The sequence below is a fragment of the Cervus canadensis genome, chromosome 30, assembly GCF_019320065.1.
Source record: "Cervus canadensis isolate Bull #8, Minnesota chromosome 30, ASM1932006v1, whole genome shotgun sequence".
Taxonomy (NCBI): Eukaryota; Metazoa; Chordata; class Mammalia; order Artiodactyla; family Cervidae; genus Cervus; species Cervus canadensis.
The window spans coordinates 10,659,683-10,780,869 of record NC_057415.1 but is presented as its reverse complement, the minus strand read 5'-3'; the positions used below and the strand labels follow the sequence as shown (position 1 = coordinate 10,780,869).

General features: G+C 37.6%; 2 protein-coding genes, 1 long non-coding RNA gene and 1 other non-coding gene across 13 annotated transcripts; 2 read left to right on the top strand and 2 right to left on the bottom strand.

Annotated features, from left to right (window-relative positions):
* The first annotated feature begins 1,528 nt into the window (after nucleotides 1-1,528).
* Nucleotides 1,529-13,667, top strand: C30H9orf64 (chromosome 30 C9orf64 homolog). The gene is made up of 4 exons (XM_043453738.1): nucleotides 1,529-2,121; nucleotides 2,641-2,900; nucleotides 10,454-10,649; nucleotides 12,869-13,667. Exons 1-4 carry the CDS (start codon nucleotides 1,785-1,787, stop codon nucleotides 13,099-13,101), a joined length of 1,026 nt encoding a protein of 341 aa, XP_043309673.1. The 5' UTR covers nucleotides 1,529-1,784; the 3' UTR covers nucleotides 13,102-13,667.
* An 11,780-nt stretch (nucleotides 13,668-25,447) lies between these two features.
* On the top strand, nucleotides 25,448-107,428 carry KIF27 (kinesin family member 27). 10 transcript variants are annotated; one of them, XM_043452927.1, is made up of 19 exons: nucleotides 25,448-25,614; nucleotides 26,027-26,124; nucleotides 39,475-39,556; nucleotides 39,973-40,173; nucleotides 43,544-44,487; nucleotides 47,702-47,845; nucleotides 55,157-55,363; nucleotides 62,795-62,985; nucleotides 63,464-63,567; nucleotides 64,825-64,980; nucleotides 68,036-68,241; nucleotides 72,755-72,952; nucleotides 81,900-82,010; nucleotides 84,764-84,940; nucleotides 90,774-90,989; nucleotides 93,777-93,983; nucleotides 95,438-95,636; nucleotides 98,928-99,092; nucleotides 104,813-107,428. In XM_043452927.1, exons 3-19 carry the CDS (start codon nucleotides 39,520-39,522, stop codon nucleotides 105,295-105,297), a joined length of 3,948 nt encoding a protein of 1,315 aa, XP_043308862.1. In that variant the 5' UTR covers nucleotides 25,448-25,614; nucleotides 26,027-26,124; nucleotides 39,475-39,519; the 3' UTR covers nucleotides 105,298-107,428. The 10 variants fall into 10 exon arrangements, with proteins under 10 accessions (XP_043308862.1, XP_043308853.1, XP_043308860.1 ...); XM_043452918.1 differs by lacking the exon at nucleotides 39,475-39,556 and adding an exon at nucleotides 31,208-31,592; XM_043452925.1 differs by having other exon boundaries at nucleotides 25,448-25,618.
* TRNAG-UCC lies at nucleotides 42,139-42,211 on the bottom strand. Its single transcript has one exon. It is a non-coding gene; the product is annotated as a tRNA-Gly (tRNA).
* Nucleotides 88,525-93,027, bottom strand: LOC122431661. Its single transcript, XR_006266590.1, has 3 exons — nucleotides 93,003-93,027; nucleotides 90,985-91,062; nucleotides 88,525-88,603 (listed from the first exon to the last, which is right to left on the bottom strand). It is a non-coding gene; the product is annotated as an uncharacterized LOC122431661 (long non-coding RNA).
* Nucleotides 107,429-121,187: the final 13,759 nt, after the last annotated feature.

Genomic DNA, 121,187 nt, shown 5'->3' with positions numbered 1-121,187 from the left:
TCGGGCACGACTTAGCGACTTCAGTTTCATTTTTCACTTTCATGCGTTGGAGAAGGAAATGGCAACCCACTCCAGTATTCTTGCCTGGAGAATCCCCGGGACGGAGGAGCCTAGTGGGCTGCCGTCTATGGGGTCGCACAGAGTCGGACACGACTGAGACTCAGCAGCAGCAAATTGTACTGAAGTTCTTAAAGCTCCTATTTCACATCCAAATGGAGAAACTACAGGGATGAAGATGTTCTGCTTTTCTAGGGGCACGGTTGTGACTTAAAGGTTCCAAATCCTCCCCAAATTCAGTAACTAGAGATGACTGCTGATAACTGTTTTTAATAGTTGATTTTCAAAGATGTGAACATGTAATATGACCCATGGAAATATGTCTCTAAAGGAGAAAAAAATATTTGTCTCCTTTCTAAAATTTCATCACTAGGCAAATTTGGGTCATTCTAAAATTCTTTCCTCATCCTACTAGAAAGTTTGTGTTTTGTTTTTTGTTGTTTTTAAAGTTTGGGGTTGTGAGGGGATACTTATATCTTCTAATAATGTCTCCTCAGTTGATTAGAGCCACTGACATAGTCCCTACTTGGCCAGGATAGTTGGCATTGCTAAGCTTGGTTCACAGAAAGTGCCTTTGACTGGAGCTCTCATCTCAGCCTAGACCACTGCTGTGACCAAGGACTAACCACTGAACCACTCAGTTTCTCTCGCAAAACCGGGGATTACAGTTGCTGCTTTTGACATGGCCCAAGACTAACTGGGATTCAGTATTTAAGCACAAATCCAGACACACAAGATTAATTTAACAATTTAAATAGATGTTTCCTCATCCATTTCTCCAAACATTCCAACTAGTCCTAAATCTCCCAATGGGCCAGGTGTGCTTATTTGCTCAGTCATGCCTGACTCTTTGCAACCCCATGGACTGTAGCCTGCCAGGCTCTTCTGTCCATGGGGATTCTCCATGCAAGAATACTGGAGTGGGTTGCCATTTCCTTCTCCAGGGAATCTTCTCAACCCGGGGATCGAACCCAGGTCTCCCGCATTGCAGACGGATCCTTTACCGTCTGAGCCACCAAAGGGGCCAAGAATACAGCAAAATGAAGAGGACTGTCTGGGGGATAGGGGTTGGGGGGACCGCCAACCCGTGTCGCAGTCTTGGGGTGGCTCGGTCCCCGACACGATCACCCACGGCCATAAAGTTCCTCGAGTCCCAGGAACTTGGCTGCAGCGTGTCGCCAACGGTGTCCTGCCCAGACTTCGCCCTCAGTAGACAGGAGAAACGCAGGAGCCGACTGGGAGCAACGTACTACACCGGTTGGAGTCGTTGAAACTCGGACCACAGCGGTCTGGCAGGCCCACCTGCCCGGGGGAGGGTGGGTGCACGGGCAAAACAGCTGAGCAAGCCCTCAGGTCTCAGGTTGGGCAACTCCCAGCAGGCGCGCGACCGACGCTTCGAGGCGGTTTCCGGACCTTCAGAATCGGAAGCGGGTCTCGGGCGCGTGCCCGGGCCCGAGTGGGCGGGGCCACCCTCCCGGAAGTGCCTGCAGCCTCGGGCTGGTTTTCGCTGTCCCCCAGTGGTGCGCGCGGGCCCGTAAGGGGATTGGACGCTGTCGGTTCTCTTATCCTCTCTGAGAGGACGGGAGCCTGTTAGGGCAACGATCCCGCGGTGGGAAGGGAGGGAAAGTCGTAGGGGACCCTGGCCTTTGTCCCTGCTAGAGAGGGAAGGGCGTTTGGCCAGCCCGCGGGCAAAAGTGGCTGTTCCAGTCCCACAGGAGAAGTGCGGGATGGACGGGCTTCTGACTCCTAGGGAGTCTGCAAAATTCATTGCCGAGAACAGTCGAGATGTGTTCATTGACCACGGAGGCGTGCGGAGGGTGGCCGAGCTGCTGCTGGCCAAGGCCACGGGGCCCGAGCTGCGCATTGGGGGCTGGAAGGCGATTCACGAGCTGAACCCTAGGGGCGCAGACGAGGCCGCCGTTAACTGGGTGTTCGTGATAGACACGCTCAACTTCTCTTTCTGGTCGGAGAGTGACGAGCATAAATGTCTGGTGGGGTTCGGGGGAAAGACGTACAGTGGGTACTGGTCCCTGTGCGCCGCGGTCAACAGAGCTCTGGACGAAGGTTGGTACCCCTACTCCCGGTCAGATCCAGTGGCTTTGAGATTTCATTTTACTGGGAGGGCCCCACAGAATGGGTTGGGACACGGAATAATGTATTGATAAACCGAATTTATTGCCGGTATCTCTGCTTAAAATAAAAGTACGAGAAGCTGGCATGAAATCTTTGTTCCGTGTGAAATGACTCTGATTCTTACCACTATCGCAGCTAAGACTGAAAGTCAGTTTTCTAGGGAACACCACTCTGATGACATGTGAGGAGCAAAGGGGTAAATATTATCCCACACTTTACACAGTCAAAATACATTTGATGTGATATTACAATTGTTAGAAGTGGATGAGTAAGTACAGACGAGCAAATACAGAATGAGGGATCGGTTTCTGATTTTTTAATTATTCATCTACTTTTAGTTCTTTCCTGTAATACTTAAGTGGTTTCGTTTTAATTGTATGTTGTAAAAGCAAGGGTCTAATGAATATAAAAGTATGACATTGTTCCTCTGCATGTGCTTTTCTTCCTTAGGGATCCCAATAACTAGTGCTTCCTACTATGCCACAGTGACCCTTGATGAGGTTCGACATATACTGCGGTCTGACACAGATGTCCCCATGCCTTTGATAGAAGAGAGGCATCGGATTCTCAATGAAACCGGGAAAATTCTACTTGAGAAGTTTGGAGGCTCTTTTCTTAATTGTGTCCAAAAAAGTGATAAAAGTGCTCAGAAGTTGTTGCACCTGGTGGTTGAAAACTTTCCTTCTTACAGAGATGTGACTCAGTTTGAGGTGAGTTTCTCCCCTTCTGGAGATTTTAGAGTTCTTAATTATCTTCTCATAGATAACTCTTTTACTTTCAGAACTCCTTTGGAGAATAAAAATTTAAATTCTGGAATTTTTTCCTAATGGAACCAAGGAACAGTAACAAAATTGTTAAGCAGTGTTTCAAAGACATTACTTCTCTTAATGTTTTCTAATCAGTGTATTTCCTTTATTCTTTTGTCCTTTACAATGTTTCAAACCTAAGAAAACACTAGACTTAACATGATGTCACTTAGGGATAGTGAGGTCCTTTTAGTACTTCAAAATCTTTACTTCATTGGATGAGAATCAGAATGTATACTAAATTTTCTCTTAAAAAAATTCCTTGCTGAGTTCTAATGTATTTTCTTTTTCATGCACAGAGTACTTTAACAGTATTATTTGCTCTATGGTACAAAAAAATTTAAGTAGGCATACTTTTAAAATGGTGAACATTTTGTATATTCTCCTAGTATACATCTGGATTTTGTTTTTGTATAATTCGTTTAGAATTTGTTATCACTGTGTATTTTTAACTGTTAAATAGAATTGAAAGTAACTTAAGAGGGAGCATATATATAAATCTCTTGACTAAGTAAATAAGTACTTATGTCAACTTGAAATTTTAAAGCTCCCCTTTTGTAATCACAACAACTAAAATGACTGGTAATATTGTTCAAATCCCTCTTTATGATTTACAAGGTATTTGCATGCACACACTCTCATTTGATCCACAGAACAATTCTGTAGGGCTAAGGACAAGGAGCATTGTAGTCCTGTTTGTAAACCTGGAACCAAAGTCTCAGAAATAGAAAGGTTAGCTAATGTACAATATCTTAGGTCATTTAGTCAAGAAGTAGCTAGCTTTTCAGTTCTACTGTAAAGTGAAAGATGCCTGATTATGTATGTTAGGATTCTTTTAATTGCAAGTGACAGACACAAAACAAGATTTGGAGATAAATATCCAGGATCAGAGACTCAAAGCCATCGGGATTCGGTCCTCTCTTCTTTGTTTCTGCTAACTCTGTTTTTCTCTTACCACAGACCAACTTTCTCCATGAAGTAGAAAAGTAGATAGCTGACCTACTTTATAGCACAGAAAACTCCACTCAGTACTCTGTAATAGCCTACTCTGTAACTCTACTCAATACTCTATAACGGGAAAAGGGTTTCCCATTTTATCACTTTAGCCACCAGGGAGAGAGGGAGGAACTCTCTTACTTCCAGTTCTAAAACCCCTGGACAAGGACTGATTGACCTGGCATGGATTATGACCAGTTAAGTGTGACTGTGGAGAGTAGTATGGATGGACACAGGCAGTTCCTAGGAAGCAGACCCTAAGCCACTGTTGAACTTCATTCTCTTCTCCCATCCAAGTACTAACCAGGCCCGACCCTGCTTAGCTTCCGAGATCAGAGGAGATCGGTGGCGTTCAGGGTGGTATGGCCGTAGACCATTCTCTTCTGAGGAACCATTTTATTAATGCAGAGGTTACTATGAGCTTTATCTTAGTCTTCAAAGTATGTCATTTCAACCTTGTTTCTCAAGGAAATTTGGATCATGTTCCTTATTTCATCATGCTGGCCATTTAAATATATTAAACAGTGTATAAAAGAAATCAAACTGTCACTCATGTGGCTTGAAATCTGTGTATTCCAGAATCAACATGGTTGTTGTAGAAGAAGGGCTAAAATTAAATTTAACATGACTTTAGGATGGTGGCCCAGTTGGTAAAGAATCTGCCTGCAATGAGGGAGACCTGGGTTCGATCCCTGGGTTGGGAAGATCCCCTGGAGAAGGGAAAGGCTACCCACTCCAGTATTCTGGCCTGGAGAATTCCATGGAGTGTGTACTCCATGGGGTCGCAAAGAGTCGGATACGACTGAGTGACTTTCAATTACTTACTCACTTACTAGGATGGAATGAATTCAGGACATCATCTAGTTGTTTACTTTCAAGTTGTACTGAATTTTTGTTTTTGTGAGAGAAAGGAGTGAATTTTTTTGGGTAGATAAGATTGAGTTACTAAGCGTTTGCTGAAATTCTCTTTTATTTATAGCAGAGTGCTTTCTTTTGATTTGTTATATATGCTGAGAAGTTCAATTAGAAACTGTACCAGGATATAGATTAATTTTAAGGCTGATAACACCTTGTTTTTTTTTTTCTTTTTTGGCCACACCGTGCGGCATGTTGGCTTTTAGTCCCTTACTAAGGATTGAACCTGTGCCCCCTGTATTTGAAACTCAGAGTCTTAACCACTGGACCACCAGGGAAGTCCGACACTGATACATTTTAAAATGAAAATTAGTAGCTGAGCCATTTCCCATCAGTGCTCATTTCTAAAATACATTCTTACAGAAAAATCCCCAAAATGTAACAAAAATCAAATTTAAACATTTTAGTACTTTCTTAAAGAAGTATTACATTTTTTCATTTTTCATTTATATTTTCATAAGATTATCATTATTGTTATCCCAAAGTGCTATATTTCTTGAATCCCTGTGATTCCTCACATGTCACTGAGTGTATAGTGAGGACTCACTTAATCCTTTGATTAGTTAATTTTAAGTTGCCTTTGCATATTTATTTATTTTTAAAATTTTTTATGGAGTATAGTTGATTTACAATTTTGTGTTAGTTTCCAGTGACATAAATAATTCACCAAAGTGAATCAGTTATACATATGTCTACTCTTTATTATTTATTTTTTTGTCCACTCCTTTTTAGATCCTTTTCCCATTACAGAATATTGAGTAGAGTTCTCTGTGCTACACAGTAGGCCCTATTAGTTATCTACTTTATATAGAGTAATGTGTATATGTCAATCCCAGTCTTCCAAATGATCTCCCCACCCCAACCTTCCACCCCTGGTAACCATACGTTTGTTTTCTACGCCTGTGACTCTGCATATTCATTTAAAAGATGAGCAAATAATTAAAGCACTTTGCTCAATTCCAAGTCTCAAGGAATTCTGATGAACTTTTGGTACTGCTGCTGAATTCAGAAAGTGATAAAATCAAATGTATTTTTTAAATTGTAGTTGGTTATTTATTGGCTGCACTGGGTCTTTGTTGCTGTGCTCGGGCTTTTCTCTAGTTGTGGCAGTTGGGGGCTCCTCTCTAGGTGTAGTGCAGGGCTTCTCAGTGTGGTGGGTCTCTTGTTGCAGAGCACAGGTTCTAGGTGTGTGGGCCTCAGTAGCTGCTGCGCTTTGGGCTCAGTAGTCGCGGCTCGTGGGCTGTAGAGCTCGGGCTCCATAGTTGTGGCGCTTTGCGCTCAGTTGCCCTGAGGCACGTGGAATCTTCCCAGGCCAGGGATCGAACCCATGTCCCCTGCATTGGCAGGTATATTCTTATCCACTGTACCACCAGGGAAGTCCTCAAATGTCTTTCTATCCATATTTTTAAAATTTTCTAATTGCAAAAGTAAAACTAATTATAGATTTTGGATAGTACAGAGCAGCAGTCTTTATTCTGCCAAGAGGTAACCTTTGTTCACAATTTGGTCTTTTTCTCTCTGTGTGTGACTATTATTGTGGGAAGAAATGTGCTATGTAAACTGTTTTAAAATTTAATATATTACGAGCATCTATGTCAGTAAAAATTCTTTCACAGCACAATTTTTTTCCATGCCACCCTTCTTAATGGCTTCATAGTACTCCACTGTATTGATGTACATTAGCATAATTATTTGCCCAAACTATTTTACCACAATAATTGTGATATATAGTTTTATTTTTAAATTAAATTTTATATCTTATTGTTTCCAGTTTTATGTAAAAATAAGCAATATTGCACAGCAGTTTAACACCCCTAATTATTTCCTTACAATGGATTCCCCATAATGGGATTACTGAGTTAGAGTGTGGCCAGGATTTTCAGACTTATAATACATAAAAATGGTAACTCTTCTCCAGGAAAACAATAACAAAGATGATCAGCAGTAGCATATTAGAGTGTCCTTTTCCCTACTCCTTCATAATATGGTAGTAGTATCAATTGCTATATTTTTTAATCTTCAGCAAGTTACATAAAAATAGTTACAATTGTTTTTAATGTTACACTTATTTACTGAGATTATCATTTGTTTTTAGACATTGTGAACAAGTTAATGAAGTTAGAGAATTTGTCTAAATGAGACAGATTAGATGAGTGATTTCTCAACCTGGCTGTGCCCCAGAATCAGGAGACTTCAGAATTCAGATACATTTCCAAAGCACCACCATCAAAGATTCTGATCTCTGAGTAAAAGAACTTTATTTTGAAAGCTCTTAAATTGACTCTGATTTAGAATATTCAGTAACTATTGTTTAGTTGTTAAGTCATGTCTGAGTCTTTTTCATCCCCAGTGACTGTAGCCCGCCAGGCTCCTCTGTCCATGGGATTTTCCAGGCAGGAATACTGGAGTGGGTTGCCATTTCCTTCTCCAGGGCATCTTCCAATCCATGGATTAAACCTGCATCTCCAGTGTTGGCAGGTGGATTCTTTATCACTGAGCCACCAGGGAAGCCCATTCAGTAACTATATAAAAGCCCTAATTAACAGATCAACTTCCTTTGTGCTGACATACTGATAAATATGCATGAAAAGCTTAAGCTTTTCTCCCCTGGTGGTTCAGAATCCGCCTGCAATTCGGGAAACCTGGCTTAGATCCCTGGGTTGGGAAGAACCCCTGGAGGAGGGCGTGGCAACCTGCTCCAGTATTCTTGCCTGGAGAATCCTCATGGACAGAGGAGCCTGGTGGGCAACAGTCCATGCGGTCGCAAAGAGTCAGACAGGACTGAGTGACTAAGCATAATTGATAACATGTTACGTTATTTTTAAGCATTTGTAATCCTTGACCTTTCTAGTTTGTTCCTGATAAGTTTGTTGCAGAAAATCAACTCATGGTTATAGTGTGTTACATTGATTATTACTTTATAAAGGCACTGTTTTGAGAATATTTTATTTGCAAAGCAGTATTATGGAACATGTGTGCTGTGTGCCTGGTCGCTCAGTCGTGTCTGACTCTTTGTGACCCCATGGGCTGTGGCCTACCAGGCTCCTCTGTCCATGGAAATTTTCCAGGCAAGAATACTGGAGTGGGTTGCCATGCCCTCCTCCAGGGGATCTTCCCGACCCAGGGATTGAACCCAGGTCTCCCGCCTTGCAGGAGGATTCTTTACCATCTGAGCCAACAGGGAAGCCCTATGGAACATATAGGGAATTGTTACTAGAGGATTTCCTGGTATTTTCAGTGATATCAGTTAATATTTTGGAGATGTAGATTTGGTTACTGAAATTATTTGACAACTAAAAACCATATTAGCTTGTTAAAAAATGCTTTATAGGTGATTTGGGTTTATTTTTAGACTCTTCACTTGAATTTGTTTTTGTTTTCATTTTAGGGTATTATAATCTAACCTTCATGATACGCTAGTTGGCTACCATGGAAACAGTGCTCATGATGTGACAATTTGTGTTTTGTTAGACGCTGGCACTGATTTTGTTATATGTCTGGCTTCTAGATTTTTCCTGTTTGCTCTATGCATGCATGCGTGTTAAGTTGCTTCAGTTGTGTCCAGCTCTTTGCAACCCTATAGACTGTAGCCTGCCAGACCTCTCTGTCCATGGGAATCTCCAGACATTGTGCTGTCCTCCAGGGGATCTTCCTAACCCAGGGATTGAACCCATATCTCTTATGTCTCCTGAATTGGCAGGAGGGTTCTTTACCACTAGTGCCACCTGGGAAGCCCTTGCTCTATGAATCTTGTTAAAAATAGGAGACAGTAGCTTCTATTATAATACATATTATGATTAATACTTCTTTTTGGAACAGTTTTATTTTGTGAATTAAGTTTTATGCTTGCTGTTCAATAAAGTTGACTTGAATTAGAAATCTAGTTACCATCTACAAGTCCAGCATCCATAAAGGAACACTTGCCAGGTTGTCATATTTTGATAGGTTTGGGAATATAGATTATTCCTAGGTGATATAGAAGTATTTCTTAGTGGTGATTTCTTCCCCCATCACTCAATGTAATTTACAGACTTTACACCAAAAAATGAGTGTGTGTTTGCCCTAGAAAACAAAATACTCAGTTTCTTAGTGGTGGCTTTAGAAAATTTAGTTTAAAAAAAGATGGAAAACTTAGTTTACTTAGAAAAAGTATGTCTGGATTGATTGCAGGGGATATTCTTTAAACAATATTAAGTTATTTCTCATTAGGATAGTATAGCAATATTTTTAAAATAAGTAGTTTTAATAGAGTTTTTTTTAATAAATAAAGGAATCTATATTATCATCTTAAAGAATTTTTATATGGAGTCTATCTCTTGAAGAACTTAACTTCATTTTTTATTTACTTCTTTATGTCATTTACTTATTTAAACATTCTCCAAGGTGGTCAGAATGTGTTTTGGGAGCCAGTGATACTTATTCATAGTTAGCAGACTCACAGTTACAACAGATGATTTGAGGTAATTAGCCTTGGTATTAAGACTAGATGTAGATTGTAATTATGTTTTTCCACGGTCAGTGCTAATGAGCATTTGTACTTTATAGAGAATTTTTGAGTTAAATTATGACGCATTGTCTTATAATGCTTGGTTAAATTTATTTCTGCTGTGTATAATTGGTAGCTTATTTTGTTATATGGACGTAAATATTGACTTGGACCATTTCCAAAAATGGTTGACTTGATAAATTCTAGCTGTTGATCCGGAGAAGGCAATGGCACCCCACTCCAGTACGCTTGCCTGGAAAATCCCATGGATGGAGGAGCCTGGTAGGCTGCAGTCCATGGGGTTGCTAAGAGTCAGACACAACTGAGCAACTTCACTTTTAACTTTTCACTTTCACACATTGGAGAAGGAAATGGCAACCCATTCCAGTGTTCTTGCCTGGAGAATCCCAGGGACGGGGGAGCCTGGTGGGCTGCCATCTATGGGGTCGCACAGAGTCGGACACGACTGAAGTGACTTAGCAGCAGCAGCAGCAGCTGTTGATCAGTTGTGTCTTTATCTCTAAAATACGTTAATCATTTTATCTGAAAGGAAACAGTTAAAAATGGATATTGTAATTCTTTTCAATAATTGTAATTCTTTCAAAAGTGAGTTCAGGGATGATTATTTTTTCTTCCATATGCTTCTGTATTTTATATAATTAATGTGAATTATGTTTCAGTCAGAAAAGCATATATATATTTTTTAAGAAACTTTCTAAAGAAATGCTATCCAGCCCTTAAACATGGTAAGCAGATAAATTACAGTGGCACAGAAATATGTATATGAAGTAATGTCATTGAAAAAGAACACTTAAGTAGTACCATGATGGCATGAATTGTATTTTATGTGCTTTGAAAAATAAAGGAAGTAAACCTGGAGTGATAGAGATAATTTAGCATGTATAGACTCCCTTTTTTTTCTATAAAAGGTCTATAAATTCTTACCAAAGAGTAAGATTATTTACCCTTGAAAAAATGTTTTCGATGTGTACCTTTTTTTAATAGTATACATAAAGCTTTCAGATACCCGGGTAACATTCATATTCTCTTCATTCATCAGGGGAAAAGAATTTCTTTTTACAAAAGGGCCCAAATCCTGGTGGCAGATACGTGGAGTGTATTAGAGGGGAAAGGAGATGGCTGCTTTAAGGACATCTCCAGTATCACCATGTTTGCCGACTATAGATTACCTCAGGTCCTTGTTTACCTGGGAGCCCTGAAATACTCCGATGAACTCCTGGAGAAGCTTCTCAAAGGTTTGCTAGCTTAATTAAGACATTCTTTGTTATACTGTGAATTGTTGAGTCTTTGGCATTTCTTTCACAAAAGGTCTTCCCTTAAAAAAAAACAAAACACTATTATTGTTAAAGGCACATGTAAAGAATGTAAGGGCAATTAAATTATAGAGAAAATTGTTTTTTTTTTTTACACTGTGGAATATGGTTATTGCTGGAAATCACACTATCTGGACATCATCATTTCAGAGTCTTGTATTAAAATGACACCTAAATTTATGTCACATGACATGAAGGTGTGCAACACTAAGACAGTGTTATTAATTAAGTGTTATTAATTAAGCTTAAGAGCACACTACACTGTGAAATAGAAAGTGGGCTGAGAGATAAATAATATGCACTGAATTTTGAGTGAGGAGGCTCCAAGGTCTGCCTCTGGTTTATCTTGCACAAGTCACTGACTTTTCTAGGCTTATTTATTTGCCATTACTGAGTTTGAATATTCATTCTCAAGAGTGAAAGTCTTATAATGAGTATAGATAATTGTGTTTGTATGAAAAGTAACTTTTCACTTTTTAAATATTCCTTTGCATAAGGAAAATAATTATATTGTACAATGTTCATGTTAATTTCTCTTTTAGGGGCAATATTTTCAGCTACTTTTTTCTTTATTTTTAAAAGAAGTTGTTTTTATGATTGAGTAATTTTCTCCCGTGAAATAGATTTCAATCACCCAAAATAAGAATAACACAGAATATAAAGGTACCATTATTCCTATGGTTGCTTCTACCAGATTTTGTATGCAGCCTTGGGCAATCCATTTTGCCCATTTCCTCATTTGAAAAATAGCGAGCTGTTTTATGTCATAATACTCATGTCTGGAGTCGTTAATTGTTGAATACCTTTAAAGGGACAACCTTTAGCAGTCAGGGCTTCTTCTACATACAGCCATATTCAGTTGATCTTTTTTTTTTTTTTTTTTGGGTGTATGCAATACACATTCTTATCTTTATAAACACTTTCTTGCCTGGTGTCCCCCACCCAAATTTTCTTTTATTCAATTCAAATCCTACACATCCAAAAAGGCTTAACTCAAATGCTAAGCCAGTGTCTGTTCCTCCACCTGCCCCAAGGATCGGAGATAGACATATGGAAGGGACACAAGTAACACTATTTAAGATCCCGAGTGACAGAGTGGAACCAGTGGGGCTAGGGCATGTCCCCAGGTCTCAGGGGACCACAGGGCTCCTCAGCTACTGTGAAGCTCTGTGCAAGAGTACCGATTGGTGGCCAGAGGCCAAATACAGCTTGCAGATGTGTTTTGTTCGGCTTGAACAGTGTTTTAAGCAATTTTTAATTAGTTATCAGCACTTGACAATTAGATTTCACATGAAATTCAGTTTTCTGATTTCCAAGAGAAGAAAAATGCTCAAACTTTGGGGTCTGTCTACCTTGACATGGGGCAGCACATGCTCTCTAATTGACCACATTTCGCATCCAGCTGCTGCATCCACTTACTCTGTCTGCCTCATCTTTATAGACAGTTGAGTTGCTGAGCCCAACTCTAGTCTCCCTGGCAAAGCACTGCTGGTGTCCACCTTGCAGGATCAGACACACTCTGGAGACTGCAGTTCCTGTAGGAGCTAGCGGCTCTGTCTTCAGGCAGAGCTGACAAAAGGATTCTGACTCCGAAGAACAAGCATGGTTTTCCTTGCTCAAGCTAAGAACCTTGATCTCCTAGGTTTTTCTTGATGTATCTGGAGTGTCCCGAAGACAACATTAAGTTCTCAAGGGTAAGGGAGGTGCTGTTCATTTGGCCCCATAGGAGTCCTCCAAGTTTTGTAGTAATTTTTTTTTCTTCTACATCAAACCCAAATTTTAAATCCCCTCTTTTAAATAATTTAATAATCTTGCTGTCATACTTTAAAATGTATGGTTCACCCATATTCAATTAGCAGATATTTATTGGGGAGCTAGTATATGCAAGGCGCTATGCTAGGTCTTATGAATATTGAGACAATCAAGTCAGACACGATCCCTGTCCTTGTGGAACTTAACTTGCAATTTTGAATTAATGCCAGAGTTTAGAAATGGTTTAAATTACCAAAAATAAATAAAGTCTAAGATTTACAATTTTAAAATGAATACTATTTAAATACTGCATTTTGTCCTACAGTCAAGTTTTGAATACATTTTATTTCATTGACTATTATGCTTGTTTTTCTTTTTCCTCCTTGCAGGAGAAATGCTTTTTTATGGGAATAGGCAAGAGGTGGAAATCAGAGGGTGCTCAGTTTGGTGTGTCGAGCTGATCCGGGATTGTCTTCTGGAGCTTATTGAAAAAAAGGGTGAAGAAGCTACTGGCGAGATCAATTCCATTCTCTTGGATTACTACTTATGGGACTATGCCCGTGATCACAGGGAGGATATGAAAGGAGTTCCATTTCATCGTACACGTTGCATATATTATTGACCCATAGTGTAAACTGATCCTAAGAAAATGCCTTGCATTTTTATATCATAATTATTTATACAATTCTGCTTTGATATTAAGAGAAGGTGGTAGAGGTTACAGCAATAAGCAAATGGATTAGCCAGACTCTTTTAAAATATTTTCCTGACATATCACTCTGTATTCCCAATTTTATCCTTTGTTTACTTGTTTAGTTTTGACTATATTTTCTCTTTCTGTAGATACATGAGAGAAATAATGAAGAAAATTTAATGCTTTCTTTAAATCTCAGATTTCTTAAAATTAATCATGCCTTATAATAATCTTTAGTGATAATATTTCATCCATCCAATCGGTATCTTTTTTCACAGTACAGTAATTTTCTGTGTACCATAATCATTTGATATGAGAGAGAGTAGGGTCTTTGCTGTATTGAATGCTGCCACTCTTGCAGAAATCAATCTTGACAGATATTTAAAAACTTTTTGTTGATAAACATAATGATTTTCAATTTAGGATATCTTTTTTTTCTTCAGAGTAAATACATTGGAATTTTTTGAATAAAGATTTTTTAAACATTTCTTAAATATAGAATGAATTATTTCATTAAATAGAATTTGCCACATATATTTTTTTAAAGTTTACACTACATTTGATTATCTGTGTTGTAGGACTCTCATTTCTCATCTTCACCACCACTTTCGTCTAATGTGCTTAGTCACTTGTGTCCGGTTCTTTGTGACCCCGTGGAGTATAACCCACCAGGCTCCTCTTTCCATGGGATTCTCCAGGCAAGAATACTAGAGTGGGTTGCCATGCCCTCCTCCAGGGGGCCTTCCCAACTCAGGAATCAAACCCAGGTCTCCCACACTGCAGGGGAATTCTTTACCATCTGAGGCACCAGGGAAGCCCTTCCTCTAACATAATCTCGATTTTTGTTAATTATCTACCTCGTCACCTCACTCTGTGTACATTAGGGAAAGCTGTCCTTTCTCCAAGCACTTTACTGCCATCTGCTGGAAACTTGTCAGAGTAACTTTACAAATGACAATGAGTGGGAATGTGAACAGGGCACCCTGGAGTCCTATACTGCACTTTTTTTTTTTTTAATTTTTATTGGAGTGTAGTTGCTTTACAATGCTGTGTTAGTTTCTATTGTACAGCAAAGTGAATCATCCATATGTTTACATACATCCCCTGTTTGAATTGCCTTCCCTTTTAGGTCACCACAGAGCCCTGAGTAGAGTTCCCTGGCTATAAAATAAGTCCTCATTGGTTATCTATTTTATACATAGTAGCATATACACATCAGCCCCAATCTCCCAATTTATCCCACTCCTTCCCCCCTTGGTGTCCATACATTTGTTCTTTACATCTGTGTCTCTGTTTCTGTTTTTTGATAGGCTCATCTGTACCATTTTTCTAGACTCCACATATATGTGTTAATATACAATATTTGTCACCTCTTTCTGACTCACTTCACTAACAGTCTCTAGGTCCATCCATGTCTCTGCAAATTTAAAAAGCTCGCACCCCCAGAAGTAGTGGTCCTGTATCTATCTCTCTCCTTTGTGACTAAGGGGAAAATGATCTCGTCCCTAGTTCTGGAGGTGGACCCAAGTTAATATGAATGGTTTATTATTCATGGTAATCCTGTTCTCTGTTACTGCTCTAGTAATGGATATATAATCTAGCTCTGGCTAGTACACTAAAGGGCAAGTCTGCGGGGAGGCTTATGGCAAAGGGTTTCTCCACTTTTAAGAAAGGGCCATGGAAGGAGATCCCTTTTCTTCCCCTGAGCAACGTTCTGTCTAAACGTGATCCCTGAAGCTGTAGTAACCACTGTGTGGAGCCAGAGCCCTCCTGTCCCTGCCCTGCCTCAGTCAAACTTGGCTCTGGCTTTCATCCCTGAGATGATGAACACAGCACCTCATTATTGCCATCATTTTGAATTAGTGTTCTGTAGAAAATATCATAGTTAATAATTTCCTATGTAACCCTCTCTTTTAAGGCTGTAGGAACAACAAGCAAAAGAGTTGCTTAGACCTTGGGACTAATCCAACTCCTCATCCTGTCCCTTCCGACTCCTTTCCTTCTTCTGCCCACCCTGTACCCTTTTCTTACTTTCCTATCTTTCCCCTTTTCTCCTTCCTCCCCACTCTCCTCCCCTTCTTCCTTCCTCCAGCTTCAGCCAGCTCTAGCCTTCCTGCTTTCTGCATTTACTTCATCATGTAAAAGACAGGGAAGGCAGTTCAGGACTCTATGGTGCTCTTCGATGTCCAAGACACAGCTGTCTTTTCTCTTGTGCCGCTGAGTGTAGCCTGGACTCATGATGTAAGAAGTCTGCATTCTGGGCAACAGGATTGAAGAAGATATGAAGTTGAAGCATGCAAGAGTTGACAGGAAGGTTCTAGCAGCTCTGCCTTTGGCTGTCTCAAATCTTACCTATAAGGAGGGCAGACTAGAGCAAGGAAAAGCTGGTTAAGCAGCAGCAATCACTCATTTGAACCAAGATAGCAGGTTGTTTGGTACTGTGTGTGTGGCACAGTGGCCTAGGGCAAACTAACATGTGGCCTTATTTTGGCTCACTTTAAGGTATGTACACACACATACATACAGGAGAATGCCCTGGCATAGCTGTGAATGCCAGGCCAGCTTGTGTCAGGGGCTGCTTTCGTTCCTTCCTCAACCTTTAACTTTCCCCTGATTAGCACTAAAGAAATTAATAGATTTCATTCATTTCAATCCACAAAGTAGTTAATGAACTCCTTCACTGGTCCTCTGAAGCTGAATGGGTAGTGGTTTAATAATTTGGTTGAGGAGGTACAGGTTTAATGAGCCACAGTAGGTGACCTGAGGCAACTACACCTTCCCCTTCCCTGTAACTCTATGACCCAACTGTCTCCCCATGTATCCAGACCCCTTTTTTCCTTTTTTCTTCTTATTTATTTGGTTGCCCTGGTCTCATATGGCATGTGGGATCTAGTTCCCTGACTAGGAATCAAACCTGGGTCCCCTGCATTGGGAGCACAGAGTCTTAACTGCTGGACCACCAGGGAAGTCCCTCTTCTTTTTTAAAAAAAAAAATTTTTTTTTTTAAAATTCTCAGCCCTTTGATGGATGTTATTGCCAAAGACAAAACCTGAACAAATAAGGAAATTGATCTCATCCAGTTAATTACAATATGGGGAGCACCCCAGATGCCAAGATGAGAGCTTCTTGGCAGGTGGTATCACCCTACTGTTTTATGGGGTGGAGTACACAAGTTACAAGTGAGCGATTCATAGGCGGTTGTTCTGCAGTCATGAGGCATCTCAGTAAGTTGGCTGAACAGGAAATGTTTACTTTTCTGTCTAGCTAATTTGAGGCAGACCAACAGTTCTAATCTCAGCTAATCATTCATGAGACAAGGAGAAATTGGAGAGTTTGTGTCTGGCCTTGTCAGCAGATTTAGGAGAAAGGGGAAAGATCTATATTTGGTCTTATCACAATCACAAGTCAACGAAGGAGACATGAGAAAGAGTTGTCAGTCCTATCTAAGTCACATAAAGAAGGGTTATCCTGTTGGGTATACTGTTTCCCAGAACACAAAAGGGTAGGGGGTTTCAGAAAACAAAGTTGGGGAAATTTCTTATTGTCATTATTTTTCAAAAGTACAGGGCTCAGCCAAAATTCAACATTTTCATCATCAGCCCTTTCTTGTGCTTGTACTGTGTGTTCACTGGGAACATAAAAGGCTGTCACGGTGTAGGTAATATTTTTATTTGCTCTCAAACCATGGGAGGTAATCACCCTCAAAGTAAGGAAGTCCAGAATTGTGAGTTCTCCACCCTATAGTGTTAAGATCCTAGTGTTAAGATCCAAGGGTCTAGGCTGTCCTACGGAGAATCATCATATGCTCATTGTCTTGATTCTATCATCAGCTTTTGAACAAATCAGTTAAAATCTTTATGGCTATTTAATTTACATAGGCAGAGGATAGTCTGAGTCTCTGGTTCGGTTCTAATTTTCTTTTTGTATCATTTTATAAAATATATACATGTCTCTAGTTATTTACCAGTTGTGGTAGGACAACACTATGGTGGTTAATTTTATGTCAGTTTGACTAGGCAAGGGTGCCCAGTTGTTTGGTCAAACATTAGTCTAGATGTTGCTGTGAAGATGTTTTTCAGATATGATTAATATTTATAATCAATAGATGAGTAAAGCTATTACATGCCACAATGCGGGGGCTTCAACCAATCAGTTGAAGGCCTTCAGGGCAAAGACTGAGCTTTCCAGAAGAAGGAACAACTCTGCCTCAAGACTAAAACATAGAAACCCTGTCTGAGTTTCCCACTTGGCTGCTCTGCCCTGAAGATTTTACACTCAAGACATCAACTCATCTGAAGTTCCAATTTGCTAGTCTGCCCTACGGATTTCAGACTTGATAGCCCCCACAATCACATGCTGCTGCTGTGTCACTTCAGTCGTGTCCGACTCTGTGCGACCCCATAGACAGCAGCCCACCAGGCTCCCCCGTCCCTGGGATTCTCCAGGCAAGAACACTGGAGTTGGGTTGCCATTTCCTTCTCCAACGCATGAAAGTGAAAAGTGAAAGTGAAGTCGCTCAGTCATGTCCGATTCTTCGTGACCCCATGGACTGCAGCCTACCAGGCTCCTCCGTCCATGGGATTTTCCAGGCAAGAGTACTGGAGTGGGGTGCCATTGCCTTCTCCGTCACAATCACATGAGCCTACTCCTTAAAATACACCTCTCTTTCTCTCTCTCTAGATAGATGAATGGATGGATGAATGGTTGGATGGATGGATGTACAGACAGATATAGATTATAGGTCTAAAGTTTGATCTACATCTATCTCTCTCTATATATTATATTGGCTCTGTTTCTCTGGAGGACGCTAATACAAGCATGAATAAATAATATTGCAAAGTAATTTTTGTCTAACTTAGGGATATCAAATATAAAGTAAGAAATTAATAAAATATAATGGGGCTAAGTAATTTGTATGATTCCTTTCAGGTATAAGACTCACTGACTAAAGCAACTGGAAGTTTGGAGAATTTATTATAGTGGCATTCATCTAAGTTTCTCTTTTTTCCCTTTCACTATATCCTTTCTTTTCCTTTTTATTTTCTTTTCCTTCTTTTCCTTTCTGTTTTGATTTCTCCCATTGGGTTAAGGATGTTTTAGTTTTAAGTGAAAAAAAACAGACTCAAACTAGTTTAATGAAAAAGGATACATAATGATTAAAAAAAAAAAAGATAAATTCAGGGAAAGAGCTTGTCTTAGCAATGCCCAGTTACGGTCAATGGATTAAAATGCACAAAGATTACACATTTTTGCTCTGTTGGAAGAGATGACTCTAATAGCTAGTGATTACAGGCAACAGAGTGCAAATCTTTGCCAATAGTCCATGCAAAAAAATCTGTAGCTTGGCTAATTAGCCTGGCTTGAGTCCCAGGTCCCCTGCCTGGGGCCTGGGGTAAGAGCCAGGTGATTGGCTGGCCTGGCAGGTGGATCAGGGGTACACTCAGTTCAGTTGAGTTCACTCAGTCATGTCTGACTCTTTGCAACCTCATGGACTGCAGCACACCAGGCTTCCCTGTCCATCACCAACTCCTGAAGCTTACTTAAATTCATGTCCATAGAGTCAGTGATGCCATCCAACCAACTCATCCTCTGTCGTCCCCTTCTCCTCCCACCTTCAATCTTTCCCAGCATCAGGGTCTTTCGTAATGAGTCAGTTCTTCCAATCAGGTGGCCAAAGTATTGGAGTTTCAGCTTCAGCATCAGTCCTTCCAATGAATTTTCAGGGATACATGTGTGCGTGCTATGTCGCTTCTGTCATGTCTGACTCTGTGCAACCCTCTGGACTGTAACTGCCAGGCTCCTCTATCCATGGGATTCTCCAAGCAAGAATACTGAGTGGGTTTCCATGACCTTCTCGAACCCTGGGTCTCCTGTGTTGCAGGCAGATTCTTTACCATTTGAGCCAAGGAATAGGGGTAGTTCTTGAATAAGTAGAGGAGGTCTGCTTATCGAAAGGAAAAGGGATGGTAGGCAGTCCAAACAACTTTGTCTTCTATACCTTTGTGTAATCAGAATTCTTCACCAGGTGGGGATCATTTCAATTTGGGAACCATTGAAGAGCTAGGAAACAAGTAAGTCTTATATTCTGAGTTGGTCTAAGGAAAGAACTGACTGAATTTCCTAATGAAGTTGGAAAAATCTAATAACTCTCTCCCTTCCCTTGCCATTTCTATTTCAACATTCTCAGGAAGATTGAGGGTTGGTTGGCAATATGAATTAATCAGTATTCTTTGGTTGTAGGAATGGAATTCAATGATTAAAACTTGACAACGTTCATGAAGCCTGGATTAAAATGAAAAGAAACAGTAAGTCACAGTGGTTCTTAATAAGAAGTCTAGAAATACTTTGAAGGGTGAAAATGGTATTTGGAAAGCAAATAGAAAGTATAAAATTCTATGAGTTCATAATCACTCCTACCCAATCCAAAAAAAGAAACCCTGTTGGTCAACTTTGGAGTTTGGTAGGGATCAACTCATTATTCTCAAAATTGATAAATAGAAGAGAAAAAAAATCAAGCATAGGTCCTCTACTAACTGCATTGTAGGATAATTTGATAGAAGGAAACTTCTTTATAGAACAATTCTAGCTAATAAATGCAAAAAAGAATATTAGAGTTAGAACATTAACATTTTGGAATTCCTAATGAATTCCTAATAATGGATCTGTAAAATAATCATCAATGGTTATTAAAACCATTAGGTAAAATGTTGATGGGGAAATTTTAAATGGATGGATTAGGCTGAAAGCACCTGTACTTACTAGTAATCTTAACATCACCAGAAGTGGGACACTCAGACATTATATGCTTCCTGGTGTGTTGAATAGGGAAGTACACAACCCTGTCTATGCACTATTCTTGCCAGAAAAATTGAGCCTGAATCTAATCAAGAATCTAGATCTACAGGAAATGTAGTTTTACAGAAAACGTAGGAAAGAGAGGAACCTGTTAAATGGCAACACAAAGATGCAATTGCCAAATCTAGAATGTGAGACATTCTAAAGGACAAATGGCACAGTCTCTTCAACAGATAAGTGATTTTAAAAAGTGGGGTGGCAGGGTTGGTGAGGATGTGGAGAAATTGGATCCCTTGTGCCCCTGTTGATGGGATTGTAAAATGGTAGAGTTGCTATGAAAACAATTTGGCAGTTCCTCAAAAAATTAAAGATAGGACTACCACACAATTCAGCAGTTCCATTCAGAGTATATACCCCAAAGAACTGAAAGCAGGATCTTGAAGAAATAGTTGTACATTTTTGTTCTTAGCAGCATTATTTACAATAGCCAAAAACTGGAAGCAACCTGTGTCCAACAAGAGATGAATGGATTAACAAAATATGCCACATCCATACAATGGAATATTAGCCTTAAAAAGAAAGGAAATTTTGACATATGCTACAACATGGGTAAAACTTGAGGATATGATGCTAAGTTAATAAGCCTGTCACAAAAGAACAAATACTATAAGATTCCACATATATGAAGTACCTAGGGTAGTCAAATTCATACAGACAGAAGTAGAACTGTGGTTTCCAGAGGCAAAAGGGGTGAATGGGGAATTGTTTACTGGGTATAGAGTTTCAATTTTGCAAGATAGAAAGTTCTGGAGATTGTTGAACAACAATGTGAACGGACTTAAGACTACTCAACTGCATACTTAATAATGGTCAAGATGATAAATTTTATGTTATTGTGTGAAGAAGTGAAGTTGCTCAGTCATGTGAGACTCTTTGCGATCCCATGGACTGTAGCCTACCAGGCTCCTCCATCCATGGAATTTTCCAGGCAAGAGTACTGGAGTGGGTTGCCATTTCCTTCTCCAGGGGATCTTCCCGACCCGGGGATCGGACCCAGGTCTCCTGCATTGCAGGCAGACACTACCCCCTGAGCCACCAGGGAAGCCCAATGTTATTGTGTATTTTACCATAATTTTTAAAAAGGGGGTGAATGACTTACTAAAAGAGAATTAAGGAACATGTCAACCAAATGCTACAGGTGGATCATGTTTGGATCCTGATTTGAGTAAATAAGGGGAGAGAGAAAGACACAGAGAGAGAAAGACAGAGACGTGGCGTGCATTATGTAGAAAGCTATAGCTGACCTCAGTCTCTGAGGAGGCAGTGTTGACTTTGTCAACTGACACATATAGGCTTCAATCTCCCCTCTGCCACTTACCGACCATGTAGCCTTGAGCAAATTACTTATTCTGTGGGTTTTTTTTTTAATTCCCATAAATATTTATTGCGTCTCTGTGACGAGTTTAATATTTACTGTGTATTAAATGCTGACTATGCTCAACAGTGATAAAATATAAATAAATAAATGATAAAAATAAAAAATAAGTGACATAAAAATGAATGATATATAGTCTCTGCTGATGCTGGAGAATTAAAATTTGAGGCAAGAAATAGCAGGGGGACTTCCCTGAGGATCCAGTGGTTAAGAATCTACCTTCCAATGAAAGGGATGCAGGTTTGACCCTTGGTTAGGGAACTAAGATCTCACATGCTGAGAGGGAAGTAAGTTCCTGTGCTGCAACTAGAGAAGCCTGAGTGCTGGAACAGAAGACCCGGTGCTGCCAAAATTTTAAAAATAAAAATAAATAAGTTACTATATCTTCTTAAATTTAGAAATAGCAGGGCAACTAGAAAGGTAAGAAAAAAGTAGATTATGAAAGGCCTTGTATATCATGTCAAGAAGAGTAGACTTTATCATGAGAAGCATTTTATCTTTTTCACAAAAAGCCATGAAATTTTTACATTTAAAAATTTGTCCTCTCTGTTTATAAAAGTAAAGTTATAGGTTTTTAAAATTAAATTGCAATTCCAATTAAAAAATCTCAATGGAACTTTCTTCTGGAAATTGTCAAGCTGATTCAAAAGTTCTTCTGGAGGAGAAATGCCAAGAATAGTCAAAAAATAGAATAATGAGGAATGGCTTGCCCTATCAGTAAAATATAGGGCAAAGCTATAGTAATTAAAGCAGTACGATACTGGTGCAGAAATAATAAATTAATGCCACAGAATAGAGGCCCCTTCAAATAAACTCATGAATATGTAGGAGTATGTTCTATTTTACCAATTCTAAGACTGATTTTTCATATTTCATTTCAAGTTATATGAACTGAAATATATTTTCTTAGTCAAGATGTGACTTGGCATTGCCACTACTTGTAACATAAAGCATTTTAATGATACACTTTTCAATAAAGTCTTTTTTTTTCTTAAGTATTCCAGAATTGGGTTTTGTTCATTGAATCAAGACCCTAGTTGATTAAATTATAAATGACCTTTAACTCAGTTTTAATGATGGTTGTTTTGATGAACTTTGTTGAACATTTTAACTATTTTTTTGCTTATATATATATATATATATGTATATATATATATGTGTGTGTGTGTGTGTATGTGTGTTTCTCCCCTGAACAAGTTTGAGAAAAATGCCACCATCATTCTAAGTACCTAATAATTTTCAAGTCCTTGTTTTACAATTAGTTCCACTTTTCAAATTTCACAACTCTATGAAGTAGGGATGACTTCTATTCCAATTCTTCAGATGAGAATACTAGATAGTACTTCATATGCTTAATTTGTAGGCATTTTCCTATATCAAATTCTTGTAAAATTGAATTTTGATATGTACATAATGTTCTCTTTTATAAATGTACTATTGTTAATTTAGGGATACCTTTCATTGAACATACACGTAACTTCAAAGTTTTTGCTGTTATACATAATACCATAATGAATATCCTTCTACATGATTCTTTATTTATATTTTTATTTTCTTTGGAGAGATGCCAAGAGGTGGGATTGTGTATAAAAATCGGTCTTGGGGACTTCCCTGATGGTTCAGTGGTTAAGACCGCTCGCTGCCAATGCAGGGGACATGGGTTTGACCCCTGGTGGGGGAACTAAGATCATACAAGTCAAGTGGGGCAGCCATGAGGCATAGTCAAAAGGTTTAAAAAAAAGTCTGTCTCATTGAATGCTTGCCTATTACACTATAAAAAGTTCTTACCAACTTTATAGGTAAAATGGTTTATTATTTTAATTTACATTGCCTTGGTTTATTAGTGAGGTAAAACATCATCGACATGTAAGCCAGATTTCAGCTTTCTTCTCTGCCTTCAAGGTTCACGTGGTTTTTGTCCAGCACCAGACTTGACTTAGAGGCTGGCAGATCTTCAAGTTGTTATAAACAATTTGTGTCACAAATACTTTGGTTAGTGATGTAGACTTTACTGAATATTTTGCAGGGGACAGTGTGAAAGGTTGTTGCTGAACAATAAGAGATAGAGAAAGCTTCTGACATAGGCATCAGAAGGGGGCTAAAGAGTACCCCCCTCCTAGTCCTTAGCTGTATGTTATATAGTCACTCACAGTCTGTTAATGAAAAGAAAGGAGTGTCATAAAATTTAGAATGGCACCAGATAATTCATCCCTGGCCATAAAACGATTGACTTGAATCTTGTAGAAGGGCAGAATACCAACAAATAGTTTCATTTACATAGATTAGGTAACAATATCTGAGTAAGTAAGTTAGGCCATTTGGCAGAACCAACTTGAAGACAGAGTCTGGAGTACACTAACATAGCTTAAGACAATATTTCCATAAGAAAAAGAAATGTATTGGTTAACTCAAGGTTTGAGAGTAGTTAGCTTTAGGTGAGACCAGGTGTCATGGCAACACAGCATGTTAAGAGAAACTTCCTTTTAAATTTGTATAGAGAAGGAAAAACCTATCTCTGGTTTGTTTTTTCCTGCCGCTTAAGAGAGATAAAAATGTCTGGCACTTGCAGCCTCTTTCCTCCATTTGGAGACCCCTGGCCTTCCTGCCTGTTACCCTCTCAAGCGAAGAAGGGGTTCACCTTCCTCACAGCATGCAACCTAAAGATCTCCTTTAGCTATGTCTGTTCTCCCTGGAATTCCTTTATCAGCTAGCCTTTCCTTCCTCTCTGATTCAGCCTCTCAGCCTCTTCCTAACATCTGAGGCTTCCTCCGTCTTTCTCATTCCTTCTCAAGAACAGTCAAATATTCCTCTTTAGGTTCACATGAGCATCACCATCCTCTTCTCTGAAGCCTGAATACCTACCAAGTCATTCTCAGGAGGCTTAACTCCCACCTGGGTATAGGCTAACAAAGCATCTTCTCAGCAAAATTGTGCCTCTTCATACATGGATTTCTCATTGTAGCTGCTAAGTAGTAATATTCTCCATAACATTGCAAAAACAGTATAGACAAAAGGCAGATTTGTGGTCAGGTGCAAGTGTACAGGATGGATTTGTGATGGCAAGATGGAAAACAGGAAAATCACAGGTTCTTGCCCTAACAGATGGTGGTAGTATAGGGCTCTCCCTATGCTGCCATTCAATTACTTTGCTTCAGGCTAGAGATACAGACAGCTTCCTCCCCCAGCCATGTCCGACCAGAAGGCCGCTTTCCACTGGGTGCCATTTCCCTAGACTCTCTGGGTCACTCTTACAGCTTCTTGAGAGAGAGGGTCTTCAGAGGCCTCTTAAGACCTCATCTCTTATTGTGAGGTCTAAATACCTTAAAGAACTGAAAAAAAGACATTAAACAGATACCTGTATATCATGTTCACAGCAGAATTATTTACAGTATTCCTGAAGTGGAAATAAACCATGTGTCCATTAACTGATAAATGGATACATAAAATGTAGTATGTCCTCATGATGGAATATTATTCAGCCATAAAAAGGAATTAAAGTCCTGATACTTGCTACTACAGGAGTAAACCTGGGAATTGTTTTTTAGCAAAAAAAAAAAAAAAAGCCACCACAAGGCCACAATACGTATGATTCTACGACTATGAAATGCCCAAATCAGGTGAATCTTTAGAAAGGTGATTAGTGGTCTCCAGTGGCTGGGGGAGAGAGGAATAGGAGTGTTGTTAACCAGTATTAGGTTTTCCTTTTGGAATGATGAAAATGTTTTGGAAATAGAGGTGATGGTTGCACAACACTGTGAATGTCTAAAATGCCATTGAATTGTACACCTTAAAATGGTTCCTTTTATGACCGTACCTTCAATAAAAATAAATAGAATTGGTAGCTAAAATACTGAAAGCAATGTGAATCTTTCTCATAATCACTTTACAAACTCTTGGAGGGTTACTTCTGCTGAGCACTGTGAGAGGGGTCCCTGGGTTTTAATTTGGAGGGAATCTGGGAGGCGACCGGTTCTTGGCTCCTCCCTCACGGGGCGGGTCCAGGGGCGGGGCTTGGCAGACAGGGGCGGGGCCCGGGAGCCGCCGGACGCCCTGACGGGCCGGGGCACGTCAGCACGAGCTCCGCCGGTTGCCGGGAGAACTCATAACAACAAAAGGCGCGGGCGGCGGCGGTAGCGGCGGCGCGGCGGAGCGAAGTGAAGCCGAGAAATCCTACGCTGCGCTGGCCGCCTGAGACGGGCTTTCTCGAACCGGTCTGTGAGTGGCAGGCGGTCCGGGCCGGGCGGGAGGTCCGGGTCTGGTGCGGCGACAGCGCCTCCTCTGCGCCGGCGTCCTCGGCCGGCCGTTGGGAGGAGAGGGTGCGGGCCGGGGGACTGGGACCCGTCGAGGCTTGGCTGGCGGGGTGGGCGGTTGTGGCGTCAGCAAGACGGAGGAGGGCGCCCGAGGGGGCCTGAGGTCGTTGCTGGGGTCCCCCGGCGAGTGGCCGGGGAAGTTGGACGCCCCATGAGATAGAGGGGCTTGAGGAATAGGGACGCACGGGAACCCCGGACCTAGCCGCACGAAGTCGGATCTTGTGTATTATCTTGTGTTCATACTTGAGCTGTGGGATCTGAAGAGGGACGGGAAAGGCCCACCCTCCTTGGGGCTTTCGTTTTGTCCCCACAGGCCTCCTTTTTCCATTGCGGATGTTGGAACTTTGCTGCATTCTAAGCTCTGCAGAAGTCTGAAAGCCCTCTCCCTTACAGCCGGAGATAATTGAGAGAGTAAGGGTGCCCAGATTCTTTCTTTTAAACCTTTTAAAAATAAAACCTCGCCCCCTCCCGTTTGGAAAGCTTCGTTGTTTCCCCATGTTTGCTTCCTGTCTTCTTCGTCTAGTTCTTAATGCATTTGGGGCCTTTTCTGAGATCCTTATGAGACTCACTACTCATTTGCCAGAAAGTTTCTTACGAAAATATTTATTACTTACAAACTACAATTTTTAGATAATAACTACTATTGAAAAGCCAGAGGCACAAGATGACTACGGTATTTGGAGACACCTTTCTAATCAGTAACGGCATCAATAATCAAACATTTCTCCTTCCTTTGCTCAGATTTCAAAACTCCATTGAGTGTGCGTAAATATCACCAGCCAGTCATATTTTACCTTTCTTCAGATTTATTGGTGAGATAATATATATGCTTCTGATGGCTGTATTTGATCAGTATCTAAAGAAGTATAAGTACTATGAATTTTTTAAAAAAGAAAAATAAATTCTTTTATACTGATTTTTTTTTTTTTTTGCTAGCTATATGTTTATGGGCCCTTATTGGTTTTTAGTGATTAGAGTAGGTGGATTTTTGTTGCCTTTGTATTCATATTGTTTATAGATACTCCTATTTAAAAAATCAATAAAGTGAAAACATCTCAATTATACTTGTACCTTTTTTTTTTTTTTTTTAATACTTGTACCTTTTATTAGCAATTTTACTGGAAGTAGTTAGGTTTAGCTTAACATAAGACTGTTTTGTTTTAATGTGATGGTATTAAAAAAACTAATCTGTGTGGTAAAAACTCCTAATATAGGTGTTCAGAGACATTTGGAAGAACTAAATCATACTACATCCCTGTAGTTTCTTTGGAAAAGTTTCCAATACCAAATGGTGTATAGTCCTTTATTATCCAAGAAAAGATTCCCCATATTTATGAGTATTTGTTTTTTCAGTGCTGAATTTCACTAGAATGATTAAAACTGCCAAGGTTAAGTGCATCTGTTTGGCCGTTAAAGATTGTTTGTTGACTCTGTTTTGGGATTTTACAGCCCAGGGGAGCTGATATTTTTTTAACTCTCATTGGGCTGTTAGTACCGTGATGTAAATGTTTTTTTTGTTACTGTGATCCTTTTCAGACTGTCCACTCCCCAAATTATAAATGCACAGTACTGCTGCAGAGTTCTTTTTAAAGGCTAGTGAATACTAAATATGCCTTAATTAACATTTTCACTGCATGTAGTGCTGAAAATATTATTTTAGCCCATTAGTCTGCTCGGTTACTAGAGAGCCCTTCTCCATAGGGCTCAGCCCCACCCCAAACTGATTACTTTTCATCTGCATTTAAACATAGATTACTTATTACTTCCTTTTTCTTTTAACTTTTATACTAACAAGACTGTGAACATTCATTTACAACTTTTTATGTCAACATATGTTTTTATTTCTTTGGAAAATATATTTGAGAGTAGCATTGCTGGGTAAAGTGATAACTGTGTATTTAACATTTTGAGGTACCGCCAGCCTGTTCCCACTGGAGGAGGGCATGGCAACCCACTCCAGTATTCTTGCCTGGAGAATCTCATGGACAGAGGCGCCTGTCCCTAACCCTTTTTAAAATTTTTATTGGAGTATAGTTGATTTACCATGTTATGTTAATTTCTGCTGTGTAGTAAAGTGATTCAGAGATATATATATATATATATATATACACATTCTTTTCCTTTATGATTGATTTATCACAGGATATTGAATATAGTCCCAGTGCTATACAGTAGGACCTTGTTTTTATCCGTTCTGTATATAATAGTTTGCATCTACTAACCCCCACTCTGTTCTTCCCTCTCCTCTCTCCACCTTGATTGCAGATCTGTTCTCTATGTCTATGCAGATCAATTGCAGATCTGTTCTCTATGTCTATGAGTCTTTATCTGTTTTGTAGATGAGTTAATTTGTGTCATACTTTAGATTCCACATACAAGTGATGTCATATGTACTTGTATTTTTCTAACTTCATTTTGTATGATAATCTCTAGGTCCATCTATGTTGCTACAAACAGCATTATTTTCCTTTTCTATGGCTGAGTAGTATTCCATTGTCTATACATACCATGTCTTCTTTATCCAACTGTTGATGATCATTTGGGTTGTTTCCATGTCTTGATTGTTGTGAATAGCGCTGCTATCTTTTCGTTTTCTTGGTAGTATCCTTTGGGGTACAAACTGTCAATTTGATTGAGTTCGTTTTATGTACTTTTCCTTTCACCGCTTATTGCCATTGCTTTTGCTTTTGGTGATGTAAATGAGAATCCATTGCTAAATTCGAGGTTACAAAGAGTTACCCTTGTGTTTCCTTTTAAGACTTTTGTGGTTCATACTTGCTTTGCCGTGTTGTATTAGTTTCTAAAACAGCAAAATGAATCAGCTGTTTTGTTGTTTAGTCACCAAGTTGTGTCCGGCCCTTTTGTGACCCAGTGGACTGTAGCCTGCCAGACTCCTCTGCCATGGGATTTCCTAGGTGTGAATACTGGAGTGGGTTGCCATTGCCTTCTCCAGGCGATCTTCTCAACTCAGGAATAGAACCCGCATCTCCTGCATTACAGGCAGATTTTTTACCGCTGAGCCATCAAGGAAGCCGTATATCCTGTCTTTCTCAGCTTTCCTTTCCATTTTGGTCACCACAAGTCATTGAGTAGAGTTCCTTGTGCTGTACAGCAGGGTCTCATTAATTGTCTATTTTAGACATCGTTTCATTAGTGTATATATGTGAATCACAATCTCAGTCTCCCAGTTCGTCCCATACACCCCTCTTCCCACTGGGACCTATATGTTGTTCTCTCTGTCTGTGTCTCTATTTCTGCTTTGTAAATAAGATCGTCTGTACCAATTTTTTCACATTCCACATATATGTATTAATATATGATATTTATTTTTCTGACTTGCTTCACTCTGTAGGTCTCTAGGTCTATACACGTCTATGGAAATGTCCCAATTTTGTTCCTTTTTACGTCTGGGTAATATTCCATTGTATTTTGTATGTACCATATCTTCTTCATCCATTCCTCTGTTGATGAACATTTAGATTGCTTCCATATCCTGGCTGTTGTAAATAGTGCTGCAGTGAACATTGGGGTACATACATCGTTTTGAATTATGGTTTTGTCCAAGTGTATGCCCAGGAGTGGGATTGCTGGATCATATATGGTACTTCTGTTTTTAGTTTTTTAAGAAACCTCCATACTGTTGTCTATGGTGACCATATCAATTTACATTCCCACCAGCAGTGTAAGAGCATTCTCTTTTTCTTCACACCCTCTCCAGCATTTATTGTTTGTAGATTTTTTGATGATGGTCATTCTGAATGTGTGAGGTGACACCTTGTTGTAGTTTTCATTGGATTTTCACTTCCCTAATTAGTGATGTTTAGCATCTTTTCATGTGCTTTTTAGCCATCTGTATATCTTCCTTGGAGAAATGTTTATTTAGACCTTCTGCCCATTTTTTGGTTGTGTTGTGTTTTTTTTTAATTGAGCTGAAGGAGCTGTTTGTATAGTTTTGGAGATTAATCCTTTGTCAGTTGCTTCACTTGCAAATACTTTCTCCCTTTCTGCGGGTTGTTTTTTCGTCTTGTTTATGGTTTCTTTTGCTGTGCAAAAGCTTTTAAGTTTAATTAGGTCTCACTTCTTTATTTTTGTTTTTATTTTCATTACTCTCAGAGGTGAGTCAGAAAAGATCTTACTGTGATTTATGTCATAGAGTGTTCTGCCTATGTTTTCCTCTAAGAGTTTCATTGTGTCTGACCTTACATTTAGGTCTTTAATCCATTTTGAGTTTATTTTTGTGTTTGGTGTTAGGGAGTGTTCTAATTTCATTCTTTTACATTAGATGTCCAGTCTTCCCGGCACCCCTTATTGAAGAGTCTGTCTTTCTCCATTGTATGTTTTTGCCTTCTTTGTCATAGAAAGTAGGTGACCATAGGTGGGTGAGTTTATCTCTGAGCAGTCTATCCAATTATTGTTATATATTTCTGTTTTTGTGCCTGTACCATACTGTCTTGATTACTGTTGCCTGGTTATGAAATTGGGGAAGCATATCCTCCAACTTTGTCCTTTTTCAGTACTGTATTCACTATTCTGTGTCCCTTGAATTTCCATGTGAATTTTAGAATCAGTTTTTCAATTTCTACAAAGAAGTCAGCTGGGATTTTGATAGGCGTTCTGTTTAATCTTGAGAGCAGTTTGAGGAATATTGCCATTTTAAGCTTTCCAGTCCATGAACATGAGATGTTTTTCCATTTATTTAGATCTTCTTTAGTTTCAACAATATTTTGTAGTTTTCAGAGTGTAAGTTTTACATGTCTTTTGTTAAATATATTCCTGAGCATTTGATTATTTGTTATGTTATTGTAAATGGAATTGTTTTCTTAATTTATTTTTCAGGTTGTTCATTGTAGATATAGCTACCAATTTAATTTTTAGTGTATTAATCCCACTAGAGAATTTTAGAAAAAGTACCACATAATTAATGAATGAAACAACAGTTTTTCTGTTAGTTTTGGTTATCTTTGAATAAAAAGTTTCATTTTAAATTTACATTGACTTATAGAAATCCTTTAAACTGTTTTCATGGATTAATTTCTAACATTGTGACAAAGGGGAGATGTTATTTTTCAGTACATAGCTATAAAGTCTAATATAAGGGTTTGCTTTGTACTACTTGCGTACATATGTACAATTACCAGTTATTTCCTTGCTGTATGTTTCTAACTCCCCAGTTATTCAATATTTAGGTAAATGAGCTGGAAAACATATTACCATTATAGAAAGAATGGCATGATTGAATCCCATTCACTTATCACTTTCCTTTATCATTTACTAACTCATGGCTCCCACCCCCTAAATTATTTTGCTGCAAAGCTGGACATTGTATTGTTTCATCTATGAATTATATAGGTATACTTTTTCTAGACAGATTTACTCTTTGTAGCTATCTTATATTGGAATAAAGCCTGCTCTAATTGACTTTGCTTTAGAAGATGGTTAGTTTGTTAAGAAAGAAGAGTCAATAACTAAATTTTGTTTTTATTTTGATACACAGGGGTCCAGATCTTACGTAAAATGGATGTGTCTCACACTAGATGATGGATATTAAGTAGAAAATCTATTTAGTAAAATCTAAGCTGCCATGGAAGAAATACCAGTTAAAGTTGCTATAAGAATTAGACCTCTGCTATACAAGGAAATTCTTCATAATCATCAAGCTTGTGTGAGAGTTATTCCAAACACCCAACAAATTATCATTGGGAAAGATAGAATCTTTACTTTTGATTTTGTTTTTGGCAAAAATTCCACTCAAGATGAAGTTTATAATACCTGTATAAAGCCATTAGTGTTGTCTCTCATTGAGGGCTATAATGCAACCGTTTTTGCCTATGGACAGACTGGATCTGGGAAGACATACACCATCGGAGGAGGCCATGTTGGTAAGGTTCTCTTACTCTGACTTTTATTTGAGATAGTAGAAAGAAGTTGAAATACTACAGTGCCCGACACATAGTAGGTGCTTAACATATTAATTGAATGAAATAATGAATAGGATAATTAGATGTGTTCATAAGATCATTTTTGAAAGATTTGTTTTTAAATATTGACGTTTCATTAAACAGTTTAATTTATTATTATATTTGCTTGAGAAAAGGCCTTTAAGACAATATTCAGTGTTCAGCTCTTTGTCATTTTTTCACAGTTTTGAGATACAATTTACTTGTAACACGGTGTTAGTCCAAAGTATTTAGCATACTGATTTGATATATCTATATATTGCAGAATGATACAGCTTAACATTAGTCACTCACGTAATTACATGTTTTTCTTGTGATGTGAACTTTTAAGTTCTAATGTCTTAACAGTTTTCAAATATACAATACATATTGTTACGTATAGTCACCATGCTGTACATTATATCCCCAGAACTTAATTATCTCATAGCTGAAAGTTTTTACCTTTTGAGCAACTTCACCCATTTCCCCACCTCCCAACGCTGGCCTCTGGAAACACTCTCTCATTTTGAACAGAGTTTAAAATAAGAGAGAAATGAGTTAACATGATCAGATTTTGCATCTTTTAGTATTATAAATGTTGAGAGTCCTGCAACTAAGACTTAGAGGCAGTAGAAGAAACATATTATGTAAAGTGTTTTTAAACATTTTCTAGTCAGATTTTTTAAATTTTATTTTTCTAGCTTTAATGAGGTGTAATTGACAAATACAGTTGTAAAATATTTAAAGTGTACAAGACTTAGAGGCAGTAGGAGAAATGTATTATGTAAAGTGTTTTTTAAACATTTTCTAGCCAGATTTTTATTTTTCTAGCTTTATTGAAGTATAATTGACAAATACAGTTGTAAAATATTTAAAGTGTACAGTGTTGTTATTAGATAAATGTATACATTATGAAAGGATTCCTCCCATCCAGTTAACATATCTATCACCTCATGTATAAGCAGATTTTTACTTTTATAACTGAATATTTTTGGATAGAAATTCTCATGTTTGTAATTCTAGTTGGGAAAGGTGGGATCATAGGATTTTCTTTAGAGCTGGAAAGAACCTTGAAAATAGTTTCTCTTCCTTTCTTTGGCTGCAGCCAAAGAGCAATGAAGGACTTGTTCAGTTAGGTGGCTCATGATGGAGCTGAGACTGAAAGCTAGGTTCTCTGCTGAGATCGTTTACTGTATTCATTTTTTTTTTCCTCCACTAAAAACAAACTTTGAATGTTGTGCATATGTATCATTGTCTAAAATTATTGTTAATATTCTGTTTATGTGTAATGATTCTCAGTGTGATTGCTTTGGTACTTCTCAAACACTAAATAAGTGACTTTTAAGAACATCTCTTTTTATAAGCAGGGATTGGTAGGGAGAGTTAGAGGGCAGCTGTGTTGTCCAAGGAAGCTCTCATTCCAAGATTAAATGGAAGAGTCATAAGTGCCCAGTATCTCCTACCCCTTCCCGTTTTTTAGGATCACAGTGATATACAATTAAGAGATTAAAGTTACTAGATTATTTTAGGGTCTCTTGATAAATAATTCAGTTTTTTTCTACTACAAGTTGTGGGTTTTCTTGAGGACTTAGCTTTGTTTTTTTGATTGGCAAATGTTTTATCTTCTTTAAGACTCAGTATATGCCATATACTAATAAGAGTTATAAAATTTTCACAGCTTGGTGACATATAGCTAAATTGTTTTTTAAAAGGCCATGAATCCAATTTTAATTCCTTACAGGAAAAAGTTGTTAAAGTTATCTATTGTCCTAAAACATTTTAATTGGTCTAAAATACTTCATTCCAGAAGAAATATCACCATTAGGAACAGTTTTTGATGTCCCCCCGCCCCAGTTAAAAAAATTAATGTTCATTGTAAAAAGAATTGCATATGATGCTTAAGAAATCAAAATGAACAAATGAAAGCTTCTTCATTCCTAGGAAGTAATAGTTGGCTGTGTACATTGCTGTCTAGAGTCCTCTAGACATTGTCTAGGCTTATTACAAGTATTCACACATGTAGTTTTTGTTTTTTGTTACTTGTCTATTTACTGAGGTATTTTATACCTGTAATTCTTTAACTTTCTTTTTTCATTTAACAGTATAAAATATCATTTCACTTCTTCCCATTTAGGTCATAGAATTTCACCTTTTTTTTGACTGCACATATAATATTCCATAGTTTAAATGGATCATAGTTCATCCATTCCAGCATTAAGGGACAGTATTAATGATTAGGTTTGATTTTTACTGTTATAAAAAGTTGCAAGGGGTTTCCTGGTGGTCTAGTGGTTATGATTTGGTGTTTTCACCACCATGGCCCAGGTTCAGTCCCTGGTCAGGGAACTTAGATCCCGCAAGCTTTGAGGTTCCCCCCAAAAAAGTTGCAGTGTGTATCTTGGTACATTTAACTTTGGATCCATGTGCTAGTATTTCTGTAGAATAGATTCCTAAAAGTAAATTTGTTGAGGAGTGGGAGCATGCTAAGTCGCTTCAGTCATGTCCAATTCTGTGTGACCCTATGGACTGCAGACTGCCAGGCTCCTCTGTCCATGAGATTTTCCAGGCAGGAATACTAGAGTGGGTTGCCATGCCCTCTTCCAGGGTATCTTCCCAACCCAGGGATCAAACCCACCTCTCTTACGTCTCCTACATTGGCAGGCCGGTTCTTTACACTAGTGCCACGTCTATGCACATTTAAAATGTGGATAGATAGTGAAAAATTATCCTCCAAAAAGGCTGTACCTGTGTATATACCCACTACCAATATATGAAAGCCATTTATTTGCTTTTATCCTTGCCAGTCACAGGAACTCATAAATTCAAAATATTTCTCTCACCATCTGGTAGTTGAAAAATTACACTTACGTTTGAAGTTGCATTTCTTGATGTATTTGTGAAAATAGCATTTTCAATTTCCCAGGCTACCTGTGGAACACCAATTCTAGGTCAGCCATCTACTGTTTGATTATTGACCATGCAAATAATGTTGTTTTTTTCTCCAGTAAATGATTGCATTTGCAGTGGCTAGGGCTTCCCTGGTGGCTCAGATGGTAAAGAATCCACCTGCAATGTGGGAGACCTGGATTCAATCCCTGGGTTGGGAAGATCTCCTGGAGGAGGGGATGGCAACCCACTCCAGTATTCTTGCCTGGAGATTCCCCATGGACAGAGGAGCCTGGAGGGCTATATAGTCAATGGGGTTGCAAAGAGTCAGACACGACTCAGCAACTAAGCACAGCACAGGGCACCATGTTAGGCACTGTGGCAAAATGAGAATCTGTTATTTTTCAGTGTAATACTTATTGAAAGTCACACTCATTTTCCTGCTTTTCGGAACCTTGAATTTACCAACTTTTACCAAGCATAATGTCTAAAAACTTTCATTTGCATACTCTTTAAATAGTGTATAAAAGCTAAATGATGGCTGTTGAAGTATAATAAAACTTTATAGTTTCATTCTGAAATAGTCTGTTTCAGGAGTATAAGTGTGACGTTGCACATGTGATCTTTCGGTTACCAGAGTACATTTTGAAGCTTTATTTATAAGTATTATTTGTAATTCAGCTTTTTGATACATCTTTTGAATTGCCGTGCTTTGTTATCTATTGAAATGGGAAATGAATGAGCTATTTCTGATCAGCCTCATATTTTGGCTAAGCTAGAATGCATATATAATGCTGAAGTTTATAGATAGTGCTATTGGCTAGTTCCTGGAAGCTCTCTAGAAGGAATTTTCACTTTCTTGTGCTGGAAAGACCTGCAGCTTCCTTCACTTGCCACACGATGGTGATCTTGCATCTTTTTCGGGGTTTTTTGGTGGTGCCCTGGGCAGTGAAAGCGCTGTCCTAACCACTGAACCACCAGGGAGTTCCCCTGTCTTGCATCTTGAATTAAGTGAATGACTGTCCAGGTTAATAAGGCTCAGGTTTTCAGGACGTCTGTTGCCTAAAATCTGAACATTGATAATATTCAACTTGGAAGCAAGTTGTTTTTAAGGTTCATTTGTAAGCCATTTTTTTTGTAGCTTGGAATGTACTTTCCATTAGAATGAAGGTGTTAGTTCCTCAGTCGTGTGTGACCCCATGGGCTGTAGCCCACCAGGCTTCTCTGTCCATGGAATTCTCCAGGCAAGAATACCGGAGTGGGTTGCCTGCTCCAGGGGATCTTCCCAACCCAGGGATCGAAGCCAGGTCTCCCGCATTGCAGGTGGATTCTGAACCACCAGGGGAAAAAAACTCACGCTCTTTTCAAAATGAGCTTTTTGGCTAAGTGTCAAGAAATATGACACCAATATTTTTTTAAAGGGTTCTTGCTAACATAAATGAGTTGCAGTCCATTGATTTGGAATACAGTAATAAACAGTCCACCTGCATTATAATAAAGTCTAAAGAGAGATGTTTTAGTGCACAGGGCTGTGGGATAAGCGACCTAACCTGGGTTCAGTTGCTGCTGCCTCTGTCTGTCTTGAACTTCATTGGTACCAGTTATGCCTGTTGCATTCCTGGGGCTTTCAGTGTTTCCTTATTAAGTCTTTTATTTTTGCCTTAAACTGTTACATAAGTATCATTTAGGTTTTTGTTGTTGTTGTCTTGTCATTTGACTGTAAGCATTTTTGTTTTGTGCTTTTTCCAATTCTATGGAGTGTATTTAGTTTATTTTTGTAATCTGTATTTAAAATTTTTAGACTATATATGTATTTCCGAAGGTAAAAATTCAAGTATTACAACTATGAAAGTTTTCCTCTCTTTTCTCTCCCTGTCCTAACTCCCCAGAGGTAACCATTTTTTGTGAATTTTTTCAGAAGTACCCTTCACATAGATATGTATGTATGTTTTCTTTTATCCAAGTGAAATTTGCTCTGCAGTTTCTTTTTTTACTTTATGGATCTTAGACATCTGTTTAAAAATAGATGCGTGGTATACCATTGTTAACCATTCTGCTGCTAATGAATTTGTTAGTGTTTGGAATTTTTTCTCAATTACAAGACATCTTTCAGTTCAGTTCAGTTGCTCAGTCGTGTCTGACTCTTTGTGACCCCATGAACTGCAGCACATCAGGCCTCCCTGTCCGTCACTATCTCCCGGAGTCTACCCAAACTCATGTCCATTGAGTTGGTGATGCCATCCAACCATCTCATCCTAGGTCATTCCCTTCTCCTCCTGCCCTCAATCTTTCCCAGCATCAGGGTCTTCTCAAATGAGTCAGCTCTTCGTATCAGGTGGCCAAAAAGTATTGAAGTTTCAGCTTCAACATCAGTCCTTCCAATGAACACCCAGGACTGATCTCCTTTAGGATGGGCTGGTTGGATCTCCTTGCAGTCCAAGGGACTCTCAAGAGTCTTCAATACCATAATTCAAAAGCTTCAATTCTTCAGCGTTCAGCTTTCTTTATAGTCCAACTCTCACATCCATACATGACTACTGGAAAAACCATAGCCTTGACGAGGTGGACCTTTGTTGGCAACATAATGTCTCTGCTTTTTAATATGCTATCTAGGTTGGTCATAACTTTCCCTCCAAGGAGTAAGTTAAGCGTCTTTGAATTTCATGGCTGCAATCACCATCTGCAGTGATTTTGTTGCCCAGAAAAATAAAGTCAGCCACTGTTTCCACTGTTTCCCCATCTATTTGCTGTGAAGTGATGGGACTGGATGCCATGATCTTAGTTTTCTGAATGTTGAGCTTTAAGCCAACTTTCTCACTCTCCTCTTTCACTTTTATCAAGAAGTTCTTTAGTTGTTCTTCATTTTCTGCCTTAAGGGTGGTGTCATCTGCATATCTGATGTTACTGATACTTCTCCCAGCAATCTTGATTCCAGCTTGTGCTTCATCCAGCCCAGCATTTCTCATGATGTACTCTGCATATAAGTTAAATAAGCAGGGTGACAATATACAGCCTTGACGTACTCCTTTTCCTATTTGGAACCAGTCTGTTGTTCCATGTCCAGTTCTAACTGTTGCTTCCTAACCGCATACAGCTTTCTCAAGAGGCAGTTCAGGTGGTCTGGTATTCCTATCTCATTAAGAATTTTCCACAGTTTATTGTGATCCACACATTCAAAGGCTTTGGCATAGTCAATAAAGCAGAAACAAGACATCTTTGCTGATCCTTATATAACACGTTTGATTGTATGTGCATGTATTTCTGTAGAACTATCTCTGAGTCAGAGAGTGATTATGGTTTCAACTTTTGATACTGTTGATACTAATGGTTCTCCAAAAAAGCTGTCGGAGTTTACATTCTCATTGTGTTTTAGAGGACCAATTTGCCCACCTTGAGGAAATGGGGCATAATCAATTTTGAAAATCTTTGCTCACATGGTATTTTAACAGTGAATAATCACAGTGATCAGATCATTGTGAACACAGTCTTTCATCAGTTACAACAGTGTGATTTTAATAGTATTTTAGTGTTAATAATTGAGAGAATGCTGGGTAATTCAGTCTTTACTGTATCTTAAAATAGTTAATAGCATTGCCCACCTCCCCTCTTCTCTACCCACTCCACCTGCCATCCACCATCCCACTTCTCTGCTCCTCTTTGCAGAAGAACTTTGAAAGTGTCATTCATCTGTGACTCATGGTGTCAGTTCTCTCCATCTGACACGGCAGTTGTCTAGATATCACAGATGACCTTTACTTTATTAAATTCGTTGGTCATTCCAGTCAAACTGGCCTTTCAGCAAACTTGCTACATACTCTCCACTTGGATTTCGGGTCACCACATTCATAGTTTTCCTCCTACTCTCTTGCTAGTAGTTCCTCTTAAGTGAACCCACAAATGGTTAAATGCCCAGAGCTCAGTCTTTGGTGCTCTTCTCTTCTGACTTCTCTGCTTTTCCTCTTGATCTCATCCAGCCCCATGATATTAAATACCATCTATATGTAGCTACCTGACTTCCAGTTTTTAACCTCCAGTCCAGACTACTGTCTTGAACTGTGATCTCATATATCCAACTGCACCCTTCTTAGTTGTATCCCTAATAGATATCTCACACTTAATAAATAAAAAAATGAACTTCTGCCATTTTTCCCTTAAACTAACTCAACACACACTCTTCCCCTTCTCAGTTGATGACCGCTTCACTCGCTCAAGACAAAACCTTGGAGTTGTCCTTGACTCATCACTCTCTCACAGTCTGCATCCAGTCTGTCAGGGAATCTTAACGGCTCCCCCCTCAACACCAATCTGGACTCTGGTCACCTGTCATCTTTCTCTGCTGCCAACTTTGCGTCACCATCAGGCCCTCCTCTCCCTTGAACTCTCTAGATTCCTGGGTGAGTGCACTGGTCTAAGTGGTCTCCCACTTCCACCCGTGCCCTCCTATGATCAATGTAAAACCCAGCAGATAGAGTGGTCTCTTAAATTCCAACTTACTGCTCTGCTGCAGTGACTCATCCCCCTCAGAATACGACCTAAAGTCTGTCGTGGTCCGCAGACACCTACACGCTCTGATTCCTGTCACCTCTCTGACCGCGTACCCTGCCTCTCTCCCCTTGCGCCCTCTGCTCCGGCTACACTGGCTTCCTTGTTTCTGGATCACACTGTTTTAGCACATTCACACTTGCTGTTCTGTCTGGGACACTCAGATACATACATGGCTCCTCTGCCAGCCATTCAAGTTTCTCCTCAAATGTCAGCTTTTCTGTGATGCCCACATTATGACTTTCCAGTTTAAAGTTGCAATCGCCTTCCACCCAAATACCCTTACTCTTCCAGTCCCCCTTACCTTGCCGTATTTTTTTCTCCAGGCATACCTAATGCCTTTTAATATACGATATAATTCATTTATTCTTCTTTTGCTGTTGTCTGTCTCTCCTAGTACAATTCCATAAGGGCAGGGATCTTTTCCCTGATTTGTTCACTGATGGTTCCTGGGGTCCTAGAATACTGCCTGGCACATAGTAGGTACCATATAAATATTTAATGAATGCATGATTGAAGTTTGAGTAAGTGCACGCATGTGAAAACTGTTGCTTCTGAATTTTATAGTTACGGTTTTTAAAAATTTATAATAGAAATTTGAGAAAATACATTTATTGATGGTAGTAATTTTTTTTTATTTCTAAAAATTTATTTTGAATGGGAGGATAATTGCTTTACAGTGTTGTGTTGGTTTCTGCCACAGAGCAGTGTGGATCAGCCATAAGTATTCATATGTCCCTTCCCTCTTGAATTTCCCTCCCACTCTCCCCTCCCTATTCCCACCCCTCTAGGTTGTCACAGAGCTCTAGATCGAGCTCCCTGATTGTAAATTTATTGCTTATAGCTTTTCTTATATCTTAAGTTTCAGATGGGCTTTCTTTTTCTAAATTTTCAGCTTCAGTTGTGGAGGGTCAAAAAGGTATCATTCCTCGTGCTATCCAAGAAATATTTCAAAACATCTCTGAAAAGCCTAGCATTGACTTTAATATAAAAGTGTCTTATATAGAAGTATACAAGGAAGACCTAAGAGATCTTCTAGAATTGGAGACATCAGTGAAAGATCTTCACATCCGAGAAGATGAAAAGGGAAACACAGGTGAAGTAGCCTACTTAATTAATAGCCCTCATTAACAAATGAATATGATCTAGTTCAGTTTCTGGACATTTTCCAAGGATTCTTTAAAAATAGACATTGAAACAAAATGCATTTGTTTTTACTTTTAAATGGAGTAACTTACTGATTACCAGTAGCAGCTAATTCACCTAGGTGAAAAGCAGAAGTTCAGACCACTTGGTATGATGAAGTTATAAGTTATAATTCAAAATACAGGTGACCCTTGAACAAAGTGGAGGGGGTTGGCAGTTAGGGGTGTTGACCCCCTATGCAGTCAGAAATCCAAGTATAACTTACAGTCCGCTTCTGTATCCATGGTACCGCATCAGCGGATTCAACCAACCTCAGATCCTGTAGTCCTGTAGTATGTTACTATTGAAGAAAAAGCCACTCATAAGTGGACCTGCACAGCTCAAAGCCGTGTTGCTCAAGGATCAACTGTATTTATTTCCAATAACCCGCCCCCTCCTGGTCTGACCTTAAGAAAGATTATGACATAGGCTAAATTAGTTTTGTTTTTTTTTCCCTTCTCGCAGAGTTACCCTGAGATTGGGGATGGCGTCTCCCTTTTGTGTTCATCCAAGTTGATCCAGAACTGTCCTTTCTGCCTTTCTGATTTTTGTCCCAGCACACCTATTGCTTCCTCTTTTTGAAAAAAAAATTAATTTAGAGTTTTTGTGTTTGCTTCTTCATACTGACATTTGTCTGTCCTTTGTTGTGCTTCTCAAGGTCTGACTTTCTGTGCTGTCAGCCTGTTAATATCATTAAATGTCTGTTTGTTTGGAAATAGGAGAAGGTGAGAATGGGAAGGTCGAAATACAAGTATGTTAAAGAATAACACTTTCCACTTTTTTGTTTTAAAAGGTAATATGTTCAACACAAAACATTTAGAAAGCATAGTAAAGTATAAGGAAGAAAGTTAAAGTTCAGAACTCAATTTTGGTGTGTTTTCTTCCAGATTTCTTTCTCTGATTTTAAAAAATTACACTTGCAACTACACATATCATATTATATCTTATTTTTACTAAATATTTATATTGTAAGAATTTTCATATCATTAAATATTTTTCAAATTTATGACTTTATGTGGTAATTTTATCTTCTGAATATATAATCTATTTGATTAACAGTCTGGTGTTGGACATTTAGGTTTCGGATTTTCCTGATTATTAGTAACAGTGACTGTTACTGCATGTCTTCTGCTAGAAAACACATTGAGTAGAATCTTGCTGGAGATAAAGGATCAAGCCAGAGGGATGACTGTGACTGAGGGATTTCCTAGTAGTTAGGAAAATAAGATGGTTAGCGCCTTTAGTAGCCTGCAGGGGGCAGTAAAGCTTGCCTCTTTGTAGGCCCTGTCTTTGCAGCCCTGGCATTCCTGAGTGAAGGAATTGGTTTTTGTTTTGTATTTTAGAAAGAAAACATACATGGTACTTTGTGGCCTTATTAGATAATTTCATATAGTTTATCTTTTCTGAACAAAATTCAGACTGATGTTTTGAGCTTCTGAATCTTATAAAATGTAATTATTGAATGTTTTTATCTTTTATTAAAAGTTACAATACAAAAGTACAAAAATAGTACATGTTTGTTGTAAAAGAGAGAGTACAGAAGCGTACACTGTCACTCCTGATAAGCTTAATGATCAAAATACTTCATAACTGATAGCAATCCTGTAAAAATTTTGGTAGAATGTACGTCTTAAGACAGATTGCTGCTTACCTTGTAAAATGTCCCACTCACAACCCAGATGCATTTGTTTGACATGTGTATAGAGTTCTCTTTGTCAAGTGGTAGTTGGTATCCAGCCTGGATGCTGCACAATTAGCATCACCTTGGAAGTTTTCTTTCCTTTAAAGCATTTTTATTTCTTTGGACAGTGCTGGGTCTTCGTTGCAGCGTGCAATCTTCTCTAGCCATGGTGCAAGGGTGACATGTGGGATCTAGTTCCCTGCCCAGGGATTGAACCTGGACCCCTTGCATTGGAAATGCAGAGTCTTAGCCGCTGGACCACCAGGGACATCCCACCTTGGGAGTTTTTTAAGAAATACTGATTTTTGGGCCCCACTTTTCACAAATTCTGATGAAGTAGTCTAGGATAGGGCATGGGTGTTGGACTTTTATAAAAGTCCTAGGTGATTTTCAGCTGGGTTTGAGGACCATAGTTAGTGCCAAGCTATAGCCTAACATTAAAAAACTTTTATAAAAGTCATGCTATGATTTATGTTTACATTGTCATATTTTATAATCACCATAGTTTAGCACTCCCTGTTGTAGTACAGGTACTTTAGAAATTTAAATGAACTGGGCTGTTAAGAGTCATCATGTTGAAAACAAGGCAAAAAGTTGAATATTGTTTCAAGAAAGAGTGACATGTTAGGATCTGATTAAAGAGGAAGCGTGGTGCTGTAACTTGAGCCCAGATTTATTGCTGTGATTCAAATCCCAAATCTACCTACTCCTTTTTGAAATATTTGTAAGCTTCAGTTTTTTTGGGTTCTCTTCTGCCATTGAAATAGAAGCTTTTTTGCTTTTTTTGAATTGCCTTGCACTCAGATGTTACATAGGGGAAACCTGTTTTTTAGATTGAATAACCAGCTTTATTTATACTGAAATTTTCATTTATCACTGGTTATGTTCTAAAAACCTTAAACCTTAGGATGGCTTGAATATTAAAGAAAATCAAAAGAGGCTAATTTCTTTCCATTAATTTCCTACTGATTAATTCTTTTGAGTTATAAAGATAATTAATCTATAATTTTTTAATCAGTATGTTACACTCTACAAGTCAAAATACTGGAATAAAGAATTTTTCTTTTGTTAGCCATCTTAAAGAATTGAGTGTGATTCCAAAAAAAAACCCCAAATTGTTTAAAACATACACGCATATATTACATCTTTTAGAATTTAAACATCAAAATGAATGCCATCTATTAAAATAATCCTGTTAGAAGATTATCTAAAATTATTTAATGATGTTGCTGATGTTACTTTTTTCTTTTAATGCTATTGATTTTTTTTTTACAAAAGCTTTGTATTGGAGTATAACTGATTAATAAACAATGTTGTGATAGTTTTAGGTGAACAAGGAAGGAACTCAGCCATGCATGTACATGTATCTATATTCTCCCCTGGATCCCATCCAGGCTGCCATATAAATTGATTAGAGTTCCATGTGCTATATACAGTAGGTCCTTGTTGGTTATCCATTTTAAATACAGATACTGATTTTTTTTCCTAAGGGCCTGTCTTAGCTGGGCAGCTTAGCAAATGAAAATTGTTGTGTGGTTAACTTAACTCTACTGTATTTTGATTAAAACTTGTTTTACAAACTTGCTGTTGCTATTTTAAGTGATTGTTGGGGCCAAGGAATGCCAGGTGGAGAGTGCAGATGAAGTGATGAGTCTCCTGGAGATGGGGAATGCAGCCAGGCATACGGGTACGACCCAAATGAACGAGCACTCCAGTAGATCACACGCGATTTTCACCATCAGCCTTTGTCAAGTGGACAAAAATAGAAAGGCAGCTGAAGATGGATCATGGCATTCCCACCGGCATATTGTCTCAAAGTTCCACTTTGTGGATTTGGCTGGATCAGAAAGAGTAACCAAAACGGGGAATACTGGCGAACGTTTCAAAGAATCCATTCAGATCAACAGTGGGTTGCTGGCTCTAGGAAATGTAATAAGCGCTCTTGGGGATCCACGCAAGAAGAGTTCACATATTCCATACAGGGATGCTAAAATTACCCGGCTTCTGAAAGACTCCCTGGGAGGCAGTGCCAAGACCGTCATGATCACTTGTGTCAGCCCATCGTCCTCGGATTTTGACGAGTCCTTAAATTCTCTCAAATATGCCAACAGAGCACGCAACATTAGAAACAAACCCACCTTAAACTTCAGCCCCGAGTCAGACCGTATGGATGAAATGGAATTTGAGATTAAGTTGCTTCGAGAAGCTTTGCAAAGCCAGCAGGCTAGTAGCAGCCAAACTAGCCAGATCCATCAGGAGGGGACTCCTGATAAAAATAAGATCCATTCTCTTGAGGAGCAAGTCACTCAGCTACAAGGAGAATGTCTGGGTTACCAAAACTGTTTAGAGGAAGCCTTTACCTTCCTGATGGATTTAAAAGATTCTGTGAGACTAAACGAAAAGCAGCAACACAAACTGCAGGAGTGGTTTAACATGACCCAGGAGGTCACCTTTTTCAGAGGACACCGGGGCATTGGAAACCTGGAAGAAGGACCACAGCATATTACACTTCTCCAGCTGAAGCGAGAGCTTAAGAAATGCCAGGTACTTAGACACCACCTTAGTAGGTAACTTGTTTAAAGACTAAATTTATTTGGGCAAGTAAGAGTCATTTTGGGGTTTCAGAAGTTTTGGTTTTTTGTTTTTTTTAAAGATTTTATGTAAAATCTCATTCACCTTTACTCTGTTTTTTTCTCCCTGTTGCTTTTCCTGTCACCCTGTTTTTTTCTGTTTCCTTTTCCTCGTTTTCTTAGCTCCTCCTCTTTTCTCCTGGTATTTTAATTTGTTGTATTTATTAAGTAGACTCTTGTGAACCTGGTCATTAATTTAGAGAATGAAAAGAAACACAGTTTCAGAAACAAAATTAAGTTAAATTTTATTGTTTTTTAATCCCTCTTTAGGTCAGTGCTTTTTGAAAGAAAAATACTTCATCTCTTGAGTTTGGAGTTTTGATTCTTCAGACAAATCATCATGTTTGATAATATTTAAGGAATGTAGCTATGTACATGTATACATATTATATATATGTTAAACTAAGAATTACATTTCTCTACTTTTCATTCATAAAGACATTTATTATTTAAAGATTATGTGTCATTGGGGAAATAATGGAGAACAGACATATCTATTTATGCATATGTGGCATTTGCATTCTGGTAGGCAAATGGATATTCCACCATTTTTTAAAAAATAGGAAAACATATAGGTAATAAGATAGTTTTTCTAGTTAGAAATCTTTCTTCAGTATCTTTTTTTATGTGTATTAGAAAGAAACCTCAATTACAGCAGTTCTCAAACTTTTTTCTCACAAGACTACTTTCTCCAAATTGAGGTCCCCTAAAGATCTTTTGTTGATGTAGTTTGTATCTATTCATATTTACCATATTAGAATTAAAACAAAAAATGTAAACTAGTAGATCACTCAGAACTAACAACAATAACCCAATTAATGTTAACATAAGGAGCATTTTTTTCCTGAAAAATAACTATTTTCCAAAACAAAAAATTTAGTAAGAGTGGAATTGTTTTATATTTTTGCAAATCTTTTCATGTGTGACTTAATAGAAGACAAGTAGATTCTCATATCTCTCAGCATTCAGTTTGTTGCAGTATATTTAGTTGAAGTGTGTGAAGAAAATCCAGGCTCATCTAGATTTGTAGTTGGAGGGGAAGAATATATTAGTGATTTTTTCAGATAATTGTGAATATCCTTTGATATTACATCAAAACTCAACAAGTAGAAATTTCCTAAAGGTTACTTGTGATGTGGGATTTGAAACCATTTTGTTACGTTAAAGTTCACTGATTTTTATCTTACATTTTGAATAGATCTTTTATCCACATGTGATTTTGAATCAGCATGTATTGGACACTTGAGAAATATTTGTTTACTAAGTTATGAAGATTTTTCAGTGTTAACATATTCACAATATAATATTTAAAAATCACATTCATTAATATCACCTCCCATCTCATCTCCTGCAAAATCTTTAAGTATTGGTAGTGGTCAAGTTTATAGTAGCAGAAATGTTTTCCAAAATTCTGATTTTTGTATGAAACTTGAATTTTATCATTTGCAGTAAATACTGTTAGTTGTTTTCCTTGAAATTATGTCACACACCCAAGTGTTAATAGCTTATCTGTTGTTATAGAGTAAAAATAGCACCCTATGAAAAATGTGGCTAGTTTAGCTTGTAACTCAGCAATTGCACAAGGGTTTTTGCACCAGGTAACTCTCACCCTTCAGTATACAGAACTACTTTATGCCTGCCCATTTTGACACATGGAATACTAAAAAAAAATGCTCATGTGCTGAGATTTAATAAAGTAATTTTTATTGCTTCATCAGGATATTCTTAAGTGATTCTTCGTCCCCTCATAAATACCTCTTAAGGGACTTTGTTGCTTTTTTCCTCCGTGATTTGAACACAGGAGCAGTATGTGAACATGAATATACTCTACAGATAAACACTTCTTAAAAACACTTAAATAAAAAATAAACAAAAAAGCTGTAGTTTATAAAGTATATGTAACAACACCATATGCAACACTGGGAGAACAATTACATTGTAAGCTCTCAGACTGACAGTTAATTGCCTGGAGCAGAGGATAAGGGCTAATGAGAATTATAGTTATATTTTATTTTAAAAAGAGAAAAGTCATAAAGGTCACGTAAACATATAGGGTTATGAGGACCATCAGGGTCATGTACACTGTCCTATTTGGTCATTCGAACATCCCAAGCAGAAAAAAGAAGGAACTCTCCCAAAGCCCCAAGGGAAGGCTGTGGCAGAATCAAGGCTGGCCTCAGTCCATGGGTTCCCAGTGGAGAGGCCTGTCTATCTCCATGCCACCACCTGAGGAGTCATGTGCATGCTGTGTTTTTGAGAATGCAATTTTGTTTGTAAATCATCATAGAGCTACTCATTCTTCTCTTTTCCTGTGTCTTAGTGGAAAGAGCACAGGCTTTGGATCCAGACAGGCCCTGAGGTTGACTGTCAGGAGTTTGGTTTATCCACTGTGTTGTCCTGGAGTGGTGTTCACTCACTAAACTTTAGTTTCTTCATGAAAATGTTTAATTTCTTCAATGAGATATTTTTAAAATCCCAAATTACAATCTAGTATAAAGTAGGCCCTTGACCAATGTTAATTTTCTATTTATTTAGTTCAAAATTTATTTTAAAAGTATTATTTGCATATTCCAAGTTTATTTGGTGACAGGAATAATTCACTAGGAACTAAGAAAACTATATGTTTAACCATATTCCCGAACATCTTCAAAATATATCTCTTTGTAGTGAAAGGGTGCAAAGTTAGCAAATGTTCATTTAAATATCCGTTATAAATATAGAGCATTCTTATACTATATAGGTCAATTTGGGAATTGTGACCTTTTTGATTTCTGAAGACCCACATTAAAAATCTCATGGTAATTCTAGAAAACTTGTAAACACCTTATTGAATGTACTGTAGAATTTGAATAACTGGCTTCAGCCTTAAAATACACGAAATAAAAATAAGGACTGTCTTCCTATCTCTTTGGTGACTAATTCTTACGTTATACCAGTGATGGGTCCTCTCAGCTGTTTCTGCCTTCCTTATCATAGAGAAACAAGAAGAAAAGGGTAAGCAGATTTTGCGTCCTCTTCAAGCTGTCACTAAACCCAGTTTTTGTGGTGTCATGCGGCTTCTCTTGAGCATTTCCCACGGTGACTCTCTTGTGCTTTCTCCCCCCCCCCCCCCCCCCCCCCCCCCCCAGTGTGCGCTTGCTGCTGATGAAGTCGTATTTAATCAGAAGGACTTGGAGGTGAAGGAGCTAAAGAGTCAAGTGCAAATGATGGTGCAGGAAAACAAAGGACATGTTGTTTCTTTGAAAGAAGCACAAAAAGTGAATAGATTGCAGGTAGAGTTAATGTACCTTGCTCTGTGTATCTCATTGGAACAGTACCTGACTAAAGTAGCATTGTAAGTAAGTAGGAATGTTTGCAAAAATAGGTTTCAGTTGAAGAGTTCTGAACACAAGCACCTGAATGAGTTACAGTTTTCCCCTAAATGGGTGTGAAGGGAAAATATTTTTATTGTTAGCTTGACTTATATTTCACAAATATAGAGCCTAATACCCAGGAATTCAATTTGCAAGTCATGTTGTAGTTATCCTTTGTTTATACTTTCCCTTCTGTTGTTTGCCAGAGTAATAGGCAATGGGATATTGTTCAGTGTTGGAAGGTAAACACATCATTTAAAATTTTGATTTGTTAGATTACATTTTATACTCTGTCAGTGATTTGCTCATTCAGTTTGGCTAAGTCTTTCAAATTCTCTATCTTAGCTTTTCTGTATTAACATGGATGTGCCTGCAGTGTAACATGGTATGTCCCTGAGTATTGGGTTGGCTAGAAATTTAGTTTGGATTTTTCCATGAGATATTTTTGGCCAACCCAGTATTATACACCCTGGCTGTGAACCTTCCCGTCCCCCATACAGTTCATTTCATTTAAAGCTTTTAGCTTCTTATCAGGGAGTAACTACTGTCCTGAATAATGATCTGATCCAGGAAAAATTAGACTTTGATTTTGACATTACTTTATTCTTCTTTTTTTTTTTCAACCGTTCTATCTCTGTGTTAATTTAAAAACATAGTGAAAGTAGTGTTAGTTATTCAGTCATGTCTGACTCTGCAGACCATGGACTGGAGTCTGCCAGGCTCCTCTGTCCATGGGATTCTTCAGGTAAGAATATTGAAGTGGGTTGCCATTCACTTCTCCAGGGGATCTTCCCAACCCAGGGATCAAACCCAGGTCTCCTGCATTGAAGGCGGATTCTTTACTGTCTGAAAACATATATAAACTAAAATGTGTTGTTCAGTGAATTATCACAAAGAGAACAGCTAGGTAACCACCACCAGTTCAAGAAACAGCAAACTGCTAGCCCCAGAAGCCCTTAGTCTCTCCTCGGAGAGAGCTGGTCTCCTAACTTTGATAGTGATAATTTCCTTGCTTTACTTTGTGTTTTTACTATGTATCCTTGAACTCTGCAATTTAAGTTTTGGAATTTTTATAAATTTAATCATTCAATATATATTCTTTAGTATCTGGTTGCTTTTACTGAACATTTTGTCTATTCTGCTTCATCCACGTTTTTGTGTGAAGCTGTACCTTGGTTAGTTTATAGCTGTATAGGATATCATTGTATGACTATTTCACAATTTATTTTTCTTTTTACTGTTGATAGATATTTTCTTTCTATGAATTTTCTCATACATTTCCCCTGGTGCACACACACGCGCATTTCTTTTGGATTTGTGCCTAGGAGTTGAATCGCTAGGTCATACATAGGGTAGGCAAATCTTCAACTTCAGTAAATAATACCAAACTTGTTTTCCAGTTTAAACTTGCACCAACACTGTATGAGCATTCCTGCTATTCCACTTGCTTGCCAACATTTGTTATTGTGAATTTTTTAGGTCTTAGGCAATCTGGTAGGTATGTAATGTTATTTTATTGTGTTTTTAAAAATGTATTTCTTAATTTAAAATACTCATTTGTTTATTTATTTTTGGCTGAGCTGGGTCTTTTTTGCTGCGCACAGGCTTCTCTAGTTGTGGAGAGTGGGGGCTGCTCGTTTGCAGTAGCTTCTCTTTTTGCAGAGCACGGGCTCTCGGGTGCGTGGGCTCAGTAGTTGTGTATGGCAGGTATGTAATGTTATTTTATTGTGGTTTTAATTTTAATTTCCCTGATGGCTAGTGAAGTTGAGCACTTTTTCATGTTTTTTCTTTTTTTGGTCTTTGGGTGTCTTCTTTTTTTTTAAATTATTTTTGGCTGCACTGGGTCTTTGTTGCTGCTCCTGGGCTTTTCTCTAGTTGCGGCAGGGGCTACTCTTCATTGCGGTGAGGGCTGTTCTTTGTTGCAGCGAGCAGGCTTCTCATTGCAGTGGCTTCTCTTGTTGCGGAGCATGGGCTCTAGGCACTTGGGCTTAGTCGCTCCATGGCATGTGGTATCTTCCCAGACCAGGGATCGAACCTGTATCACCTGCATTGCAAGGTAGATTCTAACCACTGGACCACCAGGGAAGTCCTTGGGTACCTTCTTTTGTGACATGCTCATTCAAGTCTCTTGCTTGTTTTCCTTTTGGACTAAGTCTTCCATTATTATGTTTGCCTTTCACATTTAAATCCTATAGTCCTGAAACTGATTTTTGTATTTGGGATAAAATAAAGGTCAAATTTCAGTTTTTTTCCAGGTAGATACCCATTTGTTCCAGCATTATTATTGAGAAGGCCATCTTTTCACCACTGTTTTGAGTGCTGTTTGTCGTAAGTCAGGGTTCATTCATGCTTGAATGTATTATGTATTTCTGGGACTTCTGTTGTACCCCATTGGCTTGCCTGTCCTTGGACCAATGTCACATTTGTTATTTATTGTAGGTTCCTGATAAGTCTAGGTGTTCTCTAGAGCAAGGCCTCTGCTCTGTTTCCCTCCTCCCCAAGAATGTCTTAGTTGCTCTATATAAATTGTAGAATCAACTTTTCAAGGACCACGAAAAAAAAACCACACTTCTTTGTGATTTTGTTTGGGATTGTAAGATACATTTGGAAAGAATCAACATCTTTTGATCATGAGTCTTCTCACTAACCCATGAACTTGGTATATTCCTCCATTTACTCATGTTTTCTTTGGTTTTTCTCAGTAATGACTTTTTTGTGCTTATGTTTTTGTATTGAACATCTTTTGTTAGATTCATTCCCAGGTGCTTTATTTTTTTATGTGACTATGAATGGAATCGTCAGATTTTCATTGTCTTGTTTGTTGGTATGTGTAACTGTATTGGTTTGTGAATATTGATAGCTTATACCAAGCAACTTGATAAAATTCATTTTTAAATTCTGATATTTCATGTAAATTCTTTTGGATTTTCATTTATAATTGTGTCATCTGCAAATGATGACATTTTTATTCCTTCAAGATCTTTATGCCTTCTTTTTTTTTAACCTTTCTTCATTGACTTGGGTCTTCAATACAGTATTGAATACAAGTGGTGATAGGAAATGTTCTTGTCTTGTTTCCAACTATTAAGGAAAAGCTTTCACTGTTTCACTATTAAGTATCATGTTTGCTATAGGTATGTTTTATTTATTCTTTATCAAACCAAGCAAAAATTCTTTGCTGAGAATTTTTATTATGAATGGATATTACACTTTATCAAATGATTTTTCTTTATCATGATTTTCCCACTTTGTTCTGTTAATGTGGTGGATTGTAGTGATTTTTCCAATTTTTACACCAATCTTATATTCCTGAAATAAACCTTTTTTTCGGTCATGATGTATTGTTATGCTGAGGGTTCCCAAGACCAGCCTCAGGTTGGATGCTGTACTTGGGGCACTCAGCATACAGTTGTGCTCATACCTAAGATTTATTAGGCATGGGCCTAATAAAAGAAAGCAAAGGGAACAGGGACATAGAGTGAAGTCCAGAAGAAATCAGGCACAGGCTTCCAAGAACTGTCTCCCAGTGGAGTCACCCACATGTACTTAACTCCCCCAACAAAGATTGTGACAACTCATGTGAAGTGTTTGTCTGCCGAGGAGAGTCGGGTTTTATTGAGAACTGGCCATGAAGGCATTCTCTGGCCAGCATCTACCAGAATTCCAGACCAGCAGAAGGAAAGGAAAGCAGGTGTTCAACATAAACCACCTTGTCTGCACAAACACTTTGAGCACAGTGAGCCACTCTTACTCGATAGGGTGTCGGGAACCCTGCTGGGATCCGATCCCAGACACCAGCCAATGAACAACCTCGTATGCAGGTCCTTCAAAGGATAGCAGGCAAGTCTTCTGTGTTAATTTAGTCTTTTCTACAGATGTCTTTGATTTATTTTTATTTTTTTTATTTTTTATTAGTTGGAGGCTAATTACTTCACAATATTTCAGTGGGTTTTGTCATACATTGATATGAATCAGCCATAGAGTTACACGTATTCCCCATCCCGATCCCCCCTCCCACCTCCCTCTCCACCCGATTCCTCTGGGTCTTCCCAGTGCACCAGGCCCGAGCACTTGTCTCATGCATCCCACCTGGGCTGGTGATCTGTTTCACCATAGATAATGTTAGTTTGTAATTATTTTGTTTAGTATTTTAGCATGTCTATTCATGTGTATATTTCCTTTTCTCAAAATGTTCTTGTCAGATACTGTAACAAATTAGGTTAACCTGATAATATAGTTTAGGTAGCATTCCTTCTTTTTCTATACTTGGGAAGAGTGTGTGAAGAATTGGTGTTGTTTCTTCCTTAAATATTTGGTTGAATTCACTTGAAAAATACTTGGGCCTGGAAAATTTCTCTGTGGAACGTTTAGTATGATTTCAGTCACATTTTCCTTTTGCCCCTTTTTGGTAAGGTCTGTTTTTCTAAGAATGTAACAGCTGTTGCATATTTCAGTAAATATGTTGAAATGTTTATAATAGTCTCATCTCTTTAATGCTTTTAGACGTGTAACGATAATCCCGTTTTTCATTCCTGGTTATTTGTGCCTTCTCTTTTTTTTTTCCTTGATCAACTTCACCAGAGGGTTATCAATTTTTTTAGTCTCTTCAGAGACTAAATTCTTTTTTTTAAATTATAATTTTATTTATTTACGTATTTTTGGCTGTGCTGGGTCTTCGTTGCTTTGCTCCAGCGTTTCAATCTAGTTGTGGCAAGTGGGGGTTACTCTAGTGCACAGGCCTCTCATTGCAGTGGCTTCTTTTGTTTTCGAGCACAGGCTCTAGGCCCCATGGGCTTCAGTAGTTGCCACACCCGGGCTTAATAGTTGCAGTTCCCGGGTTCTAGAGCACAGGCTCAATAGTTAGGTTGTGTGAGCTTAGTTGCTCCCCAGCATGTGGGATCTTCCCAGATCAGGGATCAAACCTGTATCTCCTGCATTGGCTAGTAGATTCGTTACCACAGAGCCACTGGGGAAGCCCACAGAGAGCCATTCTTGACTTTGATGATCTTCTCTGATATATGTTTGTTTATTATTTAATTAATTTCTACCCTTATCTTTATTATTTAGTTTTTTTCTGCTTTTTTAGGGGCATAGAATCCTATGCTATCTTTCTGAATTGTTTAGATAGGTGCTCAGTTCATTGATTTTTAGCCTTTCTGTATATTTTTAACGATCTAAAATATATGCATTTAAAATTATATGTTTCCTCCTAAGCTTACCTTTATCTGCATTCCTCATTTGGCTCAAAATTTTTCCTGATTTTTATTGTGAGTTTTTTCTTTGACCTGTGGGTTATATAGTTAGTTATTTTATTTCCAACACATGAAGGATTTCTTTTTATTAATTTTTAGCTTAATTGCGTTGTTGTCCACACGACTTCAGTTCTTTGTGTTGAGATTTGCTTTATGGCTCAGCATAAGGCCAGTTTTTGTGCATATTACAGATATGCTTGAAAAGAATTTATATTCTGTAATCATTGGGTTCTCCTAATTCTGTTAATCCTCTTATTCAAATCTATATTTTCACTCACTTTTTTGGTCTTTTTTTTGTCCTATTAGTATTTTAGAGGGATGTTGAGATCTCTTACTATAATTTTTGGATTTGTCTTGCAAATACAATTTTTGCATTTTGTATATATTGAAGCTGGGTTATTAAGTACATAGAAATGTAGAATTGTTATAGCATCCTGGTGAATTGACCTTTTTTTAAAAAATATTTTTTTAACTTCATTTTATCTCCCAACAGTTTTTGCATTTAAGTCTATTTTATATTAACATAGCCATACCAGCTTTCTTTCTTTTAAAAGGACTCTTTTGACTAATATTTACATGGTATCTCTTTTTCCATCTTCCCTTTAATCTTTCTTTCTTGATTTTAGTTATGTTTTTTGCAATTAGCAGGTTAGACAGTTTTACAGTTCTTTCTGGTAGTCTTTATCCTTTAATTGGATTGCGAGTTCATTTCTGAATTTAATATAATTACTGTTATATTCTGGTTATAATCATACCATTGTGGTTTTTACTTATCCTATCTGCTCTATATTCATTTTTCTCTCCTTCTTACCTTTTTTTGGATTTAATTGCTTTAAAAGTTGTACTTTCACTGATCTTAGTGGTTATCCTGGAGAGTATATACCACTCACCCTTGGACTTAAAACAGTCTAATATTAATTGGTATTTTTACCCTTTCCCTGAAGAATAAAAGGACTCCATTTAGTATCCCCCTTCAACTTATATGCTATTGTTTTATATTTTAATTATCTGAATATGTGGTTTTTTAAAAAATGTTACATTTTATAGTTCAGCATTAACACAGTGAAACCTTAGGATTTGCTTTTTTTCCCCTATTTAAACATTATAGTACATGTGAAGTATTTAAGATGAATGACTTTTCTTTTTTATATAATTTTGTGCTTATAAAACAAAACTTATATACTTCAAAATTTTTTTTAGAGGATACACAGGAAGCTAAACCACACATAGTGTTTTTCTCTCTCCCCCATGCCCCCATGAACAACTTATTCTGCCTTTGATTTCCAAGTTCTTTCTCCCACGACTCTCAATTGCCTGTCTTTTATCTCTGTTTGTGGCTTTCTTTTTCACTGAGTAAAGGCTTTCACTTCACTGCACCTGTTACCACTTTCTGTCTCCTTTGCTGTCATCTTAGCTGTTGGCCGTTTTCTACACTTTTCAACTTTCTAGTCTTTTGTTACTTCTTGGATTTCACTCTGAAAGTTCAGACTTTTATAAAGATCAGCTAATCATAGTGCTTCAGGTGGGCAAGCTAACCAATCACAGTGTATGGGACAGTATCTTGCGCTAACTCATTAGCTGTATTTGTTCCTGCTTACTATTCAAAAGTTTGTAACACTCAGGACAGTCCTAAATTCTTGTGAACAGAAGAAGGCTAGTCTTTGGGGTTTTGTTTGTTTGGTTGGTTTTTAGAATTCTGGTTTTTTTTTTGTTTTTTTTTTGGCTGTACCTTACAGCAGGTGGGATCTTAGTTTACCGACCAGGGATTACAGTGGAATTGTGGAATTCTGCAGTGGAATTGTGGAATCTTAGCCACTGGACCACCAGGGAAGTCCCAGAAGGCTAATCTCTGGATAAGTTAGGTTTTATTGTTTTGTTAAGGTAGTTGTGATTTTGTGATCAACGTACAGTTTATTTTTAATCATTAACTCATACTGAGGCTCTCCATTTTTAAAATTCTTCTCTTTCTTCTACAAAGAATGAAAAAATAATAGAACAACAACTTCTTGTGGATCAACTGAGTGAAGAACTAACAAAACTTAACCTGTCAATGACTTCTTCAGTAAAGGAAACTTGTGGAGATGGGCCAGATACCAGGATACTTGAAAAGAGACCATACACTGTACCATTTGATACTCGTTTGGGGCATTATATTTATAGTCCAGCAAGATTGGATTCCAGGAAGGTAAAGTCTAAGCATTAACTTGTTTCTTTTGAGGTTGTATACTATATTATATCACAGTGTATATAGTCTTAGCAGGTTTTTTTTTTTTTCTGTTTGGTTTCATAGACTTTTGTGCATACTTTTTTTCTGTTTGTTATGTATACTCTCTTTAAAATCATGCTTCTTTTCAATAAAATTAATGATTAAGAGAAGGTATAGTTGTATTTGAAAGGAAGAGTTGAAGATAATGCTTAGATTTATCAAGGAGAAAAAAAAGCTACTCTTTGCCATCATATTAACATTTTCAGATATGACTGAGTCCAGTCTTCATAAGTTTTTTTGTTTCTTTAATCACACCAAGTTGATGAGGTTGGAGGTATTTATTTTGACTTATTTGGTCTGTCTATTTTCAAAATGATATCCATGTATTATTCAATCTTGTCTAATATAATTGCTGCTGCTGCTGCTAAGTCGCTTCAGTCGTGTCCAACTCTGTGCAACGCCATAGACGGCAACCCACCAGGCTCCTCTGTTCCTGGGATTCTCCAGGAAAGAATACTGAAGTGGATTGCCATTTCCTTCTCCCTCTGACATAATTAAGGCTGTATAAAAATCAGTATGAAGTTTCATTTAATTTTTAAATTTTACTTTGTAAATTTTATTTATAAAATGTGTATATATATGTGGATGCACAGATTTCTCTTGAAAAATCAAGATTAAGGAATCTCCACCATGGAAAAGACTAATTAACAGACTCATGAGTTTTGGTTTCTATTTATTAATTTTAGGAAAGGAAATGATTTATTTGAGATCGATGTGTTGGATACAGTCCAAGGGATAAGAAATGTGAGAGGTGTCATAGGCTTTGCAGTCAGGCAGGCTTGGGTGTGAACCCAGCTCTATGATGTAGGCCCGGAGGGATGACTAAACCTGTGTGGACCCCAGGCTCCTTATCTGTCAGAATGGGGGACCTGTGCGGGGTGTAGAGAGGACTTGCATGAGATGGTGACTCCAAAAGTGCCTGGCACACGGCGTCCTGACACGCACACGTTTATGGGGCACCTCTCCTGTGTCCCCGGCTCTGTGCCTCAGAGTGAGTGAGACAGATGTTACTGTCACTGTGGAGTTTTCAGTTTCGACTGGTTGCATTTAAAATTTAAACTTTTGCTACTATTAATTTCAGTTGAACTTTCTAGAGTTATTGCTATTTTCTTTTGGTTGAATGTATGGTAAATTTTCATAGGACATTTAAGAAGAAAGATAAGTTCTTTATAGAATTGAAATTGGATATCTTTGGATATTAATTAGTTAATTGGATATCCAATTGAAAATTGGATATTAATTCTACTTAATAATTATATATCAAATCTATAGTTTTTTTTTTACTCTTGGCTAGTAATGTGAATTTCCTGTTTCTGTGCATTCTTTTATTTTATAAAAATAACATTTTTTTCTGATTATAAAAGTTAGACATTTATTATCTCTCTCAGTGTCTGTTTCTTTCCCTTTTTTACTAGACTTTCACACACACACACTCGCACACACATTCTTTGAGGAGACAGCTGCACAGGGTATTGAGAAGGAGCTAGGCCCCTCTGTTCTTATCTCTAGTTGTTTGATTAGACCTGAAACAGCCATGATTGGAATAAAGACTTCCACAGTTATTGTTTCAAATTAACAAATTCTTTTTTTTTTAATCAATTTTATTGCCCCCTTTCACGTTCAAGGGTTCGAGTTTGGAAAACATATTCTGTGGTTACCATAGCTTAGGAGAGGGCAGATACACTATAAGACTTGTAGCTCCTCTGTGGTTACAGGTGATTTCCAAGTTTACTCGTGACCAAGTGGGATTAAAATGTAATAGGAAGAAAGAACCAGTGAATTTGCCAGAAGATTGCTATCACGTGGAAGGAAAAGATCCTGACCAGGGACAGCCCCTTATGTTGACAAAGGGAACACTTATTCCCAGTGCTATTTCCTTCACTATGGATGGACATATGTATTCAAATTAGAAAATTCTTAGTTTTGTTTTTAAAATTTAGTGGCTTCCAGCCATTAAAAGAAGCAGAAAAGGGAGAAAATGCAAAGGTAATATAACCGGCAGTTTTGAGAGTTCTGTTTCTCCTGTTGTGTGTCCAGGACTCTCGGCCCCTCTCTTGCTTAGATTGCTGCAGCAGACACAGGCTTGTACGGGAAGACCCAAAGCCCACCAAGCCTTTTTCAAGCCTTGCTTCCTGTTCCATTGTTCTAGAGTGAGAGGAGGATTTCATATTAAATACCAAAACTAGCTAAATTAAGCCAAAGAAGACATCTGAAATACCATTTCATTTTTTTCCTGGATTTCTGTTTCCTTGGCAGAAGTTGGGCTAATATTTTCCAGCTCTAATATTTTCTTTTGGAATTTAGCTCTAATATATTCTGAAGTAAAAACAATCTTGACAAGGGAAATATTTCCTCAACTTAAAATTCTCTGAAAGCAAAAGGGGGACAATGGCTTAATCGGTTTTTAAAAAATATTTATTTTTGGTTGTATTGGGTCTCCATCGTTGCACTTGGGCTTGCTCTGATTGCGGTGACAGGGCTTCTCTTGCTGCAGAGCAGAGTCTCTTGGCACATGGTCTTCAGTAGTTGCAGCATGCAGGCTCTGTGGCTGGGGTCCTGGGCTGCAGAGTGGGCTCAGTGGGGTGTGCAGGCTTACTTGCTCCTTGGCATGTGGAATCTTCCCAGACCAGGGACTGAGCCCATGTCCCCTGCATTAGCAGGTGGATTCTTATCCTCTGTATCACCAGGGAAGTCCTTGAATAAGTTTTTTAATTGATTACAAAAAGAGTTTTATTTCCTATGGTTTAGTCGCTAAGTTGTGTCCAGCTGTTGGACCCCATGGACTGTAGCCCTCCAGGCTCTCCTGTGCATGGGATTCTCCAGGCAAGAATACTGGGATGGGTTGCCATTTCCTTCTCCCGGGGATCTTTTCAACCCAGGAATCGAGCCTGGGTCTACCGTGTTGCAGGGAGATTCTTTACCAGCTAAGCTGAGCTTTGCTCAGTTGCTCTGTTGTGTCTGACTCTTGGCGACCCCATGGGATGCAGCCCGTCAGGCTTCTCTGTCCATGGGGATTCTCCAGGCAAGCATACTGGAGTGGATTACCATGCCTTCCTCCAGGGGATCTTCCCAACCCAGGGATTGAACCCAGGTCTCCCTCACTGGAGATGGATTCTTTACCATCTAAGCCATCAGGGAAGCCCACCAACTGAGCTACAAGGGATATATTGGAGGGAAACAGTGAAAGGATCTTACTTATTTTAAAAGCAAATTACTGAGACTTCCCTGGTAGTCCAGTGGCTAAGATTCTGAACTCCCAATGCAGGGGGCCTGGGTTCGATCCCTGGTCAGGAAACTAGATCCCACATGCCACATTTAAGACCCAGTGCAACCAAATAAATAAATATTTCTTTAAAAAATATATTACTTATGTGTGTATGTATACATATATATGTACTTTTTACATTTATTTTTAATTGGAGGAAAATTGCTTTACATTGTTGTGTTGGTTTCTGCCTTTCAGCAATGCAAATCAGCCATAACTATACCATATATCACCTCCCCTGATCCCACCCCTCTAGGTCATCACAGAGCACCAAGCTGGGCTCTCTGTGTTACGTAGTAATTTCTCACCAGCTATCTATTTTACACATGGCAGTGTATATTTGTCAAATGCTATACACACACACACACTTTTTGTTTCTTAATACTAAATTGCTATTTAGATGCACCTACTTTGGACACTTTTTAAATTTTTTTTATTTTTTAATTGAAGGATAATTGTATATATACTTTTATAGCTATCTTTTCTCACCTAATGTATCATGAACACTTGACAGTCATTAAATATTCTGGAATATATCATGATTTTGATGGGTAATAACATTCTAAGTGCATGTCATTCTGTACTTTTTCCTGTTGTCACACATTTGTTTTCAACCATCTCTTAATCTAAAAGGTTTAACACCAAAATGGAATTTTGGGATTTATCTACTTAAGTAGAAATCCTAAAGAAATTGCCCCTCACAACTAAATATAATAATGTAACATATCAAATTAATAGAAAAAAAAAAGAGTAAGGGGCTCATTTGTTTTAACAGATACTGGAAACTCATCTAATGAAATGTAAAATTGACCTAGATTTAAACTTAAGGAAAAAATGTAACAGAGGTTTCTGTTTTCTTAATGTGATTAATATGATATAATTAGAGCCAAATGCCAGTGTTATACACACCAAAATGGTTCTTTGGAAGGAAAAAAATACAAAGCTGGTACGAGTCATTACATAAGTTTAAAATAACACCACATATTCTGATGATGCTACGATTTTTCATTGATTATATGCCTCACTTTTTTTTTTCACACTTTATCAACTATGATGGTAGGATATGTTTTACAGTTGATAGTATTTCATAGATGATAGCTTTTCTTCTTTCGTGATGTGTCTTAGTTGATGACATTTTAGATTTGATGAAATATGGCATTATGAAAAGGAAATAAAAGCAGTAGGTAAATAATTTCACTTTCAGTACTTGACATAATCGTATAGTAAGAAAACCATCCAGAATGTTCTTAAGGGATATATTTTTAAAACCTTATGGAATCTCCAAATTCACAAAAGTGGTAATACCTGTATAATCTTTTCTTTTTCCTGAATGAATTACATTTTTATTGAGTCACAGAATTCTTGTGCATTAAATCCCTTACACTGAAGTCAGCTGCTTTTTACTTTTCACTAAGATTTTATCTTTCACACAATGGCAATTTCCTCCCCCCCAAATAATTAATTTTGCTTTTTAATCACTTTTTTGCATACATGGTTGCTCATGATGAAGCAGAACTGTGTGAGATGTGTCTACAGAGGTTCTCTTGGCAGGTTCCCTTGCCAACCAAACAGTCATTCCAGCAAAACATTGCAACTTCATAGTAGCAAAATGACAAATTGCATCTCATGAACCTTTGTGGAACTTTCAAATTCAACTACAAAATTAAATATGTGAAAGCCACAATCTATGGTAAATGAGTTGCAGCACATCTAATGAAACAAAATCAAATGCATCACTAGTGAGAAGAGATTATCTTAGTGTATGATGACTGAGAATATTACGTTCAAGTCTGGGTATAACACCTTAAGTCAAATTAGATTATTTTTGGAAAACAACCAAGTTGCTATAGGACCTTGGGGAAAATCTTGAAGTAACTCTAGATTTAGTCTGAATTATAGGGGACATAATGACTGTGTTTAGATGTTTGAAGGCTTATCATTATTGTTAGACTTTGTCTCTAGAAATAGGACCAGTGAAAAGCAGTGCTAAGGGAATATAAAGAGGGATTTATTAGTGAAAACTATCAAAATAATACTAGAGGTCTCAGGGCTTAATAGGGTCCCCGCAGTGAATTTGTTTAAGCAGAGGCTAAATGATAATTTGCAGTATTACAGAGAAGAGTTAAACCTGGGATGAGTTGAACTGTAATCTTTAAAGTTCTGTCCAGTCCTGTTGCTGTGTAATTCTCAGAAAACACAATTCGAATAAAAAAATTGTTTTCTAGTTGGATACACCTCAATTATCTGAATTATTACCCAGCTTATTGAGTATTTACATTATGACCAGTGTTACTTAGGGTATGGCTGAAAATGCAAGCATAGTCTTTGGGGAGCAGGAAGTGCAGAAGCAACTAAAGAAAGCAGGATCCAACACTTAGGTAGCAAGGGGACAGATTATAGAAGGCTTTATGAGCCAGAAGAGGTTAACCATTCTTTTGTGTGGAGTGACTGCTAAGGAATTAATTTTCTGAATTTTTTACTCATTGTGGCAAAGCCTGTTTCATGATTAAGCTGGGTCATTTTGATTTTCTTTGTAAAAAGAACATTTGAAAGCCAGTTGAAATCCTAGAGAACAAAACTTGATTCTAAACAAAAAGTTTTATTTGCTCCTGAAATAAACCCCTCCTCAGCCCCCTTCCCACACCCCCAGCAGAGAGAAACCTTGAATTCTATTGGTTATAATGCAGATGGCCATGCTTGGTACCATGTGCTTGTTAGATAAATACTTCTTGAGTTGGTTCTTCTGTAAATAAACTCCCTTGCCCTCCCCCATATCCCAGAATTGGGAGGCCACCTAGAAAACTTTACCCCCATTCATCATGGTGCTGATGTGACACATGGCCTTATTAGGTGACCAGCAGTGGAGGCACAAAAATCAGGTATTAAGGAATATCCAGTATCAGATAGGCTTTTCTGGGAGGGGATGTGTAAGAAACCTACATCAACTGAATCTTGAACACTGTATGGTATATACATTTTTACTATATGTTGTAATTTTAATAACATAATAATTTGTATTAATAAATTGAATGCCTCCTCTGAGATCTTATTGTTTACCTTTTTGGATAAATTGCCATGAGGTTTGGTTATAGAGACAGATAGGTGTCTCAGATGGTAAAGAATCTGCCTGCAATGCAGGAGGCCCGGGTTTGATCCTTGGGTCACGAAGATCCCTGGAGAAGGGACGGGCAAACCCACTCCAGTATTCTTGCCTGGAGAATTCCATGGACAGGAGAGCCTGGTGGGCTATAGTCCATGGGGTCACAAAGAGTCAGACATGACTGAATAACTAACACTTTCACTTATAGAGACATGGTTAGAAAGGAAACATTTGGTAACAAAAATGAAAATAAAGGCAATTTCTAATTCATTGTTGTTTTCCAAGGTGAATTTTTGAGAACTTAAGGCCCAAAGAAGCATGTTATAATATAGAAAGTTTGCAGGCAGTCCATGAAAATCTCCTTATCCCATGATACATATTAAGTATGTCACTAGGGCATTAATCAGCTATCCCTGACTACCACATATGACGCCTGAGTCTATGCTTTGGAATTTCCAAATCAGGAATGTCTTACCCTGGCAGAGTGAGTGGCACTGGTTCTGGATTTCTTCATGTGGCGGGATTTGGATCAGGGGGGAATGGCAGATCCTAGCAACACTGCGATTCTCCAGGTGGTCAGCACGGGGGAGGCTGGGGGCAGGGCAGCGCTGGAGCCGTTACACTGTGTGTGGGCTTCATGTGGGCTGGGGAGTGCCTGAGCTGTGTTCAGGAGCTGGGATGTTTCCACTCATGCCTCTTTTTTGGTTTCATTTTTGAGTGCTATTTTTCCCTGACTCTATAACTGAAACTAGAAGAGCTTTCTACAAGAGGAAGAACTGTATAGATTCTGAAAGAAGTGTATATCCATGAGACACAATAGTATTGTGAAATGAGTTGACTCTCTTGTAGGCAGTGGGGGGAGGGAAATGTATGTTTTCAGTGATTGGCTCTTTTAAGAGTACCTGTCTCAACCTCTTAGAAAACACATTTTGAGCAATATGATAAAAATAGACACTTTAAAAAATCACTTTTTTTTTTGTTGTTGGGTGGGGGAATCACTTGTAAGGTCCACACAAGTCCTTCTGTATACTCTCTGGATCGACTAGTTACGGGATTTCGAACACGAAGTCAAATGCTGCTGGGTCACTTAGAAGAACAGGATGAAGTCCTCCAGTGCCAATTTTCTGATAACAGTGATGATGAAGAGTCAGAAGGCCAAGAGAAATCAGAAATTAGGTATGTTAGTGTATATATTAATATTGACTGATTTAATAAGCATAATTACATGATACAATAAACATATACAGAAATAGGGAGTTTTTTATATTAAAAAAATTTTAGTAGAAGAGTTAAGTGGTTTTTGCTACATGTACTGTCAACTAATGTGTTACGAAACCAGTATTTGAACACGTCAGTCTAACAACTGTAAAATAATTGTGTTTTTAGAATGTTTATGGTGATTGGAGTTTAATTTTCAGAGAAAATTATTTTGGATTTCTTAATTCTGCTTCCACGGTGGCAAAAAACGTGATGAATTTTCCACTGGGTCCAACATGGTGGGGGGTATCTCTTTACTTGGTGAAATATTAGTAAATTCCATTTATTTTATGTAAGCCATAATTTAAAGAGTAATTTGGGGGAAAACTAATTTGAGGGCAGATTAAAAATGACTGACAGACAAGTTACCTTTGGTCCTTGTCTTTTCCTTTTTTAGACGTAGAAGTGGCTCATGGATTCAGAAGCCAGGCTCTGTTTGTTCACTTGTTGAATTGAATGATATTCAGGATCAAACGCAGAAGTCAGGATTGGAGAATGAAGGTACACAGACTCTCTCGAGTACTTTAGATCTAATATTTATAAGACAGTTCTCTTTTCCTTCAAGCAATAATTTAAGAAGCATCTAGGGATTCTCAGAGACAGAAGCTTGATCTGGAGGCTCTCCTGGCTTTTCCTTTCTGTCCTCTGCTCTGTGCTCTGATTTTCTGTTATTTTTTACTCCTTAGTAAAGCTTTTTCACCAGTTAATTCTAGCTAGAGTTATGGGCTAAATCTCTCAGAATGGGGATTTTATATTCAAACTTGAGTTTGACTTCGCACTCTTGCCTTCTTTAAAATCCATCTTAAGTAATTTATTGGGTGTTTCTTCACTGCTTCACTGGCACCCATGCCTACCATTAGTGATGTATATGGCATTAGAGCCAACTTAGTCTAGCAGTTGCTTGTAATGTTCACAACTGATGAGAATTTTATGCATTAAAAAATGACATAAAAGATGTTTATGTTGCAAAAACTGTATGAGGAGATTTTAGCTCATTTCTCTTGGTAAGAGTGGTGAAAACAGAGTACAGAGAATATAAATAACATGATAAATAAGTCCTACACTGTGAAAATAGCATCTCTTTAAGAGCCTATGCATATAATATTAAAACATGAAACGAGAATAGATTTTAAAGTGTATGGTAGTGTAGATAAGTGCTATAGTCCCCATCCTTGAACCGTTTGTTACTGGTCTACAACCAGGTAAGAAACTTAGGCCCGAATGCAAATCAGTGCACCAACTCCTTCACTGAGGAAGTCTCACTATGAAAAAAGTCTCAGGTGAACTAAAACAGTGAGGTAATTTATATTTATATTCTGGTACAAGACAGAATATAACAAACAGTATGGGGCCATGTTCTGATTAGTCTGGGATAGAATGCATTCCCTGATTACAGTAAAACTACAAGTTAGTAGGAAAAAAATGAAAACCTCTACCCATCTGGAGATTTAATAGCTTTTTAAAGTAGCTCAGATTAAAGAAAAAGTCAAATTGCAGAATATCTAAGAGCAATGAGAAACTGTGTCAGAACCTGCAGGATATGACTAGAGCATATATATGTTTTAAGGAAAGGAGAACTCACTGTAAGCTGGAAAACTAAAATCACAATTGCCATGTTTTTTCCTTCTCTGTCTGTCCCTTCCTCTGGTACTTGTAGACTGCTTCTGCGTCTGCTTTTTTTATTTTTAAACTCTACTTCTATTAAATGTTTCTGAGCAGACAGTTTTATTTCTCAGCTTTGTTTCTTTTATTTTGAAGATTTAAAGATCGAATGTCTCCAGGAGAGTCAAGAGTTGAATTTGCAAAAATTAAGAAATTCAGAACTCATACTTACTGAAGCTAAACAAAAAATGAGAGAACTTACTATTAACATCAAGATGAAGGAAGATCTGATTAAAGAATTAATTAAAACAGGTAATAGCATCTTGTGAACCAGCTTATATGAGAAAGAAAAGCTTCTAAAGGGGCTTCTGATGTTGTAACATTTACTTTAATTTCTGATGCTCAGGACTATCCACGTCAGTCTGGAATTTGGTATAGCAGGGTGGGCTCTAAAGCCAATACGTGGAGGTTAATTATCAAAATAACTTTATTGTGTTCTATTTCATCTATGAATCTTCTTAACCAGTGTAAACTCTGTCTTGTCCTGAATCTCTGTGGCCCTTAATGTTTTTTTTGTCACTTTTTAAAGAAACATTATACTTGGCATCTGGAAATAAGATGTCTGAGATGTTTTCCTAACTCATTTTAGTAAATACCTATTTTAAATTATTGGTCTTTATTTTCTTGAATAATTTGTTTTTAACATTAATTTCAAGCTTTGTATTTTAACTGTAGATAACTTTTGTTTTTATGAAGATGTAAGGACTTGTCCTTGAGAGCCGTCCTCTTGAGTGAGCCAGGCTTTCAGCTCCTCACCTTAGCCTCAGATTCTACCAGGTTGGATGTATATACCATCCCCTTTCCTCACCATCCAGCTCCATTAGGCTTGCTCTAAAATGCACAACTTGTTTTTTTTGCTTCCCCCAAATAATATACTCAAAGTATAAATCTTGACTACTCTGAAATTCAGTAAAGAATTGAAGGGATAGACCACTAACATTTCTTTTCCCCAGTTCCAATGCAGAATGACTCTCTGGTCTCTTGGGGGAACTGAAGGAAATACTATTAATACCTTTCTCTTCTTCAAGCCCCGGACTATAATCACACTCAGACTACACAAATTGTGGGTACCAGATCCTCTGCCAGTAAGGAGAAACTTGCCTTCCCTCTCCCTCCTCTTTCTTGCAAGCTTGCTTTCTAGCTGTCAGTCTTCCTTTCTCAACTTCCTTTCCCCTACAGTCGGACACGACGGAGTGCACATGTGCGCACGCGAGCACACACGCACACACAGACGCACACGCACACACACACACACACACACACAGATGCTGTCCAAAGCATTTTCGTTTCTTGTTCCTGGCAGTGCATCCTTCCAGCTCCAGTTATTCCACGTGTTTGATTTTGACTCTGCTCCTTCCTCGTAGGCAGGATTGATGCCAATAAGCCTCTCTTAGGAAAAAAAAAAAACAAAAACACCTCTCTTAGGTGAATCTAGGAAACAGTTTAGGGGTTTAAATAGCTTCTGCATTCCCATGATTTCAGGGTAGTGTGCATAGAACTTGAGGGTATTTACTGCTCTAAAATAAATGATTTTCTTTCAGATAGGTTATCCTACCATAGGATATCTAGCAAGCACACTTATGTAGCCTGGTATACCCATCCTGGTTGCCTTAAAATAGAGGATATCTGTACTTAAACTGAGAAGGTTCTCTCCTTGCTCGTTAGAATGGAGGACAATTTGGAGCTTCCTGAAGACCCTTAGACATGGTGTTTAGCAGAAGGGTCAACGTGTACTTACTTTTCAAAGCCCTTTCACTGAAGACTTCCCCAAACAGTTGCTACTTCAGCCAAAATGAATAACAATGACAATTATACTGTATTTCATCAGTTTTAATATACACTTTTTCACATTTTAATATCTCTGAGATCAGAATGCATCTTAAAAACCAGTGGCATTTTAGCATTTTATCATGGTGTAATTGGTACTGTAGTTTTTCTTAGTGGTTCAGAAAATATTGGTGTGTTAAACAATTTTGGGGATCTTAGAGTCACTAAAACATTGTCATATTTTAAAGTTAGTCAGAATCAGAATTGTAGGGCCAGAAGACAATTACATGTACTTATTTATAATTAATTAATTGAGATTTTAATTAAAAGATTTTTATTAAAATTTTTTACTTTAAAAAATAAATTTTTAAAAAATTAAAAGATTTTATTAAAAAGTTAAAGAATTTTAAAATTCAGAGATTTTAAATTATTAAAATTTAATAAACTTTTATTAAAATTAAGAGACTTTCAGTATACCAGTATAACAACTGGACCCTATGATTATTCCTCCTATGAGCTCTAGACTCTTACTTCCCACTGTCATGGGTTTGCTAGTCCAGGGCTAGCTGACTATTCAGAATAAATCAGAACCAAGTTTTCAGGGTCAGTAGCTGGGCTTAGAATGAAAAGAGATACAGAAACAATATTTATATTCTGTTTTTCTCTATGTTCTAAATATTCATAAGAAAAGCATTTCAAAAAAATTTACCTTTAACAAGTTCAAATGAGATGAAAAAGGAGAGGGAGCCAGCTCTAGATTAAAGGATTCCTAAGAAACAAAACAATAAGATGTATTGTGACCTTGTTTGGATTGTGATTAAAATAGACTAATTGAAAAAAAAATAGGCTAATTGTAAGACATTTTGAGACCATTGGGGAAGTCTGAATAGGGACTGGTAGGTATTAATATTGCTAGGTATGATAGTGACTTTTTTGTTATTTCCATATTCTGTATAAATGCTTATTGAAGTATTAATATATATAGGTGATGTTATGACATCTGGAATTGTTTTAAAGTTTTTAAGTAAATTAAGAAAAAAGGCATAGATGAAAAAGCAGTGGTAAAATCTGGGTAACTCTTGAATCTGGGTGATGGAGGTTCATTATAAGGATTATTTCCCTACTTTTGGTATGTTGAAGAATTTTCATAATAGTGAAAAAAAAGAATTCAGAGATAGATTATGAGTAGTAGGAAGACAAATTATATTAAGCCAGGGGCCAAAGAGTCACCCCAAATACCTTTCTAACTGGAGCTTGATGCCAGCAAAGGTAAACTGCAAATTCAGAACAAAAGATGAACCAGAGAGAAGATTTAATGGCACCAGATGGGGACAGTGATTAAGGATCTAATTATTAAGAGGCCAGATGACAAGTTGTGTTTGACTGGGTTGTGAAGGGACAGCTGGGTTTTTAATGCTTTGCCTTAAATAGTTACATGGCCAGCGTTGTAAGAGTAGGGAAATTTTATGTTTTTGGTGTTTTACTTAGTTTTTAAACATAATTTATAATTTTTATTACTATTATTATTATTATTATGAAGGCAATGATGCCAAGTCCGTAAGCAAGCAGTATTCTCTGAAAGTAACAAAACTTGAACATGAAGCAGAACAAGCAAAAGTGGAATTAACTGAAACACAAAAGCAGCTACAGGAACTGGAAAACAAAGATCTTTCTGATGTTGCTTTGAAGGTAAAATTACAGAAGGAATTCCGTAGAAAGATGGATGCCGCTAAGCTAAGAGTCCAGGTAATTTAAAAAATGCAATTGAGAAAACTTATTTAAGGCTTCCTGCTTTTGAGGATTCTTATACCTAGTTAGCAAAGAAGTAGGATTCAGTTTTTACCAGAAGAACTGGAAGGCAAGTTTTCTTTTCCAGTATGGTGGGTTTGCATAGTTTTAGTCTGTATAGTGTATTTCTTCATTCAAGAAATGTATTTTAACCTTTTTATCAAAACCACATGATTATAAATGAAGATAACCACAGAAATAGTGTTATTTTCTGAGGGATAAAAGATTAACTAATGATAAATAATCATATATAAAACATCTGGTATGTATATAGCACTTTCTTGACATTCAACAATGATAACTTTCAGATAGTTTTCTGAAATTATAACTGATTGGTTTAAGAAAGGTTAATAACTGAGTACTACTACATCTTATTCTTAACTTCCTAATGCTGGACTTTGCTATAACCTCAAATATAGCTCTAGTTAAAAACTTCTATTCTATGAGAAATACTCCATTATAGAAAGTTACTGTGTATGAGGTTATTCCCACATGCTTTTGGTATGGTCAGAGTGTTTTGTTAGTCTGCTTATAGTGAATTTGCTAAAATGCCTTTTCTGTTTCTTTTGATTCATAATCTTTTGCTTTCATATTGTTTCCACTTTAGGTAGAATGAAATTGTAGTTAACCTCGTCAGTGCATTAGTTGTCTGTTTTTTTAACTGTGGCACAGTTATTTTCTTTAAACAAGATAAGTGTTCTATTCTAGATGAGGATGCAAAAGTGAATAGAGCAAGAGTCCCTCCTTCTGGAGTTTTTAATGCTAACCTCAAATATATGGATGTTGCCATTAAAGGTTCTTTTTACTTAAAGTAGGCTCTCAAGTGAACACCAAGTTAAAATAACATGACTTGACACTCGGCACTTTCCTTCTGACTACATATTTTCCCTTAGCAATTCACTTCAGAGAGTCTTGGGGTCAATTCTTTTTTATTTCTCAACCATTTAAATTAAGGCTATGATAGATAACAAAGCACTCATTTTAACAAAACATTAGTAGAACAAAACAGTTAAGAATTTTCCTTTGTGATTATTGTGAAATTAATAATTTTGTAGGTTTATACCCTACTTTTAGTACTGATAGTAATTCTTTTTTTTTCTTTTTTTTTTGTTTTTTCATTTATTTTTATTAGTTGGAGGCTAATTACTTTACAGTATTGTAGTGGTTTTTGTCATACATTGACATGAATCAGCCATGGATTTACATGCATTCCCCATCCCGATCCCCCCTCCCTGATAGGAATTCTTATACTCAAAATCAGCAAGAACCAGTCTCGTGGTAATCAGCCTATTCAGATTCTCTATTTCTTCATGATTCAGTCCTGGAAGATTGTAGGTATCTAGGAATTTATCCATTTCTTCTAGGTTATCCAATTTTTTGGTTTATAATTATTGATCATAGTCCATTACGATCCTTTGTATTTCTGTGGTTCAGTCAGTTCAGTTGCTCAGTCGTATCCGACTCTGCAACCCCATGGACTGCAGCACGCCACGCCTCCCTGTCCAGCACCAACTCCCTGCGTTTACTCAAACGCATGTCCATTGAGCCGGTGATGCCATCCAACCATCTCATCTATCGTCCCCTTCTCCTCCCACCTCAGTCTTTCCCAGCATCAGTCTTTTCCAATGAGTCAGTCCTTCGCATCAGGTAGCCACAGTATTGGACTTTCAGCTTCAGCATCAGGCCTTCCGATGAATATTCAGGACCGATTGCCTTTAGGATGAACTGGTTGGATCTCCTTGCTGTCCAAGGGACTCTGAAGACTCTTCTCCACACCACAGTTCAAAAGCATTTCTGTGGTATCAGAATATAAATTCAGAAACAAATTCTCTTTCATTTCTGAATCTATTTTATTTCTTTTTTTCTTGCTGAGCCTGGCTAACTTGTCAATTGTATTTATCTTTTCAAAGAAACAGCTCTTAGTATTGATCTTTTCTGTTGTTTTCTTTTAGTCTCTATTTCATTTATTTTTGCTCTGATCTTTATTATTTTCTTTCTTCTACTAATTCTGGGCTTTGGTTGCTTTTCTTTTCCTAGTTTCTTTAGGTGTAATGTTAGAAGATTGTTTATTTGAGATTTTCTTGTTTCTTGATGTAAGCCTGTATCACTGTGCACTTTCCTTTTAAAACTGCTTTTGCTGTGTCCCATAGATTTTGGACAGTTGTGTTTCCATTTTCATTTGTCTCAAGGTATTTTTGATTCTTTTCTTTGTTGACCCATTGGTTGCTTAGTAGCACATTGTTTAGTCTTCACGTGTTTGTGTTTTTCCCCAGTTTTCTTGATATAGCCAAAATTATTATTTTTCCAAGGAGGTTATAGCCAAAATTATTACTTTTCTATGGAGGTTATTATATTTGCCATAGAAACCTATAGCTTAAGCCTTATTTGTGGATTTAGCAAAGATTATTTTTATGATTGAGATTAAAAGATTACATGAAGGATTATTTATAGTATTTGTGAATTATCATGCCTTTTTTGTTTTCCATGTTTTTTGCTGTGTAATTTTTTCTGCTGAGAGTACTGATAAGGAAAGGAAAGAACTTACTTAAGTTCAAAAGAAACTCTAATAGGCCAAGGACTGAAATAAGTTTCCCATTTAGTTTTAGAAATTTCTGTGCCTTTGCCATATGCATGCACAGCTGAGGATGCTCAAGATGACAAGGATGGTGCTAGGGAGAAGAAGAAGGGTGATGGTTAAGTGTCTACAAAGTACTCTATACACATGAGATGTTTTATATGTAGTATTTAAAAATTATTTAATCCTTTGAAGTGTGTATTTTTACACACTTACAAACAAGAAAACCGGTTTATGAAGATAAAATAACTTACTCATAGTCATATAATTGTGATGATAAAAGTGGTTTTCGGTACACTAACATTTCATACCATTTAAAAATATTGAAATACTGGTTGTTTTATTGTTATAATGAAGTTATTTTAGTTTTTAAAACTTAAATTTGTTTTAATTAAAAAATCTGAAATCTGTGTTCTTTGCCTTTAGATATATATAGTGTTGTATGCTGTATTAATATTTTAATCTAACAGAGTGCACATTCCACATTTGAGCATCTGTGGAATAAGCACAAAAGACAATGATAACCTATCTCACTCTTAAATAAGATTATCAGTACCTATACTGATGTTTTCAATATCATGTGGAAAAGACACTATGGTACTAATATTAACATTTTTGCTCCAATGTTGCAATTACTGTCAAAAATAAGTGACAAAACCAGGGTCCAAATTCAGGCTTGGGAAACTGCAGAGTCCTGTGGCATCCAAGCTAGTAGTGCTCAAAGTAGTCCACTGCAGATTGTTCGTTATTGGTCTGCAGTAGGATAAAGGTAACTAGGAGCACAGCTTCCCTCATCAAAAAAAGTCTTGCATGGAAACACCATCAGCTGAATCTAATAATGTCCTTCATGGTGCAGGCTGACAGCAGTCTGTGAGTGGTACTGGTCCACAGACCACCCTTTGAATAGCCCTGCTCCTAAGCTACAATGCGTCTGTGAATACTTAATTTAATTAAAACAAAATGTGTGTTTTTTCCCAGCAGTTTATTGCCAAGATAAAAGAAATAATTATTGTAGTCTGCATGACTTACAAATAACCTCACCTTAACTTTATTTCATGTGAGATGTGCTTAGTGCAATGCTAAAGTACATAATACAAATCTATGTTTGTTTGATCAAGATTAAATTGAAACACTGGTATTTTATATTAGTACAGTAAACTTCACAGATGTTCACAGATTTTTAGTGTTCTCTATGGATAACTTTTGCTAGAGAGGAAAAGCTTTATTTATGATAGTTAAAATAGTAACTATAATGGTTACTGTTTGGGAAAATGGTATCATTTCTGATCATTTTAACTCAGGGATTAATGATTTAGGCTATAGCTGGATTTTAAATACAAATACAATAGAATACTATGCAGTCACATAGAAAGAACAAATCTATGTGAAAAGATCTCTAAGATAAATTATATAGAAAAAAAAGGAGGTGGAGAATAGTCTACCTAGAATATATATACGTAAAGTTATATGTGTATAAATTATTTCTCAGAGAATACTTAAGAAATTGGTAATTTTGTTTCAGGAAGCAGGACAGGTAGATTAGGCATCTGAGATAAGAGTCTTTTTAAATATAAGTTCAGTTTTGTATTGTTTTAATTTTTATTGTGTACGTAAAGTATTTTTAAATTAAAACACTAAAAAAAAAAAAACAGTGATGTTGGTTTTGTTCTGTTTGGCTGCCAGCACCAGGAAGGCTCATCATTCTTTACATCTTGTGAAAATTATGATAGTTCTGATTGTAAAAGTAGAAGTATAGAAAACAGTTGTGAAACTGTCAAAAATAAATTAAAATCTAGGAAGAAATGGCAACATGCATAATTAAATGGAAAGTTTTAAGTTTACTGGAAGGATATGACAGATGCATTTTTTCATTTTTAAATATTCCATGTGATCCAGGTCTTACAGAAGAAGCATCAGAATAGTAAGAAATTGGCATCACTGTCAATCCAAAATGAGAAACGTGCTAATGAACTAGAGCAGAATGTAGATCACATGAAATATCAAAAGGTACAGCTGCAAAAAAGACTTCGGGAAGAAAACGAAAAAAGGAAGCAACTGGATGCAGAAATTAAGCGGGATCAACAAAAAATCAAAGTAATATTGTCATACTTTCCTGCTAAGCATAATATGAAATGTTCAACGGCTCAGAGCTAATGAAACCAAGGTCTTGATTCAGTTGGCATGTGAGGTATCTAACCTTGGCCTGTCCTTGGCTGCTGTTCCCATTCACCTTATAACTTTGTTGATCTACATAGTAAAAGCTATTTATTGAATTCTGAGTACTGTCTTGAAGGCTTTGACTTCACAAAAGAAAGTACAATGATAATTTCTCTAACTAGTACCTTAACTTCAGTTGAGGCTGTCAAAAACATAAATTTATGAAGCTGACTTTCTAAAAAATATCTAATATTTGACTAGGATTCCCCATTTTCAAAGTGCTTTGACATGCCTTGTCCATGTGTCAGCATAGGAAAAAGTACAAGCTAAAAATGATGGTACCATTTCATTCCTAGTGTGCAGAAAAGTGATCAGACCTGTGTGCCTAGCAGTTCTGGGGAGGAACTAGTGGAATCAGCCCAGGCTCTGGAGCTTGGCTGGTGTGTATTCAGATCCCAACACTCTCATTCTTGGCTGGACCATTTATTGGGAAAATCACTTACCTTCTCTGTGTCTGTTAATTCTTAAGTATCCTTATCATGCTTGCCTCAGTAGGACTCTTCTGAAGAAAAGGAGGCTGATAATAATCATGTCAACACCAATAACGAACACTTATCTAGCACTGTGTTCCAGGCTCTGTTCTATGGAAATGTTAAGCCGCACCCAAGGTTTGGGACATAATTGGAGGTTTCCTAGATTTTAAATTTAGGAAAATAACATATTCTCAGACCTTAGAAAAAAGAATGACAGAATTTAGACATGGAAGGGAACTTAAAGAGCATTTAAGCCGAGTTACTGATTCTTTATTTTTTACTAAACACTTTTATTGAGATATACTTCACATATCATACAGTTTACCAATGTAAAGTGTACAGTTCAGTGAGTTTTGGTATATTACATTATTTTTATAAACTGTGGTAAAATATAATATGAAATTGAACATTTTTACCTTAAGCATATAATTCAGTGGCATTAATTACATTCACAGTGATGTGCAACCATCATCTCTATCTTTTTTTAAACCTTTTCATCACTCTCAGTAACCATTAAGCAGTGAGTCCTTTTCCCCCTCTTCCCCCCAGTGCCTGGTAATCTTAATCTACTTCTATATTTATGAATTTGCCTATTCTCAGCATTTTATAAAAGTGAAATCATACAATATTTGTCCTGTGTCTGGCTTATTTCATTTAGCATAAAGTTTTCAAAGTTCAGCCATGTTGTAGTATATATCAGAACTTCATTCCTTTTTATGAGTGGGTAATATTCCATTATATGCCTACACAACTTTTTTTTTCTACATTTATCTGATAGACACTTGGGTTTCCACCTTTTGGCTGTTGAATAGTGCTGTGGTAAACATTGGCATACAGGTAACTGTTCAAGCCCCTGCTTTCACTTTGGACTTGAAATGCCTCGATGTGGAATTGCTGGGTCATATGCTGATTCTATGCTTGGCTTTTTCAGGAACCACCAGCTGTTTCTGATAGTGACAGCACCATTTTACATTCTGACCAATGGTGTTTGAGGGGTCTGATTTCTCATCTTCATCAACACTTGTTTTCTGTTTCTTTTTTATTATAGTCACCCAAGTACATGTGAAGTGGAATGTCATTATGATTTTGATTTGCATTACCATATTGACTAATGATATTGAGCATCTTTTCATGTGCTTATTGGCCATTTGTATATCTTCTTTGGAGAGAAGTCTTTTGAAGTTGTCTTTTTTAATTGGATTGTCTTTTGTTACTGAGTTGTGGGAATTCACTCTGTATCCTGGACATTAAACCTTATTTGATACATGACTTCCAAATATTTTTTTTCCATTCTGTAGATTATCTTTGCATTTTCTTGATAATATTCTTGATGCACCAAAGTTTTACATTTGTATGATGTTCCAGTTTATCTGTGTTTCCTTTTTTTCACTTGTGCTTTTAGTGTCATATCTAAGAATTCATTTCCAGATCTAAGATTATAAGGATTTACCCACCCCTGTGTTGTCTTCTGGAGTTTTATGGTTTTAGCTTTTGTGTTTAGGTCCTTGGGCCATTTTGAGTTAATTTTTGTATGTGGTGTGAGGTAGGGGACCACTTTCATTCTTTTGCATGTGGGAATCCAGCACCATCTACGGAAAGACAGTTATTTTTCTGTTGAATGGACTTGGCACCCTTGTCAAAAATCAGTTGACTATACATCTATGAATTTGTTTCTAAACATTCAGTTCTATTCCATTTGTTTCTGTGTCTGTCCTTGTGCCAGTACACACTGTTTTGATTACAGTAGCTTTGCAGTAGATTTTGAAATTGGCAATTAAGTCCTCCAACTTTGTACTTTTCCAGCATTGTTTTGGCTATTCAAGGACCTTTGCCATTCCATATGAATTTAAGGGTCAGCTTTTCCATTTTGGCAAAAAGGTGATTAGAATTTTGATACAGATTGTGTTGACTGTGTGGCAATATTAAGTTTTCTTATCCAGGAGCATGGGGTGTCTCTTTTTTTAGTGTTTTCTCCCTTTTATTTATTTATTTATCTCATTGACTGTGCTGAGTCTTCATTGCTCTGGGTTTTTTCTCTAGTTGTGGTAAGTGAAGGGCTGCTCTTCATTGTAATGAGCAGGCTTCTCATTGCAGTGGCTTCTCTTGTTGGGGAGCATGGGCTCTTGGCATAAGGGCTTCATTAGTCGCAGCATGTGAGCTCAGTTGTAGTTCCTGGGATCTAGAACACGGCTCATTAGTTGTTCTGCAGGGGCTTAGTTGCTCCACAGCATGTCAGATCTTCCGGGATCAGGGATTGAACTTGTGTCTACTGCATTGGCAGGTGGACTCTACCACCTAGCCGTGGGAGAAGCCCTGGAGTAGTCTTTTCATTTCTTCTTTAATTTCTTTCATAGTATTTTATAATTTTTAGTGTGCTAGTCTTTTACCTTCTTGGTTAAATTTATTCCCAGATATTTTATTCTTTTAGGTGTTATTATAAATGGAATTGCTGTCTTAATACCCTTGAGTTACTTATTCTTAATACTGTGACAATTATTATTATAGAAAATAAATAACATTTATTATTTATCTTCATTCGATACTGTGCTCAGCACTTACATGCTTCATCTCATTTATGTCTTTTTATGTTCCTATATTTCCAGCTTTTCTTTTTCTGCTAGATTCTTTCTTTAAACAGCTTAGGTTTTTCTCATCTGAAAATTATTCTTCATCAACTTTATACTTCTGTCTCTCTCTCCTCTTCCCTTTATAACCAAACTGCTTGGAAAAGTTTACTATATTTGATTCTGTATCTTTTCTTTTCATTTGTTCTCTTGTCTTCTCCAGTCTGGTTTCTGGGTCTTGGCTGTACCATTCACTTCAAAGCTCTTGAGAAGTACATCAGTGCTCTCTCTGTGACTGAAGTCATTAACACTGCATTCAACATAGTTAACCACTTCCTCCATCTTGAGATATTTTCCCCTTTGCATTTGTGAAGTTATGTTCACCTTGTTTTTTCTTCTCTGATTGCTTGTTCTTTGTCTTTGCTAGCTTATCCTACACTACTGTTTCTTTACTTACAGGGATTACTCCAGACTCTAGCCTATGTCCTCTTTATCTTCTGTACTTTGGCCTGGCTGACATCTCATCTCTTTTCCCGTGGCTACAGTTTAACTCTGACAGCTCCCAAATTTAATCCTTGATACCAGATTTGCCATTAGAACTATGGATTCACACATCCAACCACTGGCATCCTTATTAGGTTGTCTTATAGGTGATCCACACAGTCAAAGGCTTTGGCATAGTCAATAAAGCAGAAGTAGATGTTTTACTGGAATTCTCTTGCTTTTACAATGATCCAGTGTATGTTGGCAATTTGATCTCTGGTTCCTCTGTCTTTTCTAAATCCGGCTTGAACATCTGAAAGTTCACGATTCACATACTGTTGAAGCTTGTCCTGGAGAATTTTGAGCATTACCTTGCTAGCGTGTGAGATGAGTGCAATTGTGTGGTAGTTTGAGCATTCTTTGGCATTGCCTTTCTTTACGATTGGAATGAACACTGACCTTTTCCAGTCCTGTGGCCACTGCTAAGTTTTCCAAATTTGCTGGCATATTGAGTGCAGCACTTTCACAGCATCTTCTTTTAAGATTTGAAATAGTTCAGCTGGAATTCCATCACCTCCACTAGCTTTGTTCATAATGATGCTTCGTAAGGCCCACTTGACTTTGCATTCCAGGATGTCTGGCTCTAAGTGAGTGGTCACACCATTGTGATTATTTGCGTTGTGAAGATCTTTTTTGTATAGTTCTTCTGTGTATTCTTTCACCTTTTCTTAATATCTTAATACCAAAGCCTTTGACTGTGTGGATCACAACAAACTGTGGAAAATTCTTCAAGAGATGGGAATATCAGACCACCTGACCTGCCTCCTGAGAAATCTGTATGCAGGTCCAGAAGCAACAGTTAGAACTGCACATGGAACAACAGACTGGTTCCAATAGGAAAAGGAGTATGTCAAGCCTGTATATTGTCACCCTGCTTATTTAACTTATATGCAGAGTACATCATGAGAAATGCTGGACTAGATGAGGCACAAGCTGGAATCAAGATTGCTGGGAGAAATATCAATAACCTCAGATATGCAGATGATACCACCCTTATGGCAGAAAGCAAAGAAGAACTAAAGAGCCTCTTGATGAAAGTGAAAGAGGGTGAAAAAGTTGACTTAAAACTCAACATTCAGAAAACTAAGATCATGGCATCTGGTGCCATCACTTCATGGCAAATAGATGGGGAAACAGTGGCAGACTCTATTTTGGGGGGCTCCAAAATCACTGCAGATGGTGATTGCAGCCATGAAATTAAAAGACACTTGCTCCTTGGAAGAAAAGTTATGACCAACCTAGACAGCATATTAAAAAGCAGAGGCATTACTTTGCCAAAAAAGGTCTGTCTAGTCAAAGCTGTGATTTTTCCAGTAGTCATGCATGGATGTGAGAATTGGACTACAAAGAAAGCTGAGCACCGAATAATTGATGCTTTTGAACGGTGTGTTGGAGAGGACTCTTGAGAGTCTCTTGGACAGCAAGGAGATCCAACCAGTCCATCCTAAAGGAAATCAGTCCTAAATATTCATCGGAAGGACTGATGCTGACGCTGAAACTCCAATACTTTGGCCACCTGATGCGAAGAACTGATTCATTGTAAAAGACCCTGATGCTGGGAAAGATTGAAGGCGGGAGGAGAAGGGTCCGACAGAGGATGTGATGGTTGGATGGCATCACCAACTCAATGGACGTGAGTTTGAGTAAGCTCCGTGAGTTGGTGATGGACAGGGAGGCCTGGCGTGCTGCAGTCGATGGGGTTGCAAAGAGTCGGACACAACTGAGCAACTGAACTGACTGACTTATAGGTGAATTCAGTATCTTCCTTACCTCCCCACTGCTCTTCCTCCCTGCTCCCTTAATGGGGGAGAAAGTATAGTTTTCCAGTGTACTGTACATGACATTTCAGTGCATTCAGTTGAGCAAACTAGAAATTTATCAATCATTCTTGACTCTGTCCTCTTCCTCCTTACCCGTATCCAATGAACCAAAAAGTTTTGTAAACTGACTCTTCTGATGGTCAGTTCTCATTTCATTGCCAACAGCCTGGTCTGTTTGTTGCAGTCCTTCCTCCAGTCTGAGGAGCAGCCCTGTCTCTCAGTCCTGTGGTCTTTGGGTCTCAGCTTCTCATCTCTCATGAACCCTGGCTTAAACCAACAAGACATAGCACTGTCTAAATCTTTGTTTGGGGAAAAGAAAGAAACTTTTGAGTAGAACACATAGTCTGCTGAAATGCAACTCTTCTGGTAACTAAAACTTAGCACTTTCTTATCTAGGGTAATTTTGTTCCTTCTGGCCATCTTTCTTATTCTAGGGAAATATGACCCATTTAAGGGCGAGAATGAGTATTCCAGGAAAAGAAACAGTCTGCCGTGAAAATATATTGAAATTTCTATTACTTCATGCAAAAACAGCATCTGCTCAGAGTCCTAAGGGACATCTTGTTTGCTGTTTTGGAACTAGCTTTCTAACATTTCATTTTTCACATGACTAAACCATTTCCAGTGAATACTAGGACTTCTGCATAGGTTCTTTTTAGAGCAGCAGTTCTTAACTGATAATAAAGAAAAGGTATGGGAACCCCTGAAATTGTGGATCAGTGTGTGATATGGGACTTCTCTAAGCACCAATTTCCTCATCTGTAAAATGGGATTTATAATGGTATCTGTTTCATAGGATTATTGTGAATATTAAATGAGATAATTAAATAGATGTAAAAAGCATAGCACAGTACCTGGTAGACAGCTATTTTAATATTATGTTGCTGTTGCTGCTGCTGCTGCTAAGTCGCTTCAGTCGTGTCTGACCCTGTGCGACCCCAGAGACGGCAGCCCACCAGGCTCCCCTGTCCCTGGGATTCTCCAGGCAAGAACACTGGAGTGGGTTGCCATTTCTTTCTCCAATGCATGGAAGTGAAAAGTGAAAGTGAAGTCGCTCAGTCGTGTCCAACCTTTCGAGACCCCATGGACTGCAGCCTACCAGGCTACTCCATGCATGGGATTTTCCAGGCAAGAGTACCAGAGTGGGTTGCCATTGCCTTCTCCAAATATTATGTTAGGGATTACAATATATGGTAAAGGTAATAATGTCTAGAGCAACATACAGAAGAGGGGATTAGATCACCTGTTATATACTTTCAAAGCATGTGCAGGAAAACAAATAGTAGAGAGTCAGCCCTGGTACAAGGTGCCTTTATTTCAGCATCCTAAAGTCGCCGTGACTGTGACAGGAGCTGAATTACAACTGTGAACAACCAATAGGGAAGCATGAAAAATTAATGGTTAGTAAATATAAGAGGGCCTAAATTCACTCATAATTCAACTCAAGTGGGCATAGGAAATTTCTTTATTGAGTCTATAGCCTCGTGTTTTTTATGACACTCCTCCCACCCTGCCCAGCCCAATCCGTGTCATAATAACTGCTCAAAATATCATAGGAACTAACCAAATATCCAGTCGGTTCAAACTTTATTCTGATAGTTCAGACATTTCCTTCAAATAATTCTCAGTTCTCTTGAATAAGAATATTCAATTTCTTCCTCCCCATGCTTCTCAAAGATAGGCTCTAGTGTATGCGGTGTTCCATTGTGCAGCTTTATTGCATCACATGGAGTTGAGGAGGAGGGACTTCCTGAGTTTTGGTTGGTTCTTGCATGTGACTGGCTGGAATCTGCGCTCCCTTGTCCGCCTTTCCCTCCTGGCCCCCTGGTGTGAAGCCAGTATAGTCTCTAGACTGGTCTCATTTCACTGTAGAGTGTGGAGGAGCTTTGGCTTCATCTCTTTTCCTAATGGCATTATAAATCCCTCTTGAGACTACTAGGTCTTCCATCTAGCTTGCTAGTCCAGGCGCCTGTCCTCACCTTCAGTTCTGGGGTCAATTCCCCAGGATAACTGACCCCTATTTGTTCTCAACTTGTCATCCTCATTCTCCAAGTGCAAGGAGTCCCATTAGTCGCCATTCCCTGATCATAGTTCTATTCTTTCAGCAGGACTGCATGGACCTATGTGGGTGTGAAGCCTCTGCACTGCAATCCCCATTCTCTCTGCCCTCAGTGACACCTTTACTTATCATCCCCTTCCTAGGTCAAAACTCAAGAGGAGAACTGGGACACACATATTTCTTACTCTCTTTTTCCTCCTTTCTGCCATTTCCAGACCTGGAAAATGGTGGACTTCCCTTTTACTTACTTTTTTCCAGTATTTCCAAAATTCCCTATGGAAAAGGTACAATTTGGGGGTCTTCCCTAGTGGCTCAGACGGTAAAGAATCTGTCTGCAATACAGGGGACTTGGATTTGATCCTTGGGTGGGGAAGATCCCCTGGAGAAGGGAATGGCAACCCACTCCAGTATTCTTGCCTGGGAAATTCCATGGACAGAGAAGCCTGGTGGGCTACAGTCCATGGGGTCGCAAAGAGTTGGACACAACTGAGCAACTAACACACACACAAGGTACAATTTTCATTTTATTATGAATTTGTCAGTGCCCAATACCTTTGTAAAACAAGAACTAGTAGAAAAATGAAATAAAAATTAAAATAAACAATAAAAGTTTCTTTTAATTATTAGATTCAATAGACAAAATTATTCTGTTAAATTGTTGTAAAAGGTTCTAAACACTTACTTTTAATTTCTGTACTTATCCATCATGGACCAGTAAGAAATAGCAGTGCGGACCAGCCCACTTTGAGTTCATGGCCTCCTTCCAGATTCCTGCTAAGCTTTGGTGGTGGACAGTAACATCGTCTCTAAACCCCAGTAGAACACATGGGCCCTCTTGACTTGACTCTTAAGATGTGAATGGAAACTCAAGGAATTTGGAAAATACTCTTCAGAGGACCATGATCAGTTTTGAAATACTATTCTCATGCTGCAAAATCTGAGTTTTGAATGCTGGAACCTGAGTATTACTTTTCTTTTTACATTTCTCCTGTGATAAATTCTAATATCCCTATTGCAGATGGGTACCTTGGGTGGACTCGCTGAAGGTAATGAACTCAGAAAGGCAAGAGAAAAATGGATTTATAATTTTCATACTCTTACCCCTGTTACTCTAATTTGTAACACTGGCGAAAAATGAGAGAAATACCTAGCTTTTCTAGTAAATGCTGATTTTTGCTGTGAGATATTATTGCTTGAATGAAGGGCTAACATAATTTTCTTCCTTAATAGCCCCAAGCTTCATCTACTTGTTTTCTTTCTTTTTGTAACTAGGAAAGTAAATATTAAAATGATTATCTGCATAAATACTTAATGATGGCCATGTAGTAAAAGCAATAAGGTGATTTTAATTCCTGTTTTCTATAGGAACTACAGTTAAAAACAGAACAGAAAGATCTAAAACTGAAAGCTGAGGACCTTGATGCATTTAAGATGAAAAGGAGAAAAGGTTCGTTTGGAAGTATAGACCAACTCCAGGTTTGTCGATTCTGTTTAGTGTTTCCTGGTTTCTTTTTGATTTGATGATTGTCTAAGTAGAGGTAAAAAGAGGTGGACTGTAAATAAAATCTTCAAACACTAGACTTTGCTGCTGGAGTACAAAATTTCTAATATTTCTTTTGAAACTTTTCTGTTATTAAAAATTAATTTCTCATCCAGAAATGTGCTGTACTTTTTTTTGTTTTGTTTTTAATTTATTTATTTTTAACTGAAGGATAATTGCTTTACAGTATTGTGTTGGTTTCTACCAAACATCAACATGAATGCTGTATTCTTACTTCAGTAGAAATGAGTTTATTTGAATGTTGTGAAATGTAAACATGAAAACTAGATTGTGTTTATCCTTATGTCAAGACTGGTTTATTCCCCTAGAAACAGATATATTTCTCAAGATAAGAGCTCTCTACTCAAACACAACCAAATTGTATATGAACCATGTGTAATATATTAAAAAGCTATTGTCTTAATGCCACATTTAAAAAATGAAATTCATAAATTAACATCAAAGTTCAAAGAAACAAAATTTTATGTAAATTAGGAATAGCAGTACTAAAAGTCTTAAAAATTACTGTACTTAAAACTATAATTACCCTCAAATGCAAATACATCAACCTAATTCTAAAAAAATTATTTGCTCTTCTTAAATCTTATATATTAATATTTTATAACAGTAAGATTTAGGACATGCATGTATTCTAAGTTATTTTACTAGTGCTTTTTAGAAATTGGTTAAAGAGCTCTCTCTCTGACATGCCTGGTAATAATATTTTTGGGTGGAAGGGTATGTGGAGGAGTGGAAGAGGTAGGAAAGCATAGAATAGTTAGCACCGCTTTACAGAATGTTAAGAATCTAAATTTAAATGAATACAACAATAGGTTCTCACAGCCTGCATTGACTTTGTTGGGTTAAAAATAATAATAAACAAACAAACCCTTCCTGCTTTTTAGTGTTCTAAAACAACATTTTCCAGAATTTGACTCTAAATAAGATTATAAATTAATCAATATGACTATCCAAAAAGCTTATAATAGGACCTTGTTTTGATATGAAACTCTTTTATAAGAAGAAAGTATTTAAAATTGGCACTGCATGGTAGGACTATTTACTGTAAGAGAGAAGAGACCAAGTAAGAAATTTTCAGAAAACTTACTAAGATACTGTGAATTGCACAAATCATAACTTTATTATCTCCAGTGCAGGAAAATTCATTCATTTATTATTGTTTCTCTAAAAAACCTATTATGTTAGCAGACTGCTACCCAATCCTCAAGGGCTTCCCTGGACCTGGCGGGCTACAGCCCACGGGGACGCAGAGTCCGACGCGTCTGAGTGGCTAAGCACAGCACAGCACCCAGTCCTCAAAGCGCAGCTAAAGTATTGCCTGCTCTGAGGCAGGCATTGATGTTAACTTCCATTTCTCAGACAGAACCCATCCTGCCCTCCATTTTTGCATGCATGTACCTGGGAGTTAGCTGTATACAGCATTTATTATCAACAATCATCATTTTTTGGTTGCTCTTTTATTGGAATGGAGCTTACAGAAGATCTCGTACTTAACTTTCAAACCCCACTCAGTCAAGAAATGTTTGTAGAATATGTTTTAGTTGCTAGTCTTCATAGGGTCTCGTGTGGAGTTTCTAAGATAGAGCTGGATATAACAAAACTAAAGTATTTCTTTCGTTGCTCTGGGGTATCCTTACTGTTCCTAGTAATTGTAGAGCTGCTATTTTAGGGTTTAGTATTATTCAGATGTGCTGTTGCTTGTAGAACCATACTATCTAGGTCTGGATGAAAAACTACAGAGCTCTGGACTCTGGATCTCACTTTGCCTTGGTCACTTTGCTCACTTTTTCTCGTGAATATTCACTGTCTTATTGTCTTAATATAGATTTCTGGGAACAGGTTTTTTTTTTTTATCAAGTTTGAGAAGAACTGGAAAATAGTACTATATTGATTGTTTTCTTGTTCTTTAGGAAGCATTGCTTCATTACTCTGTCCCAGTGCAGATGGGCACTTGGTAGATTCCATCTTGGACAGTTATTCCGTTCACATATTTGTTTGTACTTATTTCTAGGTACCCTTAGCTCAAGATAATACTGAGATGCTTGTTTTGGAAATCTTTACAGCTCAATTTATTTTGTAATTATTTTATGTCGACAGGTTACAATGCAGAGTAGATTTTCATGCCTTACGTCTTTCCACTGTGTCTATTCATTTATTCACCTCATTGGTTAATTGAATCAGAAATTCATTCAGTCATTCATATAACATTTTATTGAAAGTCAATCATGGGCCAGGCAGTATAGCAGGCACTGGGGCTAGAGAGGCAAAAAGCTTTGTCCCTGCAGTCAGGCAAGGAGCTCATTCATTAGTGCTGAGGTGGAGGTAAGCACCTCTGGAACAGACAAGATTTCCAGCATGTTCTCAGAACTGACTCTCAGTATATATAAAGAAAATTGTCAGCCTTAAAATCCCAGACTCAAGCATTTTCAAGGAATAAATTTTAACTCCTTATAAAACAACATAGGAAGATGTTAACTTAGAACCACTTACTTCTTGACAATTTTGGACAGACACTATTTTCTTATTCTCACTGTTCATTTAAGGTGTTCCAGATAGCTTTTAAATGTTCATTTAAGGTGTTTTAGTCAGCCTTAAGTTATATTATTACCATATAAATTTTATGGTGAAGAAAAACAAATTGTAACATTTCTTTCGAATTTTAATGTAGAAATTGGATAAGCAAAAGAAATGGTTAGATGAAGAAGTAGAGAAAGTTCTGAACCAACGCCAAGAATTAGAGGAGCTGGAAGAAGACTTAAAGAAACGGGAGGCCATAGTTTCAAAGAAGGAGGCCCTGTTACAGGAGAAGAGCCACCTGGAAAGTAAGAAGTTGCGATCTAGTCAGGTATTCTATTTAATATGCTCTTTGATTCTGGTTGTAAGCCATATAAATTGAGATTTATTTTTTTATAAAGTAAATCAAACCACTGTGAAGTTAGAACCAAAAGAAAACTCTTCTGGTTTTCAGTGTATTTAGCTTACTAGTGCTTATTTAATGACCATCACAAAAATCTGTTTCAGTTTTGAAGTAAAATGTTCAGTGTTCTACCAAGTATGAGTTATCTGTTATTAACTTTTGGTGGTATTTAAAAAATTGTAGTGTGTAATACATAACATAAAATTTACCATTTTGACCATTTTAAAGTGTACAATTCAGCAGCATTAATTATATTCAGTGTTGTACAACCATCACTGTTATCTATTTCCAAACTTTATTATCCCAAACAGAAACTATGTAACCATTTAGAATAGCATGCTTGCCATTTCCTATGGAAGCCTCTATTATTAGACTTAGTGGATATTTTAAAAATAATCTGTACCATTAGAGAGTGAACATTGGGTGAGCGTTGTGTGAACATTGGAAGAATAGACTTGAAAATGATCTAACTATACTACTACTCAGGATTCCTATAAAAGAAAAAAGACTTTGTATAATACAGATTTGCTTATTTTTCTACTTATAAAGACTTGAGTATCTTTACAGAAATTTTTGTTGTAGGACTTGGGTTTTATGAGCCATTCATATAAGTCCTTTTATGAAGGACTTTGCCTCAGTTTCAGGTTTTGAAAAATGACTGTATAAGTATTATAAGGACCAGGAGATTTTTGATAATATCAGTAGCAACAATAGCATCTGAAAATAAAGCTGACTTGCCCTAGACTTTAAGAAAACTTTCTCTACAAAGAGAAAGACAAATGCCATATGATATCACTTGTATGTGGAATCTAAAATATGGCACAAATGAACCTATTTACAAAACAGAAAGAGACTCATGGACTTGTGTTTGCCAAGGGAAAGTGGGAGAGGGAGAGGGATGGACTGGGAGGGTGGGGTTGGTAGATCCCAGCTGTTACATTAGAATGGATAAACAACAAGATCCTAATGTATAGCCCAGGGAACTATATTCTGTGATACACCATTATGGAATATATAAAAAATAATGTATATATGTGTACAACTGAGTCACTTTGCTCTACAGCAGAGATTGGCACAACATTGTAAATCAATTATACTTCAATTTTTAAAAATTGTAAAAAAAGACTTTCTGCACAAACCTTTGCCTCCAGCTGACCTTGAGTCTGGAGTCAGTCATGGAATCATGGAATAAGCTCTGCCTCTTTATTAAAAAACCTGCCTTTCATCCAGCATAGATGTACTACTACTAGGTCTGGGGTGATGGTGACATGTTCTTAACTTCTCCACCTTAGTTAACATGTGAACAAGATCTAGTTACCTCTGCTCTGCCTTCTGTTTCCCAACCATGTTGAGATAGCTTTTGGCAGCAGGCTGTTGGAGACAGGGGTAGGGGCAGCCCTTCTAACCAGCCCAGTTGCTGGTGCTCCATCCAGGTAACTTGTCCACACTGGCTGTCAGCGTCAGGTTTTAGAAGCTGCCCACCTCCCCACAAAAAAGAAACATGTAGTGACAGCAAAGAGGATTTACAAATCAATGTATCAAGTGAATAAATAGAAGGAAATACCTGGGACCTTTTTGATACGTTCTGTATCAGAAAAGAAAAAAAGAGAAAAAGAAAGGAGTGAGAAGGAAACTCTTACTCCTGAACTACATTTACTTTATGATGCAGGAAAAACAAAGAAAAGAAAATAGGTGTTTTCTAGTTTCAACAAGATGTAATATTTAGGAAGTAAGAACATACTGAGATAAGCACAGAGTGCAAATGAATGAAACCCACAGTAGATCATAGCAAAATTGATTCTTTGAAGATAGTTTTAATTAAACAGAAGAGAAACTTGAGACATATTTCAGGGTTCTTTTTGAACAAAGGATATTACAAAGGATAAAACATATTACATATTTTTTCGGTATTTAAGAAATACTATAAGATGTGATCGTATGCATTTCAGACAAGAAACACAGTATAAAAAAGCCTATATTCAGGGCTTCCCTGGTGGCTCATTGGTAAAGAATCCACCTGCCAATGCAGTAGACACAGGTTTAATCCCCGGTCCAGGAAGATCTTACATGCCATGGAGCAACTAAGCCTGTGTGCCACAACTACTGAACCTGCACCCCATAGCCCATGAACTTCAACTTCTGCAGCCCACGTGCTAAAGCCCGTGCTCCACAACAAGAGAAGCCACTGCAATGAGAAACTCACTCCACAACTAGAGTGGCCCGCTCTCACCACAACTAGAGGAAAGCCCATTGAGCAACAAAGACCCAGCACAGCCCAAAGTAAATAAAAAAAAAAAGGATTTATCTTAAAAAGTCTATATTCATACCATATACAAATAAAATGAATCAAAGACCTAAATGTAAGTGCTAAAACTATAAACGTCTTAGAAAGAAACATACGTATAACTTTTTGTGACCTTAGATGAAGCAGTGGTTTATTGAATATTATACCTTAAACACAAACAACAGAAAAAATTAGATAAATTGGATTTCATCAATATTAAAAGCATTTGTAATGTAAAGAACACCATCCAGAAAGTGAAAAGATAACTCATAGAATGGGAGGTGTTTGTACATCATTAAGTCTGTATTTAGAACAGATGTAGAACTCTTGAACAGCTCAGTAATGAAAAGGCAACCCAGTTTAAAAACAGGCAAAGGATTCAGATAGAAATTTCTCCAAAGATTTGTGAATGGCCAAGAAGCACGTGAAAAGATGCTCAACATCATAGCCATCTTGTAAATGCAAATCAAAATTTAAATGAGATACTGCTTCATACCCACTAGGATGAGTATAATCAGAAAAATAATTTTAGTGAGGATATGAAGGAATTGGTACTCTTACACATTGCTGGTGGGGTTGTAAAATGGTGCAGTTACTTGGGATAACATGTTGAACATAGAATTACCAAATGAACTAGCATCCACACCTAGGTGTACATTCGAATCAAGTGAAGACATAGTGCACACAAAAACTTGTACATGAATATTCATAACAGCATTATTCATAGTAGTCAAAAAATGAAAGCAACCCAGTGTCCTTCAACTGATCATGTATAAACGAAATGTGGTACACATTCATATAATGGACTATTATTCAACAGTAGAAAGGAATGAAGCTCTGATACGTGCTACAACATGGATGAATCCTGAAAACATGATGTTAAATGAATGTTAAGTGAAAGAACTCAGTCATAGTAGACAATTCCATAGAGACAGAAACTAGAATACTGGTTATTTAGAACTGGATCAGGGCTTGGTGAGGAAATAGAATGAGTGCTAGTGAGCATAGGGTCTCTTCTGAGAGACTGATGAAAATGTTCTAAGATTGATTATGGTGATGGTTGCACAAGTTTGCAAATATACTTAAAACCATCGAATGGGCTCTTGGCCCACCTCTAGGCCCCTTCCTGTGTCCTGTACTGACCCAGGAAATGCCAGACCTGCTCCTTCAGACTCCACAGTCCATGACCACAGAGGGTTAGGCCAAGTCCTTCTCAAACTTCGAGCTGGTGAGTGGTGACCCCCTCCTTGGAGCCCACATAACTGAGAACAGGCCTGTAGGTGACTAATAAAGCATTAGGGACAGATCTGGAAAAAAAAAAAAAACCATCGAATTATACACTTTAAATCAATGTATATGAACTATATTTTAGTAAAGCTGTTAACTCAAAAAAACCTATAAACACATAAAGGGAAAAAACAGTAGGGGAGATAACAGAAGACAGAAGGTTACCAAAAAAATGTAAGGTGGAAAGCAGATAAGTGGTTACTGGCTTAGCAGAACAGAAAAAGCTGAAATCCAAGTGCCTAGAAGAGGGACACCAACGAGAGTCAAACCTTTATCCTTAGCTTTTTTAGTAACAGCTTCACAAGCTATAATTCACATAAACATGAAAAAAAAAACTCAGAAATGAAGGGACCATGAATTTTAGAAGGGAGGAGTGAGGCCTAAGAATGAAAACAGGGCATGGTCGGGACACCATCCTTTTCTAATTCTGGACTAGATGATTTATTTTCTGAAGATTGAACCAAGTACAGCAGAGGCTTGGGGTAAGTCAAAATAAACAGGGAATGGATGAAAGTCTTAATCCTGAGATATCCATTTCCTAACCCCTTCATAGATCGCAAAATGCAGGCAGCCAGACTTATACTTCCCAGCAGAAGATGGGTAGATTTTTCTGAAACAATCCCAGGAAAAAACACCCTACAAATTTACATTTGGGAGCCCCCAACTAAGTGTCCATGTTCCAGGTATATCCTCCTGTCATAAATCTTAACCCACCACAGTATCAGCATTTTAATACCTGACTCTTAAGTATGATGGAGATCTCAAGAATGCTACTAACATTAAAGATGGAGGCCAAAACAAAAGAAAAAAAAAAAAAGAAGATGATCAGAGAAGTTAGAGATAGAACAAGGAGCTGAAAAAACTTAAAAAATCTTAATATCTTCAAGGTGGTAAAAGCTGATACTCCATCCATAAAATAAGAACTGCAGGCTATAAAAAACATGAAAGAACTTTTGGAAATTAAAAGCTTTGAAGGATAATGTTAAGAAACATCTCAGAAAGTAAATAAAAAATAAATAGAAAATAAGAGGAATAAAATTTAATTGACAAACCCACAAAGTCCATAATCCAAGAAACAGGAATTCCAAAAGAGGAAACAGGAGAAGAGGAGATTATCAAAGACATAATACAAAAAAAATTGCCAACACTGAAGATATGAAACTCTGGGTTGAAATAGTTTATCAAGGGCATAGCAAAGACCATCAAAAGCATATTGTGTAAATCTTGAGAGTCAGAATGGCTTTGGAGTTCTCAGCACTCTTCATTAGACCTGAAGCAGTCTTAAAACTCATAAGGAAAATGGTGTCCAAACAAAGAGTCTCTTTTTAGACTAATATAAATTAAATGGGAAGGTAGAATACAGACATTTTCAAGTGAAAAAATTTATCTATAACCCAGTCTGTCTCAGGAAACTACTAGAGGATGTGCTCCTTAAATATGAGGACACAAGCTATGCAAAAGAAAGACTTGGGACCCAGAAAATGTGCTCTGACTGGAAATTTTCAACAGTACCAAAGGAAGTCTAGGAACAACTATAGTCTAGTTTGGAGCAGGAGGATGGAGACTCTAGACAAAATGTTTCCAGAAGAGAATGAAAATATTCCCTGATTAAGTTTTGATCAACTGAAAAAATAATGTTGAGAGGAATTTTATAGTTCTATTGGAAAAGAATTAGTTATAAGGTAACCAGAAAAAAGTGTTCCAGATGGAAATATGATCATTTTGTCCTAGATAGTTCAGTTATGAATAATATTCACGAAGTCATGTAAACTATTGATTTGAGTAAAAACTATAATACAACTTAAGTTGGGAGAATACAAGGAGGGGAAATACAGACAAGGAGGCATAAGAGTGCTAAATCCTTATCTTCCATAATAGACAACCAGCAGACAGTATCTAAAACTGGTAATGTTATGGTAGTATATACATGTAATTATTTTGATGAAATACCAAGACCAGGCACAGCCAAATAAATAATAAAAAAAAATTTTTTTAATCTCCACTTAAAAAAAAAAAAGACATTCAACTTAAGACTTAGAAAATGAAGCCCCCCAAAAAAATCCATGGGAGAAAATAATGTAAGAGCTAACAATATGTTCACATAGTAGTTTTCTCTGTTTTTTCCCAATTTATTTATAGTCTATATTTCTAATAACTGACCTTGGGGTGTCTGGTTGATTATCTTTTTAGGCTTTGAACACAGACAGTTTAAAAATATCAACTCGCCTGAGCTTGTTGGACCAAGAGTTGTCTGAAAAGAATGTGCAGCTCCAGAGCAGCACAGCTGAGGAGAAAATAAAGATTTCAGAACAAGTAGAAGCCCTCCAGAGAGAAAAGGATCAGCTGCAGAGACAAAGAAACAGCGTGGATGAGAAACTTAAAAATGGTAGCGTGTTGTCACCTGAAGTAAGTCAGTATGCTTTGGAACTGGAAGTACTGTATGATGGATCACTTGGATGATTTCCTTCACCTTTGTTACCTAAACATAAAAATGATAAACCTGATCAACTTTGTTTCCTTGAGACTTTGTCAGATGTACTGAGTTTCCTTGGCACCTGTTTGGTGCCATAAGCCATGCTTGACTAGAGACTGTGATGTCCTCTCATGGAGGTACATGAATGTGGCCCCTTCCTAGCATTGCCAGGGACAGGGAGACTCACACTTGCTTTGAGTATGGCCTTTCTCAGCTGAGGTTTTCACAGAACACAGAAAATGATTTGAGGGACTCTTTTTCTCATTTTTTCTAAAGAGGGCACCTTTTCTTTATGCATCTTTCTTGGATGATACTTGATAATTCATCATCTATAACAGAGGCCTAGAGCATTAAGGGTTAATTGTTTTAGAAAGTACGGGAGCATTGTTCCACACTAAGTCCTAGCCAAGTAGATGTGCAAAATTCAACCGCCAATAGAAATACCTTTTAAGGAGTTTTCATTTAGGGGAACATGTGGCTTCTCTTCATCATTTTTTTAACTATGTAAAAGGTGTTGCATTTATTGGCTACCAAATTGTCCCAGACTTCGTCTTTTTTCAAAATTTTATTTCAGTTGGCAGTGGTAACCATAACTTATTATTTTATCAGACAAAGATGAACTTTTGAGGCTGGATTTTCTCTGCAAATATTTATGGTCAATGTCCAAAGTAAGGGAAAGTTGCTAACAAAAAGTAAGTGTCTGGGAATCACACACCTTACTGTATCTTGTAGTGTTTTAGATTTGAGCAAGTATGAGAGGAAGTTGAAGGGGCTGGTTAAGAAGGAACAGGGGAGAGGATTTGATGACATTATTGTTCATTGAGTTGATGAAAGAAATTGAAGATAAACTTGACTGGAGGCTATGTGACATCATGAACTTCTACTGCCCTATTTTATAACTTAATTTGGGTAGTTTTGCCAAGGACCACAGAATGAGGTTTTCCCCTCAAGGCTGTCAAAGTCAGCCCCCAGCCCTGCAGATCTAAAGGTCTGAGAACCTAAAATTCAGCAAAACATTTGAGCATTTAAGGAATTCTTGAGTGCCCAGGACAGTTCCTGGGCCCTATGGAAGAAACAAAAAAGTAGAAAACATTATGCTTCTCTTGAGGAATTCTACTCCATCCGAGGAGAAGAGACAGAAAGATGAGAAAACTCTAAATCTTGATGAATATAAAAATCAAGTCATAGATAATGTAATAAAGCTATTTTGTTGTTGTTGTTTAGTTACTAAGTCATGTCTGAGTCTTTTGCGACCCCGTGGCCTGTGGCCTGCCTGGCTCCTCTGTCCATGGAATTTCCCAGGCAAGAATGCGGGAGTTCGTTGCCACTTCCTTCTCCAGGGGGTCTTCCTCACCCAGGGATCAAACCCACGTCTCCTCATTGGCAGGCAGATTCTTTATCACTGAGCCACCAGGGAAACCTAATAAAGCTATACTTAATACATTATTTATCCAAAGCAATGCAGTGATCATTTGGTGGAAGATTGAATTAAGGAAGCATTGGTGAATCAGAATCTTGAGTTGGATTATGAAAAACATGGTATGTATTGATATAAGAAAGAAGGTCATTTTAGATAGAACACTGTTAAATAAGGCATAGAGATAGGAATGAGCAAATTATGTTTGCAGAGTGGTAGAGTGTCCATTTTTAATTTTTATTTTTTAATACAATTTTTAAAGGTTATACTCCATTTACAGTTACTACAAAATATTGGCTATATTCCCTGTGTAGTATAATACATCCTTGTAGCCTGTCTTACTCCCAATTGATTGTACCTCCCACTGCCCAACCCCTAGTATGTGCCCTGCCACTGGTAACCACTGTCTTGTTCTCTGTATCTGTGAGTCTGCTTCTTTTTTTGTTGTTATATTCACTAGTTTGTTACAAGTTTTAGATTCTACATATCAGTGATACAGCATTTGTCTTTCTCTGTCTGACTCACTTACTATAATGCCCTCCAGGTCCATCCTTGTTGCTGCTGCAAATGGCAAAATTTCGTTCTTTTTTGTGACCAAGTAGTATTCCTTTGTGTTTATATACCACATCTTCTTTATCCATTCATCTGTTGATGGACACTTAGGTCGCTTCCATACCTTGGCAACTGTAAATAAAGCTGCTATGAACATTGAGGTGCATGTATCTTTTCAAATTAGTTTTTCTTCCCAGATATGTACCCAGGAGTAGAATTGCTGGGTCATATAGTAGTTCTTTTTTAGTGTTTTGAGAAACCTCCATACTGTTTTCCACAGTGGCTGCACCAATTTACATTCCCACCAACCATGTATGAGAATTCACTTTCCTCCATATCCTCACCAACGTGTTATTTGTGTTCTTCTTGATGATGGCCATTCTGACAGGTGTGTATCACATTGTGGTTTTTTATTTGCATTTCCCTGATGATTAGTGATGTTGAGTATCTATCTTCTCATATACCTGTTGGCCATCTGCATTTCTAGAGGGTCAGTTCTTATCTTCAAGAAACATTTGAGTTTCTGTTTTATGAGGAATTCTGTAACTAAAAACACTGTAATGTTTTGTGGTGAAAATACAGCACAGTGCATGATACTTATTTGGCAACCACCATGGATTGGTTTGAGGGAAAGGTAGAAGAATGGTAATGTCCATTAGACCCAAATAGCATAGTAACATCTTAGAATATGACAAAGTCAAAGTTATACTATTTCATTTAAAATGAGTGATTTCTATTGTATTATATCTAGGAAGAACATGTTCTTTTCCAACTTGAAGAAGGGATTGAAGCTTTGGAAGCCGCAATTGAATACAAGAACGAAAGTATCCAGAGTCGCCAGAACTTGCTCAGAGCTTCATTTCAAAACCTCTCTCATAGTGAAGCAAATGTCTTAGAAAAACTAATTTGCCTGAGTCCTGTTGAGATTAGAGCTGTTCTTTTCAGATATTTCAATAAGGTTTGTTTTTCAGGGACAGAGGGTTTTCTTATAAATAGGGATCAAGATGGGTATACAGCTCACATATATGTAGACTTTATAGTACTGAATGTTATCGGAAATCTTTGTGCTTATCCAAGTATTGTAGGCCTAACTTTTAGTGAGCTTCTTAAAATTGAAGGGTCACTTGAAAGGAGGACGCTTTTTGAAATAGTTTTAAAATCCAAAGAATTTAGTCCAAATATTCTTCAGGCAGTATTAGTTGGATGCTTTCTAGATTTGGTTGTTCCTACTTAGCATTCATGAAAAATCAAGGGACCCTCCAGGTTTGGGTTCCCTTTCCTTCATTGCTGGGTAGGGGTACCTATACTTTCTCATCATACTCTATGAACTGAAATAGAGATGAAATGGTACATCAGTGACAAAGATAGTGATCTATTTTAGCATTAACCTGGATGTGCTTAATATAAATTAAGATATTTTATACCGATTTGACAGTTTACTGCTAGAGATGTTTCATAACATTGAAAATTATATCCGTCTTTTCTCCAATGCCTCCTGTTAAGATATATATTATGAAATGTTAAACAAGTAGATTACCTTTTTTCTCTGAAAAATACATTCAGTTTAAGATAATAGACAATTAATGAAAAATAAAACACTGAAGTTTTAAAATAAAGTTCTAATTCTGTGAGACAAGTGAAATAAAGATGAACAAATTAATGGAAGTGTTATACACAGCCCTCCTCTTGGATAATGACTGTCAGGAATACGCTTCTATCATTGATGCAAGTGCATCCCATCACTGGGTGTTTGGAGGGCAGAAATAATGGTGCATATTGTCTGAGGCTTTGATACAGATAACTCTTTTGTGGTAGTATTAGTGCAAGGACCAAGGTCAGTGGATTTTTCTGATCTTAAGACCCCTTTGTAGAAATTATTACTTTTCTGGAGAGAAGGTCTTTACATTATTAACAAGTACTATGACACAGATATTGTCTGAAGTGTTTTTACTTTATATCAGTGCAGAGAGGAACCCACTGGACTACAAGTACAGTGTCAGCCCAAACTCTGTTTATAGCTGAAAAAATTCTGTCACTTACTTGTAACATCCACATTGGAGTTAAAAATGAGAATTATCTAGATGTTACAAGAGTCTTTAGAATTCTTGATATTTTTTTAGACTGGGAAAATAGTTACAGGATTACAAATGTAAACTACAAAGATTATGTCTAAGAAATGATGGAAGGGCGATGGTCAGACCAACATTATATTTAAAATGAAGTTGTTACCAATTCAGAATCCCAACAAATTAAAAAGGCTGTTAGGTTATTTTGTGGGTTTGTTACAAAGCATTTGCGTAGTTATACCATGGTGATTAAGGACCTTCATCTTTATGAAGTCTAAGGAGAAGTAAATTAATGTTATATTAGGCTGTCTAAGACAGTTAAAAGGTCAAAAAATGTCTTTGCTAGGTGGTTAATTTGCGAGAAGTTGAACGGAAACTAAAGTTACAGAATGAGGAAATTAAAATGAAAGTTCTGGAACGGGATAACGTGGTTCGTGAGTTGGAATCTGCACTGGAACATCTGAAATTTCAGTGTGACCGGAGACTGATCCTCCAGCAAAAGGAACACGAGCAAAAAATGCAGCTGCTGTTACATCATTTCAAAGGTAACTGCCCCTTCTCATCAGCTGTGTAAAGATGATGTAGAGGAGGGAGATCGGGAAAGGAATTGGGTCAGTTAAAGCCTAACATGCATAAATAATTACTACTAAGACGTGTTTTGTGCTTTGTGTGATGGGCCCACATGCTGGGATAGCCCTGTGGATGTAAGGCACTTCTTGCCTGAAGTGCCGTCTCCTCCGCCTGTCCCCAGCGACACAGAGAACTGCTGCAATCCTGTTAGTTATTGCTCTGGTTACTGTGTAGGAATGTGGGATGACATCTGGCTTGGTGGATACATAGCTGAAAAGTTCCCCATTTCTAGGATATAGAACCTTGATATTTAAATCACTTTACCTTTATAAAATTAAAGTGATAGGTTCTGTAAGGTTTCTGGTTACAGTTCTCCTTTTAGTTATATCAGTTGTAAATTTTATGCATTAAAGATTATAGCTTAGGTCAAAATTAGTCTACCGTTGACAGGCACATACTGTTTCTTAGCACACAGTAGTTTAGTTCAACTGTCAGCTGTGGTGTGGAAAGGCTTGTCATAGCAGTTGGTCTTCACAGTACCTGGGCTTATGACTGGTACACAAACAGTTCCTATGGCAACAAAATCACTGCGTGGTGGTACATCAATACCTGGAATGCTTCAGTTCAGGCAGCTTAGCTGTTGAGTCTTCATTCTCATGAATCCAGAGCTGGAAATGTGGTAAAAGGGATCTGGAAGAAGCAACCCAAGTAAGCAGAAAATTGGAAAATATATGCATTGGAGTGTTGAGGCAGTCTGCCTGTAAATTAAATTTTATAACCAATTAATTAGCAACTAGTTGCCTGATGATAGGACTTCCTTGACTGGATTCTATATGTTATTTCATTCAAACATGTTCTCTTTACATCATGTTACTCTGTCTTATGTCTCTAAAAGTGATATTTTAATAGAATTTTTAATATGTTTTTTCAAGTGATTGGCATTTTACAAAAAAGCTCATGCTTTAGCCAAATGAGAACGTTTTTTAAATCATTCATTACTATAGCTGGGACAAGTTTTTCATAACCAGGTTATAACTGAAAATATTTATGTAGGAAACATTCTGTGCAAAATTCTTAAAGAGATGGGAATACCAGGCCACCTTACCTGTCTCCTGAGAAACCCGTATGCAGGTCAAGAAGCAACAGTTAGAAGTGGACATGGAACAACAGACTGGTTCAAATTGGGAAAGGCTGTATATTGTCACCCTGCTTATTTAACTTACATGCAGAGTACATCATGCAAAATGCTGGGTTTAATGAAGCACAAGCTGGAATCAAGATTGCTGGGAGATATATCAACAACCTCAGAAATGCAGATGAAACCACCCTTATGGCAGAATGTGAAGAGGAACTAAAGAGCCTCTTGATGAGGGTGAAAGAAGAGAGGAAATAGCTGGCTTAAAATGCAACATTCTGTAAACTAAGATCATGGCATCTGGTCCATCACTTCATGGCAAATAGGTGGGGAAACAATGGAAACAGTGACAGACTTTATTTTCTTGGGCTGCAAAATCACTATGGATGGTGACTGCAGCCACGAAATTAAAAGACGCTTGCTCCTTGGAAGATAAGCCATGACAAACCTAAACAGCGTATTGAAAAGCAGAGATAATCACTTTGCCGACAAAGGGGTGGGTCTGTATAGTCAAAGCTATGATTTTTCCAGTAGTCACATATGGATGTGTGAGTTGGACCATAAAGAAGGCTGAGTGGCAAAGAATTGATGCTTTTGAATTGTGGTGCTGGCGAAGACTCTCAAGAGTCCCTTGGACAGCAAGGAGATCAATACTAAAGGAAATCAACCCTGAATATTCATTGTGAGAAATGATGCTGAAGCTGAAGCTCCAATACTTGGGCCACCTGATGCAGAGCTGACTCACTGGAAAGGACCCTGACACTGGGAAAGATTGAAGGCAAAAAAAGAAGGGGGTGACAGAGGATGAGACGGTTTGAGGATGAGATGGTTTGATGGCATCACTGATTTAAAGGGTATGATTCTAGGAGATAGCAAAGGGCAGGAAGCCTGCATGCTACAGTTCATACTGTCACAAAGAGTCGGACACAACTGAGCGACTGAGCACAGGACCGTTTTATGGATTTACCAGTAGGAGAGAGTAGGTCTGAAAGTGTGTATTTCTGGAGATCAATAAACTGAATTTTACTGGTTGTAGAACATAACTTAAAGGGGACAGTTGTAAACATTCCTAAATATTAATTAGAAGTTTTAAGTTATATTGTGGCATGAACTAGAGGTTTACTTATGGCTTTTTCCCCTCTTCTCTTTTTCTGGTGGTTTTTCCTTTGTAATTTAATCTTTCAGCCTCTTCTGACAGGTTTCTGGTTTTTCTGGTTGTATATTTCTTTTTTTTTTTTTTTTTTTTTTTCAATTTTCTTGGCCATGCCAGAAGGCATGTGGGATCTCAGTTCCCTGACCAGGAATGGAACCCACGCCCCTTGCATTGAAAGCACAGTCTTAACTACTGGAAAGATCTTAGCTGTATGTTTCTTTCTTTCTTTTTTTTTTAAGTCTTTTTTTTTCTTAAAGCATTGCATTTATTTGTAAAATTAATCTATTTATTTATTTTTGGTTGCACTGGGTTTTTGTTGCTGCAGAGGCTTTCTCTCTAGTTGCGGAGATTAGGGGCTACTCTTCATGGCGATGTGGTGGGCTTCTCATCACGATGGCCTGTGTTGTGGAGCACAGGCTCCAGGCGCGGGGGCTTCAGTAGTTGCAGCTGACAGGCTCGAGAGCACGTGCTCAGAGGTTGTGGCGCATGGTGTTAGTTGCTCCTCGGCATGTGGCATCTTTCTGGACCAAAGATCGAACCCATGTTCCCTGCATTGGCAGGTGGATTCCTATCTACTGTGCTGCCAGGGAAGTTCCGGTCATCCATTTCTTGGGCGTATAAACCTTAGGCTTATGACTTTTATATATCCACAGTTCCTGATACAAACTTTAAGACACTGATGCAGCTGGACAGAGTTCCAAATGTAGACCTTACTTCTGATGTTCTGAGGATAAATTTAGTTAGTAACTACTCAAAAAGTGCTTATGAATCATGAAGGGTTAGGATAGAGAAGGGCTCATCCTACTTTGAAAACATTTTACAGGCAGAAGAATCCAAATTGTAACTGAAAACAAATCCATTCAAGGAACAGATACATGTAACATACTTCTCATCCTTTAAATAGAGTCTGGGAGCTCTGTTAGGATTTTCAGTCATTTATTGTTAAACTGATTTTAAATGTAAGTTTCTGTTTTATAGAGCGAGATGGGGAAGGCATTGTGGAAACTTTAAAAAATTATGAAGATAAAATCCAGCAGCTGGAAAGAGATCTTTATTTCTATAAGAAAACCAGCAGAGATCTGAAGAAGAAACTCAAGGAACTGGTAGGGGAAGCAATTCGGCGGCAACTAGCACCATCAGAAAGTAAGAGATTTAGCATTACCTGTTGTGCCAACACCATAGCACGGTTTGCCATGGAGCCTCTCCCAACTGATTGGATTATTTAGAATTCTGTCTCTGTAACAAAAATAGTTGTCTAGTCTATGTGTAAGACAGAACCACTGTATAAAAGAATAAAAGAACAAATGTATATGTGTGTAGGAAATGATCATTTATTGGATTGTCTACCATGTACCAGGGGTTCCTATATTTTCTAACTCACTAAAATTCTTAAAATAACCTTAAACATAGGATAGCTGTTGTTTTCCTATTTTATAGGAAATGAAGCCTTATGATTATCGTAAGAAACTACAATAAATAGAGAATAATAAAATTAAAGGTAAAATAATATCATATGTATTTCTAAGATCAGTCAGGTTTTTCCATATTGTGACCTCTGGAAATTCAAAAATATAATAAAACCATTGTTGAGACTAGGATGATTTCTTGCATAATTATATGTAGATATGTAGAAATACCACCTTCCTCAATGAAATGATAAAACATGACAAAGAACTTTGCAAAAGCAAAAACTGCCATGAAGGTGATATATCTATGATTAAAACATATTGTCTTTAAGCCCACCAGTAGAGAGCAACCAATATCTCTAAAATAATATATTCTCTTTTTATAAAAGAATTAGCCTTCCTTTAGAGAAAGTATTCTTCTAATAAGTTAAGAATGGTTTTGAAAATTGACTTTACAGTCTGTTTTAGGAACACAGCTATTTTGTACCTGTAAAGAAAACTACTGGGTTGGTCAAAAAATCCATTCAGATTTTTCTGTACCAGCTTATGAAAAAACCAGAATGACCTTTTTGCCCAACCCAGTACTTAAAGATGATTACAAGAGGTAAAGAGTACACCTGAAACTAATAATGTTATATATCAACTATATTTCAACTTAAAAAGATAATTATAAACTGAAACCATAAAAAATAGAGTCCAGTAGAGAATGATACCTATGTACAATGAAAAGATGTGTGCTGAATATATAATGTAAGCAGAATTAACATGGTTTTAAATCTTAAAACTCAGTAATATTTTATTTTTCTGTTGCTGTTGTTTTGTTTCTTTAATTTATTTTAATTGAAGACTAATTACTTTACATTATTGTAGTGGTTTTTGCCATACATTGACATGAATCAGCCATGGGTGTATATGTGTTCCCCATCCTGAACCCGCCTCCCACCTCCCTCCCATCCCATCCATTAGGGTCATTCCAGTGCACCAGCCCTGAGCACCCTGTGTCATGCATCGAACCTGGACTGGAGATCTGTTTCACATATGATAATATATATGGTTCAGTGCTATTCTCTTATATCATCCCACCCTCGCCTTCTCCCACAGAGTCCAAAAGTCTGTTCTTTACATCTGTGTCTCTTTTGCTGTCTTGCATATAGGGTCATCATCACCATCTTTCTAAATTCCATATATATGCATTAATATACTGTATTGGTGTTTTCTTTCTGACTTACTTCGCTCTGTATAATAGGCTCCAGATTCATCCACCTCATTAGAACTGATTCAAATATATTCTTTTTAATGGCTGAGTAATATTCCAAGGTGTATATGTACCACAGCTTTCTTATCCATTCGTCTGTTGATGGACATCTAGGTTGCTTCCATGTCCTGGCTATTATAAACAGTGCTGCGATGAACATTAGGGTACACGTGACTCTTTCAGTTCTGCTTTCCTCGGTGTGTATGCCCAGCAGTGGGATTGCTGGGTCATATGGCAGTTCTGTTTCCAGTTTTTTTAAGGAATCTCCACACTGTTCTCCATAGTGACTGCACTAGTTTGCATTCCCACCAAAAGTGTAAGAGGATGCCCTTTTCTCCACACCCTCTCCAGCATTTATTGTTTGTAGACTTTTTGATAGCAGCCATTCTGACCAGTGTGAGATGGTACCTCATTGTGGTTAAAACTCAGTAATATTTTAGAAAAGTAGTTCTAATGCTACCTTATATTTATTATATGTATCATTTATAGGCATTTTCCCAAGCAGTTCTATTTAGTCCTAAACTTCAGTAAGCTGGTATATATGCTAACCCCATTTTTAGATGTGGGATTTAAAGCTTAGCGTGGCCCAGTGACTCCAAAACAGACCAGTAAATAGAACATGGTCTAAGGTCCCTGGTCTTCTAACTCCTGGTTCTGTATTCTAATAAAAAGTCATTTTAGGATAGAGCTGTGATACAAACATAGCAATTCTGCCAAAGGGACCAACCTTTCTGATTTTAGTGTAGTAATACAGAATTATTTACTCATATAACTAAAACATGTACTTGAAATTCTGCCTGTGACATGTAGCTGAATCTTTTACTTGAAATGCTATCTGCAAAAAATTATAATGTAAACAGGTATTAAGTAGGAAACAAAGCAATTAGCGTAAAGCCATTTTTGCTTTAAAAATACACTTTCAAATTTGAGATATCTGAAATTAGCTGTTTACTGTTTAAATGGCCCATTTTTAAACTCCTGAGTTCACTAGACATCTCTTAAAATGATAGTGTGATATATGGTGGTAAACAGGCTTAAAAAACCTAGATTCTCATCATGCTCTTTAATGAAACAAACACAAAAAACTAAAAAAAAAAAAGTTAAATAATCTTGGAGATGTGTAAAGTAAGGATAACTCCTATCTTACCAACTTACCTGGGAAGTCTAGTCTTTTTTTTTGACCACACCTTGTAACTTGCAGGATCCTAGTTCCCTGACCAGGATCAAACCCAGGCCCCTGGCATTGGAAACTCAAAGTCCTAACCACTGGACTACCAAGGAATTCCTGGAGGTAGACGTCTTAATGATGTTGAAGATGTTATCTCAGCTAATTTGCTATTTCCCCTAGAACCATCTTAAATATCTTTATTTTTTAGCTATAAAAAGTAACATATAGTCATTATAGAACACTTTGAAAATATAGGAAAAAATCAGAAAAATTCACCCATAATCCTACCCACAACTATTAATATTTCAGCATAATTCTTTTCAGTGATCTCCTTATGCTTTGAAAAAAATTCATTTGGATTTATATTGGTGAAATAGCTTGTACTATATCCTATTTCAAAATGCTGCTCTAATATAATGGAACCCTTTTTCACGTTCCAACATGGCAGAGGCTGTTCACCTTGGAGACCTGCTGCAGATATGGGTACAGCCTGGTGCGAGATTTTAAAAATGAGACCATTTGTTATAAAATATAGCTGTTTAAATATATCAAATTTTGAGTTCCCTAAGCTATAGAGATTTTTATATATATAACTCTCTCTATATATATATATAAACTATATGAATGAAGTATTGCATGCTTAATCACCAGTATCCTAGTTAACACACAACTGTTTTGGTATTCAGTTGATTGGGTTTCAGTAGTCATCTTCATTGTCTGCCTGCCAGACTTTATACGCTTTGAATATTTTTAGTATTTCCAAGTAGCAAAGAATTACTCTTTTGACTAAAATATCTTGGTCACTTCTTGATCATGCTTCTGGCCTAGTGCATCTGTTTTCTAACATTTTGTGAGGATAAAATCAGTTAATATGCCAATGCGATCTATGTACTTGTTTAACTATTTAAAACTATCCTTATATCAATTAATTTATTTAAATATCACCCATTAATTAAATCTTGTAGGCTTAGCTGTGAGTGATGGAGGACCTAAAGCTGAATGGAACTCAGGTCCTTGTCAGGGAGCTGATAGTCTCATGGTGGGTTCAGTTGTAAACCAGAGCAGAGCCAGTAAATGATCAACCAGAGGTTAAAGTCTAAGGGGCCAAGTCTTCCTCAGTGGGCCTGAGGTGGGCTTTGTGGAAGAGATGGCCACCCTGATGCAATTGATATTGACAGAGTATCCTCATATCAATTTAAATCACTTATAAGACTCTATGTGTTAGGATATTAGAGTCAGAAGATCTGGTTGGGATCCTGATTTGTTTTACTGCCTGTGTAATTATGGATGAGTTAAATCTTTGTTTAGTCTGTTCCATTAGTGGTGAAATTCTGGAACAGGGAAACTGTATTGTGAGGAATCTAAGTGGGCTTGGGAGTGAAACTTTCCAATGAGCCCATCTCTGCCCTTTCTCTTATGATCTTTAAAAACTAAGATGCCTGGCTTCTTCCCCCAGACACTATGACCTGGGCATCAGGATTTTTTTTTTCACTGAAATATAGTTGATTTACATATTGTGTTAGTTTCAGGGGTACAGTAAAGTGATCCAGATACACACACACACGCTTCCCTGATAGCTCAGTTGGTAAAGAATCCATCTGCAATGCAGGAGACCCCAGTTCAATACCTGGGTCAGGACCATCTGCTGAAGGGATAGGCTACCCACTCCAGTATTCTGGCCTGGAGAACTCCATGGACTGTATAGTCCATGGGGTCACAAAGAGTCGGACACAACTGAGTGACTTTCACTTATCACTTATATACACATATACTCTTTTTCAGATTCCTTCCCATTATAGGTTATTAGGCATCAGGACTTTTAAAAGTTTCCAGGTGACACTAATGTGCAGCAAATTTTGGAAGCCACTGTGATTAACTTTGTACCTGCTAATTCCATTTGAGGATCTATGTCATTTGCCAGTTGAGGTTTTTTGTTTTTGAGAATTTTAAAAACTAGAAAATCAATCCTTTTTTTTTTTTATTGAGGTAGAGTTGATGTATGATGTTATGTAAATTTCAGGTATACAACGGAGTTATTCACAATTTTTAAAGGTTATATAGAAAATCAATTATATTTTAAACCAGGTTCACAAACTAAAATGGCTGCAGGAGCCAGGAAGCCAGAGTGAGCAGTGGGGCTGCAACAGCCGTCCACACTGGCAGTCTGTTGCTCTGGCTGCTGTTCCAGGCAGAAATTATCAGTTTCTCTCCTTTTTCTACAAAATCTGGAAATCTGTATTTTTATGTGAAACTTTCCACTTTTTAAGTTTTGCATCACATATTATTTTATAGGCTGAGTAAAACAAATCTGTGGGCCAGATTTGGCTTTGGAGCTGCCAGTGTGCACCTTCTGTTTTTAAACTCGATGCACACAGGACCAGAAGTGTACTAATTGCATCATCAACATATGTTAAAGTTTGCATTTTTCTTTGCATTAGGTCTAGTACCTATATGGACTTTAAGTTTTGTCTTTGATATTAGATGATTCTATTATTTGACAGCCTCAAGCTTTGATATCTTCACTCACTCCTATCACTCATTCCAGCAAGATGGTCCCCTCTGAGGGGTGTGCTGTCATTTCCATTTTGATGGTGGGAGCTGAGGTATGTACCCCAGAGTACGCTCAGATGGAAGAACCCTGCTGTCTTGTTTGGAGTCCCAACCAAGACTAGATTTTCACATATATATGCCAAGTCAGAAGATTCCCTGGAAATATGACCAGGATTTGGGATGTAATTCACCAGTGGCAAGCCCAGCAGAGGCAGGTGTGGAAGGGCTCCACAGAGGCTGAAAGCACTCCTATGTTTCTATGGGTGCCAAAATCTCTAGAAAACTCTTTCAATTTTGTTCCATTAATAAAGAATTCTGAGTTATTCGCATGCAAATGCCTCTAAGTGAAATAATTTATTTTTACACTTAAGTCACTTAACAACACAAGCTGGAAGACATAATTTATATTGCATGATACTATGATTAAAATACCTGTTTCTAAGGAAACCTCTAATTATTTTTCTGCTTTTTTGATTACTTTTAGATCATGATGCTGGAGATGGAGTTCAGAACCCAGAAAAAGCTGGCATGGTTTCAGAGGAATTAAAATGGGCATCCAGAACTGAAAGTATGAAATTAAGTGGAAGGGAAAGACAATTAGACAGTTCCACAAGCAGTTTAAGAACACAACCAAATCCTCAGAAGCTCTGGGAAGATGGCCCAGAATTACCTCCAATGTATAACTCTGTAGCACCCACTAGTGGGCATTTGTTAAGCAATGAGGACAAAACCGAAATAGATGAAAATCAGTTTACAAAATCTAACAGTCGACCATCATCCCAAATTCAGCCAGTCAGAAATGTGGGACAGCTGCATGGTGTCACACCTGTAAAGTTGTGTCGCAAAGAGTTACGCCAGATTTCTGCCTTGGAACTATCATTACGACGTTCCAGTCTTGGAGTTGGGGTTGGATCTATGACTGCTGATTCACTTGAAGTACCTAGGAAAGCGAGTGACTTAAAAATTTAGGCATTTGATAAGAAAAACTTTAATTTAGCAGATGTGTAAGATTCCTTTTTCTAACCTGTTAAAAATTAAAGTTTAAGTTCACTAGCTCTTCCCTCAGGATAAAGAAGAAGGGGAGGAAGCAGTCCTTTTGTATACTGTGAATGTGTGTTTTCTTCCAAGATTTTTTTGCTCTAAATATTATATAATATAAACTTCAGTTTGGAATTAAGAACTAAATACTGATTTGCCCAACAAATACAGTTTGTACATTTTCATATTTTTCAATCACAGAAAATATCCCATTTTACTATTTTGTTACTTGTTCTTTTTGTTACTTTTCCAACCTTTCACTCGTAAAATAAAGTTTTTTCTTAAACTAATTAATGTTTGAGTGGAACAGCAGCAAAACCACCCTGATTTATGGAAGTCTACTCCGTTAGAGTAACCCACTTTCTAACTGACTCCAATTGTTCTTATCTGATGCTGCTAATTTTTTCTTTTCTTTCCTCTCTTGCTGTGGACCCTGACCATCTTACCTGGCATGCAAACTGTTGCCCTGTGCTCAAGGACTTCTAATTTCTAGCCTCTAGGGAGTAGGATTCCTTGGTCTCACTGGTAAAAACCAGTTCCTGTAGGAGAAGAAAATCAAACCAAAACGAACTTCTCAATTGGTAAATAGTTTTTATATCTCTAAAGTATGGTATTAAAAATAATTTAAATTATGGATTAAATAGACTTCTGTGGACTTAGCTGGGAATGGAACCATAATATATAATGTCAGCCAATTAGAAACTGCTTCATCCAGCAAATTTACCAACGAAGTTAGAAATTTTATTTGTAACGGACTATTTGAAGCCAGACTGGTTTTAAGCCAGTTTTTTTTTTTTTTTGTCTTTGGTTTGTGTGATATATACTTAATACATACCACATATAATGTGTGATATGTGTGTATTGTTGTTTTGCTAAATCATGTCCAACTCTTTTGTGACCCCGTGGACTGTAGCCTACCAGGTTCCTTTGTCCATCAGATTACCAGGCAAGAATACCGGAGGGGTTGCCATTTCCTTCTCCAGGGGATCTTCCCGACACAGGGACTGAACCCACATCTCCTGCATTGGCAGGCAGAATCTTTACCACTGAGCCATAGGGAAGCCTGATATGTGTATAAAATGGCACAAGGCCAGTATCTTAAAAAAGCATATCAATCATATATTTAATAATAAGTACAGGTTTATTAATGAAGGTCCTAATTTTAAATTCCTTATAAGATTAAGTAATATTTAGAAATAATTCATATAAAAATGTATTTGACTTTGGAATGCTGCTGCCTGCCCAAGAAATTGACACATACTTGTTTTACCTGTGGAAATATAAATGCATTTTCTAAAAACCAGCTCTCTAACAAAGCAATAAAATTTATATTAAACCAACAATGAGTAGATTTAATAATGCAAATGTAAACTGACTTCTAAATAACAAATACACAGTTTTTCCCCTTTTTGGTTAAACATATATCCTTTATATGCTATGATGGATTTCATATACATACTCAAACACACACATGTTAAGAATGTCCTGAATAATATATTCTAGGAATGAAACTTTTGTTTTTCTTTTTAGTCAGTGTACTCACAAAGGAAAAAAAGAAAAATTTTAAGGCACCTCCCCAAAAGCAAGTACAATTTTTCTTACATATACCACTAATAAATTTTATTCTTATTTCACATGCTGTCCTTAAGTCTGAATATTTTGTCATTGTGTTTGCCTTTTTGCATGTGTATGAAATATGTGGGGGTTTTTTTGTTCATTATATTTTTTCCACCTATAACAGCATTTGGAAAGAAACATATTTGCCTCCATAAACTACTACTTCCTTGCCTAACTCCAGAGTGTTGTAGATAACAGAGTTGGAGAACTCCGTGAACATGGGAACCGTGAGCAGCACGAACATCAGTGAAGGTGCTTTTGTGCTTTAATGTTTGTTTTCTTTTGCTAATGTTTTTTCCCCCCCTCAGTTCTTCATATCTTCATGAAGTCAGGGTCCAAGAAGTCAGCAAAAAAATACATATATGATCTTCTGTAATGTGGACTTGATTGCCATTGGCTTGTTTGTAACAGCCCAGGTCAATAAAGTGATAAACGCTAATTTAAGGATGGGCATCTTATATTTTAAAACAAAGGGTCTTTATACAGAGTCTTAGAATGAATTGCTAAGGAGTCAAGTCCTTAATGGGATTTTGGTTCTGTAGGCACAAATTCTTACACATTAAATGATATGACATATGTTATTAAAGTATGACATGTTTTGCTCTTTCATTTATTTCCTTAGGCACATACTTAAGATTTTTATAAAACACTGGTGTATTAATAATGAAAGTTCATTGTCTACTCATGTACATAATTCCTCTCTCAACTTCACTGGAATCTTTTAAAGTACTCATGTGTATTTTACATTTAAAGATTGCCAGTCTCACTTGACTAGTATTGATAAAACATTTATATTTTCAAAAATTGACAGTGAAGCTGAGTGAGATCCTTCTCTGATAAATACCTCAAATGCATTGCATATGCAGTATTTTGAGCTCATCTGGGCAATAGTGTTAAAAGAGTGGGTATGGGAGCATCGGTCTAATAGGAGAAGTATTTTATCGCTGTCCTTGTTTCCCTGATGCTGATAATAAAAAAGTAGACTGACTTCATAAGTTTTATTGGTTTTAAATTCTCTGCAAATAATGCACCCCTTAGTGCTTGCATTGGAAATTGGAAGTGGTCAAACAGGAGATGGCAAGAGTGAACATCAACATTCTAGAAATCAGTGAACTAAAATGGACTGGAATGGGTGAATTTAACTCAGAGGACCATTATATCTACTACTATGGGCAGGAATCCCTTAGAAGAAATGGAGTAGCCATCACAGTCAACAAAAGAGTCTGAAATGCAGTACTTGGATGCAATCTCAAAAACGACAGAATGATCTCTGTTCGTTTCCAAGGCAAACCATTCAATATCATGGTAATCCAAGCCTATGCCCCAACCAGTAACACTGAAAGAAGCTGAAGTTGAATGGTTCAGTGAAGACCTACAAGACCTTTTGGAACTAACACCCAAAAAAGATGTCCTTTTCATTATAGTGGACTGGAATGCAAAAGTAGGAAGTCAAGAAACATCTGGAGTAATAGACAAATTTGGCCTCGGAGTATGGAATGAAGCAGGGAAAAGGCTAATAGAGTTTTGCCAAAAGAACATACTGGTCATAGCAAACACCCTCTTCCAACAAAACAAGAGAAGACTCTACACATGGACATCACCAGATGGTCAACACCGAAATCAGAGTGATTATATTCTTTGCAGCCAAAGATGGAGAAGCTCTACACAGCAAAAACAAGACCAGGAGCTGACTGTGGCTCAGATCATGAACTCCTTATTGCCAAATTCAGACTTAAATTGAAGAAAGTAGGGAAAACCACTAGACCATTCATGTATGACCTAAATCATATCCCTTATGACTATACAGTGGAAGTGAGAAATAGATTTAAAGGACTAGATCTGATAGAGTGCCTGATGAACTAAGGACGGAGGTTCGTGACATTGTACAGGAGGCAGGGATCAAGACCATCCCCATGGAAAAGAAATGCAAAAAGGCAAAATGGTTGTCTGAGGGGGCCTTACAAATAGCTGTGAAAAGAAGACAAGCAAAAAGCAAAGGAGAAAGGGAAAGATATTCCCATTTGAATGCAGAGTTCCAAAGAATAGCAAAGAGAGATAAGAAAGCCTTCCTCAGTGATCAGTGCAAAGAAATAGAAGAAAACAACAGAATGGGAAAGACTAGAGATCTCTTCAAGAAAATTAGAGATCCAAGGGAACATTTCATGCAAAGATGAGTTTGATAAAGGACAGAAATGGTATGGACCTAACAGACACAAGATATTGAGAAGAGGTGGCAAGAATACACAGAAGAACTGTACAAAAAAGATCTTCACGACCCGGATAATCACAATGGTGTGATCGCTTACCTAGAGCCAGACATCTGGAATGTGAAGTCAAGTGGGCCTTAGGAAGCATCACTATGAACAAAGCTAATGGAGGTGATGGAATTCCAGTTGAGCTATTTCAAATCCTGAAAGATGATGCTGTGAAAGTGCTGCACTCAATATGCCAGCAAATTTGGAAAACTCAGCAGTGGCCACAGGACTGGAAAAGGTCAGTTTTCATTCCAATCCCAAAGAAAGGCAATCCCAAAGAATGCTCAAACTACCGCACAATTGCACTCATCTCACACACTAGTAAAGTAATGCTCAAAATTCTCCAAGCCAGGCTTCAGCAATACGAGAACCGGGAACTTCCAGATGTTCAAGCTGGTTTTAGAAAAGGCAGAGGAGCCAGAGATCAAATTGCCAACATCCACTGGGTCATGGAAAGAGCAAGAGAGTTCCAGAAAAACATCTATTTCTGCTTTATTGACTATGCCAAAGCTTTTGACTATGTGGATCACAATAAACTGTGGAAAATTCTGAAAGAGATGGGAATACCAGACCACCTGACCTACCTCTTGAGAAACCTATATGCCGATCAGGAAGCGACAGTTAGAACTGGGCATGGAACAACAGACTGGTTCCAAATAGGAAAAGGAGTACGTCAAGGCTGTATATTGTCACCCTGCTTATTTAACTTATATGCAGAGTACATCATGAGAAACGCTGGGCTGGAAGAAGCACAAGCTGGAATCATGATTGCCGGGAGAAATATCAATAACCTCAGATATGCAGATGACAACACCCTTATGGCAGAAAGTGAAGAGGAACCTAAAAGCCTCTTGATGAAAGTGAAAGAGGAGAGTGAAAAAGTTGGCTTAAAGCTTAACATTCAGAAAACTAAGATCATGGCATCTGGTCCCATCACCATGGGAAATAGATGGGGAAACGGTGGAAACCATGTCAGACTTTATTCTTTGGGGCTCCAAAATCACTGCAGATGGTGAATGTAGCCATGAAATTAAAAGATGCTTACTCCTTGGAAGGAAAGTTATGATCAACCTAGATAGCATATTTAAAAGCAGAGACATTACTTTGCCAACAAAGATCCGTCTAGTCAAGGCTATGGTTTTTCCAGTGGTCATGTACGGATGTGAGAGTTGGACTGTGAACAAAGCTGAGCACCGAAGAATTGATGCTTTTGAACTGTGGTGTTGGAGAAGACTCTTGAGAGTCCCTTGGACTGCAAGGAGATCCAACCAGTCCATCCTAAAGGAGATCAGTCCTGGGTGTTCATTGGAAGGACTGATGCTGAAGCTGAAACTCCAATACTTTGGCCACCTGATGGGAAGAACTGACTCATTGAAAAAGACCCTGATGCTGGGAGGGATTGGGGGCAGGAGGAGAAGGGGATGACAGAGGATGAGATGGCTGGATGGCATCACCTCCTCAATGGACATGAGTTTGAGTAAACTCTGGGTGTTGGTGATGGACAGGGAGGCCTGGCGTGCTGCTATTCATGGGGTCACAAAGAGTTGGACACGACTGAGCGACTGAACTGAAATGAACTAGTGCTTGCAACAGGGGTGACTACTTCTATTCGTTGCTTTGGAATACAGAGCATACGTGACACCACATATTGGAGTAGTGTTTGATTTTTATAATGCTATTTTCATTTTGACCCCAACAGTACCCCAGTGTGGCAGTAATTAGAACAATAGAAATTATAAAAAGAAAGCTTGGCAAAACTTGATGTTTAGTATTGGCTTTTGATATTTTACATAGTTCTTATTTGTCCCTTTTTAATATTTCTTTTCCTAGGAATTTCCACAGTGCATCAACAGAATAGCCAGTATTTGAAATGCTAGCAGTGTAATTTAATTGAACCCAAATATATTGACTTAGATTTAGGTATTAGTTTCTGTTGGTAAATTATTACACAACACACTACTACTGAGTTACCTCTGCACTACATGAAGAGAAAAATACAACAATCTCACACTTTGTTATAATGAACAAGATCCTTATATGCCTAAGGTACACAACCATTCACAACAGAAGACTAGAAAACTAAAAATACTTGTGATTAAAGCAAAACAAAAGCAATGTATCAATGAAGTGAAATAATATTTGCACACTGTATGATTGTGTTTTCAAGCTTATTACAGTATATGTTGTTTAGTCACTAAGTCATGTCCCACTCTTGTGATCCTATGGACTATAGCCCTCCAGGCTCCTCTGTCCATGGGATTTCCCAGGCAAAAATACTGGGGTGGATTGCCATTTCTTTCTCTACCAGATCTTCCCAACCCAGGGATAGAACTTGCATCTCCTGCACTGCAGGCAGATTCTTTTACCACTGAGCCACCAGGGAAAGCAAGATATGATTTTTCAAGTCCAAAGTGGTAAATATTGTTCAAAATTATTTGATATGAGAGATATCTTAAAAGAAACTTCTTGGGAATTCCCTGGCAGTCCAGTGGTTACGACTCCATGCTCTCACTGCCAAGGACCTTGATTTGATCCCTAGTCAAGGAACTAAGATCTCACAAGCCTTTCAGCATAGCCAAAAAAGAACCACTTTTTGAACCTTGCCCCAAGTAACAAGAATAAAATATAGGTAAATTATAGCTTACTTACCCCTCACTCCCCACAGAGTTCCAGGATTCAAAAAGCTCTGATAAAAACAGGAGAAAAAAGAGCTTTACTTTAAAGCATTCCATAGGCCAGCAAGGAATTTCAAAAATATTTTGAGAGAATATATTTTACCTTTCTTGCAACAACACAAACTTCTAACTTCAACCATGGGCTATCTCTAAAACCTGAAGAATACTCAAGTTGGTACTGAATTTGCCATTTGGAAATACACATCTCGGTTTTTACACCAATTCCTCTTCTTGTGAATGCTGTTTATTCGGGATTATGTGAAAAGACACTCTAGACAGAATCTGAATGGAAATTGTGGAGCCATTCAATAGAGAATTATAAGAAACATTATTTTGGATAAATTTTGTCAGCCATAACAAACTGAAGAATAGGACTTAGATGATGACCAGGACATGATCAGAGTGATCCAGGTTATAATCTTATTAATGGAGTACATTAAATAATTATATTTTCTAAAGCACCAAATAGACTTTTTTTTTAGAAAAAGCAATTTATGAGTCACTCCCTTATATTTAAAATCAAAATCTTATTTTTCAAATGCAACTCTATTTAATAAATAGGGAGCTCTACTATTTTTACTATATGTAAATAGCCTGTTGCTTTATCAATTAAATATATAAAAGCACTTTGAAGACTAAAGCATCATATATGTTTATGGTAGAATTATTATGTTTTCCATAGAGCTGACTGACAAAATGGAATAACTTTAGGACAAATGTGGTTGCTTAATTTATATTAAACATTTTAAACTCTCGGAGGTTTAATTATATGTGTTAGCAATAGCAGAAATAACTATTCTGTGGAAAATTTCATGTGAATTCTATTCTCACAAGAAAATATTTTAAAGATTTGGCTGTCTATTTTTATAGGCCTAAGAAGTAGTTCTTATGGGCTCCCCTGGTAGCTCAGACAGTAAAGAATCCACCTGCAATGTGGGAGACCTGGGTTCAGTCCCTGAATTGAGAAGATCCCTTGGAGGAGGGCATGGCAACCCACTTCAATATTCTTGCCTGGAGAATCCCCATGAACAGAGGATCCTGACAGGCTACAGTTCATGGGGTCTCAAAGAATCAGACACAACTGAGTGACTAAGTACAGCACAAGAAGTAGTTCATGACTATTTTTTTGATTTATGAACAAAAAATATGTTTTTTCTGGGTTTTAGCCACCAGTTTTGGGCTATTACTTATTTCTTTAGTAACAATTACATTTTTGAGTTATTGATGATCCCTCTGGCTAGAAAATAACTTCCTTAAACTGAAAAGTCTGCCTTCCATTTGGTAAATATTTTAAGCCCAATTTTCACTCTGGGAAACTGAAGAAGTTAATTTTTTGGTATGTGATAGGTATGTGATCAAATTAACAGCAAAGTCAGGCTTTTGAGGGATTGATACTCTTAGCTACTATATATGAGAAGTATATTAGAATTAAATCTGACATTACCAATGGTGAACTTCTCTGTTAATATCCTGAGGAAAGCTTATCTCCCTTAGTTTGCAAGTATCTGCCAATGTTAAGGAATATTTTGTCTCTAATTTGATCAAAGCACCCATAACCTGTGCAGCCAAGCAGTCAAAGAGAAGGCCAAGACTTTAACAGGAATGGAACCTACAATCAGAAGTATTCCAGTGGATTGTGAACAAATAAATCAGAGGGGAAGAATACTAACGTATGCTTTTCCTGAAAAAGTTACCTTCAGTGGGTACTGAGGTCCTCTTAGTAAGGTTTATTACAAAGTTCACTATCTCGCTAGTCACTGAGGGGGGAAACTAGATGTAAGGACCTGAATATGTGAGTTTAATTGGCCAGGCTTGTGCTTAGTCACTCAGCTGTGTCCTACTCTCTTGCGCCAGGTTACAGCAAACCGAAACACCCTTCAGAAGCAGCCTAGTGCCCCAGGGTTTAGTTCTCATGTTGGGGAAGAATCTATGCCTATCTCAAAGGGTGGGAGAGCTGATAAAGTGACTCATATTCTGACAACATCATAAAAAAAGGCATCTACAAACAACAGAGGGAAATTTTCTGTAGATATTTAATTTATAGGCATTTCCCCTGCTATATGTTTTCTACTAACCTTTTATTATTGAGGATAAAACTGGGAACTAAAAGTTCTGTCACTCAAGGTAGCTACATTCTGGTGATAACATTCTGTGTAGGAACTAAAGCAGAGTAAGGGAACAGAATCAAGGCTGATTTTTTTTTAAGATGGAAATTGTTTCTGAGTTAGACAAACACACACAAAGTTGTGAAAACTAGGTATAAGCTCACTGACTTAAAAGTTGCTTTTCAATTGGCCTAATTCATGCATGCTCAAAAGGGGCAAGTATCATAAGCTGCATCTGAACAAAAATCACATCTAGCCAGTTTTTGTGGGAGGGGAAGAGCACTGACTAATTTTGCTGAGCCATTTTGTCCTTTCATAAACAGGAAACTGTTCTAGATCTACTTCTTTGATCTCTACAATTGCTTAGGACTTATTTCAAGTTCAGGATCACATTTCACTTAAAAATTTTAAAAATAGAGATGTAATTTATGTAACAAAACTTACTATCTTAAAGTGCATAATTAGGTAATTTTTAGTATATTCACTATGTTGTGCATCCTTACTAATTCCAGAACATTTTCAACACGCCCAAAACAAAGTGTCTCTGTTAGCAATCAGCTCTCATTTCCATTTTTCCCCACCCTGATGCTGGGAGAGATTGAGGGCAGGAGAAGGGGGTGGCAGAGGATGAGATGGTTGGATGGCATCACTGATTCAATGGACATGAGTTTGAGCAAACTCAGGGAGACAGTGAAGGATAGGAAGCTTGATGTGCTGCAGTTCATGGGTTGCAAAGAGTCAGAGACAAATGAGTGACTGAATAACAACCATCCACTGGCAACCACTGACCTCTTTCGCTCTGTGGAATTGCCTATTTTTGACATTTCATGTATCCTTTATTTCATGTATCCTTTAGTGTATGACTTCTTTCCTTAGGATGTCTTCAAGATTCATTCATGTAGCCTAAAACAGTATTTCATTCTTTTTTGTGACTGAATAATAATCCACTGTGTGAATATACCACAACTATGTTTAGCCATTCATGCGTCAATGGACATTTGTATTGTTTCTTTTTGCTATTATGAATACCTACGCTATGGAATGCTATAAACATCTGCGTACAAGTTTTTATGTGAGTATGTTTTCAGTTCTCTTGGTTATATGCTTAAGAGGAATTTCTGATTCATGTGGTAATTCTGTTTACCTTTTGAAGAGGTAAACTGAAAAACTGTTTGCCACAGCAACTGCACCATTTTACATTCCCACCAGCAGTTACAGTGGGTTCCAGTTACTTCCATTTTCAGCAACACTTGTTATTGTCTGTCTTCTTATTTTAGCCATCCTAAGTGAATGTGAAGTGGTATCTCACTGTGGTATCTCACTGTGGTTTTGAGTTACATTTTTCTAATGAATAATGATTTTTTTCATGTGTTTATCAAACACTTGTTTATGTTCTTTGGAGGTCTTATGTTCTTTGGAGGTCTATGTTCTTATGTTCTTTGGAGGTCTTTCAAACCCTTTGCCCATTTAAAATTGAGTTGTGTTTTCAGTGTTGTAAGAGCTCTTTATATATTCTAGATACAAGTTCCTTATCACATGTATGACTTGACAATATTTTCTCCAATTCTATGTTGCCTTTTTACTTCCTTGATGGTGTCCTTTGCATTCCCGAAGTTTTCTCTTTTGATAAAATTCAATTTATTTTCTTCTTTTGGTGGTTTGTGCTTTAGTTATCATATCTAAGAAACCACTGCCTAATTCAGTATCACACAGATTTATACCCATCTTACTTTATAAGATTTTATTGTTTTAGTTATTACCTTTATGTCTTGGGTCCACTTTGAATTAATTTTTGTATATGGTGTGAGGTACAGGTCCAACTTCATTCTTTTGCATGTGAGTATCAAATTGTCTCAGCGCCATTTATGTAAAAAAACTGTCTTTAATTTATTGAGTTGTCTTAGCACCCTTGTTAAAAACCAGTTGACCATAGATGTTTGTTTATGGATTCTTGATTCTATTCCATTGGTTTGTGTCCTTATGCCAGCACCACACTTGTTTACTGTAGTTTTGCAGTAAATTTTGAACTTGGGAAGTGTCAGTCTACCAGCTTTGTTCTTTTTCAATACTGTTTTGGCTATTGGGGGGGTCCCTTGAGTTTGAATGTCAATTTAGGGACAGCTTGTCCATTTCTGCAAAAAAAGCCCTGTTGTAATTTTGATAGGAAGTACATTGAATCAGTTGCCGTATTTGGAGAGTATTGAGATCTTAACAGTATTAAGTTTTCCAATCCATAAGCATGGTCTATCTTTCATTTATTTAGATCTTCTTCAGTTTCTTTCAGCCGAGTTTTGCAGTTTTCAGTGTGCAAGTTTTACTCTTCTTTGGCTAAATTTATTCCTAAATATTTTATTCTTTTTGATGCTATGTAAGTGGGCTTGTTTTCTTAATTTCAATTTCAGATTTTTCATTGGTAATGTGTAGAAATATGACTAATTTTTCTATATTGATCCCAATTTGTGGTGAACAGTAAATTTGGGTTAGAAACACACCATAGCATGAATCAAGGAACTTGGGTAATGTTCACCCATAAACTGACTTAATGAGCAGAAATCCAACTTGTTGTTATTGTTGTTGATAACTTTTTAACTGATTATTTTAAGATTATTCCTTCAAGTATTACTTCTGTTTTTCTTTTTGCTAGGTGAGGAGTGAGTGATAGGTAATTTGGCTTTTGCTGTCTATAGTCTCAGGTCTTTCACATGTATTTTTCCTATTTAAGTAAAACACCAAAGGAAAAATCCTCAGCACCTTGTCTCTCTGTATCATGAGAATACATTCTGTATATTCCTCAATGCTATACATTGTAAAGATTAATGGTGATGCAGAGAAAGCTAATTTATTCAACCAGTTTCTATGTTCTAGGTCTTATGCTAAGTGCTAAATGATAAGGAAAACTCAAGGATCAAACCTGAGTCTCCTGTGTCTCCTGCGTCAGAAGTGGATTCTTAACCACTGAGCCATTGGGGAAGCCCAAACAAAACATAGTTCGATAAATGACAAATCCATCCACCAAGGAGCACATAGTCTGCTGAGTAAAGACAGTAACATTTTGACCATTTGAATGCGTGAAGGAACATGGCACTGTAGTGACATACAAGTGAGTTACCGGCCAGGTTTCTATTTTAATGGGACTCACAATCTAAAGGAGAATATAATGGCTCTGGTAAAAAAAAAAACAAAAAAAAAAACATAGAGGGCACAATGGTAATATGGACAAAGGGCTTTTAACTTTCAAGGGTAAGGGAAGGCATCCCTAAGAAGGTGCCTGTTGTGTGCGGACAAGTTGGCTTTTAGAAGGTATAAGAACAAGAGGAATATTCATGTCAATGTATAGCAAAAAACCACTACAATATTGTAAAGTAATTAGCCTCCAATGAATAAAAATAAATGAAAGGAAAAAAAAGAGCAAGAGGAATAGCATTTTAGACCAAGAAACCTCATTGCAAAGGCCAAGATATGATCACCTACTCAGGGAACTGTAAGCAGAGAAGTAATTGTCCTAGTATATTGGAGACTCCAAATAAGGGTCTGCTGAGTGACTGAATTTAGCACTGGATGTAAGAGATGGCTGGAGCTGAGGATAGCAAGGTGGCTGAGATCACTGAAGGACCATACCAAAGAAATGAAAGGCTATGGAAAGCCTGTTGCATTTATTCTGTGCAATTTACACAGCAATTGGACTGGTTTAATTTGCAGCCTGAAATCTTTTTTCTTTAGACACAGTACAGATGATGTACAAAATACCAGAAGAGAGTTTAAAACCCATTTAGTTCAGTTCAAAAGCATCAGTTCTTCGACGGTCAGCTTTCCTTATAGTCCACCTCTCACATCCATCCATGACTACTGGAAAAACCATAGCCTTGACTAGACAGACCTTTGTTGGCAAAGTAATGTCTCTGCTTTTTAATATGCTGTCTAGGTTGGTCATTAATTTCATGGCTGCAATCACCATCCACAGTGAGTGTAGAACTAATTATTTGCAAATAACTAATAGGTGATATCTATGTCTATATTTATATATTACACTGATTTCAAGCAAAACTCCTGAGGAAAATACTTTTCTTTTTTTTGGTCTAGTGTGAGAGAGGGTATTTTAAAAATTATATTTGAAGTATAAAATAGCCTTTCATGAAACAATTCCATATTCATGTAGGTCATTTTTCAAGTTAGTGACATTTGACTTCATATAAATAGTACACTATAAATAACACCACAGTCAGGGCAAGGGAAAAAGGTAGCTGAGTCAAAATACTATCAAAGCCATATTAACATTTCAGTTTTGTAGCGGGCAGTGTGAAGGTGGAATGAGAAAGTCTAGCCTTTAGTGCTTTGATTTATTTAATTCTCCTGGAAAAGGTATTTTTTTAAAGTATTAATCAGGAGTAGTTCTACTCACAATCTTAATATTACTATGGGATGATTTATGATCAGACAATTAAACTAACTGAATTAAAAACAATAAAACTATAACCTTTCCCTCTTCTTGCTTGGCATTAATTTTTCCTTAAAGAAATGTAATTTTAATTTTTTTCAATGTGACAGTGATATGGTTTGAGTCATATAATTACAAGGTTCATACAAGAAACAGAAGGCCCTGTTTCATTGGCCATCACTGTGATGCCCGCTTCCCAAAGGAGACTGCTGTCCTGCTATTTAACTCCATGTTTCTGAAGAGCATCCTTCTACTGCCATGTCTTAGTTGTTCCATTTTAGCTATTTTATGCCATTTCCTAATTTCCCAGTATACATATATCATATTGTTCAGTGTTTACTGTATATATTTTAACCCCTATTTTATACATTGTCCACCACATTCCATGTTCTACCAGTCAAGAGAGGTTAGTTATGCTGCATTAACAAATTACCACAAAAACCTTGGTGGCCTACAACAATAAAGGGTAACTTCTCATGTACACTGCATGTCAGCAGCAGGCCAGCTGCAGTTCACGCTAGAGTGTCAGCAGCTGGGACTCTGACGGCCAGAGGCAGCCTCCAACAAGGGTCCGCCTGGTGGCAGGCCGAGAGACGGGGCCCTAATGCTTCTGCCCAGAAGTGGCGCATTCACCTGTGATCGTATTTCCTTAGCCACCGTAATTCACACTGCCAGGTCTGACATCAGTGGGCAGGGAAGTATAATTCTCCTCCAGGGAAGTAACATCAGGTATTCCCAAACAGTCATACAGTCCACCACACTTGTTTTGTTTTCCCTGGAAGTTATAGTCCCTTCTTTCTTGGGTTGCTTAGTTTTCTCTAGATGTATCACCATTTCATCTATGTTCCACCAGAGCTGTGAAACAGAAGCTTCCAACACGTTAGGAAATGGATCATGTTGTGTGGGGGGCTTCGGTTGCCACTGCTATGTTTTTTCTCTTGGAGACATCCCTCCCTGGAGCCCTGCATTCTGTGTCAGAGCAGATGCTTTGTGCTCTGGGTCGGCTCCACAGTTGTCCTCCTCGAACTTCCCTTCACCTTTATCTCAGGAATTCTCCCTACTTTCTCCTTTGCTGGTGCTCCTGGTTAAGAGGAAAACCAGGTAGGTTTTCTTGGTTTCTACCCTTATTTTGATGAGATACCTCTCTGTGGGGCTTCCCAGGTGGCACTAGTGGTAAAGAACCCTACTGTCAATGCAAGGGACATAAGAGATGCGGATTTGATCCTTGGGCTGGGAAGAACCCCTAGAGGAGGGCAAGGCAACCCATTCCAATATTCTTGCCTGGAGAATCCCACGGACAGAGGAGTACAGTCCATGGGGTCACAAAGAGTGGGACGTGACTGAAGCAACTTGGCACACACCTCTCTCTAGCAGATTCCTGGGCACAGGCAAGGAAAAGTTTTGCTTTGACATCTTTTTCTGCTTCCTGCATTGGCTCTATTTCTTTTCTTTTATCTTCTTTCCTTTTTCTTCTGCCTCTCTCTCTTCCTTTTTCTATTTTTCTTTCTTTCTCCTGTTTGTTCATTTCAGGCTCTTTCATGTAAAGAGGTGTCTTCAAATATCTGGAGACCCTTGACTCCACCCATGTTTAAGAATGAGATGATTAAAAGTTGATGCGAGTCTCTGCGGGTGGGACTAGGACTTGTCTACTGTCGGGCTTCACTGTAAAGAGGTGAAAAGCCACATTCTCCATTCTCCTCAATTATCAGTATTTCTGTGCCTTTTCTTCTGTACCAGTTGGCTTTCCACCCAGAGGAAGCTTCTAATTCCCTGACAGGATCACAGCACGAATCTGAATTTGGAAAAGAAATTGGTGGGGGTGGGGTAATGGGAATATGTCTCCTAATTCAATATGCACAACTTCATTTAATTCTGCTTTTCTAAGGAGTGAGTCACCCCTGCCCTGAGCTCTGCCTGGTATCCAGAGGAGCTCTGAGTCAAACCCTCCAGAAAGCAAACTTCCTGAATGCAGAGTTAAGGCCGCAGAGAGTGGAGATAAGGACTAGGGGTAAGAAGGATCCCACTGTTCTTCACAATAATACATAATACAAAACTTTTATCATACATTCTCATTTTCAGGCCCACTCTACTGCTTTCAGAGGTGGGGGCAGCTCCAGTTTCAGAGCCTTTCCAGGGTCTGGGATGTGAAAAGGTTCACCCTGGCTGGCTCAAACCCCTCCCGAAAGCTTAGGTACTAAATTTCTCAGTTTGGGTAAACTAGTTATCACTCATCCATCTCCTTCCATATTCCTAAGTTTGTTGACATCCTTCTTCAGCAGGGATCTCTTTTCCTGTTTGCTTTGTCTTTATGGGTTTATACCTTTTTTAAAAAAAAAATCCCTTCTCTTTCATTTTAATGAGGTATCTGTAGTGAGAAAAGAAAAATGTGTGATAATGAACCACGTTTAACCAGAAGTTTCCTTACCATTAACATCATAGATGTAGTGAACATCTTTTCTAAGTAGGAAAAGTCCAGGTGTGACTATAGGCAGTTCTATAAGACGTAGATATAAGTACAATAATACACCTAAATTTTACTGAGTGCTTAATATGTGCTAAATGGTCCTTGAAAAAAAACATTTTGGCTGTGCTGTACAGTATGCAGGATCCTAGTTCCCTAACCAGGGGTCACATCTGTGCCCCCTGCATTGGAAGCATGGAGTCTTAACCACTGGACCACCAGGGAAGTCCCTAAACCATCTTTTAAATGCTTATTTTATTATATATATATACA

What these genes read in the sequence shown, in the direction of transcription:
- C30H9orf64 (XM_043453738.1), top strand. Translation starts at nt 1,785, where the DNA reads ATGGACGGGCTTCTGACTCCTAGGGAGTCTGCAAAATTCATTGCCGAG. An exon ending in GAGATGTGACTCAGTTTGAG is followed by an intron (nt 2,901 to 10,453) that starts GTGAGTTTCTCC and finishes TTCATTCATCAG; the next exon opens with GGGAAAAGAATTTCTTTTTA. An exon ending in CCTGGAGAAGCTTCTCAAAG is followed by an intron (nt 10,650 to 12,868) that starts GTTTGCTAGCTT and finishes TCCTCCTTGCAG; the next exon opens with GAGAAATGCTTTTTTATGGG.
- KIF27 (XM_043452919.1), top strand. Translation starts at nt 31,295, where the DNA reads ATGGAAGAAATACCAGTTAAAGTTGCTATAAGAATTAGACCTCTGCTA. An exon ending in CATCGGAGGAGGCCATGTTG is followed by an intron (nt 31,593 to 39,972) that starts GTAAGGTTCTCT and finishes CTAAATTTTCAG; the next exon opens with CTTCAGTTGTGGAGGGTCAA. An exon ending in GGGATCAACAAAAAATCAAA is followed by an intron (nt 72,953 to 81,899) that starts GTAATATTGTCA and finishes TGTTTTCTATAG; the next exon opens with GAACTACAGTTAAAAACAGA.